Source organism: Camelus bactrianus, chromosome 4 (assembly GCF_048773025.1).
Source record: "Camelus bactrianus isolate YW-2024 breed Bactrian camel chromosome 4, ASM4877302v1, whole genome shotgun sequence".
Classification (NCBI taxonomy): domain Eukaryota; kingdom Metazoa; phylum Chordata; class Mammalia; order Artiodactyla; family Camelidae; genus Camelus; species Camelus bactrianus.
This window is the reverse complement of record NC_133542.1, coordinates 25,450,442-25,594,620: the sequence shown is the minus strand read 5'-3', so window position 1 is coordinate 25,594,620 and position 144,179 is coordinate 25,450,442.

Below are 144,179 nucleotides of genomic sequence, written 5' to 3'. Positions count from 1 at the left end.
CTCACGACAGAGTTTTATGTTTTCCAGAATGTCATATACTTGGAATCATATAATATATATTGTTTTCAGATTGCCTTCTTTAGTAATATGCATATACGCTTCCTCCATGTTTTTCATGGCTTAATTCCTCCTTTCTTTTTAGTGTTGGATAATATTCCATTTTTTGAATGCACCACAGTTCATTTCTTTGTATAATTTTTAAAGCAAACAATATACCAAAGCATCTTATTATTCTGAAAAAAATAAACATACTTCTGTCTTCACTGTGATTTAAAAAAAAAAAAGTCACATATTCTACTCTGTATTCTTTCCTCAACTATAGTTCCATAAAAATCTGGTTCAAAATATGTCCCCAGTGAATGAAGAATTCTTATACCTAGAAATGATTTTTTAAACAGTTGTTTAGTTAAATAATTTTGCACACATACCTTGTGGAAAACATGATAGAAGAAGGAATTTAAGCCCTTGCAGTTAATGGATTACACTTGAAATTATAGTTCAGCTGGTTTAATGACTGCAGGGAACTCAATTTACCCCACATCACCAGTGAATGTCATTGTTATACACAGTGAATTCTCCACTTAAAATGCATGTTCAAGAAATAAACTCACTCAAAGAACAATTTTATTTCGTATCATGTGGCTGTGTTTCCAGCAATTTTCTTATGATTCCACTATCAAGCAGCAAAGACAATGGCTTCTCTAGGTTCGATGAAGAGCAATGATAGAAGGATTAATTACAGTTTCAAATGGATGTATAATTGCCTATCTGGAATCATGCCAATTTCACAAGAGAAGGCAGGAGTAGTAATTTAAGAAACAACTAACAAATTAAAACTACTATGGTTTCTATTTTAAGTATTTGCAGAAATATTTAAAATATAAAATTCTCTACATCGAAAAAACACATTACATTTTCAGAGATATTGTATAAATTATTTTGGCACCCTAGCTAGTTTTTTCTTTTCCCCTGAGAAGGGAGGAGGGTTGATTAGAACACGTTGATTATTAATTTCTGTCTGGAATGGTAAGGCAGTACAGCATCTATTTGCCTTTATCCATCTAATTTTATTCAGTTTGTTACCAGTTTGATCACTTGACATTCCTGTTTGCTCCCATGGTAATTGTACAAAGATCTGCAATACTCTCCTGAGGAATTGAAATGTTCTCAAAGGCCTTGCTTAAGAGACAAGCACTTAATGTGAAAAGAGTTTTGCTCCGTGCCACTTGAACCTTGCCCTTTCCACTGGAGCATTTGACAAGAGTGCTAAATCTGTAGTAGCCTCTGGTTTATCCTATTATGGGTATTTGTGTCCCTTAAGCATCGAAATGAAAGCGCCGATTTATTTCTAAGAGACCTTGGACATTGACCAGATGGTAGTTCTTTTAGTTAAAATAAAACTGAGCTTAAACTTGTACTTAAATGTGAACTATTCGACAGCATATTTCTTTATGACATAGGGTTCTCCTTTACTAATTTCCTTAATACTATGCCCAAAGAAAGCCTATGGCTATGAAAGTTCTAATTTAGGAATAATACTATTATTGATGACAGGCTGTCTCTGATAAACCTTCTTCAGAAGTCACTTTGACATTCTCATTTATTTACTGAAATTCAGTCATATTTTGTGTAATATGTACCAGGCACTTTGCATTTATCATCTCATTTAATACTCAGAGTAACCTGCTGAATTATTACCGCCATTTTGCAGATGCAAAAACTAAAGATCAAAGAGGCAGATTAATTTTTTTGAGGACTCACAGCTGGTATGAAATCAACCACTGATTTGTATGAAGACCTGGATATTAAGCCCATGTTCATTCCATTAAACTTCAATAACTTTACACTTTGCCACCAAAGTACCTTTGCACTTTGTCAGTTCAGTTCCAGTAGTTCCCCGCAATTTTAGTATCTTATCAAAATCTCACATTTCACCATGGAAATGATTTACATGTTGTAATATACTATATGATACATCAGCAATTGTTTTAAAAGACATTCAAAGTTATTTACATGTTAAATTACTTATTACTCTTCAAATTTAGAGATAAATTGATGCTCCCAGATGTTGGACTATGTTTATTGCTATCTTATCCAATAATCACACAGAGCTTTGTACTTCCAAAATTACAGGAACATGCACACCAGTTTGAAAAACACAAAATAAGAAGTAAATGGTAAGAACAAGGCAATGGAAGTAAAAGTGGGCTTGGCAAGGTAAAAAAGATTTCAGTATAAATGAGAAATATGGTACACATGGACATGTGCCAACTTCACTGGGATAGCACCATAGAAAGCATGAGTTACTGTAATTCTTTTAAATTGATTCCTGCTACTCTATTTGGAAGAGAAAAGAAAACAATCTATAAAATAATTCAATGCAATCCACCACACCTTTTATAAATTGGTTGATAAAATGACAAGCATCATGCTAGGTACTGGAATAGTACAAACATTTGAAAAACATAGTTCCTGCCCTCAAGATACTAACAACCTAGGAGAGGAGGCAGTCACATAAAACTATAATTACATAGACTGTGATAATTATCATAAAAGAAGTATGCAGAGGACACACAAGAACCACAGAATAAAGTGTTGTATCTGGGGTGCTGTCTTCCCTGGGTTTTTAAGGATCTGGTACAACAGAAAGGTGTAGAGTAACGCACAGTTACTAAAGAGTGTGATGTGGTACAGTGAAGTAGTTCAGCAAACCTGACTGCAAAGGAATACCCATGCTAGGGAAAAGGACAGTGAGAAGAATGGCATGTAAAATGGAATAAAAATAACAAGACCCTCTTTAAATGTTCACATGGCTTACTGCGCTTTCCTTTTATAAAACTCAGTGTTCTTGTAATTATTTGTTCAGTGGCCGTCTTCTCTACTAGACTGTAAAATCAGAAATTGCAGGGGCTGTGTGTTGTCCTCTTCTGCTTAGCACAGTTCCCGACACACAGCATGCATAAAGCTTTGGGAAATCACCAAAGAAAGGGAAATACGTACTTGATTTGGCACACCAGACAGAAACTGATTAAAAAGTCATAGCAAGGGAGGTAACGTGGAAAACAGTGTCTTTAGAAGACCTGACTGGGAGTAATATAAGGGATGGTTTAGGCAGAGGGTAGGTGAGGTATTAATTCACACTCAGAACTCACTCTCAGGATGTTGGAAAGCCTCGAAACAGTAGTGGCAAATTGTGTAGGGAAGAAAAGGATGTAAGAGAGGCATATGTTCAAGATAAAATTGCTCAGAATTTTGAAAGGTGAAATAAAAAGGCTGAAGGGAAAAAAAAAAGCCACTAAGATAGAAGAAATTAATAATTTCCAAGTTGAAGGACAGCAGGAAAAAGGGTGACTTTAAAGAAAAAGGAGTCAGTCTAGGGGTGGAAATTAACAAGACTAGATAAATGTAATTTTAAACTAAGCTTTGTTATTGAAGTAATTTATCTGCCTAACAACTTCTGTCAATTAATATTATTGTTGGTGTGTTAAAATCTCCTAGTTAAAGATAACATCATAATTGTTTAAGCTGCTTTACTGATTTATAAAACTGTTTATTCTTTAAGTCACATTTTGAGTAGTCCATTTACAAACGTGACCACTTTTTTAAAAATGTGTAGTTTTGCTTAGAAAAATGAATTCATAGATTCAGGCCTCCATTATTCACACTGACTTGATAAGCAGAGAGTCACATCCTTTGGAAATGGCTTATGTCTTAATTACAGTATTATGTGGGATGTCCTTGAAAATCTCTCCTCTTTCTAAACTTATCAATGAAAAGGAACTACTGACTCCTCAATAACAATGCCTACTTTTTTCTTCTTTCTTTGAAAGAACACATCAAACACTTTTCTTCAGGTTTTTTTTTTTCCTTTGTTTTTAAGGAAAAATCTGTCTGGTACACTATATTTGATGAAACTCTTTTCAGATAATGGGGTCATGGAGACTACAGGTCTGAACCAATAGCACAAGCACATCAAGTTTTCTTAAGTCCTGACTGAAATGCAGAGGGAAACTAATTCAACGATTCAATCTTTCTTCAAATGTTTTGCTTCCCAATGACCAAAGAATTACGATACTGTCTGCTTTACTATCTCCTATGATCAGAATTTCTTAGATTGATTTTTAGAGTGTAGTGGACCAGGTTTCATCTTCACTTACAAACTTAAACCTTAGCAAGAAAAGAAGATGGTTTAAAGGTGCCATAAGAATCGTTAAGTAAAGTCAGGTAAAATAAGAAAAACTACTATAAACTTTTGGCAATAAGGTAAATGTAACAGGTAAACCTAGAAGATACATTTTAAAAACATCCTTTAAGAAAGAAGGCAAATTATTAAGAGTGAATGAGTAATGTATGAAACCGTGATGGAACTGTGATAGGAAAAAAAAAAAGCAATCATAAAGATATTTGATTCTAAAAGCTCAGGTAGGACACTATGCCTGAAATGAATTTAGAAAATGGAATAGAGACCCAGTAAAGCGGCACCAGGGAAACACTGACAGTTTCTTCTTATTGCATATACATATTAAAAAGTGACTACTGGGATGATGAAGGAGACACAACTGATTACTCTGAAATCACAATTATCTGGACTAAAATTTATGATGTGTGACACAAGTCCCGGTATTATGAATTTTAAGAAATCTAAATTCTAGCATGTTAAAGCTAATATTTACAGTACAGGTTAAAAATGTTTAGCTCTGATTTATAATACAGAATGAATTATTGTTTCCAATTCTAGATTTAGATTGATAAACTGTCCCACCCAGTTCTTTCATACTCAAAAAGTACGTCAATATGTATTTTATAATCATCTGTAAACATAATAAGATTTTTCAAATTGTACTTTAGTACAATAACAAACAATGCTGGGTAATGCTTCTAAGACTTTATACACATGTTTTACTCAAACTCTTTTCTGTCCTAACTTAAATTAATTCAGCCAAGATGAACTGAATATATTACAAACAAGATGCTGTGTAGTATTCAGACATGATGAAAAAGGAAGTATGATACAGCCCTTACCTTCAATGCACTTAGAATCAAAGCAAATGTTCCAGAACCACAAATGTGGTTCTGAAGCCAGAAAATTTGAGTTTAAGATCCAATAATGACATCTAGAGTTTAAAACTGTGAAAGGAGTTTATTATTTGTGCCTGAGGACTTTTTTCATTTTTAACATGAGAGCATTAACTATCTATTATGAGAAGATTAAAAAGACAAAAAAAAAAAAAAAAAAAAAGAAAGTAAAATAGACCACAATGATATCTTTATACATAATAGCAGGTATCTTTGTCCCTGTACTGATCATATAGCCTCTCTAAAAGGTAGAAAAACAATAATGATAAAAAAGTTCCTTTTTATTTTATCCCTGCACACCTTGTCTTCCCCCTAAAATGACAATGGAAGTCGTTTCTCTTACTTTTCAATAATTACAGTAATCTGCTATTTTATTTCTTTGTATTAATTTCTGGACATCTGCTTTGAATCCCAGCCTGGTAATCACAGCCCTGCTAGGATATAACCTGGCCTCCTATTACTGCTTGCCCATCTAAGGCCACCCTGCAGTGTCAGTTAAACCTGTTTAATCTCCTCTTGTCAAAGGGCCTCAATCATATTTTTAGTTCATGGAATTAGAGAGGAGTATAATTTTTTATTTGTTAATTTCTTATTTGAGACGTATAGTATTTTTAAGTTGTATTCTTGAATTAAAAAGCGATAAAATGATAAACCAGAAAAAAGGAGAAAAAGGGAGTGTGGATCAGAAATGGTGGTGGTCTATTGGACCTCCAAAGGCGAAGGAATCATTTAACATACCTAGCTTTTAAAATACATGCTCCACTTTAAGAGGTAGAACAGAACAGACTCTACTCTAAACCAATGCATGATCATGGTGGAATCTTGGTTTATGCATGCTTCTCATAACGCCTAGGTGTGCTCCACTACTTCCTTGACATGCTGTATATGCAGTGGTTTCTCTCCTGGTTCATAGCCCTCTTAGGTACAGAACGCTATAATCACAGGAGGAATATGGAAGCTCTTCTATAGATTAGTTAAAACACTTACTCTAGTCACTGGATAGGAAGCATCTACACAGACTGGCCACAACAAAAAAATTATGAAATAGGGAATTGCACATGGAAAAGGGCAGGCCTGGAGTTATGGGAAGTGATGACATAGGGTGAATCTCTAGGAAGAACAAAAATAGCAATCAAGTTGACTACACCATTACTCTGAAAGAGCCCAGGTCCTAATTCTTTAATTTTACTGTGTTGGGAAAGATATCTTGGAACTTGAGTAAAATTCCATTTCCTACTTGAATTTATCTTCCTGTGGTTCTTTCCACTGGCTGTTATTTTTCTTACACTGCTGATTTATATACAAAACAGTATCCTGGGTGTTCTCTTAGGATGAGAGATAACTGTAACCTCGGATTACTGGCTGGCTGCCAGAATATTGGTGGGATCAAGAAGAATATGAAACTTTGGTTTGTAAGCCATAGATGCCCTGAAAAGGAGAGATGTTTTCCACATGGAAAAAGGATAGAGAATTATTAAAAAGGATTTCTCATAGAAGGTTTTATGGAAAATATATTTCCTTACTACAAAGCTGATACATTTTTAGGTATTCAGGTGGTAGAAAGTAAATGAGGACTTCAAGGTCTATTACATACTAATTGAGGATGTGGTCAGAGAGTGAAAAATCTGTTTAACATACCACAGACCTAGAGCTTGCATTAGTTGGAAGTTAATTTTATGAAAGAAAAGTGCCATTTTCATAAGTGGATCCTCCAACATTACGATCAGCTATTGGCTCTGGAGAATTTATTGGTCATTGTGACGATGTTTAAGAGATATTCTAGGAGTGAAGTTAAGTGGATAAAGGTCTGTCCAAATTTTCAAACCTATACTTAGTGTTAGCAGGTGTTCAACTATCAGAAAATGTATGTGTATGAAGAAGGATCACCACTTGCCCTTCTGGACTACAGTTACAAATGTGGACAGACTCCAATGGCTGCCATGTAGAGTAATGGCCCTGTTACAGCACTTGGGGCCAGTGTTCTGAGAAGAATACAAAGCTTATAGTCTTGTATAAAAAATTATAATCTTAATATTCTAAGACAACCTCCATATCAATTTATATGTCAATGTGGATTTTTTTAATGCACTGGTTTGTGTGTTTTTCCTTTCATATCAACCTATTCCTTGTCTGGAGAATTAGACATGTAGCTATGACGAACTTCCTGAAGGGAAATAATCTTTCTCCTTATGAAAATAGGTACAATGTCATGCACATTCAAAGGGGGATGTTAAAGATGACATATATGAATTAATTAGCAATGAATACTCTGTGAGAAGCTAAATGGGGACAGGAAATCAAAGGCAGGACAAAACTGGGAAAACAGTTGGTGTGAAATCAGTCACTGAAAGTAGCTTCTGTAGTGAGATGTCCTGGGTCTGAAGCTGGATTAACCACTCAGTAGTAGTTAAACTGGATTAATCACTCAGCAGTAGTTAAACTGGATTAACCACTCAGCAGTAGTTAAGCTGGATTAACCACTCCTAGGGCACATTTTTCAACTTCTTTGTACCTCCTGAAAATTAGGCAACAGCCCAAAATAGAGTAGCTTGTGCCTAGCCCCACATCACTACACCGAGACTTCACTTTTAATTGTTTCAGCCCTTCTAAAAATAGAATCTTAAACCAGTCAGGAATTGATGAATCAGCTTGACAGTTTGCCTGATAGACCTCTGTCATCCCCCAAAGGAAAGTGACCTTGTAATAACCAAGTGGTATTATTGTCTAATATCACTTATTTGTCCCTGTTCCCTTCTGCCTATAAAAGACTTTCATTTTGTATAGATTGTCGGAGTTCCTTTCTATATGCTAGACTGGAATCTGCCTGTGATTCATTAATTGGATATAGCCAATAATATCTTTAAAATTGACCTACCTGAATGTTGCTTTTAAACAAGTCTTAGTTTCCTCAACTGTAAAATGGGAATAAGAGTGTGTATTTCCTAGGATTTCTATAAGGATTAAATATGTGTTAATATTTATAGAGTACGTAGAAAAGTTGCTTGCATATCATATGAATACTATACGTATTTATAATGAAAAAATATTTACAGAAGTTGAACAAGAGATGCTCTGGATAAACTATGAAGATGGGGAAAGTTATCTTTGCCCAGCTGTTAAAACTTCTTTAAAATGCTTTATATGTATACTAGGATATGTGTGGTCACAAGGTACGATGTTACATAGGTATACATCATTTCAGTTTGGCCACTCTCTTGGGAGTCCTTCAGCTTTCATACCTTGTTAGTTACACTGCCCCCACTGGAGGGGTCAGTGTAGGATAAGTTACCACAAGTGTGACTGCCACTGACTACACATGACATGGATGCAATATTAGTACACTGTATTCACCTGGAAATCATAGCCCCCAGGACAAACCTCAGTTGTGTTTATTCAACTCCTGGATGAAGTCCAGTCTATGCAGGCATGAGGTTTATCACAAGTGGCCTTTCTAAAGTTCTAGGGGAAAATCAACAGCAACGCATTGTGGCAATATTGTATATGCTAATATTCACACTCCAGAGCATTATTCTGATTTTATGAATGCTGGCTTATAGAGTATTTATATCTGCTGTAGTCAAAAGAACAAAGTAGACCTCTGCAGACAGGGGCAATAGATTGCCCTTCACACCCAAGAATCTGTCTCAAAAGAACTTTATCCTGGTTGAAAACACTCAGTCATCTATCAGTTGCTGACAGCCTCTCAACAGTTAAAAATGAGATCTTCTCAAGCATATGAAAGAGCCAATATAATAAACATAACCAGCATAATATGAACTTGAATGATAGTTCCAAGTTATTATTATGCAGTCAGATCAGCAAGGGATGTAGCTTACTCTTCTTTCTATCCAAAATATACAGGTAAAATACTCTGGTAAAACTTGCAATTTAACTTCAATTCAATTTACTTTTTTGGGAGGCAGAGTATCTGGACACTTTCCTAGCATGGACATACCATCTGGGAGAAATAGCTAAAAGTATTCTCTTGAATTGGAATGCTCTTTGGAAAAAAAGAGTGATGATATACTTCCCAGTGTTATTATTATGTATTCATGTGTCTTCCTCCATTCACCACAATTCCCCCTTTGCTCCATGTATTACTTGTCTTAATTCAGATTTTGCCTCCATGGGTAGGAGTCTCTGGTTGAACCACACTGTCCACACACAGAGCTGGTAAAGAATGGATGTGTTAGAGTTTCCCTTATTTGCACTCTCAGGAAGAAAGACTAGGGCTTCAAAATTAAAGGAAAATGGAGAAATTAACTACGAGGCAGACAGCAATACTTATCCTCAGTTTACCCACAAGACAGTATGTTACTTTCCACTTCAACGTTCCTCTAAGAATATGTCCAATCAAACTGGAGTAATTGAAATAATGTATTGAGTAGGACTAATGTCATTCTCAATGAACACACAAGTATTAGACACAGGTAAAAAATTCACAAAAGAAAAAAACATAAATTTATGTTCCTTAGTAAAATAGAAGTAAGTTCAAGAGTCATTTCTTTTTTAGCCTACCAAACTGAGAACTATTTCAATAGTAACACTGTATAATTAGTCAACCACATACTACTAGTAAGAAATATAAACATTATAATTTCTGACAAAATATCTTAATGTATGGAATATTTTTATTTTGTTATGATATTTTCACTTCTACTAAACTCTCTTAAGGAAGTAATCGCAGATTTTGTAATTTCTTTTTGCATTGATAAAATCATTTTGCCTTATCTATGCTGTGAAAATAAATGTTATTAAATAAATAGCTGACTCTTGCTATTTCTGTCTTTGTGATAGTAACATAATTAATCTTTCTGGTAGAAGAAATGATTCTTTTGATAAAACAAAATAAAAACAATATTTTAATGGATTTTTATGGGCCTTTTGGTTAAAAATGTAAGGACTTTTGCCCATAAACGGCATGTGGGTATTGCTTAGTTGTCCTGTGTAATAAAATGTGAGGTCCAAAGTGGCAGGCATACTCAGACAGAAATAACATAGCTAGTGACACAGAAAGTGGAAGAGAAGGTGGAGAAGTAAGGGGCTGGAAAGAGGCGGTGGGAAGGGGAGAATAATCATTCCCATGGTGGGATGTTATGAAGCCTGGGAGAAACTGCTGACAAATGGGGAAGACCTGTTGTGGGAGTTCCTGATAACTTTTATTGTGGCAGTATAACATGTGCAATTTTAAATAATTTGCTCTGTCTTTAGGTAATCCTCCCCATTCCCCTTCTCCCTTAACAAAATCTCCAGAACAGAATAATCTGGTGCGAGTGATACTCTGAAGGATAGGACTACTTTCTCCAGAAAGAGATACCTGTGGAGGGAACACTATCAGTCACTAAAGGCAGTAACACTGAGAGACTAGAGGGGAAGAGAGGAGAAAATGACTTACACCTCAAGAATAAACAAAAATCTTGAGAAGGATATTGTAATTTTCACAGTACTTGAGACAGACACTTAGGATATCTTTTCTGGTTTGTTCATCTGTTTCTAATACTAATGTGAATTGTGGAGTCATCTATAATTCCCATATGCTAATAATTTGAAAAACTAATAAATATTAAAATATATGAAAATTGTAAAATGATTTCAAGTCTTTCATATGTTGTGGTACTAGGCATTTATGCATTTGTATCAGCTAACAACATAAGAAAAGCTCAAATCAAAACAGCATGGTATTGGTACAGAAACAGACATATGGATCAATGGAACAGAATAGAGAGCCCAGAAATGAACCCACAAACTTTTGGTCAATTAACTTTTGACAAAGGAGGCAAGAACATACAATGGAGTAAAGACAGTCTCTTCAGCAATTGGTGTTACGATAACTAGACAGCTGCATATAAACCAATGAAGTGAGAATACTCCCACACAATATACACAAAAATAAACTCAAAATGGCTTAAAGACTAAATATAAGACAAGACACTATAAACCTATTAGAAGAAAACATCGACAAAACATTATCTGACATAAATCTCAGCAATGTTCTCCCAGGACAGTCTACCCAGGCAACAGAAATTAAAGCAAAAATACACCAACAGGACCTAATTAAACTTATAAGCTTTTGCATAGCAAAGGAAACCATAAGCAAAACAAAAAAACAACCTATGGGGTGGGAGAAAATACTTGCAAAAAATGAGACTGGCAAGGGCTTAATTTCCAGAATATATAAACAGCTCATACAACTGAATAACAAAAATAACAAACAACCCAATTTAAAAATGGGCAGAAGACCTAAACAAGCAATTCTTCAACGAAGACAGGCAAATGGCCAATAGGCACAGAAAAAATGCTCAATATTGCTAATTATCAGAGAAATGCAAATCAAAACTACAGTGAGGTTTTACTTCACCCCAGTCAGAATGGCCATCACTAAAAAGTCCAAAAACGATGAGTGCTGGAGAGTGTGTGGAGAAAAGGGAACCCTCCTACACTGTTGGTGGGAATGTAGTTTGGTGCAGTAGTTACGGAAAACGGTATGGAGATTCCTCAAAAGACTAAAAATAGACTTACCATATGATCCAGCAATCCCACTCCTGGGCATATATCCAGAGGGAACCTTAATTCAAAAAGACAAATGCACACCAAAGTTCACAGGAGCAGTATTCACAACAGCCAAGACATGGAAACAACCTAAATGTCCATCAACAGATGACTGGATAAAGAAGCTGTGGCATATTTATACAATGGAATGCTATTCAGCCATAAAAAATAGTAAAATAACACTATTTGCAGCAACATGGATGGAACTGGAGATTGTCATTCTAAGTAACCCAGAAAGAGAAAGAAAAATACTGTGTGATATCACTTACATGTGGAACCTACAACAACAACAAAAAAAAGACAAACTTATTTACAAAACAGAAACAGACTCACAGATATAGATAACAAACTTATGGTTACCAAGGGTGGAAGGGGGAGGGAAGGGATAAATTGGGAGTTCAAGATTTGCAGATACTAACTACTATATATAAAATAAATACACAATAATTTCATACTGTATAGGGAACTATATTCAGTATCTTGTGGTAACTCAAGGTGAAAAAGAATGTGAAAACAAGTATATGTATGCTCATGTATGACTGAAGCATTATGCTGTACACCAGAAATTGACACAACATTGTAAACTGACTACACTTCTATAAAATATAGATATATATATAGATAGATAGATAGATAGATAGATAGATATGAATCACCAGTGGGAAAAATTGCACATAGAATCTTACCCAACAAGTTTTGCAAATAGCACCTTATATTTTTCTGAAAGACTATTTAAAAATGTATAAAACGTTAATAAAAGACAGTATTAGATGAATGTTTAATGCCTTCCTGAATATTCTTATATTTTTTCTACAGAACAAATATACCCCTGCTATAATCAGAAAATGTTATTAAAAATTTTGGGTTTGTCAATATATTCTCATCCCATGCTAAAGAACAAAAATTTTTCGTAATATTTGCTATATATATATATATTTTTTTTTTTTTTTTAATTTCAGGGTTACTAAAGCTGCATAAGACCTTTAAAAAAAATAGGCTAAGAGTTGATTTCAGGAGGGCATAAAAGGTCTTTGTTCTAAAGCCAGAGTGGGTCCTGGGAACTGTCAACAGCAGAGAATGAGATACTAAAATGTTGCAAAGTGATGGAAATTTTGCAAAATCACTGAAAGTATTATAGCATCCAAGTTTTGCAAAATCACTACTAGGATTACAGCATCCAACAATCTAAAAAAGCTGATTCATTTTCAAATGTTTCTAATTTGCTCTATTGGGCATTTTTTAAAATAGGAAATGAACATGCATTTAAAATTGAAATCAATGAAAAACTAGATTCATTTCATACAATATCATTCTAAAAACAATTTTTCTTAATCACACTGACTCCATAAATGTGTATTTTGAATATTCTATTCTTAATGCTACAGAACTCATAATAAAGCTATACAGGCTCAAATTTGCAAAACTGTTTCTATTATTTACCCAAAAGCCTAATGAGAAATAACATCATTTTGTATTTATTTTACACTAAAAGTGGAAAACAAGTCATCTATCCAATTTTCAAGTTTCCTTGCTGTAGGGATAATGCTTTTGTTTTCCAATCACTGCTTCTCCAACTGGTGGGTAGTAGAAACAGAAAATATGTAAACTCAGAATTGATATGCTTTGCAGAATCTGAGATGGAACGTTTCTCTGCCTATCAGTTCAGGCAGAACATATAATTATTTTCACATCTCAGAGGAGTAGTCCTTTCAGTGTTAGATTTTCTTAATGCTCTGAGCCGGCAATGACAAGGAGAAAAAGAAGAAGAAAAAAACACATTTGGGGACTGTCATTTGCAGTCAGTTCTTTGAAACTAATTTTAGAATGACTTTTAAATTCTGCAAAACATTTATCAGGCAATTCTCTTGATGGAGAAAACAGTTATTTCTCAGTTAAATTTGCCATGAAGTTTTCCCAACTCTTTGTCTTATTTTTGACAAGCTATTTTCAGGAATGTCATCACCATAACAAAGGTAAAATGTGGCTCCTATCCTAGGAAGACTTTTATTAATGCATTATCCTTCTCCAGCTCTCCAACAGCATTCTGGATTTAGATACTGACTACGGCACAGGTACTTATATGGGTAAAAATCACAAGGACATCTTCTTTAGGACTCAGTTTGCAAACTGGAAAATAACTGAAATTTAAATCCCATGAAAACTCTCTTCATCAGCAACACAGTTCATGGTAGTTTATATAAAATGTCTCGTTAAGAGGAGTTACAAAAGTTAATACCATGGTACTGAAACTATGCTAAAGTGTTACAAAGTGTAATGAAACAGAGGTAAATTAAAAGAGGCTCTAGTAAAACTACAGCCTGATCACACATCAACCCCTAATCCATTCAACTAACACTTGCTGCAAATTAAAAACTGACAAAAAATTGTGTGGTAGGTCACAGAGCAGGGAAATAGCAAAGTTACCTCTTTTGTGTCCTAAAAAGATACACATACTGAATAAGAACTCTGAATGTAGAAGAGAATTCTACTGAAAATGACATAAGTTCTAAATATTCTATATCCTTAAGACTTTCCATAGATTTATGTAGATGTTAAAGACTAAAGATGACTGATACAACTCATAACATAACTCTCTGAAGATGCACTCTGAAGGCATATTCTGAAATAAATTGTCAGTTGTGAGAACTGCAGAATAGTCATCTAAGTAGAAATCACTCTCAGAACATTGCCAGGGATTAAATTAGAAGCAATCACAGAGGGTCTCAAATTTATCATTCGAAAAAAATCTTTCTACGTTGTTTTCACTGAAATTAGAAAGAACAAGCTTAACAATTATTGGGTTATTAACACTATGGCTAGAATCAAGTCCTAAAACTTTAGCACTAGATAAAAGAGTCCTTCACAATCTGCAGCGAGTCTACTATTTGGGTTGATTTCTCACCACCTTTTTTCTCTTCTAGCGTGGCCTTTCACTATGTCACAGATTCAGAATCAACCAACACTTCATGCACTTCCATAATTACATGCATTTGTGTATGCATATGTTGTTTCTACACGCAATTCTTTCCAAGCTTAAAAATGGTGAACTGTTATCTATACTTTCAAACCCAGTTCTGAGAAATCTTTCCTGACAGCACAAGATAGCCATCCTTTCCTTGTTTGCACTATAGCAATTTGCAGTATTCTATTAGAATGGAAGCCATTCGAAATGCCTTGTATGTGAGAACTGACATTTTCCTATCAGAGATACATCTAAGATGATAAATCCTTTCTATTAAGGTAGTCATCCACTTCACCTGCATTTTTAAGTCACTGACATGTCTCTGTCCCATTAACCCCTGATGACACGACAAAGGAAAAGAGGAGTTAAGATAAATTATATTACATATTTTCTGCCAAGTTTTCATACAGACTCTTCCCACAACCTTGCTACTGCCCCCACTATTCTCAACCACCAGTAAGGAGGTCACAGGCAAGAGAGATCATCTGCTACCTAAATATTGGGAATGAGGCACCAAATTATGCAGCTTTGTTTCAGATGCAAGACTTCTGGCAAGAAAATGAAATACAACAGGATCATCTTTAAGAAGTCATGCACAAAGTTAAAATCCAGACTAGAAAATGACATGACCTTAACTACCATAGCTACCCAGAATTCAGGGATAGGAGTGAACACCAAACAGCAGGCCACAGAAAATAGCTATAATTCAGTGGTAGCATTTCTGAAAGTAACCCTGAGACTGTAGACTTCTCACAAATTAGGTTGTCGTATATTGTGTTACAGTGTAATTATTTTTCAATTAACTCTCCATAAACAATTCTGAATTTGTGATATTATAAATATAATCTAATTATTTAAATTTTGAATCAACAACACATGAAACAGTAACTGATAAAAAAGATTTTAATGAAAACTTGTAATTAAAACAGGAACACACCAAGTTTTTAAAAATAAATATTCAGCAATTATTTAAGGAGGAATTCATTATGGGCCAGACTGCTCACTCCATAAGGTGAAGAGGAAATTCAAATAAAAATGAAGTTCCTAACCCCAATTTTAGGTCAGTTATTGTGGAATGTTGAAAGAGAAAATGTTAAAACATAACTTTTTCAGTAGCAGAGATTGTGAAATTAATACAGAAACCCAACCAAAAGTCCATCATGCAGGCATTAATTTGTTTAACAAATATTTCTGAGAATCTACATTTTATTTAGAAAGAGTGGGCATTTATAAAATAAAGTGTCCATTATGCTGTGAATGTTATTTCTATACTTTTTATAGAAAATAATGAAATACTGTTAAAGTAAAAACTTCAAAGATAAGTTACATTTTATAGTCCTACTCTATATGTTTACAAATACATATAATTTTTAAATATGCTTATGAAGTATATACCACTTAATATATAATTTTATTTTACAAATATATATGCTGAGTATATGTCTCTTCAGTATAAACTGACACTTCCTACCTTCCGTCTTAGCCATTTTCCCATTTTCTAATCACCTCTATTTTCATCACCTCAAAGGAGTGATATGACAGTGTGTAAAGAAACAAAGTAATTTTCCTAATTTCAGACTCCAAAGTAAAATGTCATAGGGCTCTTTTTAGTCAAAAGATTTGGGGTTTTAAGAGGTGAAGAGTTCATTTTTCTTGCCACCTCTCAAAGCTAATGAAGCTTTTCTCAGGTTTAGAGACTAGAGAACTAGCAGAGAACTGCTCAGAATATAGTATGTCAGTGAAACAGCCCAGAGTTCCTGTGCTTTGCATTCTTTCCCAGCAATATGGAGGAAGTGTCTAGGCACAGAGATTTTAATTACTCAGAGCAGTAAACAAAGAAGATTAATTCTTTCGTTTCCCTCCAACATCACACAGAAATGTCAGTGAAGATGCCAGACCCAAAGTGGCTTTGGTTGATCAACGCTTAAGACTAGGACAGATAAAGGAATGTTTAACACAAGCAGACATAGATATGAAACAATCAGAAACTTGTGCAACCCACACACACACGTCGGTGCTATGCAAGCTTTCCCACATTTAGATTTGACTCCAAGGTAAAGGGGGTTGGGTTAAATTAAGTCTCAGCTACGCGAGCAGAAAGAGTTTTAAATTTATAGCAAGCCCTCTTCTACCCTCCCCAGCAAGGTACTAAGACTGCGTAATTAAAATTGTCGTTTCTCTGACTTCTCTTGCTCATAGTGTGTGAGCAATCACTTTCCTTCCACTCTTTTCTTCAATGGCTTTAGTAGTTGAAAAAAGGTAAGTTACTTTCAGTGGATCAATGAATAACTGTGAAATTGGTCCTGCCTACAGATTCTACATGGGACTGATGTCTGCTCTTCAAGATTGCTCAATCTCGTCTGAGTGTATAAAGTGATGCTGTTTAGGTTCATTAATTTTGTTGTCATATTTTCTCCAACCTTTCAGAGGATATTCAAAAAACCTAATTCTCTTTTATTTTCTTCTTTGATCCACTACTGTTTTTACTAAGAATAGAACGTGAATGTTCTCACCAAGAAAAAAATGTTAAAAAGATAAACATGTGGAGTGCTGGATTCGTTAGCCAGTAACAACAGAAACTGGTTAATGAGGTTCTCCAATTTTTAACATTCTTAAGTCTCTCCTAAGCTACTTAAGAGTCAATCATAGCCAATAGTTTGGTTTCATTAGAGAAAAATAAGAGACCCACTGACTACTCCTCTAAGAAGACTGTATCACTTTCCTTGTTTGAAATTACTTTTGTATGCTGCTCTTGTGGTTCTACTTTAATCCAAGGGCTTTGAAAATTTTGCCTATGACTTCCACAGTGTATTCAGGAGATACCGAAAGAAATTAATGAAGCAGTGTCCTTACTAGGAGATACCCTTTAATAATGTTTATTCTATTCAATTTCATTTTTCTATCACATTTAAAAATAAGTCATTAGAGTAACCATAAATATTGGTTTTCCTAGGAAAATTCTGATTTACATCTGTTGACAAACTATTATTAGTAGCAGTATCTCACTTTTCTCTCAAAATTGTCTCTTATTGTATAATGAATTATTTGCATATCCTAGTTAAGATCCACTAAATTGGTTTCTCATCCCACTAACAGTTGTAACCCAAATATGTGTCTTTCTCCTGGATCTGAGCTCTGCTTCTCAGAAAAGTAACTCCAACTTCTCACAATTTATCATCCTCCTTTATGCTGAACAGTGTGTCACTATTTTCTGAAAATTTTAACTCATTTATTGGCGACATGCAAAGGATTGGGCTATAAGCAGGTTCCTAATACCATGTGATTCTTACAAACTCAGATACCAGTGTCATTAAATGATCAGGATGCACATAAATTTTGCTTCTTAATTTTTAAAGAAATTCAGTACTAAAGTGATAATATATTAAAAATCACTTTATATATCCTATAATTCATCTGCATTATCTTTGAAATTGCTTTGAAATTAATCTCTTGAGTGAAATTATAAAATTTGCAATTTCACTCCTGAGGCAAACGCTCCACACTTGCTAAACAAATTTCTATTCACAATACTCACAGCCTCTTCTCTTCACTTTTCTTCATTACTGGGTCAACCATGGGCCATAGTTCTCAAACGGTCTATGAAATATAACCTGAAGTCCTTACCAAAAAACAAAAAATGTATTTTTTTTTTACCATTCACTCTTTAAGAATTCACCCTCTGCATTTTACTCAGTGTTCTTCTCTCAGAAATAAGACAAAAGTGGTGAAGGCCTAGCTTCTACTATGTGATCATAACATGGCAAACATCAAGAGGAAGATCTACATATCAGGAATGAGTGACCAGAAGAAGAATATTTGTTCCCTCGTAATACTAGACTGCTTAACCCACAATAACTTACTGTGTGAAACAAAGAGACTTCTATCTCTTTAAGGTACTATAGTAGGATTTTTTTGTTATCTGCAAAACAGAAAATGCTGATAGATATTTTTATAAACCAGAAGTAGATGTTGCAAGTGACAGAACCTAAAATGTGAATTATCTGGCAGAGGAGGTAAGGAACTGGACAGAGTGCACCCCATAATCCCAGCTTGAGAAATAAGTAAACCTTATTTAGCAGTGACAAATACTTAAAACGTTTGCTGGCTGTACCCTGTGAAACAAAACATTCATCTTTCGTAATGTTAGGGGAATTCGTACTGAGTTATTATTCCCAGAAAATCCTTACAGAGAACAATGTATTCAAACTAGACCTAGCCATATACTTTATACACACGTATCTTCCCTCATTAAAATAAAAGGGTTTGTAAATATCTTCAGATAAGAATAATTACACTCCACTGATATTCTTCAAATCAACAGACTCAGATATCAGAATCAATTGACACCAATTACTGAGGCATAAGGATATACAATGCAAATGATGAAAATCCTGAAGGCTCACCCAAACATGACTGCCATGTGTACACGTCTCTTCACTTGTATTCTCTATATTTGTGTTTGAGATTTTACTCTAGCAATCACAGAACAAAAGGGAGCAGGGAGGAAATGCTGTTTCAGTAAATATTCCCTAGAGACACTCCTAACAGAGTTTTGGTGAAGTATTCAACTTTAGGAAATACCACCTATTTTCCCCGACTCTATAAAGAAAATTAACAGGAGAAAACCCAGTTTCTAAAAAAGGGAAAGAAGTCTAACTGACTTCAAGAGGATCACTAAGATTCATACTCTGGCCTTAGGAGGTGGATTTGCCAGTTAACTCTGACACTGAGCACTGTTCTGGAGGAAGCGTCCACAGTTTCTAATACTGGATCATGCAATGTCTACCCCAGAGGTAAAGTGGTGTGTGTGTGTGTGTGTGTGTGTGTGTGTTCTGGTTGTTTGTTCATTTAAGCAGTACGGTACTTTGGAAATGAGAAGGACTTGAGAAAGGATAGGCCCTGGTCAATAGACAGAGATTCCTTTAACAATGCAGACTCTTCCAACCACCTGTAGCAAAAACCCAGAAAAACAGGGAGAAAGAAGCAGAAACAGGAGAGGCAGAATACATAGGAAATTAAGGAGATGACAAAAGCAGTAAAGTAATGCTTGTTTTCACTTCTGGCCTTCTAAAAAGAAGCAATGCATGCCATAGCTTGTGCCCTGCATCCCAAAGTAAAACATCAGAGGAGTTTAAATTGAAGGGCAGCTCTTTCCTGGAGTAGGGAACCAGCATCACGGGGAAAGGCATTCCCCCATGCGTGCAGAGGGCATGATCTAGTTTTCTATTCAACAAATTAACTGAAAAACTGATTATGAGGAAATGTATTAAATCAGAAATAAACTCTACTGACAAATAAATGCATTTGTGTGTGTGTGTGTATACCCCATCCTCAGAGGAAGTCTCATATGTAAAAACTGGGGAGATACTTATAATTTAATTGAATTATTAGAATTAGATAAACAGGACAGTCCTTAAATACACTGGAATGATAACAAGGGAAAGGCTGTACAGTTTTGATAATCTGGCTGAAAAAGAATGAAGGAAACAGAGATGGCATATAAGAGATGCTTGCGCAGAGCACAATGAAAAAGCATTTGGTTTGATAATAAAATGAAATTCACTGTGTACAAAATTTACATACAGAGGAAGTAAACCTCCCACTCAATAAATGGCATATTTCTGGCAACACCATACGAAGCAAACTTTGGAATTAAAGGTGTCATTCTACTGAATTCTTCTAATTGACTTGGGTTACTAATGATTTTTGAAGCAACTAATTTCTAAGTTCTTTGGCACCACTGAACTGCTTAGTTTAGGACTGAAAGGTAACAGTCAATCCTGCTACTGGGCAGGAGATATGTTCAATTTGTGTAACAAAGCGAAAAAAGTTTTAGGAAGGAAAAACAAACAAATTCACTCTTGAATGATTCCAACATATTAGAGATGCCAAAGGTCAAATGGCTAGAAAAGGTAATTAGGTCCCTAAATAATATTAATGCAAGGGAAAAGAGAGCTTAATTACTGAACAACATATATATTACTAAATGTGGAAGACAGCTGATTCTGGCTTGGTCTATCCCATGTAGGTCTCAAAATTTATAGGTACCTAGACACTCTGGCACAATAAACTGCTTTGAGGAACAATGATGAATCTCAGCGGGTACAAATGATATATTCTTAGAACCTAAGTATGAGTTTCCTTTGAGCTTCTACAAAGATGTGAGCATGACATGATTCAGAGTGAAGAACTACCCATTGACTGCCTAAGGCTAAGCTCCATATGGCTTCAAGAAACAACAGGACAAATTAAACATAGTCCAGTTTACTCAATTACTATTTTCAAAAGTGAATTGAATTGCCAATCCTTCGGTTTGAGGGAGCTAAGATTTCTTCACCATTTTGTGGAGAGTTCACAGTCTTAAGTAAGTGCCATCAGACTCCATGCTTATAAGATAAATAGGAGATACAATACATCACCAAACTTTTAATCCTATTTTGTGGAACAATGCATACTAGTTTCCTGGAAAAAACATCAAAAGCTGGGACTTGGGAATTTAGGGCAAGCATCTAGACAGAAAAATAGAAGGTCAAAAAGGAAAGGTATGGGCCAAGAATATACTAGAGGCTGAAACCTGTATAGAAGAAGTGCCCAATTTTAATTCTATAGGAATGAATGATTAGGAAAGTATTTATAAAAGCATGCCTAATTTTCAGATTTGTTTTATGTAGCCATATCATATTCTTCTAATTTTGAAATCTCAGCAATATTCTCCTAGGGCAGTCTACCCAAGCAATAGAAATAAAAGCAAAAATAAACAAATGGGACCTAATTAAACTTACAAGCTTTTGCACAGCAAAGGAAACCATAAGCAAAACAAAAAGACAACCTATGGGGTGGGAGAAAACACTTGCAGAAGATGAGACTGACAAGGGCTTAATTTCCAGAATATATAAACAGCTCATATCACTTAAGAAAAACAAACAAACCAATCCAAAATTGGGCAGAAGACCTACAAGCAATTCTCCAATGAAGACATACAAATGGCCAATAGGCACATGAAAAAATGCTCAATATTGCTAATTTTGAAATCTTTAAAGCTAGCTTTAACTTAAGTCATATTCTGAGAAGAGAAGTGATCAGAGTGCTGCCCATTAGGCTGTCACAATGCAGGAAAGAGACAGACTATATCTGAGATAAAAAGGAAAACTGACATTTAGAATCTTATCATGGACTTTCAAACAAAAATTCTTAAGATAAACACTTTTGCATCCATTGCCCTGGGTCCCTTAGAGATACTGAAAGGACTGCTATGTTTTCCACCTTATGAGAAAAGAGACCAAAATTACCGGATGGCCTTTAGCAGCTGGAGAGTTTGGGGTTATTAGGGAGAAAGACCTGTAAGTTACATTTGTATTACCCATTTTAGAAGTATTTTTCTTTTAAGAATTTTTGAGATAGAGGAAAATTTTATTTCATAAGTTGAGTAGGTGAAAATTATAGAAAATACGTTTATTTACTACTCTATAAGACTCTAAGTAGATGGCCTCTAAAGGGCATACAGAGATGAAGTGTAAATGTAAGTAATTTCAGATCAGATTAAACATTCACATTAAAGAGAATTTAAATAATTCATTTATTTTCCATTCTTTTAAATAGACACTGCTAATCTATACTTTCCATATATACTGGATATAAATATGAATATGGAAAGGTTCCTATTCTTCAGCAATTCATTGTTCAAAAGTAGATACATAAGCATATGAACACAATAAAAAGTTCTAATTGCTTCAATAATGATTATATGTAGGATTTGTAAGTACCTAGGAAAGAGTAACTAATGTTTAATTGAGATGTCAATAAACTATGCATATTAGAGCAGAGTCTTGAAGGAGAAGTGGGAATTTCCTAAGAAAGTAAAGAAGGAATTCAGAGGGAACAATATGTACCAAGAGCAAAGAAACTTGTAGGACTATGATACTTACAGGGAGTCAGAAATAACTTAGAATCAGGAGGGAACAGCTATGTTGGAAATAATGGTTGAAACCAGTTTATTTGGGTGTTTGAGGCTCGAGCTAGAAAATTTGGGCTTTATTCTTGGACTACAGAAGTTTTAACTGGTGACATGGGAGTGATGCATTGCAGAAGCATGTTCCAGCCAAAAGTATGCTTGAACATTGTATGATCAGGTAAGACAAAGGAATAAATAGCCCTAAAAAAGTCAGTGGAATAAAGCCCCACAATTTTATTTGCTGCTCACATAGCATGCCCTGGTGGAAGTTTAGGTCAGCAGGGTAGCTCTCCTCCAAACTCTCATGCAGAGGCTTAGGTTCCTTCTACCTTGGGGTCTGCCATCTTCTGAGGCTCTGTTCTCCTCTGTATCCAGTTGGTATAAGCAAAAAACAGAATATGAAGGAGACACAATTACTCTCCTAAAATGTCCAACCAGGAATTGGCAGAGATCACTTCTACTGACTGAATATAGTCATGACATCACACCATTACAAAGTAGACTAGAGAATGTATTCTTTATGCATACCCAGAGTAAAAAGTTGTAAGATACAGCTCAACTCCAAATGTCTTACAAACACTTAAAACAGATTTATAGCTTCCTACTAAAGATATTGCCTGATTAATGTGCTAACTATCAAGAACACTACAACATAGAGTACTGAAGAACATACGTGAATTTGGTAGCAATAAACGGAAAAGGCTTGACATCTCTAACCTTGCTGTACTTGGATAAAGGGGGCATTTTCAGTTAAGCATTTGCTTAAAATGCAGTATATAGCTCCTTTAAAACATTCCTCCAAAGGGCCCTTTCATCTGGTGACCTCTGAAGAGGCTCTTGGGGCCCAGCACTAACTTAAAACAAGCAGCACACACTTACAGAATGGGAAATACTCAAGACAGACATAGATAGGACAGCATATGATTACACAAGCAGGGAACAAAACAGATATATCTTGTCGTGAAAATCAGTGTTGTATAGTTGAACTTGAACATTTTGGCTGAAAAAGGAACCATCTGATATTCTAGAGAGAGTATGTGAAATGGTGAGAAGAGTTTAAAAAGGTTAAGAAAGAGTACTTTTTTGAAAGAATTTCAAAGTAATATATATAGCAGAGGATACAAAATTCCCCTGACCTGAATAGACAAAGGGAAGAAAGGAGTTTTCCTATGGACTCTTCAAGCCATATTTATGAAATGAATTTCAAAAAATATTTATGAAACAACTTAGATACACTGGTTATGGGGGACAGATTTGACATTAGTGATCTAAAGAAAACCAAATTCCTTCCCCTTCTCAACTTTATTTACCACAGTCATGCTGCCACCAGCTATCTGTGGTTAGTATCTGTTCACATTAGCAGTTTTTTGTAAATATGCACAGATTCCAACTATATGCTATTTAATATTAAAATACAGAATTTTTAAAACACAACTCTACTGAAATATTTCCTCAAATAAGCCAGATTATTTTCTACTTCCATATGATGCATTCCTTTGAACGCTCTACCTAATTTTTCTCTACATTAATACTTACTTCTATATTTATTTCAAATACTCCATTTCCAGGAAACTTCCACTGTTCTTCATGGTCTGAGTGAGCTGCCCATTCTTGATACTCCCAGGCATATCTGTTTCATTGATCACTTTAGATGCTATTATTATAAGCACTTGTTTACCTATCAATCTCCCACATTAACTTTTAAGACTTTTGGAAGTGGCACTTTCATCTGCTTTCTTCCTCTTTTTCTGTAACCCCTGTGTCTGGTACAGTAAATGATACCGAGTACAAACGTGATATGTGTTTGTCGAACGATTTATGTTTTGTGTGGTGGACAAAGAGATCTGCCTTCATGATAGTAACTACTGCTCCTCTGTAAACAAAAAGCCTCTAGCTAAACCTCTGTCAGAGTTTGCCTTCACCACAGTGAGCTTCCGCACCCAAGGGAACACTTTTCTGAGCATGGCCTTTATCCAATGACTCATGAAACTTGGTATTAAGGCTGAACCAGTTGGCTTAATGTGGGATACCTGATGGACAATGTATGTTTTTTCACGATGATAGCTTGTTGGGCCTACAGTGCTTAAAGCTTTTCAATCTACTCAATAATTCAGACCCCTCCTTAACACAGATGTTGATCCCTAATTAATAGCCTGTATACTAAATTCAAATGTATCCTTTCCTTCTGGATAACAAAACTGCAACAGTTATTACCAGGAGTGGTCTGAGAAAGCAGATTATTAAGATGGGATTTGGAGGTGAATCATCTGTTGTCTGACTGGAAAGGAGGACCCCATCACTAGCAACAGGTGAACTTTAGAAAGCCCCTGCCTAAGTTCCAATTCTTAAAATCCTCACTAGCGCTAGCAAATAGACAGGAGGGTCTGTACTAGCAGGTGCTATTTATCAGGTGTTTGAGAAGTACAGGGAAATAATAGCTATAGGGACAATGGAACTGGTTTGCTAAATACTCTAGGAAATTATACTGACACTGATACTCTAGAAAAATTAACAGAAAGCTGCTAGCCATTAATAGGCCATCAAAAGTCAATTCTGAAACCCAAAAGATCTCCCTGGCAGACTACAAAGCGACTTTTATCTTCTTTAGATGAAAGGCAGAGAAAGCTAAGGACTAGGAAAAGGACTTAATAATTAGACTGAGTCAACTCCCAAGAATGGTAGACACATAACCAAGGCATTGTCTATTACGGCAATGTTAGAGCCCCAGTTAGGACAAATAGGAACCCTGGCATTTATTAAGAAGGTATATGGGAGGATTCTTCACAACATTTTCAAACACCTGACTTCACTTTGAGCCTGCCTATTAAGAGCTAGCACTTCAACATGACTGAACACGATAACTTTCCCCTCTAGGACACGTGTCCCCTTAGGATCTTCCATCACCTCTGCTTCTGGCTACTGGACCTATAACTAAGTTTGAGTTGTATCATACCCCAGTTTTGGACATGCTGGGCCTGATAAGAAAGGAAAAGGCTATACTCTAATGGAGCTGCAAGTCTGAAATAGCATGTATCAGCAGGAAGTGAAGAGCAGGAGCATGTACAGGATGGATTCTGAGAATGCTTGATTAAGAGAGCTGGCACATAAAATTAGGAAAAGAGAAAAATTATTGATTTCGGAGCACCATTCCAAATGATAGGATTTAACAGTCTGGCAAGGACACCAAGAAAGTCCTCACAGCATGAACAAAGAGCTGGCATATTCCATGTGGAGTTAAAATGTCAGAATTTCCATGGCTGATGGTTTCGGAAAGGATTAAAAGGCTCAACAGAAGACACACCATAGAATTATGCCTATGAGATGACCTATGATGCATCATTTACTGAGACCTTAAGGAATGTGCTGGTGAGAGGTCCACTGACATAACTTAAGAGTCATTACAGAATTTGACTAGCTGATAAAAATGGGCTCAACAGGATCCCAAAACAATACAGGCAAGCTACAATGCTTAACTGCCAGAAGTGAAATAGATTAAAATTTCATTACGAGTAACAAGTTTAAATTGAACACAAGAGGAATGACCTAGAGAAAATCATGGAAGTGGTTAATAGAACTTAGTGTCCCTAGGGAAAATATAAATGCGCAGCCAATAAGGACATTATTCAGCTTGTACCATAAGGAAAAAAAAACAATGTTGGATGACCAAGTAGCTCAGGGAAGTTACTGCTTAAACTCTTGCCAGTTTTCAGACACAGAACCCACTGCCTGAAGATTCATAGTACTGAGGAATGTTACACAAAAGGATGACATCCAAACCTATTAATCTGATTCATCATTATGTCCCCTCTCTTTTCTCCTCCCTGCCCTGCTATGAGAGTGGGGGCACATGATGGGCAGATAAAAAATGGGGTTCCGGTTAAGATCCAGATTATTTTGGGTCCAGTGACTCCACAGACCCATCTAATTTAAATTTTCCTGTTTCCCAACTGGATAATTTGGATTGGCATACATAATAGTTTGTGCAAGCCACACACTGGGCCTAGACCTGCAGGTTAACAGCTATTATGTAGAAGGCCAGATGGCAACCATTAAAACTACTCCCTATCCTAGCCAAGATAATAATTCAAAAACAATGTCACATCCCAGGGGAATGGAAAAAATCAACTCCATTCTTAAGCATCTAAAATATACAGGATTAGTGGTTTCCATGTAGTTCAACAGCCAAATTGGGCCATATGAGCAAAAAGTGGCTAGTTCACTGGAAGACTGAGTTAAGACATGCCCTTCGATAGATGAGGATAGATGCTACAAATATTCAGGGATTCCACATTTCAGTAAAATTTTTAGGAAACAAGCGATCACTGGCATGCCAAAACATATGTTACAAAGTCAAAGAGAAATAATTGCAGCTGTACCTCCAAACATGATGAAAGAAATATATCATCTGGTAGGCTTCTTTAGTTTCTAGAGCAGTACACTCCATATCTAGAACACTGTCCAGGCCCATAGACTGTGTGACACAATGCTACCAGCTCTGAGTGTGGCCCCAAATAGGAAATGGCTCTATAGTAGACCCAGGCTACAGTGTAAGTAGCTGTCATACATTCTTCTGGTATTAGAGGTGATAATGTTGGCAGAATAAAATGTCTCATAGAACTTACAGGAAGCACTAGTGGGAGAATCATAATAAAGGCCTCTGTGGGTATGAAGCAAGGCCATTCTATCTGTAACATAAATGATAGGCCTTTTAAGAAAAAATTCCTGGCATGCTTCTCGTGGAGGAGTGCCTGATGATGGGACAGCAAGGCACCCTGAGATTGACCTATGCCCATGAGCTAGGTCTTGTCAGATGGGCCATTTCTTAAGATTTACAGGCCCGTGAACCAGCATTCCATCATCATATGTGATTAGAACTAGAGGTCATAAACCTGCATGAGCAAATAACTCAGATCTGCATATCATTCACCAGTTACACCAGTGCTACTCTCTCAGGCCACATCTCTGGTATATAAGGCATCCTGTTTAAAGAGCAATGAAGTAAACTTGAAGCTTTCTTACAGATGTGCCAAATATAAGCAACATCTTCAATGAAGCCTTCTTCAGGCGTGGACTTGAAAATTAATGATGAAGGAAAATTTTCCCAATGGACAGCTTCATGCTGTCCATCTGACCATCCATTTTGTTGTTAAAAAAAAAAGAAAGAAAGGAAAGCGGTCTGAGATTAGAATATATATTGGTCTCACAGGCAGTGGCAAAAGACTTGGCTGGTCAGGACCCTGGGAAAGGAAAATTTGGAGTGAGTCCATGGTATGAACCTATGGCAGACATAATAGAGTAGGCACAGAGTGTGATGACCTTCGTATGGATGCACATCATAAGGCAGGTACCATGGAAGAGACACTCATTAACAAGTAGACACAAACACTCAGTTGATGTCAGGTATCCTAAGTCGTCAGCCACACTAGTACTGGCACGTTAGATATATAAACAGAGAAGTCACATTGGGAGAGATCAACTCACCAGATCAACAATATGAGCTCCTACTCACTGAGGATTATTTACATACTTATGATACTAAATGGACAATCTGCCAGCAATAGAGACTAACACTAAGTCCCCAATATGACACCATTCCTCAAGGAGGCCACTTGGTGGAAAAGTATATGTTAAAGTTCTTTTAACTTGGAAAGGCTAAATATTTGTTCTAACAGAAAGAGATAAATACTGAGAGTGTGAATTTTCCTAATTGCTAGGTTGACTCAGTCACCACCACGATCTAGGGACTTATAGTTTGGTTAATTCACTGGCATGAGAAGCCATGCAATATTGTATTAGACGAGGGGAATCAATTTAAAGCAAAGGAGGTAGAGAAATGGTATCGCCTTCTGAATATGCAGTTAAAGTATCAGCTTGAAGATATTATTATACAAAGAATAGGCATTATCCTTAGGATGTAGTATATACATTGAATCAAAATCTTTATATGCTGCTGTGCTCCCAATAGGAAGAATACTTGGATCCCTACAGTTCTGCCTGTGCAGTGCTAGAGGCCCAAGTCTTCCCATGTGGCATACTTTTATCAGAGAACTCAGCAACAGTCACACTGGGCACTTTGAGGAGAAATTATATTCCAAAGCTACTTGTAGGGTTTTCCTGCAACATAACTGAAAGCTAGAGCTGCTGATCTGCTGATTGCTAATAAATACCTTTCATGTCATACTCCATCTCGATCTCTTCTGCTGAAAAACTCAATTGGCAACAAGCAATGTTAAAATGTAACTGCTATACCACACGCGAAAATTGTATCAAAGCTTTCTTCAGAGATGTATGTTGTGGACATATCACAGTTGGTATGGTCCTTTAACGTTTATAATAACTCCCTGTTTGGAGCTTTCCTTGCCTGATAAGAAGCAGGGCAAGTGGCAGTTTGGTACATTTAAAAAGAACTGTGACACAAATATGTCACATCTCTACAGAGGATACATAATTAGCTTCTACTCAGTTGTCATCTGACAAGCCTGGAAAAGTTGGAATCTCATTTATGCTATTCATATATTATTTACTATTTAATACATTAACAGCATATGAGGAGGACTGAAAATGATGGAATAAAATTTCATCAAAATTGCTCTATGAAGGAGAGGAAGAAGAGGAGGAAACCTAGTACGGAAATACAAATATATTTGGATGAAAAATCAAACATCTATAATCAACCTGTGTCATCTATTATTGATGTTTATTACCCTGTGCTCTTCTGTGAATGAAGCCTCGGGCAGAATCTTGAAGTTGTTGCAGAAAATTAACATTTCTTACATTCCAAATTTAACCTAACATGAATCAATCACTAACCTTAGCATTTGTCATTTCCTATTTAGCAAAAATCCAAACAATGCAAGTCTAGTATCTATTTTAACAATATCATGTTCGTTCTTTAAAACTAGTATCACTGAAACAACAAAATCTGTAATACAGATCTAGAGTTTATAAGCTGAGGGTCATAAGCACCAGACATGGATTAAAAAGTGTTAGATTTTCATCAGGTGTCTTTCTGCAAAGACACAGACTCGTCTGTAAAACGTGCACTAAACAGTAAAATATCAAGGTGGCAGCAGTTTCTTTAACCCCAGTTGTTGCCTTGGAGGCATTATCTTAAGAGCAAGAATTTAACAACACAGCAACTGTTTACAATTACCATTTGAAATGTGGTCCAGTCTGTTGCTTAAATATAGTTTATTCTCAGTTAATTATTTATAATTATGTTCTTGGGGGGAAAGAGTATAGCTCAAGTGGTAGAGCACAGGCTTATTAGCATGCACAAGGTCCTGGGTTCAACTCCCAGTACCTCTTCTAAAAATAAACCGAATTACCAATTACCTCTCCCCCACCCCCGCCAAAATAAAACGAATAATATGATAATATATAATTATGTTCTTAAAAGGTGGAGAAATGAGACGCCGGGAATGTAAGAAACTTACCCAAGTTCACAAAGCTGGACAGAAGAGCTGCAATTCTTATGCCTGTGGCTCCACTTCACCAGGTTAATATATAATTCGCCCGGCCGGAGGGAATTCTCCAGAAGCTGTGGAGAGCTGAGGGGAAGACGAAACCCAGCGACCCAACAAGCAACGAGTCCGAATGCCCGCGTCTACCTCACGTCACGTCACGCTACGTCCCAGCACGTCACGCTACGTCACTGCACGTCGGACTCTGGCAGGGCTCGTAGCGCTCCGTCACGTCTACCTCAGCTGTTCCTCACGTTAGGTCCCGGTCGACGTCGCCTACGTCGTCTACGTCACGTCTAGCGCCACCTCTGCCTTTATAGCTCCACCTTCCTAGCTATACAGGTGTAGAAGTCGTCTTACTCTTAAGGGGACGTTTTATTTGAGGCAATTTGTAGAAAGCGTTTTCGGAGAAAAAACGTTCAGAAAAGTAGTGCCTTGTAACTATATAGCATATACTTGGATTTTCTAGTGTTAAGTAGAAAGAGAGGAGCTAGGAAAAAATGATACGAAGTTTGAAATTCGCGACGCTGGAGGAGACTGGAGTGGGGTCGACTGGCAAGTTTGCGGGCCTTTGTCGGTAAGTGTAACGACCATAATGTCTAATGCACTGTGGGAGATAAAAACACACACTGCGCTGCAGAGAGCAAACAGATCGATTAAATAGAGGGTGAAATCTAGGTGCAGTCTGGAAAATCCTCTGGCAGTTACCCCAACGCACTCATGTAGGTAGACAGCTTGTAAACACCAGGGCCACACAGAGAAGTCTGGAAACTTTATTAGTTTGGGGGGCGGGGTGGGGTTTTACCCCAGTAAACTGAGAGCCGAAAGCCGATTTCCCTTCCCTTTTACCTTTAAAATCCTTGCGTTTACTTATGAAATTTTCAATTACAAGAATCTGTGTTAAGAAGAAACTGAAAAACCTAGACAAAAAATTTACAGTAGTTTCCTCCTTAGGAATTACATTGAACATCCAAGTAAACATAAACAAATCTTCCAACAAAAGTGTCTAAATATGCCTTTGTTGTTGCAGTGATTGGTTTGAAAGTGACTAAGATTATGATGATAGTGATAACAATAGATAACATTTTAGTAGTTACAGAATATCTTTTTATTTATTTTTAAGATCTTAAAGTAATTTTAGGAAGTTATATGGTATTAATTTATGTTTTAAGATGAGGAAACTGATTCAGAAAGGTTAAGTAATTTTTTTTTCAGAAAACACACATAACTAATGGCAGGCCCTTTGGCTCCAGTTCTCATGCAGTCTATTACAGCATACTGTCTCTCTTTGAAGACAACATAATTAGCAGAAAATATACTCTTTTCATCATGGCACAATAATCCGGAAAGAACAAATGCTTATCATAGTAGAAGACTCATTTTTAAGTGAAGGGGAGCTATTTTAAATAACAAACAAACAAAAAGAACCCTTCAGTTCATAGTAGTAGAACTGCTTTGGAGACAGCTGGTGTAAGTGAAGAGCCGCATGGTAAATGTATTCAGTCCTGAAATAGCCTCTGTTACTGCTCAGCTAACTTAGAATGTGTCTTGCCGCTCTGGCTGCTCTTTGCAAACCATTGAGGGTGCAGTCCTGCTAACCTTGCATTTCTTTTATGCTCACAGAGCTCCCATTAACATTGCTCAAAGTTCAGGGTACCAGGAACTAAGGGCAATTTTTCTCTGCTTCCTCAATTCACAATAGCTTTGCACTCAGACATTTAGCAGCCCTTTCCCAGTAAGAAGGGGCTATTTTGCACAGAAATAAGAAACCTGCAGGGAAGCCCTGCTTACTGCAGGATATCTCTGTGTTTTGAGCCACGTGACACATCGCTCTGGTAGGGCACCAGCTGCTTGGAACCACCTCAGGGCTGTAGGCTGTGAGAAGAGAACTCCCATTGGCTGTGTGTACACCTGATTGGCTGTATGACAGCAGTGCCTTCCAGCCCAGCAGTTCCTGTTCCAGTATTCACCAGATGCAATTAGCAGAGTCAGAAGGAAGCAACTTAAAATCTGCCAAAATAGGCCCGTAACCTCATTGTTTGCCCATTAGTAATCACAGGATATATGTTTAGAGCAACAGAAGTCCTATGAAAATTATTCAAAAGCATCCTTTCATTCCTAAGTTTTGCCACAGTTCCTCACTTTGTAAACATTGTATATGAAATAGGTCTCATAAACAAGAGAAGAGATTTCCAATTGAGATCTGTTTCTACATACATCTTGTGAAAGTCGTAAGTTCCCTTTGTAAACTAATAATTGGAGAAATCTGGGATATTGATAATAACAAACTACAGCTTGTAGGTTAAGATATGCACATGCCTTTCCTATTTCCTCGATTTGCACTTTACCCTAATATTTTTCCTATAAATAATGATCCATAGATAAATTTTCTTAGATAAATTAAATCATCTGTAAAATATACTCAGTAGTGTTTTTTAAAAAGATGCAAACAAAACATCACCCCTTAAAGAATGTAAACAAAACTTCACCCCAAAGCAAAATGTTGCCATTTAATTTATTTTTCCAATGAATGTCTTTGAGATTTGAATTGATATCTGAATTCAACATAGTTGTATGTTCCTGAATTTTTGGCAAGCAAATTTTTAAAAATCTTACTAGCTAAAAATGTAAGTTTGTTTCAAAGCAGAAGCAGTTGAAGATCTTTTCATGCCTTCTTGATATACAAATTAAGAGATAAGAAGGGGGCTACAGTAAAAGAGACAAATGGAGAGAGTACAGGTGTGCTTTTCATCACATCTCCAGAAAAATTGCAGTTTTTCTTCACTGATTCTTCCTTTGTTTTATTTTTTTTTTGAAGCAGTGCAACATATGTTATGGTTAATCATATATAAGCCATTGGGAGAACAAATGCTGTCACAATAATTAATGGTTTAACTCACTCTGAGTATTTTCAGTATCAATAACCAAAGCGGAACTTTTCTGTTAGTGTAAACAGAAACATATGTTGCTTATTGCATTTTGTCTCTAAGAAATGAAGATGCTGAGCATGCTGATTCTTCCTACGTTTTGGTCAGTGATTTAGGATTAGGAGCAGGCCAGAGGAATATAGTCAACACCCTGTGCTCCAATATGAATTGTTACAATGTGAAGCCATCCCATTAACCTTCAAACCTTCCCTTTTTTGCCTGTGTTCTCAAGATGGTTCAGGATAGTATAAGGGATTTCAGATACAATGAGTAGTGCTCTTGATCAAACAAGCAATCAAGCAAACAAACAAAACCTGAATAACCTTCAAAACAACCTTTGCCTATGTTTCTAGGTTTATATTAAAAACCCCCTTCCAAAGGATTCAACATCAAACTGTAGAGTTCTTTCCTGGTAGTAAAGGGATTTCTTATTATTTAAATCTGCTTTCTGTTCATTGGTCTTACAGAATGATTATCTAACAATATAAAAAGTGTTTCTACTCCCCACATAAATATAAACTATTGTTTACCTCTTACAGTCTTTTTTTTTGTTCATGTTGATTATTTGTTTAGTTTTATTTTGTTGTTGTTCTGTATTAAAATAGGGCCCTCATTTTAGAGTAGCCTCATAGATACATGAGATTTTCATTGAAAGAAAACAACAGAGAAAAGAGTGTTTGGCTACCACTCATCATTCAACCAACAAGATAAAATGATCCCTACCTAAAAAGAAAAAAATTGTTTCTAAAAATGCCTCCCATATGGAAGAAAACGCCCAGAATAAAGCAGTGTGCAATACATTTTAGCTAATTTTATTGTTATTTAAATTAAGAAGGAATTATCAAAAGAAAAATGATGGAAGCAGCAAAAATATTAAAAAGCAACAAAATAACCAGTATTCCAGGAAGGAAATATCAGTAAATAGAAGAAAGTGATTGAACTATCACTGCAATTATTATAACAATCTTGAAGCGATGAAGTGATTTATTTAGAATAATCTCATGTGAACTAAGACCTGTGTCCTAGCTGCTGTTACACAGGGAGTGGCCTGAATTTAGTTGAGTACCAGGAAAATAGAATTAAAACAAAAAATATCTATTTTATAGCAATTTATGGAACATGGATGGATAGATTAGTGTAAAAATACAATTATGCTCATGTTAAATGTTGCATGCAAAATATTTGCGTTCTCCTTAGTGAATCTGGTTATTTCAAATCAATACTTTATTATCTTTGTAGGTCTGATTTAAAAATCCCCATTTAATCACTGTTGCCAAGTAAGTTGCTAAAGCTATCACAAGTACTTCAAGAGAGACAGTATTACTTAGTCAGTCATTTAAGAATCTCTTGCAAAATTGTACCCAACATTGAACTATCCCTTACTTACTTAAATAGAACTTTAAACTCTTTTATATTTGTATTTTAGGAAAAAAATGTTTCTATGTTGTTAATCTCTGCATATTTTTTATACTTAGGAAGATACAGTTTTCACTTGAATGTTTGAAATACTACGTGGCCCCAAAGTTGTATAAAAGCATAATGAACTCAGTTCTTATTTGAAAAATTGAGTCCAGAGGTCTTGTTTAAGTGTATTATTCTCTGTGTATGATTTCACTTTTGCTTAAAGGTACCCACATATTTGGAAATATATCTCAATTTTATATATATTTTCTAGAATCTCAGAGAAGGCCTCAGTTCACAAAACTAGTAACTGATACATTCAGCCACAGCAACAGAACACTTGATAATCAGTGCCCTAAACCACAGGTAAGATGACCCATTACTTTATGAGAAACCAGAGGTAGGAGATTGTCTATCTTTCTGCTCAGTCATTATTTTGTGCATTGGCTTTGTTTCATTGTGCTTATTGCCTGTGGATACAATATGACTTCAGCAGCTCTAAACATCATATCACCATTCAGTGAAGAAAGAATAGGAGAAAGAACTGTCAATGAGATAAACCATTATGTGTTTTAAAATAAAAAATAAGTTTCACATATGTTCCCTAGCAAATTTCCTGATTTTTCCTTACACCTCATTGTTGAAAGCTGAGTCACATGGCCATCTCACTCTCAAGGGAGGTTGAGAAATTAGTTGTTTCTTCCCACTTCTGAAGTGTAGGTAGGCAAGGGAGAAAGGAGGTAGAATATACTTTCAGTAACTAATTTTGTAAGACCAAATTTGACTCTAAGGTTATATATGAAATTCACAATATATGAAGTTTTCTAACATATGAGTTAGAATATTTCCTAATTACAGTTTGAGAATCACATGGTAATTGCTTCATTTTATTATTCTAATAATTCACTGAGAGTTTCAAAGGTGTGTTTTTTCTTTCTACCCACCCCCCCCCAATAAAAAACGGTGTGGGGGAAACTCACTTTAGACTTAGTCATATATGACACATTTACATCAAGATTTATTGATGTAATTTGTCACAGTTTAGCACAGATACTTTTAACTTAAAAATAGACTAGTAGATGGAATCCTGTGCTTAAAACCTTTTTGGGGAGAGGGAGGATTGTAAGTTAGTGGGGCTAAAACTAGTCAATAGACTTGAAGACCTAATACTGTAACTACCAATGAGAGATTAAAGTTACTGTTGCTTTTCTCATATCTATTGTCCTCACAGTTACCTTTCTCACACACAGAACTTGTGACTCATAAAAATATGGGCAGCTAACATTATTTTCAACAACTATGCTGCTGTTTCTTAAACAATGAACTGCAGAATCTAGCTACATACCCATTTCTCTCCGTGTCACAAAGAGGAGCTATAGAATGCCCTTTGCTTCAATATCTCAAGCCTGTGTATCTCATTGTTGAATCAGTATGCTGACTGCAAAGGAGTCTGGGAATTATTTTTTCCTTACTATTGAGATATTGAAAGGCACATAGAGGTGGTTAGGCTGAGGGCCATAGTCCAGAACAAGTAAAGTCAGTTCCAGGATCAAGGAAAAAACCATCAATTGAGGAAAAAAAAAATGAAAAAAATTAAATTGGCTGTCTATCAATCACTTGATTGGTAGACAGACAGACAGACAGATCTATCTATCTGTGAAGAAATCTTACAATATATAATATAAGACCTGGCCAAATCAATTGATAATAAAGATTATTTCCTGTTTTTCCCTGGTTTCATTGTAAAGATATTGATTAGTGGATCAATGTGCATTTTGACCATAAAATAAAAAATTTAACAATTGTGAGTGGTATTTTTTTTTCTGTGAGAGTTTAAAGTATTATAAAGTTTTATTAAAGTAACCAGAGTCATTTATCAAACTGATACATTACATGTAACAAAAAGGATTTCCATTTTTAGAAAATAAATTTCATATATTTTCAACTCAATCATTGCATTGCACCTCTAGTGGTTCCTATGAATGATGTTGCAGGATACTTCTGTTCATCTTTATATAGTTAGATGACGAATGTTTGTTCTCCTGCCTTGATGTTTCAGCATTACTTTTGCATTGTTAGAGAGAGATTCAAAGCTCCCTAGACAACTAATGCAAAGCACCTCTTTAAAATCAGACAGCCATATAAAATTCTAAATATTCCCCAAGCTTTTATAAAATTTGATTAAAGGATTAGGTCTGTCAGTGTGCATTGTTTTACATTTTTCTTTTGAAGAAGTGAAAGAGCAGAGATACACAAAAGAAAACATGATTAAAAGTGGAAGACAGAAATGCGATAATCGGAATGACTGATATCATTCCCTCTGAACTTAATGTGATATATAGTTTTGAAGAATCCCTTTTTGTTAGTTATGAGTCTTTTTTCCCATTTTTAAGGATTTATATTTCCTTTGAAATTAAGAAAATTTCTGTGCTTAGGAGAAATAAACATTTGCCTATAGCCTTTTAAAACTTTCTGTAAAATCATCTGAAATTAAGTTACATTAGTGCCTTATTAGATAATATTTTAAGCATATCACACTAAGGGTAGTGTGTCATTAATGGAGAATTATTAAATGCCCTTCCCAAAATAAAATATATAGAATCAAAATTTAAGACTTGTTGTAACTTTCTGTTATGTTCTAAAGTTACAGAAGTCCAGAATACATAGTAACCTCTACTACATACAAGTCTTGGTAATTCTAATATTTTCTTAACATACATTTGAGAACTTTCACTCAAACGTATACGAACAGGTTAATTGAATTTTATGAATATCATTGAAAATTATATTTTTGATGTACTTTTAAGAAATTAACATTTTCCCTAAAAAATCATTATATATCAAGAAGAAATACATGCACAATTTCATAGGACAATATTTTCCTCCTAATATGAATATATCACCAATTTATTAATACTTCGTATATATGTATTTAAACGTATATGCAGGGATGAAAATTCTACTTTTTCTTTAGTAACTGCAGGAAAATTTGGACAGCTCTGAGACACAATGATTATGAAACTTGTGATAACTTTAGTGTTATTACATTCACATTTTTAAAATGTGTTAAGTGCTCTAGTTAGTTAAAATATCTATTTTACATTTGAATAGAAAAATGAAAGTGTGAGTAAGGGAAGTGTCTTGAGTTTTCATTCTACTTCTGCTGCTATGAAAAGCTAGAGAGGTCATTAAAAATTTTTTAGCACTAACATTCTAACCTTTAAAATGAACTAACCATGTGGCTAATTTGTAATAGCTCACCCCCTACCCTCAGATATAGGGGGGGGAAAGATTTTGATTTGGAAATTCCTAAGGCAAAAATTACCCTAATTATGCTATTTCTATGCATCGTATCTGAAATATCTTTGTGTATAGTTAAGAAATTATTTAAAATCTGCAGCAATAGTGTAGGTGGTTCTTCAAAATCAAAGTTACATTTAGAATTTATACTCTGATAATATAGAAAATGCACATAATACAACAAAACTTGATGTTACTTCTCTTATTAGTAAATGTAATATTGTGATTTTAAAAGTCATCTAATTATTTCTGTTTTCTGTATTAACTTCTCACTGAGCATAGGGGTTATTAATCATCATTCCTTGGAGATAATTTAGAACACTTTTAAGTGAATAAATTTTTGATTTTAAGACTATACATCAGGTATCTATTCATGTCACAGAGAATGTCTAAGGACATTTTAATAGTGAATCATCCTTTAATAACTTACGAATCTTTTAGGCATTACATGCAACTTCATGAAGTTTATCTGTATTGTGTCTATAATCCAATGTAGACAATTGTGTTTTTAGAATAAAAGAGACAAACAGGTTTGTATTGTATCTCATATTTCATTGTCCCACAAAATGAAATATTTTTTTATTTTAGGTGTTATACAAAGGATGTGCTTCTTTTTTCTTGTTGGTTGGTGTTCCTTCAGCAATTTATAAAAGTGTACTTTTATTTAGCTTTTCTTAGTTCAGAGAGTTAGAGATTATTTTAAATCTGTTTTTTAACTTGATTTTTAATGTTAGAATATAATTTCTGCAAAACAGAGGAAATTATTTTCCTCCTTTTTTCAAGAGTGTTATTTTGTATGTATAATATTTATTTGAAGAATTTATCCTTAGATAATTCTGATTATTATATGATAAAGCATTAATGATTAAACTTAGCCCCTTGATGCCAAGTACCATATTAATTACTTAATTTTTAGACTAAGTCATTTGCACAAAGAGTTCCCTGTCTCTTTATATCCACTTTTGCTTTTTTTTTTTTTATGACATAGCAAATTGTTCAAAAGTTAACCTTTAACAACTTTGCAGTACACAATTACAATTATTTTGGCTTCTCCTCTCATGAATCTCAAAACAAAATAAATCACGTAGTATATGATTATAAACCAATGTATAAAATGACTGTGAGTTCGTAGTGATATGAATAAATGATTGAATTAATTAAAAATGGAGGAGAATAAACAAATCTCTCATGGAGAATATTAAATAATTCATGCAGATGCTCTGTCCTCAAGGAAAGGAATCATAACTCGCACTTCTTAAGCATAGGCTGAGCATAGTGGAAGAGGAGGGAGAGGAGGTGGGGATGGAGGAGAGAGGAAAGGAAGAAGAAAAGGAGAAGAAAGCTGCAGCAGCAGTTGCTGCTGCTCTTCACTCATATCATGACTTACACAGAAATCATTTTGAGGTGGACCATTAGGCCTAAACTGAAAATCAAAATCAGGAAGGTAGTAGAAGAAAACAGGAGTGTATCTTCACAATTTTGAGTTTGGCTAGATTTCTTAGAGAGGATACAATGTTTGAACTAGAAGATAAAACACTGATAAATTGGAATTTATAAAAGCCAAACATCTATGCTTATCAAAAAGCAAATAATAAGGTATCTGGTGGCAGGGCGGGGGAAGTTATAGGTCAAGTGATAGAACACATACTTAGCATACACAAGGTCCTGGATTCAATCCCTAGTACCTCCTCTAAAAATAAATAAGTAAATCCAACTACCTCCTCCTAAAAAAGTAAATAAATAAATAAAAATGCAATATATTAAAAAGAAATGATGTCTATTAGAAAATACTTGTAACATGTATATGACTGAGAAGGAAGTATATCCATAATGTATTTTTAAAAATAAAAATCTGGAGCTTAGTAATAAAAGGGGGATAAACCGATAAAATTGGCAAAGTACTTAATCAGACATTTCTTAAAAGAAGATACAGGAAAATCCAATAAACATATTAAAAATTCTCAACTTCAGTAATCAAGTAAATAAAAATAAATACAAAAATGATACTGTATATCCACTAAAATAGCTAAAATGAAAACATCAAATATTCGGCAGCATGTGGAGGAAATGGAACTATAAAACTTTGTTTTAGTGCAGAATTGTATAGTCCTTTTTGAAATTTTTTGTTCTCCCTCTCAGTTTTCCATTTGGGATCACTTTTCCTCTGACTGAAAAATACCCTATTCTATCCTATAGGACTTCTAGTAGATGTGAAACATTTAAAAATTTTCTAGGAATGTTAGCATTTCATGATTATTCTTTAAGAATATTTTTATCTTAAATTAGGATAAATTATCCTTTCAAATTCTGTTTGGAAGTCATTTTTTATCAATATTTTGAAGATATAATTACCTTCCATTACTATCATTTACAAGTTAGCTATCAGTTCTATTTTGGATCCTTTGAAGGTAATCTGCCTTATTTTTCTAGCTCCCTTTAAGAATCTTCTATTTAAACTTGCTTTTTTGTAAAAATAGTTATGTGTGTTTAATTGAGGGGTTTTTGTTTGCTTGTTTATACTGCTTGTGTTTTCTAGGGTATATTTAATCTCTCCCTTGATATCTTATCAGTTTAGAAAGTTCTCGGTTCATTTCCAAATATGACTTCTCTCTCTTTTTTCTTTTGGGATTACATTTAAAATATGTTAAATATGCTCATTATTTGTTGTAGGCATCTTCCCTCCTTTTAATTTTTTTTTAATATCCTGTTCCTCTATGCTTCATGCTAGATGTTTTTTAAAAATCTATCTTCAAGGCAGTAAATTCTCCCTTCAACTCTTTCTAATCTGCTAAACTGCAATGATTTTTTAAATGTCTACATTGTGTTATTGGGTTACATAGTTTCCAATGTCTTTTGAAATTTTCAGTTTTGTTGTTTATATCATTCAGCATATATATTTAAAGGCTGTGTCTGTTAGCAAGAATAATTTTAACTTTTGGTTGTGTTTTTACTGCATGTTGCCTATTTTGATTTTCTTTTATGTTGTCTGTTCACATTCATTGTTATTTTAATTTGTCTCAGACAGTGTGTTTATGGTATTAATTATGGCAGTATTTTGAGACTTCACATAATGTTATTTTCTTCCAAAGAGGATATACATAATTTTCTGCTAGGTGTTTGGTACTACTAGTAATTTGGGACCACTTTGTTCAAATTTCAGCAAATTAGATGATTTGCAGCTGAGCAGCAGTTCTTTAAAGGTGCTTTCCTCCATGGTACCTCTGTCATATTTCACTCTTGCAAAAATAATCATATGATAATAATAATAAAAGGCTTTTGTGTAGTTCTTATATCCTAGGCATTTTTCTCAGTGCTTTAGGATTATTAACTTGCTTAACTCTAACAACAATTTTATGAGGTAGGTAAAATTTTTATTAATATTTTACAAAGAAGTAACTGAGACAAAGGAAAATCAAATAATTTACTCAGGATTAGTAGTAATTATCCAAACCACTCTTCAACTTCAGGTCTTATGTTCCTAAAACTATTATGCAAATTATGCCTTCCCAAAAAACTTAGTTGCCCTCTTCAGAAGCTAATCACTTTGTGAGAATCAATTCAAGAAATTACTTCTCCCCAGAGCATTTACATTGTAAGATAAGATCACCAAGGAAGGAGCACGAAAACATTTATCTCTAACCACAAACTATCTTATGAAAGCTTTGCGACATTCTAAGTTGTGCCAATCTGACCTCTGATGTCCCTTCCAAATCATAAACTTCTCTTACTATAATTGTGAAATTTAAGACACTGGGAGGAAGGTAATTATCTGACGAAGATTTTCCAGGCACATAGCAATCATACTTTATATATAACTAATACTTACTATGAAATTTGCTACGTGGCAGCAAATCTGATGAGTCATATACATAGACTCTTGCATTTATTCATTAAAGTAAGTCTATAGTAAATATTCACATTTAGGCAGATGAGAAACCTCAGGATTAAACATTATGTGATTTATTCAAGTCCCATAGTAAAGATATGTAGCATTAAAATTCAGTCTTCACCATTTTGACTCTAGAAACTACATTTTAACCATAAAACTGTACTACCTACATGATATAAATATGGAAGTCCCTACATATTCTAATTATGTGACAGTTACTGGTAACAGCATTTTGCTGAGTAATTGGTTTTACAAATACAATCTTTTTATTTTAACATATTTGTTTTCCTTTTAGTACTGCTGACATAGAACAGAATACAATAAAGACTGTAGGCAAGTAGGCTTTAAAACTAGAATATAGGTTATAATTGAGATGTCTCTCTCTAGCCTGGGAAACAAGCAGATCAGCATTAAAATACAATAAACGCTAGTATTTCTTTAAAATAAAGAAGCAATGAAATTTCTTTTTACAATCCAATGCCATCTTGATTCCTATTGATATCAGAAATTAAAAAAAAGTCAAGCTATTTCCAACAAAGTCATAAATAACTACGTGCATAAACCTAATATTTCAATTTCATCATGTAGTAATTGAGGAGGAATCCCTATTTAGCACATATACTCTTTTATTTTTCATGTTTTGGTTAATATAAAATTCTGATGAACTTAAATATTCATAGACAAAATTAATGACCAAAAATTAGAATTTTGTATTATAACTATTTTTATGGCTATACAGAATAATTACTTTCTATTGAGTAGGTCCCAAAAACCATATTTTTAAATATTGCTGTTCATGGTCTAATAGGGGTAGATTTATTTGTGTCTTTTCACTAAATATTTTCCACTGAACTTTAATTATAATGCATTATATCTATTCAATAATTGTTACCTATTTTCTTGAATAGGTAATGCATATTTTATAAAATGATACTTAGAACAAAGAGAAATAACTGAGAAGTAATATTTTGTCTGTAGATGTGAAAGAGAGAGAGAAAGTAAAAGATGAAAGACTCTCAAGATATTATGATTAAGTCCCCCAAATTAGATTCTATTAAAGATAGAATCCTACTGACTACAGTGTATTCAATCCAGTGGAAATCGTAGGCATTTAACTTCTTAAAATCAGTGTTTAGGGTATAGAACAATAAATTAAGGATTAGTAATTTCTAGAAAACAAATTGAAACCAAATCATTGACTTACTCGTAAGAGTAAACTTTTGACAGTCTCTTAGAAAACTTAGAATAAAGCCATCTAAAAGAAGGACCTCAGTGAAATATCAATAAACTTTCTAAACTTAATAACAACAAACATATATTTACCAAAAAATTACTGTGTCTGATGGAAAGATTTTTGCATTAGAAAAAATTTTATGAAAAAAATAAAAGAGATGACTTAAATTTGATAAGAATTTGTTTTCTAAGGCATTATCCTATACTGCCAGTATAAGATTGTTTTTAACTATTTCTCATCACTAACTTTAGTAATTTGATATTCTTTATGAATGTTTCAAACACAGTTACATTAAGAACCACCTTGAAACAATTGAAATAACTACTTTTGTTTTAGTTATATCAATATTAGACTACTAATGCATGTTCTCTTTAATAATGAAAGAAAAATGAATTGCCTAAATTAGACCACAAATTTTTTAAGATGAATCTGAATTACAGTACTCCTATTCTTTAAAGTATGTTCATATTAAGTATTTTTTCATTAATTCAGAATGCCTCACAGCTATAGCTACTTCTCTGTAATAAAAAACGTTCAAAACCCAGATAAAAGCCATGGGCAGTTTACCCTGTTCTTTAATAAGTCTAAATTGGAAAATTTTCAAATCAAATAACAATTACTACATACTAAACACATGGAAAGAAATGCAATAGATTTCTATACATTAATCTTGAAACCTACTGCCTTGCTAAATTTGTTTATCAGCTCTAATAGTTTTTGTGTCATCAAGGATAGTCTTAATGTCCTTTATTTTTCATCTTACTGCAAACACATGGAGGTGAAAATACAGTAACTTCAAATACAGTTTGATGCCAGTGCCTTAATTGTGATAAAATGCCAACAGTTTATACTCTACTGCCTTTACACCCTCAGTGTAAGTGTCAACAGACTCAAAAAGAGTCTTCATGTGGTAGGAAGAATAATGTCACCCAAAGATAGCTATGTCCTAATCCTCAGAACCTGTGAATATGTGACCTTACATAACAGGGACTTTGCAAATGTGGTGATTAAATTTGTGGACCTTGAGCTGGGAAGATTATCCTAGGTTATTGAGTTAGCCCAATATAATCACCTGAACCTTTAAAAGCAGAGAACCTAGCTGCAATGAGAGAGAGAGAGAGAAAGAGGGAGACAGAGACAGAGAGAGACACAGAGAAAGGAGAAGGGGGAGGGGAGGTAGAGGAGAGATTTGCATTGTGTGAAAGACACTCGACCCACTGTTACTGACTTTGAAGATTGAGTGGGAGGGCCATGAGACAAGGAATGTGCATAGATTCTATAAGTTGAAAATGGCCCTTAGCTGACAGCCCCCAAGAAAATGGAATCATTCCTACAACTGCCAGAAATTAAATTCCACCAACAACCTGAGTTAATAAGGAAATAGATTTTCCCATAGACACTCCAGAAAGAATCACAGCCATGCTGATCCTTTTGACTTTAGTCTGGTAAGAGCTGTGTTAGACTTCATGATCTACAGAACTGTTAATTTGTGTTGTTTTAAGCTGCAGAGTTTACAGTAGTTTGTCATGGCAGGAATTAAAAAAGGATGTGATTATTATTAAAAATTATTTCAATCTCACAGTCCCCTGGAAAGTGTCTCAGGAATCTCCAGAGATCCACTAATTTATGCATTGAGAATTGCTGTTCTAGACTTACAAATATCACCTCATAGTAGAGTTAGATATATCTGCATTGTTTCTTATGCCCTTGGTCAGTTTCTAATTTTTGTCTTTTTGACAGTAACATCTTTCTATGCAACAGCAGAACTTTATGAAAAAAATTATAGTTTGTCTACGTTTGTCACTTAAGATGAAAATAAATCAAAATGAAAAACAATAACAAAAGTGGTTTAAACTGCAAAATTGTCTCCGTGCTAGACTCTGTACAAATCTAAGGAAAGTTAAATCCACCTGCATTGTATTCCTTTACATGCTACTCAGTTAGTAAACAGGCCAGCATTAATTAATGAAGGGAAAACATAGAGACAGGAACATACTTTCCAGTTATAGGAAAGTGTACTTGATTTTAGATGCCAAAGCCTTCAAAGAAAAATCAATTATACCAACAAATTATAAACCGCTGGACTTTGATTATCTTAATTTTTCCAGTAACATATTGATGAATATACTCTTGTTGAAATGTTGAAACAATAATTTTGAGAGGATATTCAATATATAACAATACAAAGTAAATGAATGAGGGATGTATTTTGGGGGAAAATAATTTATTCTGACTGACATAAATTTTATATTTGAATATATGGGGATATTGGAAAAGTACAAGACAACAGAACCAGAACAAATAAGTTATGATTTTACTAATGATTTTCTTATAAGTTACATTATTGAACATATAAATATAAATGTAAAAGTAGGTAAAATATTTAACTTTCAATCACAAAATATCTTCCTCAAAATTAAAGCGAATACCTTTGATTTTACATGTACATACATTCTCTTTAAGGAAAACATAAATATAATAGAAAAATAAAATAGCAATGAACATTTTTATGTACAAATCCCTAAAGTTTTGAAGGGTAGTAGGTCTACTTGTCAAGCTAATTACATAGCTACAAACTGCTTTAGAATTCCCTACTGGTTCTATACGACAGCCTTTCAGGTCTTTGCAGAGTCAGCTCTTTTCCATCATTTAGGTTTCAGTTTAAGTATGATGTCCTCAAGAAGTCCTTTGCTAGTCACCCTGGACCCCTAAGGAATGTTCCTTCTGTCTAAAGCCCTGATTTACATTATTTAACTGTTTATTCTCAGTACCCCAGCTTTGATAAGAGCAACCTTGCCTGCCTTTTTCAGCATTGTATCCCAAGTGCACAGAACAATCTTTGGCACATAGGAAATGCTCCACAAATGTTTATTAGAATAAATAACTAGACAGTGCTCAGCTCATTTAGAAAACCCTGGGCCAACTTTTATGTATACCTGGTCTAGTGGGGAGGTTTATAGTAGTGTTAGGGAAGCTTGGAATAGCAGTCTAAGAAGTCTGCTACAGACAATTGGTTACACTATTTCAGTAGAAGCAAGATGACATTAGAAACGCCAAGACATTCTCTAGAACTAAAATGAAATCTGTAGATAAAAATGTCATGTATTTACTTGAGAGATATTACAAGTCAGACCCTAACACATGAAGAAAAGCATACAGGATGCCACAAAGGGCTTTTTCTATGCCTACCACAGTGATGTGCATAAGTTCCCCTTGGGCCTGTGAGATTACATAATGACCAAATTCTCCTTGGCCAGACATATTGGAGGAAATTGGAGACACACATGGGGCCTCTTAAATTCAAAAGTAATGTGCTGGCAGGAGAAGAAATGGGAATTCAACTTGTTAATTCCTACCATGTTCCCAGCATCTCACTAGGGAATCAGTTCTCACCTCATCTTGTGAAACAAAATTAAACCACTATTTTACAGATGAAGACACTGTAACTCATTCAGTAATTTCCCAAGTGTAGACTTAGAAAATTAAAAATTAGAGTACGAATCTAGGACATTTTTAGCTACATATAGATATGTAGCTATAGTGTATTAATGAGAAATTTTCATGAAATTTGAGAAAATTAAAGTTACAGTTATTGACTTAGTATTGAAGAAAGGAATTTCACATGTTAGGTCCATATATGGATATTTGTATTATCACTTAACTAGCATCAAAGACTCCTGTAACAAATATAAAAAAGAGAAGAATAAAATTGAAATTTTAACACAGTGCAAGTCTACGTTAATTCATAGCTTTAAAGGTGTTTAACCTGGTGAGAAAAATCTTCTTGAGCATTAGGAGAATCAGTGGCCAAATTGTCAATGACCACTGGTAACAGTGGTGTAAAGGGGGTCATTAGGCATGAGAATCACATCCCAGAGTTTGCTTTAGAAGTCATAGTATCAGAGAAAGATGCAAAGACCATTCTACCACGTTGCCAGTGGTAGAGGCTTAAAACTAGGAGATGAAAGTGAGGGGAAAAGGGCAAGAGAGAGATAGAAGTGCTTTTGTTCCTTTCAAAGGTTTCAGCAAAATTGATGTACCTTTCTCTGGTACAGCACCCTTATGGCCATGGATGATGTTTGCTGATACAGGTGAGAGTATGACTTGGGCTTTATTAATGATAGTGCAATCTGTTAATGTGGATCTACAGTTAATTTTCTCTAGAATTTTTTTTAACATTTTTTGTTGATTTATAATCATTTTACAATGTTGTGTCAAATTCCTGTGTTCAGCACAATTTTTCAGTCATTCATGGACATATACACACTCATTGTCACATTTTTTTCTCTGTGAGTTATCATAACATTTTGTGTATATTTCCCTGTGCTATACAGTGTAATCTTGTTTATCTATTCTATAATTTTGAAATCCCAGTCTATCCCTTCCCACCCTCCACCCCCCTGGCAAGCACAAGTCTGTATTCTCTGTCTGAGTCTATTTCTGTCCTGTATTTACACTTTGTTTTTGTTTGTTTGTTTGTTTTTGTTTTTGTTTTTTAGATTCCACATATGAGCGATCTCATATGGTATTTTTCTTTCTCTTTCTGGCTTACTTCACTTAGAATGACATTCTCCAGGAGCATCCATGTTGCTGCAAATGGCATCATGTTGTCGGTTTTTATGGCTGAGTAGTATTCCATTGTATAAATATACCACTTCTTCTTTATCCAGTCACCTGTTGATGGACATTTAGGCTGTTTCCATGTTTTGGCTATTGTAAATGGTGCTGCTTTGAATATTGGGGTGCAGGTGTCATCCTGAAGTAGGATTACTTCTGGATACAAGCCCAGGAGTGGGATTCCCGGGTCATATGGTAAGTCTATTCCTAGTCTTTTGAGGAATCGCCACACTGTTTTCCACAGTGGCTGCACCAAACTGCATTCCCACCAGCAGTGTAGGAGGGTTCCCCTTTCTCCACAGCCTCTCCAGCATTTGTCATTTGTGGAGTTTTGAATGACGGCCATTCTGACTGGTGTGAGGTGATACCTCATTGTAGTTTTGATTTGCATTTCTCTGATAATTAGTGATATGGAGCATTTTTTCATGTGCCTTTTGATCATTTGTATGTCTTCCTTGGAGAATGGCTTGTTTAGGTCTTCTGCCCATTTTTGGATTGGGTTGTTTATTTTTTTTCTTATTGAGTCGTATGAGCTGCTTATATATTCTGGAGATCAAGCCTTTGTCGGTTTCACTTGTAAAAATTTTCTCCCATTCCGTAGGTTTTCTTCTTATTTTACTTCTGGTTTCCTTTGCTGTGCAGAAGCTTGTAAGTTTCATTAGGTCCCATTTGTTTATTCTTGCTTTTATTTCTTCTAGGAGAAAATTTTTGAAATGTATGTCTCTAGAATTTTTTAGCGGTGTGAAGAACCCACTCTTGCCATGATCAGTGAGTTTTTTCAATGACATATTAAAACATCATAACTAGAAGGGATAAACTAAGCCAGTGATTCTCAAAACTTTTTTTAATATAATATTTTTCTAACATAATTATATTTGGATCCCCAAACAGATGTAGCATATATATTTTGACACAAATGATGGGTGGCAAGAGATCTTCTTTACTGGTGTTAGCAGTGTTGTGGGAGTTGAGGCCTGTACTGTGTCCTCCGCCTGACACTCTCTTTTGGTAAAGAGACCTAAAGAGATGAAATTCATGTCCTGGGTCACATAGGTGGTTAGGATAGAGTTGGAGTCCTGGTCTCGTGCTTTTACTTGCCATAGGCTACCTGTGTTCACCTCTAGATTTCCTTTTCATACTTTCATTCTGTAGATCTGGTTTCCATTCCCATTCCCACCAATTACAACATTACTGTAAAGGCCTGAGTGACCTCTGGACTTTGAGGAAATGCAGAGATCTTTATGTCAGTTCTAGCATCTGTAAATTTGCCATTCTTATCACCAACATACTGAATTCAGTAGTGATTTTGTCCAAATCCTTCACACAGGATCATATCTGTAAAGTAAGTGCTTTCTGTTGTTGCTTAAATTTTCGTGTGTGTGTGAATGTTGTTTCTACAACAGTGAGAATGTTTCTTAAGGGCAAGGCCACATATTCAAATCATATGAAAATAAACAAGGGAAACATTATGTATGAGTCACTTACCTAATGACTTTTGACAGCAAGAGAAATTATACAGTGAAGGGCTTTTAGTAGCTATCAGCTAATCTGCAGTTCTAAGCCATAGAAAAGATACTTCTTTCTTTGTTGTTTGTTGCTTTGTTTTTATTTCAAAGTACAGGTGCTTTTCTTTTCTTTTCTTTTCTTTTCTTTTCTTTTCTTTTCTTTTCTTTTGTATGTTATTGCCTTATCTGTGATCTTTACCACTCCTCTTCATTTGGTTGTGAATGCTAGAGTTTTAGGTAATTGTAATCTCTCAAATAAATATTAAAATATATATTCTAATGTTTATCCAACCTCTTTTAAATATATCTTGCTGACTTCCATATGAATAGAGTAATATGTATCTGACTGATCTAGAAGATCACTTCAAATCCAAATCAAAAAAGTTAAACTTTTTTGAGGGGGTAGAACATAAGACTTTTGATATTCACATTTAAAGCAAACGGTTTTGACAATGTGTCATGTTTTGATTCCTTTACATATGGTTTCAAAATTATGAATAGTATTTAGAAATACTTGCAGTCAGTTCTTTGTGAACGCATGCAAATATCAGCTATTACCAGTCAATATAAATAGTTTCTACTTTGCTTACTTGTGTGCATGATCTTGAACTAATACTGCGAAAGAGACATAAAATGATTACCTGCTGGAAAAAGGTGCAAGTATGTGAATTCTTTGACTTCAGCGGTTGATGGAACAGAGGCAAAGTTAGTTGTGCAGTGGATAGAAAGATATTCTCTATTTTTACTTTCAGTGAAATGGAAAGGCTCTCCTGGCTGGATATAATTTGATCCATTATTTTTCACTACAGTTTCCCTTCCTCTCCCCAACCTTCTTATTAAGAGTGGTGCTATAGTGCTACGAGTGGCAGAGAAATAGTTTCTTAAAATTGGAGAGATTTCCTGAAACTTCTATATTGGGTGTAAATTAAGGAGATGTCATTGGCTAAGCCTTGAAAAAATATTGACAAATCTATGAGGGAGAAAGCATATAAGAAAGGTGTAAATTTAGAGTATAGTATTTGTATCTTCATGCTTATTATGATCATGAAGAAGCTCCAAACTATGGTGAATTTCATTATGGCATTAGGACTGGAATAGTATATGGGGCTGTCTTCCTTTATGCCCCTGATCATACGGGGAAAAAATTCAGAGAATACATTTATGCACCACAGATTGAAAGAGCTAAGGGAGAATGTTACCTTATATATGTGTGTACACACATATAATATATAAACTAACAACTCACACAAGTGAAAGCCAAATAAGAAAAGCAATAGAATAATTTGAAGTATAATAACTAGAATAACAGTGTGCTACAAAGAAACAAACATCTTAAGCTACTTTGCAGGGAACAGCTTTGTTGCATTCTAAATTGAACCAAATGTCATTGACAGTAATATAACAAAGACACTATCACTTGCAGATCTAAATTACCTCTGAGGCCTTGGGTTTTTAAAGTTTTAATTTATATGATTCTGCTGATCTACAGAAATTCTTTTTGTAACATATACATTCTGCATAGTTACAAATGCTGAATGGGTAAATTTTATCATATTTAAAATTATTAAAATACATTCTAATCTAAAGGGATATCATCTTCCAATATAATGGTGACAGCTGAAATTACCGACTTGAAAGACTGTTTAGTTTATCTCAGAACTGACTGTATATACATGCTGAAATAGTAGCTGAGTGTGTGATATACTCAAAAGACTACCTAGTATTTATTTCACAATTATAATTTATTTCCTTGGTATTCTAGGTTTGTACTTGTATATGAGAATTGACACTAAAACGTCTAAAAGTAGCCTCTTTCTTTAAAATTCAATCATTTTATCAAGTGCTTTAAAAATTACATAAATGTCCTTGAAATTTATATGTTGAAGTGTTAACCTCCAGCACCTCAAAATGTGACTATATTTGAAGATAAGGACTTTAAAAAGGAATTAAGATAAAATTAAGTCATATTGGCAGAGTGGTTATTAACCCAGTATGACTGGTGACTTTATAAGCAGAGAAGATAAGGACAGAAGACAAACGGCAGGAGGGCCATATGAGAACACAGTGAGAAGATGGCCATCTACAAGCAAAGAGAAGGCCCCCAGGATAAACCAAACCTACTGACAACTTGATTTTGGACTCCTAGCCTCCATGATTGTGACAAAATAAATTGCTGTTATTTAAGCCACCAAGTCTGCAATATTTTGTTTTGGCACCTTAGCAAACTAATTCAGATGCTGAAGACAAATGTAACCTTCTTCAGCACTTTTATAACTCATCTTGCTTGTTTCTTACCAACATTCATAAACCCCATCCCTACAAGAGAAATGTAAAAAAAGTGTAAGTGTTCATGTAAAAGGGAGAAAACTAGAAGGTGCCCCCCACCCCGATTTACTACAGAAAAGCAAAATCACAATTTTTCTTGAGCTTTTTAGAGCTGAAGATGCACAGCAGTCAACTAAGATTAAGGGAAATCAGGCAACTGTTGAAAGAAGTGTGATGCAAGAATTGTTTATCTGAAAGAAGCCAGTCCTAATCCAAGCCAGGAAAGAGAATTTGGTTACAAATTTTAACCAACTGCTGAAAGCCAAGTATGTGGTAGCAGGCAATTATAGAATCCTTTTAGCCACAGAGTTCATACCCACTTGGAGTCTGTTTTCCTCTTTACCTCATTGAGCATATGCAGGCAGGATTGGGAACAAAGTGGCAGGGAGCCTGGAGAAACCCTCTCTTGGGGGGAGGGTTTCTCTCTCCTGTAGAGAAAGGAGCACTGAGAGGGAGAAACAACTGCACAGGAGGACAATAATCCCTACAAGGTGGGAGACAAAAAGTATGAGCTCTACAGTTCTGAGAAAGCTCCCATCCTATAGCACAGGGAGAGGGCCCAAGTGGAGCCCAGCCTACTACTGATTTGAGAACAGGGAGCTAAGAATCTAGGAAAATAAAGGTGGCTATAATTTATAGAACTGAGTAACACAGAGCTGCATAAAGAAAGGATCACCGAGATCTGCAGAGACTTGCAGTAGAGTGTTCAGCAGAATCATGCATGGGTGCAGTTATGAAAGGAAATTACTTGAGAATGAGGAAGAACTACCTGAAGTGTTAAAAGAGAAGACTGTGTGGCACTTGCTTAGAGCTAGGGATTGTGTCTCTTCCTGCCAAATAGATTGGAATACTCATGATTCATGAAGCATTGGATAGAGTATCCAGAAGGATTTTGCCTCAGAAATGGGGAATACTTAGCTGTAGGTTAAACACTGCTCTGTCTGGTACAGCCTAAAACATCTCAGAACAAGTCTGAAAACAAGTTACAAGAATACATAAATACCCATCATTCACCAAGATAAAATTCACAATATGCATATCCAGTGAAAAATTATCAGGTATCCAGAGAAGCAGGGAAATATTACCCTTAATAAAATGAAAAATTAGTCCATCGATATCAACTCAGACTGAAGCAGATGTTTGAATTATCACACAAAGACATTAAAAGTTATTATATCACTGTTTTCAATATGTTAGAATTCTAAGGAGATGATATTACCAAAAAAAAAAAATTACCAATTTCAAAAATATTCAGCCATTATTTCTTCAAAGATTTTTTTTTTCTCTAATCCTATCTCTCACCTCTTTTCTCAGGACACCAATTACGCTTACATTAGGGCACCTGATGTTGTCATACAACTCACTAATGCTCTGTTAATTGTCTTTGACATTTTTTTCTTTAGTGTTTCATTTTGGATGCTTTTTATTGCTATCTTGTCAAGTTTACTAACCTTTTTGTTTGCAATGTCAATGTGTTGTTAATCTCATCCAGTGTACATTTTTTTAGTTTTATCTTTAGATATTGGATTTTGTTGTTTTTATACGGTTTTATTAATCTGCTTACATTTTTGAACATACTGAATATAGTTATTATGATCTTTAATGTCTTTGGTAATTATAATGCAGAATATTCCCACATATTTGTAAGTTAAACAACATCCTTCTAAGTAACCCATATGGTCAAAGAAGAAGTGACAAAGCAAACTGGAAAATAAGAAATTGAATGAAGATGAATACGCATACCAACATTTGAGAAAAACTGCTAAAGCAGTGTTTTATGGAAATTAAAGGCATCAGTGATCTAAACGTTCATACAAGAAACTAGAAATAAAAGCACTAATTACCCTCCAAAAAAGAAGAAAGAAAATAATAACAAACATAAGAACAAAGTCAGTGAAATGGAGAGGAAGAAAGCAATAGAGAAAATAGTGAAAATGAATAAATAGCTACAAATATCAATACATTGGAAATCCTCTAGTTAGACCGACCAGGGAGGGAAAAAGAGAGTGGTAACAAACACATAAATCACAAATACCAGAAATGAAAGAGGAAACTTTGCTACAGGAAATAAAGACATTTTAAACATAATGAGAGAATACTACAAAGAATTCAAAAAGCAACCTATGTGTACTCAAGTGTATGTTCAAGAGGCTGTAGATAACATGAGTAATCCTGTGTGGATTAAAGAAATTGAATTTGTAATAAAAATATTTCAGAGAAAAATATTACTGGCCTAGAAAATTTGCCTAGCAAATTCCACCAAACCTTTAGGAAATAATATTGAGGAAGATTTTTGCAGTGATGGAATAAAAACCTCCCTAAGCCTGCTACTTCATAAAAGTACAAGAACATTGGCAAAAATTGTCAAAATCAATCTTTAAGAATTCAGGACATTCAATCAATGCAACAATCTGAGATACATTTATCTAAGAAAAATGGCTGGATCCTGTTAAAGATGGTGAGACTAGTAGCATTAGTTTTCCCTATGGTATCCCCATAACCCCTACTCCTCAGTGACCTTGAAAACCAACAGCCTCACAATCATGGTAGTCATGACACCTGGGTGACCAGCAGTCACTAAAGGAGAAGAATATGTTTCAAGCTTCTCCAGAAGTTCAAACACCAGATAATGTACATTATTTGACTTGTTTGGCAGTTCTGTGGAAACAGCCACTGGCTGTTTTTATTTGACCTGACTCAGAATTCACTCAGTGTGAACAGCCTTTTCCTTGGAACTTTTATTAAAAACAATTAGTGGCAATTATTTATCATTGCAGCTGTTTGAGACAGTGGTACCAATTTGTGTAAACTAGAAGCTGACCAATTTTTTTTTAAACGAAAACCTGGGAATGAGATGTCAATAGAGGGCTTTGAAAAGCTCCAGCCTATTCCTGGGAGTCTTAAAAAGTCAGATGCACATGGAGATCTATACCCAACCCCACCCGGTATATAAACTTAGACTGAGTTTTTGGATAAGTGCAAGCAGCAGAAAGTAAAGTGAAGGCAGAATTTTAAATTGCCGGACTGTTTAAGGTGTCCCCAAATTTACATACAAAACCTGTTGACAAAGGCTCAGAGACTTACTGGTTTAAGGCATTTAAGAAAAATTTGTGTCCCATCAGCTTATTACTAATGTAATCACGTGGATGCCACAATGTTCATAAATTGAGGAAAATCACAAGTGAAGCCGTAGTCACTGAAACAACAATCATAGTGGTCCCTAAAGAGTGAAAGAGATCTGATTTCCAGAATTGCTGCATTATATTATTTTAAAAATGTCCAGTTTTCAACAAAAAATTACAAGACTTGTAAGGAAATTGGAAAGGAGAATAAAAGTCAATACAAACTCTTTCTGAAAATGTGCAAACATTGACTTATTAGACAGCGATTCTAAATCAGCTATCAAAAATATATTTAAAGAACTAATGGAAACCATGTTTTAAAGAATTCAAGTATGTGAACAGTTTCTTGACAAGTAGAAAATATCAGTAAAGAGAGAAAGGGACAGAGGCAGTATTTGAAGAAATGATGACCAAAAAGTTTTCAATTTTGATGAAACACTCATCTGTATATACAATAAATATAGCAGACTTCGGAAAGCCTAAATCTGAAGATATTCACACCTAGTTACATCATAGTTGAACTGCCAAAAGCCAAAGAAAATAAAGAATCCTGAAAGGATGACATTCAAAGTGCTGAAAAGAGAAGAAAGAATGTTAACTAAGAATTCTATGTTCAGGAAAGCTATCCTTCAACATCTGGGAAGATGGACATAAGTACTTTTTCCTCTCCTCCAACTAAGTATACACTAAACCAAGAACATTGTATGTCATACACACACACACATACACACACACACCATATGACAGAGGTAGAAAGAATAAGGTAAATGAGCTGGAAACCTAGGAGAAAGGGGTAAAGTATGCTGAGTCCCTGGGTTTTCTTTTTGTCTTATGTATGTCACAATTGGACCTGAAGAAGTTTTCAAAATGGAAATGCATATGGCTGCAGACAAAGTTAAATCTCGAATCAAAGCCTTCTCTCTCTAGCCAAATGAGCAGGAAAACAGGGAATCTAGCAAGACAAAAAACTTTTAGATAAATTTCACTCTACTCTAACTAAACACCACAGAAAATATTGTGGTTATACACTCATCTAAAGCCTTAATGAGGAGCCCAAATGTCTACACTCATGAGGCTATGAGGCTCTCCATAACTCTCCCCAGGTTGCTGTCAAAGAACACCAAGTAGAGAGTCCATTCAACTCTGCCAGTGGTAACAAAGTCTCCAACCATCATGATTTCAATGGAGATTGCAAGGAAAGCCTGATGTTGCGTTGCCACCAAGCAGTAAGGAGGTATTCCTACCCCTCCCTACTTTGGTGCTGTCAGAGGAGACCTTATGGAGAGTCAATGCCTTCACCATTGCCCAGGAATTACCACCTCACCACTGTGTCAGTGGATCTGGAACTACTACCTCTACCCAGATGCCCAACTCACTCATCTGGCACTAGATGCTGAATTAGGAACCTGTGTTTCTACCTGTAATTGAAAGTTAAAAGACAGTGCTCCTTTCCTCTTCTATTGTTGGAGTAATGTAAGAGGAAGCAAGCTTAAATGTTAAAAAAAAAGTTTAAACAGTTTCAGCAGTATCACAGCGTAATATGAAAATGTCCTGGTTTTAGTTGAAAATCAGTTATTATAATAAGATCCCAGAAAATATCAAACTGATTAAAAAAAAATCACTAGGTGCCAACATAGACATAAGAGATTAGAATTACTTGACAAAAGATTTTAAAGCAGCCATGATAAAAATTATTCACTGGGAAAATATGAAAACATTTAAAACAAATGAAAAATGGTAAGTCTGAGAAAACAAATAGCAATTCTAAGCAAGGAAATATAAGGATAAGGGAGAATCAAGTGTGTATTTTATATCTGAAAAATCCAATAATCAAAATTTTAAAACAGATCAGTCATTGGGTCCAATACCTTGGAGAGAATGGAGGAAAGAATTAGTGAACCTGAAAGATGAAACAATAGAAATGATCCCCAAAGTAATAAAATATCTGGGAATAAATCTAACCAAGGAGGTTAAAGAATTATACACAGAAAACTATAAACCATTGATGAAGGAAATTAAAGAAGACTTTAAAAAATGGAAAGATATTCCATGCTCTTGGATTGGAAGAATCAATATTGTTAAAATGGTCACACTGCCCAAGGCAATCTACAGATTTAATGCAATCCCTATCCAATTACCCAGGACATATTTCACAGAACTAGAACAAATCATAATAAAATTCATATGGAACCATCAAAGACCTAGAATTGCCAAAGCATTACTGAAGAGAAAGAAAGAGGCTGGAGGAATAACTCTCCCAGACTTCAGACAATACTATAGAGCTACAGTCATCAAGACAGCATGGTATTGGTACCAAAACAGACATATAGACCAATGGAACAGAATAGAGAGCCCAGAAATGAACCCACAAACTTTTGGTCAACTCATCTTTGACAAAGGAGGCAAGAATATACATTGGAATAAAGACAGTCTCTTCAGCAAATGGTGTTGGGAAAACTGGACAGCAGCATGTAAAACAATGAAGCTAGAACACTCCCTTACACCATATACAAAAATCAACTCAAAATGGATTAAAGACTTAAACATAAGACAAGATACAATAAACCTGCTAGAGGAAAACATAGGCAAAACATTATCTGACATACATTTAAAAAATTTTCTCCTAGAAGAAATAAAAGCAAGAATAAACAAATGGGACCTAATGAAACTTACAAGCTTCTGCACAGCAAAGGAAACCAGAAGTAAAACAAGAAGAAAACCTACGGAATGGGAGAAAATGTTTGCAAGTGAAACCAACAAAGGCTTGATCTCCAGAATATGTAAGCAGCTCATACGACTCAATAAGAAAAAAATAAACAACCCATTCCAAAAATGGGCAGAAGACCTAAACAAGCCATTCTCCAAGGAAGACATACAAATGATCAAAAGGCACATGAAAAAATGCTCCATATCACTAATTATCAGAGAAATGCAAATCAAAACTACAATGAGGTATCACCTCACACCAGTCAGAATGGCCGTCATTCAAAACTCCACAAATGACAAATGCTGGAGAGGCTGTGGAGAAAGGGGAACCCTCCTACACTGCTGGTGGGAATGCAGTTTGGTGCAGCCACTATGGAAAACAGTGTGGAGATTCCTCAAAAGACTAGGAATAGACTTACCATATGACCCGGGAATCCCACTCCTGGGCTTGTATCCAGAAGGAAATCTACTTCAGGATGACACCTGCACCCCAATGTTCATAGCAGCACTATTTACAATAGCCAAAACATGGAAACAGCCTAAATGTCCATCAACAGGTGACTGGATAAAGAAGAAGTGGTATATTTATACAATGGAATACTACTCAGCCATAAAAACCGACAACATGATGCCATTTGCAGCAACATGGATGCTCCTGGAGAATGTCATTCTAAGTGAAGTAAGCCAGAAAGAGAAAGAAAAATACCATATGAGATCGCTCATATGTGGAATCTAAAAAACAAAAACAAACAAACAAACAAAAACAAAGCATAAATAAAGGACAGAAATAGACTCACAGACAGAGAATACAGACTTGTGGTTACCAGGTGGGTAGAGGGTGGGAAGGGATAGACTGGGATTTCAAAATTGTAGAATAGACTACACTGTATAGCACAGGGAAATATACACAAAATGTTATGATAACTCACAGAGAAAAAAATGTGACAATGAGTGTGTATATGTCCATGAATAACTGAAAAATTGTGCTGAACACTGGAATTTGACACAACATTGTAAAAAATCAATAAAAAATGTTAAAAAAAAAAAAGAAATGGAAACATAAAAAAATAAATAAATAAATAAATGGCCAAAAAAGAAAAAAATAGAAATGATCAACTATAAGCAATACCAAAAAAAAAAAAAAAAAGAATTCCTGGCTTTGATAAACAGAATCCACACACACACACAAAACAAAACAAAACAAAACAAAACAAAAATCTACAGCTCACATTAAGCCATATAGTGAAAACACCATTCTTGAGACAAGCAGACAAAGGGTCTCACCATGTTTATTCAACATTGCGCTGGAAGTTCAACCCATTACAATATGGCAAGAAAAAGAAGTCATACAGATTTGAAAGGAATGAGTAAGCCTATCCCTTTTTGAAGATAACATATTTTTTATATAGAAATCTCAAGGAATCCACCAAAACAATTCTAGAACTATTAAGTGTGACAAGCACATATGCAATGATTATAAAAGTGTGTTGATAGGTTCATAATATATAAAGATATAATTTGTGTGACAATCATGACATCATAAAGGAAGAGGAAATAGAGCTATTTTAGAGCAAAATTGTTGTGTACTATTGAAATTAAGTTGGGTTGGTAATAATCTGAATTGGATTGTTGATTATTGTAACCCCTTGGGAAAACAGTAGAAACATAAGTGAAAAATATATTGTAAAAGAAACAAAGGAAATAAAATGCTAGAAATAAAATACTAGAAAATACCTTTTTTAATATAAAATAAGAAAATAACAGAGATGGTACAAAAAATAAAAATGCAGACATAAATTCTACCTTCTAGCAATCATTTAAAATGTTAATGGATTAATACTTCAGTAAAATAGCAGATAGTGGCAGAGAGGTAAAACCAAAACCAAAACATGATTGAACTCTGTGCTGTCTTTAAGAATCATAACTTAGATTTAAAGGTACAAGTAGTTGAAAGTCAAAGAGTAAAAAATGATACACTATCAGACAGTAACCATAAGAGAGTAGCAGTGACTATATTAGTATCAGAAAAAAAAGATTCTTAAGAGAACAATTGTTACTAGAGACACAGAAGGATATTTTAATTGATAAAAAGATTGATTCATCAAGACTAAACAGTTGTAAATACATACGTGCGCCTAATAGCAGAGCCACAAGATGCCTGAAACAAAAAATGGAAAGAATTGAAGGGAGAAACAGAAAATTTTGTAATAGTTGGAGGCTTCATTATCCCACTTACAATAATGAAAATAACAACTAGGCACAATATCAATAAGGAAATAGAAGGCTTAAACAACACTGTAAACCAACTAGACTTAATAGACAGCTATACATCATTCCATACAACAACCAAAGAAGATACATTCATTCAGGTGAACACTGAAAATTCTCTATGATAGATTGCATGTTAGGTCATAAAACAAGTCTCAATAAATGTTAAAATAATTGAAATAAAGTATATTCATTAAGTTAAATGAGAAAACAATAATAATGCATTTTGAGAAATTTTTTAAATTGTCAAAATCAAATCTCATTTTCCTAAATATACAGTAGGCCATCAAAGAAATTAAAAGGGGAATTAGAAAATACTTTCTGTTGATTAAAACAAATATAGACCATGCCAAGAATTATAGCTTGAAATTAAAGCAGTATACAGAGGGAAACTTAGAGCTATAAAAGTCAGTATTAAAAAAGAAGGATATCAAATCAGCCTAAACTTCACCCTTAAGAAAGTGGAAAAAGAGGAGCAAACTGAACTCTAAACAAGTAGAAGGAGGGAAATAGTAAACACTAGAGCAGAAATAAATAGAATAGGAAATAAATCAAAAATTGGTTGTATGAAAAGATAAACAATTAGTTACACTGACCTCAAAAAAACCCAATCAAATTCATAATATCAAGGATAGAGGAAACATTACTATTGACTAAAAGCTAGTAAAGGATAAAAAGAACTATAAAGAAATACTATGAACAGTTGTATGCCAGCAAGTTATAATAAAAGACAGATTGCTATAGATCTATATTGAGTAAAGTGATTGAATTAGTAATCAAGAGACTGCTCACAGCACAAGCTGTTGAATTCTACCAAATACTTAAAGGAAATATTAACACCTTTTTTTTTTACAAACTAGTCCAAAAAGTAAAAGTGGGGAGGAGAGACATTTACCAACTCATTCTAAGAGGCCAGCTACCTTGATATCAAAACCCCAGAAGTCTCAAGAAAAGTAAACCATGGACATTTATCTCTTATAAGCTTAAATGCAATAGTCCTTAAAAAAAAAGCTAGCAGATAGAAACCAAAATATATTAAAATTCTTATACACCATGAACAAGTCAGATTTATCCTATTTTCATAGAGATGGTATAGGTTTGCTTTCAGTGGTAATGAAAATGTTCTGTAATTAGATAAAGGAGATGATTGCACACCTCTGTAAATATACTGAAAAGCCACCAATCTGTAGATTTTATAAGAATGAGTTTTATGGTATGTGAATTATATCTCACAAAACTGTTTTAAAAACTAATACAAATCCTACACGATTTAGTTCAAAAAACTGAAGAGGCAGTAGCATGTTTATATATATAGTATTTAACATGTTTTTAACATGTTATAAAGCATGAATTACCTAGATACCATATCAGAAAAGTCCACTGAAGAAAAACAAATTTGCAACACAGTATTCTTCTTGAATATAACTGTAGAAATACTTGAATAACAATCATTTGAATTATGCAGTACGTATAAAAGATAATACATAGTGACAAAGTGGGATTTACCCAAAGAAAGCAAGCCTGGATTATCACCTGAAAAGTGATCTATTTAATTCACCAATAAATCTTTCTGAAAAACTAGCAATTGCTGATGAGAATGCTGAGCAACGGGAAATTATATTTTCTAGAGGGAATGTAATTAGTACAGTCAAAAACAGTTTGCCAGTTTCATATACAGCTAAGCATTTACCAGATGACTTTGCAGTCTCGCACCTAGGTATTTGCCAATTGAAAAAAAAAATGTTTGTACAAATTCTTGTATGCAAATGGTTTTTTGCTTTACTTGCAAAAACAAGAAGCAACTCAAGGGCTTTCAAATGGAGAAAGGAAAAACAAACTTTTGCATATAAATAAGGAAATACTACTTAAAAACATAAAAGAAAAAACTAATGATACACATAATGTCAGTGGATCACAAATACATTATTCTAATGAAAGAAACTAAACTCAAAATGATTTAAATTGTGTGATCCACTTATGTGACATTCTGGAAAGGGTATAATTAGAGGGATAAAACTGAGACAGGGACCAAGGTGGAAAATGAGCTTGTCTACAAAGGGGAAAGCTGCTTTTAATATTGTTATGATACTATTAAATTAAACTTTACATGTTAGAATGTGACATTTATGATTTTAAGTATATTACATGTGAATCAGATTACTGTTTATAAAATGGCTAAATTAAATTATATGTAATAAATATGTAATTTAAATAAAGTGCACACATGCATATATGTATCTCAAATTTGTAAATATCAGAGAACCACCTAAAATCAGAACCCCTAGAGTTATCTTACTTTTGATGAATTTTCTTCCATTTTACGTCTGCATACATATGTGTGTATATGTAATTACATATATATGATTTTGATAGTCTTATATAATTTATTTTTAGTTAAAATATAATTAGTTCAAATGCTTCAGTCTATTGTTTGCATATTGTTTCATCAAATGTTAATGCTACTAATTAGTAACACTAGCATCAATAATAAACAATAACTAAATTTAGTTTTCCCTGTAACTCCAGAAACATAATATTATTTTAAGTTTTATTAACTTAAAGGCTTAGAGAGGTTCTTAGAAATTAGGGAGGGGAACAAATTGGAGGTTTCATAAAAGCTAAGTTTTTTGGGGAAAAATACATTATATTGGACCACTATGTATTTTGCTGTCCCTAAAAATGTAATATATAATTATGCTTTTAATTTTCTTAGATCCTAACATATGACTTTTATTTTTAAGTAGCAGAATTTCATGTCATATTTTACATTTTATTTAAGCATTGATAAGCATCTCTTTATAGTAAATTTCATATATTTAACCTAAAAACAAATGTAGCATTTTACATAAAATCAGGCTTTTGCTCTTAATATTTCTCAAATATTCAGTTATCCAATATTAAGTACTAAGAATAAATTTTCCTGTTATTTTTGAAGATTTATTATTATATTTGGAGTTATTTTATATATACTTATGAACACTAAGTATTTCTATGTTTTTAGTTATTTTGTGTTGCATGTGTGTTTCAATTATTACAACCTAAAAACTTACAATTTTTGCCCTCTTAAAAATGTATTCAGGTATTCAAATCTCATGTTGTGGTCTTAATACAGTATGATAAAACAAAACAGAACAAAAAACATAAATTCTTATATCCGTAGCATTAGTCTCCATTTATTCTTCTCTGCTCCCTCTTTTTAAAGGCTATCATTTTTAGCAGTCTTTCACCTAAACTTTATAATTGTTTTCTAAAATTATTTGAAAAAGGGAAAATATATTTAAAATCAGACTTTTCAACAAATTCACTTTAGGTCAGTAGAGAATAATTAACATATATGGTACTCAAGGAATAATGTTAGTCTAGAATTTCATATAAAGCCAAACTGACATTCAAACAAAAAGTGTAAACTATAGTGAACCATAAAATAACTCAAGTAATATTTTTCTATGAAAATTTTCTGACTAAACTATTAAACTATTCTCCTATGATGACTGCAAAGATGTTTAATTTTGTACAGGTTGTCAACATACAGATACATACCTACAGCCACACAGAGAATAAGCATAGAAGCAGATCCGTCCCCAGTTGAACCTTGAGAAAACTACAGTTCGAGCTGATGCATTGATTGCAGCATGTGAGAAACCCCAAACTGAAAGACCTAGCTAAATCCTACCTGGATTCCTCGCCCAAATAAACTGTGAGTTAATAATTATTATTGCCATAAGCCACTAAGTTTTGAGTAACATTTTGTTTATACAACGATAGATTACCAATTGCAGGAAGTATCATTTTATAATAATCTAGTCTAACTTCATTAAGATATACTTGGCAAATAAAATTGTAAGATAATTGAAGTATACACCATGGTGATTCGATATCCATACATTGTGAAAGGATTCTCCCACATGGAGTTACCTCATACAGTCACCTTTGATTTTTTGGTGTTTTTGTTTGTTTTCTTATTTGGGGGAACTCGTGTGTGTGTGTGTGTGTGTGTGTGTGTGTGTGTGTGTGTGTGTGTGAACATTTATATTCTATCCTCCTAGCAAACTTTACAGTATACAGTAGTTATACATTAGATCCTCAGACCTTATTCATCTTATAGCTGAAAGGCTTATACCCTTTTACCAACCTTTCCCTATTTCCCCACATCCCCAGACCGTGGGAACCACTTTTCTACTCAATTTGTAAGAGTTCCACTTTTTTTTTTCCCGGGATTCCACGTATAAGTGATATGTTGCAGTATTTTGTGGTGTTTGTCTTTCTGTGGCTCATTTTACTTAGCATAGCTTCATTTTTGATAAACAGACTTTTGCCACCAGGTCCAAAGTCTTGGTTTATTACATAACTTAGTATGTTCTCTCTAGGATAAAATTATAATTTTCAGCAGTCTTTTCTGGAACTAAAATGCTTTTGGATGGTACTATGCTACTTGCTGAAAGACTTCCTCTATACTAATAGTTTGGATATTCCCTGAATTCCTTATTTTCTTCCTACTGATATAAATTCCCCACCATTCCCCACCTCTTGGAATGCATACATTTAATGCCAGTTTTTGCATAATTGCCATTCTGGTTCTAGTTTAGACTAGAGATCTTAGCATTCTTTTTTTTTTTTGTATATATATATTTTTAATTGAAGTATAGTCAGTTTACAGTGTTATGTCAATTTCTGGTATACAGCATAATACTTCAGTCATACATGAACTTGTGTATATTCATTTTCATATTCTTTTTCACTGTAAGTTACCACAAGATATTGAATATAGTTCCCCATGCTACACAGTATGAGCTTGTTGTTTATTTTATATGTATTAGTATCTACAAATTTCCAGCTCCCAATTTATCCCTTCCCATACCCTTCCCCCCACTTCAGTAACCATAAGTTTGTTTTCTATGTCTGAGTCTGTTTCTGTTTTGTAAATAAGTTTGTCTTTTTTTTAGATTCCACATATAAGTGATATCATATGGTATTTTTTCTCTTTCTGGCTTACTTCACTTAGAATGATGATCTCCAGTCCCATCTGTGTTGCTGCAAATGGCATGATTTTATTATTTTTTATGGCTGAGTAGCATTCCATTGTATAAATATACCGCAGCTTCTTTATCCAGTCATCTGTTGATGGACATTTAGGTTGCTTCCATGTCTTGGGTATTGCAAATAGTGCTGCTATGAACATTGGGGTGCATGTATCTTTTTGAATTAAGGTTCCCTCTGGATATATGCCCAAGAGTGGGATTGATGGATCATATGGTGTCTATTTTTAGTCTTTTGAGGAATCTCTATACTATTTTCCATAACTACTGCACCAAACTACATTCCCACCAATAGTGTTGGAGGGTTCCCTTTCTCCACACCCTCTCCAGCATTTATTGTTTGTGGAGTTCTGAATGATGATCATTCTGACTGGCGTGAGGTGATATCTCATTGTAGTTTGGATTTGCATTTACAGATTTAATAGGATCCCTATCAAATTACTCAGGACATTTTTTCACAGAGCTAGAATAAATAATCCTAAAGTTTATATGCAATTACAGAAGACTCAGAATTGCCAAAGCAATACTGAAGAAAAAGAATGAAGCTGGAGGAGTAACCCTCCCAGGCTTCAGACAATGTTAATAGAGCTATATTAATCAAAACAGCATGATACTGGTACAAAAACAGACATATGGATCAATGGAACAGAATAGAGGGCTCAGAAATAAACTCACAAACTTTTGGTCAATTAATATTTGACAAAGGAGGCAAGAACATACAATGGAGTAAAGACAGTCTCTTCAGCAAATCGTGTTAGGATAACTAGACAGCTGCATATAAATCAGTGAAGTGAGAATACTCCCACACACTATACACAAAAATAAACTCAAAATGGCTTAAAGACTTAAATATAAGACAAGACACCATAAACCTCTTAGAAGAAATCATAAGCAAAACATTCTCTGACATAAATCTCAGCAATGTTCTCCTAGGGCAGTCTACCCAGGCAATATAAATAAAAGCAAAAATAAACAAATGGGACCTAGTTAAACTTACAAGCTTTTGCACAGCAAAGGGCACATAAGCAAAACAAAAAGGAACATAAACAAACCTTCGGAATGAAAGAAGATATTTGCAAATGATGCAGCTAACAAAGGCTTAATTTCCAGAATATATAAACAGCTCATACAACTTAATAACAGCAACAACGAAAATAACTCAATCCAAAAATAGGCAGAAGACCTAAACAAGCAATTCTCCAGTGAAGACATACGGATGATGGTCAGTAGGTACAAGAACAAATGCTCAATATCACGATCAGAGAAATGCAAATCAAAACTACAGTGAGGTATTGCCTCATGTCAGTCAGAACGACCATCATTCAAAAGTCCACAACTTATCATATTTTCTTTTCCTCTTACTTTTCTAGGGTGATACACCCAAGGCTTCACCTATACTCTCTAGTACTACCGGTATTATCTGTTATATATTATGAAAATCGAGGCACTTTATTATGGGGCGCCATTGAGAAGCACTATCAAACTTATATATATGTGTATATATGTATATGCAGTACACAGTTATACTTTGAACTACTAGGCAATCTAGAGTTTTGACTGTATGTACTCAGGAATATCTTGAACCACCTTTCATCCCCTAAGAGCAGGGCTTTTCCCTGCTACCTGGCAAGCCTTGTTATGGATCCCCGACTCCCAATACTGAGATTTCCAAGGATATTAATGACAGGGAAAAGCCTTAGTTTTGTTGTTAAAGTTACCAACCATACCAGAAATTCCTATCTCATTTATTTTAAAAATGTGAACTTAAAACTTTTAGACTTCTTTTTAGAATTAAGTGTAGTAATATATGGAAAGAATTTAGTACAGTTTTCGGTCCAGTTTAAATGGTGACTATTCTTATTATCACTACTTTTCATATACTACATCTACCAAGACAAAAACCTCCTTATATAAAAAGTTCTCCAAAAGAAGGCATAAGTAAGAATTTTATATTAATTTAATATCAGTGCTATCAATGAAATCCTATAATTTCTGTATGTATGTATTTGTGTATATAAATGTATGTGTTAATAATACCATCCAGTATGTTATAAATCACACTGTGTATGTGCATTGCACATGAAGTTTGAACTGCAGCTTCTCAAATGGGCTCCATTATAAAGTGCCTCAGTTTTTGTGATACATAACAGATAACAGGTAGTATATAGAGATTATAATTGAAGCCTTTGGTGTCTCACCCTAGTGAAAACTAGCTCCTATCTTTCCTTTTGTCAGGCTTTCCCTTACTTACTTAGACAGAAATAAAAGCTATTTTTCTCTAAATCCAAAGCATATTGTTAGAATCTCTATTATGGCACTCATCCTTTTGGATTATATTGCCAGTATTCATTTATTCCACTGTGTTCTCCATTAGATTTTGAGTTTCTTGAAGATTAGGAAAAAATCTTTTTGTCATGATTTGTTTCCAGATCTAGGACAATTCTTTGAACATACTAGGTGTTTAATCATAATCTCTTAAATGTTTAAATTTTGTTAATAGTTTAGGAATTTAATTCTATAGAAATATTTATTTTTATTAGTAACTTTTTAAATATGATAGTTAAGATTGTCAAAATCTGAATGAAAACAGGATGTGCTATATTTTATCTCAGAATTTCACCCTTTAAGTATTTTTCTAATAATATAATGTTTCACAAACAAGTCAGTGTTTACCATGGGTTTAATCCAGTGTTGTTTTATATATTTTTATTAAAAATTTTAGGTATTTGCTTTTGATATAAAGAGCTATGGTTTTAGTTTGTGATAATGAGCGTTACTTCCTAAAAAGGGGGAAAAAACTCTGATATTATTATAGCTTCCATACATAATTTAGAAAATACTAATATATTACTTTAGGTAGAATAAATATATGTACCTTTCAGTCCAGTTAATAATCACTTTTCAAAATTCACCTACATCCACACACGAGTTGTTACTAAAAAGAAGGTAGATTAACTTCTTGCAGTAAATTGACTTTGAATAATTTGAAATTAAATTTGAACTGAATTTGGGAATGTGCCAGATGAAATGGGATGGCCATCTGCACCATATGGTCTTGGAAAGGTTGCTAATGCCCAAATACTAAGGAAGAAGTTTAGAAAGTTTTGTCTCTTACTAGAAGAATTACATCAGCTACTAGGGCAAAACAATCAATTGTGAAGAGTGTATGATAAGTAATAGACCAAAACCAGACCCTAAACCTGTTGGAAAACTTAATACTAAGAGTAAAGGAATGATTGTTTATGGCAAATAACAAAAAAGTCTAAATTGCCATAATAGCGAGGAACTGCCAAGCTAAGAAAAGTAAAATAAACCTCATGTATTATATTGTAGACAGAGGCCGTAGAAATGAATTAATATCAAAATTGCTGTGATAGTATTTTCCCAAAAATAAGGGAAAAAAAGTAAAAACATTTGATTCAGAGCCTGTTTCAACTGTAATTTTGTGTAGGATAGCAATCTATTTTATTCCAGTAAATAGCAAAATTTCACATTCTGCTGAAAACAAAGGTTATTGTTGCTTGTGCCCAAGAGAATGTTTCTTGATCTGACATTACTGTGTTGTCAATTAGAGTGTAAACATTCTAATGGTTTAATTTTTTTTGCCTTTGGTGATTTTAGGTTTGTTCCTTTGTTCCTTTTATGCAGTTTGGATCACTATGTAAAGAGATATAATACTTAAAGATTCTTAATTTTTTTTTGGCAGGGATTTATTTACAGAATATATGCTATTGGTGTTAACTTCCTTTCATCTGTAGAGCAAAATATACAAATGGCTTGGATATCATACAGATAAAAGAAAATATAAATTGGTTGATGGTAGCCCAATAATTTTAGAGGTACTGTGTCAGAAAGTACTCTAGCAAAAGCAAATTCCACCAGTATATGGCTAAAAATCAAATATCATTTTGTATTGATCAATGTAAACTTACCCACATAGGTTTCTCTTACTCATATCCCACCACCCCTCCAACACACATACCTAAGTATCTGTGGATTTTTCATTAATGAGGGGCCTTTTTCATCATTAGAATTAAGTCAGATCAAGTCTAAAAACAAAATAAATAATCTAAATTCAATGTAATTGATATTTCGACCTTAAGACCATTCTTCAAAATTTGACTGTATATATGAGGAAATACGATGTAGCTAGGTGTTCTGATGAGGGGAAAATTAAAGTTTTAAATTTCATTTATTCATTGAAAAATGCTCCTCTTTTGGATTGCTAACAACTTTTAAATACATTTTACATGTAGAAATGTAGACATTGAGCAGCTTCTTTGAAGGAGAACCAACTGCAGGCTCATGTAAATCATATAAATGTGAAACAAGTAATATACATTTCTTTATAAGAGTGGAAGGGTGGCACAGATTGTTGTATACACCCTTTCAGAGACAGTGTCTCCCAAAACTCTTTTCCATTACTTGTGCAGTTACTTGTGGGTAAATTAGTGGAAGAGTAAGGAACTTTCTGGGAGAAAAGATATTGACCAGTTCCCTTTCGGGATTCAAGATTGTTAGAATATTTCAAATGAATGGAAATGATACCTGCTGAGAAATTTGGGCAGTAGGAAGGTACAAAACTGACAGAATGGTTACCTAGGCATTCAAACATATTTGAACCTTATAAAAGTGGATTTGTTTAAAATGAAGAAACAAGTTTAAATCTATTACTGAAGCTGTGTTCTTTTATTATTATTATTGTTTTTAATGTTAGGAGTCAAACTTATGGGAACTGACTCTAACTTCATTATACGTTAAAAGCATATGTCATGCAAGCTAGGTTTAAGTTTTTCAGGAAATTTGCTGACATGCTCAGTATGCATAAAAAATGATATTAAACACACTCTCACAAAGCAATAGAGTCCCCATTTCATGAATCCTGGCATAATTCTGTATAATCTACATTAATATATAAGCCTATATAAAAGTTAGAAATAAAACACCCTATGTAAACAGTGAACCCAAGGAGTTGTATGTATAATTCAAATTATGTATCTGTTGATACCATTTTCATCATATTTGTATTTTTCATCATATTTATATATTCTCAAATAAATAGATTAACAAATACTACTTACAAGACTTAAAATATCTATTTCATCTAGGAAAGAAATTATCCAATAATAAATTCCTTTCCCAAAATACCTGGAATTGCAACAACATATTTCTGTTTATCTTAATCAAGTCCACTAATTTTTCATTATTTATAAAAGGGTGTAGAAATAAATACTGCAATTGATTCTGACTTCAGATATCCGCCTGAAGAATTTTACTTAGGTGATCCTTAGCTTATAAACTTCAGAGATTCTCAAGTAAATAGATTAGCAAATACTACTTACGAGACTAATCATCTCATATCCTCCTACTGTATTGAAACAGTTGCATTAATTTGGATTTGAGATATTTATTTGTCATGCATTTAATCATCTTTTGAATTTATTGGTGCTAAACTTGTACTAATAGATTGTGGGAAAGACAATCACTGTTGGCAAATTCTTTGGTTGCATTTATTTTTAAAGTCATCTTGGTTATATATATAAAAATATGTTCCTAAAATATTTCATACTTTTGTAATTAGTGGTAGCTTGTTATCAGTAGAAGAAAATCAAGACTGAAATTAACATTTCTGTACAATCACCGTGCTATCAATTTTTCCCTCAGACATAAATATTTTTTCTTCAGTTACTGTTCTTTCTCTAAATTATGTGAGGTGAAATGTCTTATCAAATATGTATTCAAATTTTTTTTCCTGAGAAAACTTTATAAGAGCAAATTTATACCTTTTAAGAATCCTACAGTATTATACAGTTTAGATTGTGGATCTTTAGACATAATGTACCTGTAGAATTTTATTCATTTATTTTATTGAAGGCTTATGACTCCAGAACAGCTGCAAAGTTTATTATATTCTATAGGAAAATCCTTTGTATTATTTGGTTTCTTTAACAGTATAATAATACCCCTTGAGAAAATGAGTCCAGGCCTACTGTTATTTTTTATTAAGATCTCTCAAGTATTGTTTCCACTTTCTGTTCCACTATCATCTTGAGCCAGGTTCTCATCTCCCACCTCATACACTAGGTTTTACGGTTTGTTTCCTTGTCTTCAGGTATCCTTCACTTTAACATTGCATTGATCCTCTTAAATTCTGCTGTCTAAATCCTTTTCTTGACTGAAGTTCTTTAGCTGTTCTCCAACAGTTTCATTCATGCTTCTATCAATATACTTACAGCCATATCCTAAGGCAGTGTTAAAGGTATTTTTATCTTTGGTTAAAGACAATGATATATATATATACATATATACACACATATATATATGTGTGTATATATATATATATATATATATATATATATGTGTTCAATCTATTGCAGACAAATAATTCCATAGAATGTAATTAAAAAAAGGATTACTAATAAACAGATTAGAGAAAAACACAAAAAATACAAGGTCATTTTTAATTATTTTTACATTCCACAGAAAAGAAATGCTTTAACAGATTTCTACAGAAGTGGATTAAAAAATACTCTTGATGTTTGCACTTATCTTGTCATAGACCAGCTGATAGTTCTCAGACTGGCTCTGATCATTGGACCACATTTTGAGTAGTAAAACATTGGAAGCCATGCAAAGCTATAAGCACATTCCTTGGGTAATGAATATCAATGAAGAAAAAGTTTGGAAAACTGTTACAATTTGTATACTTAAAAAGTGTTGCTACATACGCATCTAAGCTATATTATAAAATCTTTATAGTTTTTCTTTGTGTATAATAAACCAGAAAGGTAGATCCTTTTATATTTTGAGTAAACAGAAATGTTTTACCTGTATTTATCAGGGAACCTAATAACAGATACGTCGAGTAAGTTGTGTGTTGGGACCAAAGCCAGGGTACAGTCTGGTTTATGTAAGCAAAAACTGGTCAACTGAAGAAGGAAGATATTTAGCCAAGGTATGCCAGAAAAATAAAAAAATTAGAATCATAGAACCATGGAAACCCACTGAACAATGTATGTAGACGTTTCAGTCTCAGTGTATAGGCAAAGTCTTAGGGTTCTAAGTTTAAAATCATGCTGATCTGAATATGAGTCAATGTTAACCATGCCCAGCTTCAAGTTACTTGCATCTTCAAAGCCAAAATTTTTCTTGGATCTACCCAACAGCATTGTGCAGTAAACTGGGGTACAATTATAATTCTGGCAGACAAAACTGGCGGGCAAGACAGTGCTTTCTCCCTCATTACCTGTTAAAATATCAGGAGAAGTACATTTTTAGAGTGTAAGTTTGAAGAAAGTGGCAGAATTGGGCTTTCAAAGATCTACAATTACTGATACTACTGTGGGAATTAGCCTCTTTTTATTCATTCATAGTGAATTGAGGTACACTCTGATTTCCAAAAGCAAAAGAAGCTTATATGTAGGCAGAGTTTCACCTTCCTTTGAAAGTATAGGGAGCCTGGAGAGCAAGGAGCTTTTCTTTATCTGTGCTAACATGAAACCATAAACAGAGGTTCCACAGGAAGCATGCCTTTTCCACATGCCCAGTCCAGAGACAGAAACTTCCTAGAATCTTCCCACCTATGGATCCCTAGCTTTTAAAAATAGTTCCAACAACTAGATCTAAATCTGTTAGTTAACTTCAGTTTGAATGCAACAGAATTGTTTATTATAACAACAGTAATAGTATCAATAACCCCACACTCTTCAGAAGCATATAACAGTCTCTACAATATACTATCTGCAACGTCCAAGATACAGTTCAGAATAAGTCTACTTATGGAAAAATAAGAAAAATGGGGTTAATTCTCAGAAACAAAAACCAGTTGAGATGACACCGATGTTGACGTTATCAGATAATAATTTCAAACCTACAATTCTAAACGTGCAAAAAGATGTATAATAAAACATGCTCAGTGAGAAAAAAGAAAATCTTTGCAGGATATATAAAATATGAACAAAAAACTAACTGGAAACCTTTAAATTGAATACTACAGTATTGAAATTTTAAAAATGCATTTTGAGTAGAATGGAGAAGAGAAAGGAAAGTAACAGTTAACCTGGAGATAGGTCAATTGAACTGAATAGAGAAAAAATGATGAAAATAAATGAACAGTCTCAGGGGACTGTGGAAGAATATATTTTTAAAAATCTAGCATGCATGTAGTAGGAGTCATAGGTGAGGAGTAAGAGAGTGACTCAGAAGAGGCATTTTAAGAAATAGTGACAGAATTGTCTTGAATCTGTTGACAGGAATAAACTTAGAATTTCAATAAACTCAGTGAAGTCAAAACAAGATACACATTTAATCACACATAGGCACTTCATAGTTCAATTGATAAAATCCAAAGATAAAAAATTCTTCAAAGCAGTTAGAGAATAAAGATATATTACATGGAGGGGAACAGCAACTTGGTTGAACATTGGGTCTTCATTAGAGACTATGGAGGCTATAAAATTGTGAAACAGTTTTAGAGTGCTGAAAGCACAGAAAAACAAATACTAAAACAAAAACTGTCCACCAAGGATTCTATATCCAACAGAAATAGACTTCAAGAATAAAAGAGAAATAAACACATTTCTGGTGGAAGGAATCTCTACCAGCAGAACTATAAGAAATATTTAAGGATGTTCTTGAGGCTATGCAGAAATCATAACACATATGAAAATTGATTCTTCAGCAAAAGGTGAGAAACAAAGGGAATGGTACTGGTGTTTTTTAATAGAAATAATATCTGTAGTGGATATGGTGATGTGCCATCCTGGTCTTCCATCAAGGCAGAAGTGCTGGGGCACCTCAGGAATATCTTCTTTACATGCAGTGATCACTCAGGGTGAAGGTATAAACAGCCATTTCTCAATACAAAATAACTCTGATAGATCATTTCAGAAGCTTCAGAGCTCCTGATAGCTGGTGACATTGGGTCTGTACTGAAGGTAGATGTCTCTACACAACAGTGTCTTCTTGACGTCTCATCTTCTTTCTACAGGTGTTATTCTAAGGATTAGTACCTAACAATGTTGTGCACACTAAAATGATGATAAAAATAAAATGAAATATGGATTTTAAAATACAAATCACTAAGGAGGATGAAAGGACATTGGGTCATAATAAAGTTCATAATTTATAAAGTAAACACAATAGTTATAAAATTGTATGCACCAAATAACAAAGCAGTTAAATACTTTTTTTTTAAAGTTTAGAACTACAAGGAAACCTTGATAAAAATTTTCAATTTTGATAATAAACTTCTATAAGCCTCATTCAAAATTAGATAGATATATTAGAAAATAATATGTCTAGAGAAATTAAAAACATATATATGAGAATTATGCAGGCACATAGAAATATATGCACACTGTTTATTACATATGCCAGTGTATATTCAACTGAGAACGTGGATTAGTGATTAAATAGAAAGTTTAATATTTCAGCTGACAATCCAGGAAGATTCAGAATACAGTAATGGTGAGATGTGACTGAATAACATTTCCCCTGTAGCTTTCCATGTTGAATTTAACTTTCAGAAAATGCTAAAAACCAAAATTAAGAACAATCAATTCAACACAAATGTAGCTTGTATTTAGATATTTATTTTAAAATAGATTTATTATCTATTGAATGCAAATGAACCTAAATTGACAGATTGCTAGATAGGTCCTTCTGTCTTCAGCATCATCCAGTCTCAGTATCACATTTCCTTTAGTAATAAATTAAATGTGCTGCTTCCTCCCTCACTGCAAGAAATCTCTTGCCTGGTGTGAGCATCATTTGGCATTAATTAAGCCTACCTACCTCACCAGAGATCTAGCAGCTCTGAAAAACCTTAGTTCACAGCTGTCGTGTGGAATAAGCCTCAAGTCAAAACTGCTGCTTGAATTAAAAAATATCACTAACTTTAAACTTGCTTAGTTATAATCAGCAAGTAAATAAGTCTGATTTTTATATAATGAAGGTAAACAGGTATGTCGTGAAAAACTAAAAATAGCTAACAGTTTCAAATAGTGGATAAAATAGGGAGATGGAAGGTTATGATGATGGACATAATTCTGTTCTCAAAAAGTAAATGAAATTATTGAAATAACCCCAAAATAAAATCACTTCAAGAGAAAAGTGAATGGATATTGTTTTGTTTACTTTTATTTTTAATTTTTAACTTAAGCTGAAGAACTATGTTAACATTCTGGAATATATGGTATTATTATATGAGCTCTGAATGTCATTATGATACATGGCCATTCACTTGTTTGTCTAACATGTAATATATCTGATTTATTGTATAAAGTACTAGGAATAGAAAAAGTAGCAAGATATTTTTCTGATTTCAAAGAGCCCTCAATTCAGCTTAACCAGTTATTTTAAACCTGGTTGCTATTGTAATCACCTGGCCGTGGAGGAGGGGTTGTCTATAAAAGTACATATGCTAAGGTTTCAACCTACACTAATTAAATAACATGATCTGAAGATAGGGGCTGAGATGCTATGATCTAAAATTCTCCAAGGTGATAATAAGGAGAAATAAGATTTTGAGAAATAGATGCATGCATAAAAAGTACATAATTCAGAAGAAAATTATCTTTCAAATATAAAGTAAATTTTAAGATATTTTAAAATCAAACTTTAGGCTAAATATTCAGAAATTTCTAAAAATATCTAAATTTCCTTTGATGTTAATGCAATAAATATGCAATAAACTCTAGGGCTGCTGAATGCATCACTTATGTGTTTGACAGTAAAAAGACAAAACAGAACTAAACTCCTATAATTTTGGATGGGGAGATGTGTTAAAATGTTTTAAAATCTGGTATTTCTTGCGAATAAAATTAAAATACCAACTTATTCTAGAAATAAAAATAAATATGCAAAGTAAAGATATAAGAGGTTTTTTTAATGTATATACATCCAAATTGATAGCAAGACGTAAAATGGCATAGGAAAGAGTAACTGTAATCAGTTCATAATATAGTCATAAGAACAAAAGAAAGATTAAAAAAGGTGATTTGGAAGTACACTATATATATGTGTAAGTACAAAATATCAATAGCAATACAATATGCAAACAAATTAAATGTGCTAGATTAAAAACAAAAACAATAATGATCAATCTGGATGAAAATGCAAAATCAAACTATAGGCTTTTTATGAAATATGCACCAGAAAGTTCAAACATTGAATGATTGAAAGACAGTTAATGGGGGGGAACACCCCCTAAAATGTTAATCAAACTAAAGCTATGTTAATTTGATACAAAATAGATTTTATTGCAAAATCATCATGTAGAAATCACCATGTAATGATGAGGAGTTCGCTTATTCAGAAAGTGCTAACCACCTTATACTTGTCTGCATGTAATAAGAGAGCCTTGATAAATATATAAAGCAAAAATTGACAGAAGTTAAAAGAGAAACTAACAAATCTTTATCTTGTGAATGCTTCAAAATAAATATCCCAATTATAGGTAAGTAAGCAATAATATATTTTAAATGTACAATTAACAAGCACAAATACATGATCCTGCACCAGTTACAAAATACACATTCTTTTCAAGAACATTTGAACATTTGCAAAAAATAACAATATATTAGGCCCTGAAACAAATATCAAGTTTCAAATAACTGTGACATATAGGCAGCCTTCTCTATGTACAATGTAATTATGGTAAAAAGTAAGCAAAAGCTAGCTGAAAACCCCATACATTTAGAAATATAAAATCCCCCAAATGAAAATTTAAAACCCATTGAGAATGCAATGAAACTAAAATGTTACATATAGAAAAAATGAGACATACTCCTTATGTAGTATTTTTAAAGAGCAGCATGTATTTAGATGAGAAAGTGAGGCTGATAATCAATGCTTTAAGCACAGGGGTAAGAAGTTAGAAGAGGTATAACAGAATGAAGGCAGAGAATGGAAAAATTAAATTGCAAGATATAAAGAGTTAGCAAAGGCAAAGTTTAGTTTTAAAATAATAATAATAAAAATAACATTGGTACTGATAATGCACAAATAAACAATATAATGTAAAATGAGATTAAATATTAAGAAACTAAAATACAATACTTTATATAAATCAAGTAAATGAACAAATAAATGAATAAATCAAAATAAATGAATTTAAAATTTCAGTAAATTACTGACTGAATTATGAAAAAGTGGTGTCTGAGAAAGTCTATTTGCATTCAAATAATATTTTGTATTTATAATCTTCCTTCATTTTAAATTTCAGAAGCCAATGGACAAATTGATTTCAATTCAAGAAGGAAAGATTTATTTAACATTACAATTCTGTAAATGTAATTCACTGCAATAAATTAAAAGACAAAAACATATTTATACCTCAATAGCAGTAGAAGAAGATTAGAAAAATTTGAAACACATGTATGAAAATACTGTGTACAAATTTGGGATGAAGAGAGAACTTTGTTAACTCAAGAATTCAGTAGGTTTCCCAGATTTGCTTTTAACAACTTGTAGCTCTGTTAATCTCTGTTATTTATTGATATTGTTCACATATTGCCAAAATAATTCTACAATTCACATTAAATTTTTCAATAATTTTTATCACAAAATATATACAGCAAAGTATATAAAACAAATATACAGCATGGTGAATAATTATACAACAAATTATCATGAAACAATCATGTATATCAATAAAGTTGCAGTCCCAACAGAAGCCCCCTAAATTCTTCTTCTAGCTCTTCCTGACCTTTTTGGGGTAAACACTGTTCTGACATTTATGACAGCCACTCATTTGCTTTTCTTTTCAGTTTTAGTTCTCACATATGTGTTCCATGAGCTCTATAAGGGAACTACAGACAAAATAGAAGCAACCCAGGAGCTCAAAGCAGGGTATTCATGGGTCTGAGACTCAGATCACTAAGGTGTTGATGCTGATGCTCTGAGAAGGCAGAAGGAGGCTGCTTAATGGAGCTTTGAAGAAACTACAAACTAGAATCAATTGTTGCTTTTGGAACTGTTAGTTAACTGATGGTTCTAGCTGAAGGGGTAAGAAGTAAAAGGGAAGGGCAGTGTCATTCTTCTCAGCTTCCAGGCAGCTAGTAGGACCCCTGCTGGCACAACTAATTGGAAGCTCACTAGTGTAGAGAGTACTACCCCAGATCACAAGATATAACACAGAAGAATAGGTGTAAGCCTTGAGGGAATATCCTAATAACCACCATTCATTCCTCCTGTATAGACCCTCTGCTTCCACTCTCATGCTCCTTCAAACTGTACTGAACACAGCTGCCAAAAACAGATGATCAAAATGGAAGTCAGGTTGTAACACTGTTCTCCAATGTCTCTCAAGTTCTCTCAGAAAAAAAGACTGTTTAAAATGAAAATAAAAATACTTCTAAGACTGATCAAGATGGCAGAATAGGAGAACTTGGAACTCATTTCCCTCCCAAAGACATCAAAAATACATCTATATGTGGAAAATTCTCACTGAAAACTAATTGGAAACTGGCAGAAAGACTCTCGTACAACCAAGGCTACCAGAAAGATCCATATGGAATGAAGTAGCAAGTGAAGAGAAGCAATCACACTGGGACCTGTGCCCCTAGGAGGGGACTCAGAGGAAAAGGGAGACTGCACAGGTGGAGGTCTTCCCTGGAGAGTGAGTAATTTGAGCCACATATTGGTTGTTCCAGTCCTGGGGTCTGATCCAGGGAAGATGAACTCCTTTGGCTGGTTTGAGGGCCAGTGGGACTAACTGGAGGGCTGTGGGAAGCCTAAACTCTGCTTATGAAGAGCACACAGATGCTTGCTTATTCCCATGGCAGGGAGGAGAGGGTGAATTGAATACTGCTGGAAAGGCTGCCCAGTTCCCCACAACCGCTCTGGTATGTGCCCCAGCCCAAGCCAAGGGAATGCTCCAGCCCTGCCTGCTTCACTTCGCTGCTCTAAACTGGAGTAAGGGTGCCACAACTGTGGAAAGAGATTAGCCATGAGATACAGAGGTGACTCAAAGCCAAAGCAGCATCTGGGTGATATGCATGCAGCCACTGCTAGTACTTACACAGACAGTGCATCAGAAGAAGTTCCAATCTCTATGAAAGCGAGAATGCCACAGCCCATGTGCCAACACATGCTGAGAGCCCACACAGTCTCTGCCTACCCTGTGGCAAGACTGTACATCAGGGCACAGGTCAGACCTGACCCTCAGGACTTCTGCTTCAGCAACTTGGGTTCTGATCCCAACCTGATAGGGCAGTGACAGTCAGTAGAAGGGAAGCCCCACCTCATACTCGTCTCTAGCTTAAGCCCATCCATCTCTAGCACCGTCTCCAATTAAGGTGATAGCTGCCAACACACCCATGACTAGTGCTCACATCAAATCCGGCCCTCCCACCAAAGACACTGGGGACACACAGACTATATAAGTAAGCTCCCACATGAGAACATCTCTTAAAGACGACAATTGGTAACTGTTTCACCTAAACTCATAGAGACAGAGAAAGTTAAGCAAAATGAGAACACAAAAAAAAAAACCAACAAAAAACAAAACAAAAAACTGGTCTCAATTAAAAGAAAGAAAAAAAACCCACAAAAATAATGAACCAGAAAAAAATTTAACTAGATGAAGAATTCAAAGCATTATTAATAAGAATGATGACTGAATTAGGAAAAAGAATAGATGAATACAGTGAGACTATTAACTGACATTAAAGGAACTAGAAAATGTAAAAAGAATGAATCAGATCTGAAGGATACAATAACTGAAATGAGAAACATAATAGAATGAATTAATAGCAGACTGGGTGATACAGAAGAATGTGTAAGTGATCTACAAGATAGGATAGTGGAAATCACCCAATCAGAATAGCAAAATGAAAAACAACTTTTAAAAAATAAGAACATTTCACAAGATCTCTGGGGGAAAATAATCAAGCATTCACAATATAAGAGTTCCTGATGGAGAAGAGAGAGAGAAAGAAGGAGATCAAAATTGTGTATGATATAATTATGGCTGAAAACTTCTCAAAGCTTAAGACAGAAACAGATATCTAGGAACAGGAAGTACAGAGGGTCCCAAGCGAGATGACCACACCAAAGCTTATAATTAAGATGGCAAAATTTAAAGACAAAGAGAGAATTTTAAAGGCAATGAGAGAAAAACAGTCATATACAAAAGAACATCCATAAGGCTATCAACTGCAGAAACTTTGCAAGCCAGAGGAATTGGCATGATGTATTCAAAGTCCTGAAATGGAAAAATCTGAAACCTAGGATATTCTTTCCAGCAAGAGTAACATTTAGAATTGAAGGAGAGATAAAGAACTTCTCAGACAAGCAAAAACTAAAACAGTTCATCAAATCTAAAACTACCCTAAAAGAAATGTTAAAGGGTCTCCTCTAAGTTGGGAATAAAGGGTATAACAAGAAGAATATATAGGAAATAAAAAAATCCCTAGAAAAGGCAAATATATTATAAGGGCTGAATATCAACTACTTAAATAAGCTAATATGAATATTAAAAGACAAAAATGCAGAAGCAACTATAACAACAATAAATAGTAAAATATAAACATGAAGATGTAAAATGTAACATCAAAAACAAAATATGGGGGAGGAGAGTAACAAATGTAGATCTTTAGAATGTGTTTTAACGTAAATGACTACCAGTTTAAAACAAGTAGACAGAGTTATGGGTCAATATATATGAACCCCATAGTAATGCACAAATCAAAAGCAAAAAGTAGATACACAAAAACTAGAAAAAAAGAGACATAGATATACCATTAAAGAAAATCAATAAACCACAAGAGAAGAAACAAACAGAAAATGAACAGAAAACAACTCCACAAACAGGAAGCAACAGGAAAATAGGTAATTAAATAGCAATAAGTACATATCTATTAATAATTAACTTTAAATGTCAATGAACTAACTGTTCCAATCAAAAGATAGAAGGTGGCTGATTTGATTGGATCAGAAAAAAAACCAGATCTATATGCTCTTTGCTAGAGGCTCACTTCAGAACTAAAGATACACACAGACTGAAAGTGAGGGAAGGGAAAGGCTATTTCATGCAAATGGAAAGAACAAAACAGTAGGGGTAGCAACACATCAAACAAAAAGTACTTTGAAACATAGTCTAAGGAGGACAGTATAGCTCAGTGATAGAGTGCATACTTAGGATGCCTGAGGTCCTGGGTTTAATCCTCATTACCTCTGTTTAAAAAATAAATAAATAAACCTGAATTACCCCCAAAATCTAAATAAATAAATAAATAAATAAAATACCTAAATTACCCCAATCTAAAAATAAAGAAAGTAGTTTAAAAAAATCATAGTCTATAACAATATACAAAGAAAGACATTATATAATGATAAAGGAATGAATACAAGAAGAGGATTGTTAACTTGTTAACATATATGTACCCACTACAGGAGCACCTAAATATATAAGGTAAATATTACCAGACATTAAGGGAGAATCTGACAATAATACCTTAATAGTAGGTAGCTTTAACACCCTACTTACATCAGCATATCCAAACAGAAAATCAGTAAGGCAATAGTAGTCTTAAATGACACAATAGACCACTTGAACTTAAAAAGTATCTACAGGACATTCCATGCCAGAACAGAATACACATGGAGTGTTTTCCAGGATAGACCACACCCCACATCACAAATCCAGCGTCACCAAATTTAATAGGATAGAAATTATATCAAGCATTTTTTTCTAACCACAACAGCGTGAAACTAGAAATCAACTACAGAAAGAAAAAGGAGAAAATCAAAAACATATAGAGACTAATGCTATTGAAATCTAATGGATCAAAGAAGACATCAAGGAGGAAATCAGAAAATACCTTGAGATAAGTGAAAATAGAAAAACAACTTTCCAAAACCCAGGGGATGCAGTAAAAGCAATTTTAAGAAGGAAGTTTACAGCTATATATGCCTACCTTATGAAACCAGAAAAATTTCAGATAAACAACCTAATGTACCATTGAAAGGAATTAGAAAAAGAAAAACAAGCCAACCCAATGTTAGCAAAAGGGAGGAATTAATAAAAAGATCAGATAGGATCTAAATAAATAAATAAATAAAATGAATACTGAAAACCCAATAGAAAAGATCAAAACCAAGACCATAATAATGGCACAAAAACAGACACATCAATCAATAGAACAGAATAGAGAGCCCAGAAATAATCCTATGCACCTACTGTCCACTAACCTATGACAAAGGAGGCAAGAAAGTACAAGGGAGAAAAGAATCTTTAATCAATGGAGCTGGGAAAATTGAAAACTTACATGTAAAACAATTAAATTGTAACATTCTCTTACACCATATACAAAAATAAACTCAACATGGATTAAAGACCTAAATGTAAGACCTGAAACCATAAAATTCTTAGTAGAGAACATTGGAAAACACTTTTTGGCAGGAATCATAGCAATGGTTTTTTGAATCCATCTCCTAAGGTGAAAGGAATAAAAACACAAATAAACAAATGGGACCTAATTAAACTTAAAAGTTTTTTTTTGCACAGCAAATATAACCATTGACAAAACAAAAAGACAACCTACTTAATGGGAGAAAATATTTGCAAATGGTATGACGGACAAGGGGTTAACATTCGATATGTACAAACAGTTCATACAACTCTATAGCAAAAAATATTAATAAACAACCAATCAAAACATGGGAAGATGACCTGGATAGACACTGTTTCCAAAGAAGTCATACAGGGCTAACAGTCACATGAAAAGATGCTCAGTATTGCTAATTATTAGAGAAATGCAAATTGAAACCACAATGTGATATCACCTCTCACCTGTCAGAATGGCTGTCATCAAAATGTCTTTAAATAAAAAATGTTAGAGAGGATGTGGAGAAAAGAAGATGGAACACTGTACACTGTTGATGGGAATGTAAATTGGTGAAGCCACCATAGAAAACAGTATGAAGGATACTCAAAACACTAAAACCAGAGTTACCATGTGATCAAGCAGTTCCACTCCTGGGTATATATATGTTAAAAATGTAAACACTAATTCAAAAATATACATACAACCCAATGTTCTTAGCAGCACTAATTACCATAACCAATATATAGAAGCAACTCTAGTGTCCATCAAGAGAGCAATGAATAGAGAAGAAGTAATATATATATGGTGTATATACATACATGTATATATACATGCACAATGGAATATTAGTCATAAAAAAGAAATTCTGCCATTTGTAACAATGTGGGTGGACCTAGAGGGTATTATGTTTAATAAAATAATTTAGAGAAAGAAACACAAATACCGTTAAGTTACCACTTATATGTGGAATCTGGAAAAAAAATAAAACAAATGAATGTATATAACAAAACAGAAATAGACTCACAGATACAGAAAACAAACTAGTGGTTACCAGTGGGTTGAATGAAGAGGGGAGGGGCAAGATAGGGGTATGGGATTAAGAGATACGAACTACTGTGTATAAGTAGATAAGCATCGAGGATATATTATATAGCACAGAGAATTATAGCCATTACTTTATAATAACTTTTAATGAAGTATAATATGTAAAAATATTGAATCACTATGCTATGCACCTGAAACTAATATAATATTGTAAATCAACTATACTTCAATTAAAAATACAAATAAATAAAGTAAAATGACTTCCATAGACCTTGTGATCTGCCCTCACATTAACCCTTCCTTGTCCTCTCTCTCCTAAATCTGTTTTAGTGTCAGTGCTTTTTCTGGAATGAGTCAGGAATGCTCTCTTGGAACATTTCTATTTGCTGCTCAAGTTTCATAGATGTAAGTCCCTTGACTCAAATATCCCCATGGCCTACTCTTTCATCTCATCCTTATCTTTGCTCAAATGTCTCCTCTCAGTAGGCCTTCTCTAACCTTCTCTCATATTTATCTTGCTGCCTCTCCTCTCCCCACTTTATCTTCTTTGCTGCTATTCTTTTCACCATTGCAACTATCACCTTCCCACTCTTTCCTTTGCTTATTTTTTTACATTGTTTTCCTCTACTTAGTAGAATATAAACTCCACCAAGTGTAGATTTTTTTATCTTTTTCAATCCTTGGTGCATTGAACAGTGCCTGGTATATAATAGGAATTTGATTTGATTCCAACTTTAGTTGTAACATTTATAGCAATTTAATTGTCTTTATCTCAGTTTTTTTCTATCTGTACTATTTCTTATACCGAGAGGTTTTATGAGAAATGTAAGAAAAATCCATGCACAGTAAAACATTTTTCATATTGCCCAACACATATTAGGTACTCAGTCAGTTTCAGCTATAATGATATCAGTATCTATAATAACATTGTTTTTATTTATTATCATGTTAACAATAATTAATACTAGTAAAATTTGTGAAGGGACAGTGAAAACCAGATTTTTAAGAGAATATAAATTTTCATATATTTTACAAAATAATTTTGAGACACTACAGGACTCTTTAATGATGGTATTTTCACTTGTTGCAGTAAAAGTGGTAGCTTTATTTTTGCTAAAACAGCCATGTTTCTGTAGTGTTTGTGGAAGCTTTGGCATGTCTGGTGTCTCATGAAGCCAAGGCTATCTCATTTCCATATATCTAGACCCTTGATTCAGAAAGGCCATACCTCCTTGAGGTCCCAGGAGCTCTGTTCATGACAATGAAGCAGGCCCCAGGTTATATCAAATCTGTGTTTTATTTTCATTGACTTCCCATATTCTAAGTTTGTTCAGCCTCCTATGAACAAAGACCATTCTATTAGGGATGCTTTCAGTGACTGCTCATATATAAAAGTCTCATTTTCATGGTAAAATTCTCTTTTGTTTTTAGCGATTTGCCTCTCTGTCTGTCCTTGTCCCAAGATGATGAATCTCTCATTTCTGGAAGACTGTAACCCATTCAGATATTTTCCAGGCAGATTTCTAAGCAACAAGTAAGGAGATTCCTGTGAATCTCCTAGTAATGCAAACACTGAATTTTGAAATTTCCATGCCGTATGATGTGACCAGGTCCTCAGTATCCAGAACTCTCCCTTTGCATCCTAAGGATGGCTAGGCAGGTTTTAAAAATGAACTCGTTGATGGCTTCCCATACTTGGCCTTCTTAACCATAAAAAAACCTTTCTTCCTATTTTATGTGAATGATGTGGACAGTCATTGATGTTCTGGTTCAACTTCATGGAAATGATTAGAAATAGGTAGATTGTCATTACATTTGTCTTAATCAGAGTAAGAGCTTATACATCTTGTCTCAGGGCAATAGAGGTTGTAGTTAAATGAATAAATGTCTCTACTGACATGATTTAAGAGTTTCCCTCAAATTCGATGCTCATTTGGTTTGTATACTCATTTTTGCTCAACAAAAATATAGTTTCTCTGCAATTAGAGTGATCATTTATGAAGTTATATTGCTTTATTTTTTACACATTTCCATCCATCTCTGCAAATACCTAAACCATGCTCCATTTCTTCCATTACTGGAAAAAGAACCACCTTACAGTTGACTAGATTTGTCTAGGAATTATCCAAATTCCAAAAAGAATATTATACAGTCCCTAAATAATCCAAATATATTCTTATTTTTTTATAATTGAAAGACTAAACCTTCCGACTAGATCCCATTATAAAAAGCCTCAACTCACCTATCAGAAATAAACCTTTCTAAGTGAGAGAGAGAATTTATTGCACTCACTAGAGATTGCTAGTTAATATAAGTGAGCAAGTAGACATTTAAGGTAATGCATAATTTTGAAATGCTTTGAAAACATTGGGTATTCTTGACTTCAGCAGAAACCTCAATTCAGAAAGATCATCAGGTAAAAAAATGTTTAAGTTCTCTACTGCTCTGTAAGAAAGTGGCCATTATATCAGAGTAACATGGAGACTAAAGCACACATCCTAGTTTATCGGCTAGGTTTATAACTAAGACCAAGCCCTATCCCTGTTACCCCAAGAGCTTTATGTGTGAAGGAGTTCCCAGAGGCCATGATGGAATGTCAATAACTGATTCCATAATAAGAAACTAATATTGTTGAGTGATGATCATCTCTGATGCTTTCAGGATGGCACTCTGTGTAGTGCCAGTGGTCTTACATGGAACTCTGCAAAAATTTTACATAAAATCAATCACCACACAGAAGACAAATAACCAATACTCTCCATCAACATTGTTGGCTTAACTTTACTAAAAGGGCTGAGACTCTCATCTGTTCATGTCCTGTCTGTCACCTACATAATCGTTATAAAACTATAAAGGCTGGACAAAGAAAATTGATCACAGCTTGAGGTTGCTTTGAATATTTCCAAGTGGATTTTATAGAACTATACCCATGTACTGGATTTATAATATATTCTGTTTATTATTTTCCTGTTCCCAAAAATGGATTGAAGCGTTTCATGCTGGAAACCCCTGGCTCTGATAGTAACAACAAAAGCAAAAGTGCTTGATTTTGTGTTCTTGTCCTAAAGAATTCCAACCTGTTTTTCCAGGCACTGTGTGTCCATTTTACTGGGAGTTTCATTTAAAATCTTTGAAAAGCCTCCACATTTACTGAGAAACTTCACTATTGATATTTCAGCAGTCTTCTGAAAAATAGAAGAAAGAAATGGAGTTCTAAGTTAAAAATAGAAAACATTCAGAAAGTATAAAACTTGCATGTCCAGAAAGTAGTGTCAATGGCTTTATGAACAGTGAGATCAACTACTTCTGTTTAATTTTTTCCTCCTTTATGAATTATTAACAGACCACCTGTGCATCTAGAAACACCACCTTTGACAACTAGAACTGCTCTGTTGCAAGCAGACATGGCAAAATACTGCAGGTGATTTATGAAATTCACACTCTGTTATTACAAACTGATTCAGGTAGATTTTCCTCAACATCCTAAAGAACCTCTATGTAACCTAAAATCTAGAGACTCTGTCTTCTGGAAGAGACTTCAGAGGAAGTTAGGCCATGAACCTCAATATAGAATATTGAGTTGGGTATTACCAAGATCAAGTCCAGCAATACAATTCTAGGACAATGATTCCCACATACATATTTTTCAAGAATTCATGGAATACTAGAAAACTGTTCTACTCAGAGACTGCAAACGAAGCATCAGATGATTTTCAGGAAGATATATATTTTAACCAAAGACCTTTTAGATCTGGTTATTCTAGGTCCCCTAGATCCCAGTGTGTGTGTAGTTCGTTTCTTCCTAAATCCAGTGGAACAAAGTCCAGAACTAAATATTATCAGGTTTAATCTCTATGCTCTTATTCTTTATTTTCATAGCTGTCTAATAGTTCTGACGGTTTTAATTTGGAAACAAGACCTAGAATCTAGCTTTTATTTGATTCTGGCTTAAAAGTGAACTACTAGCTATGATCATAAGCTTTCTCTAATATTTATTTGTGTTACAGTGCTCGTATATGTAATTAGAGTCTCAAATATTGTTGTACATCTGCAGTCACATCACTTTATTTGATAAACGACTATTAAAGTTCGAGAAAATTAACACTTGCAGAAGTTAAACTTCATCACTGTCCTAGCACAACATGTGAAATAGAGGTGCGTATCTGGATTGAGCCTGCTCCTAAGATTATGTCCTTCATTTAGGCTGAAAAATGACTTAAAGAGAAGACTGAGAACAGAAATAAGGATTTTATGCATTACTAATGGATGTGTAAATTGTTATACACACTTAGTTAAACAATTGGCATCATTTTTAAAGGCAATGCTTCCCTCTACCCTATCACTCAACAATTCTACTTGTAGAATCAGAAAAATTTACTCTCACCCATTGGGACCAAAAGATATAAAATGAAAGATGTTTAAATAGCATCTCTCTTCATAATAGCACAAACATGGAAACAGGAAAGCCCATTGAAAGGAAAATGGAAAAATAAATTGTGGTATATTTGAAGTCATATTTAGTACTGAGAATGAGTGAACAATAGCTTCATGTAACAGACTGTCTGAAAATTAGTGACGAAGTGTCAAATGAATAAAAGCAAGTCATAGATATATAGCTTCTTCATAAAATTCATAAATCAGAATTTTTTAAAAATATGTTAATAACAGAGCAGGTGGGCAAGGAGTATTAAGAGATCTGCAAAACTGCAATTTTAAATAGCTTGGCCAAAGACTTATCAAGGTAAAATGTGCATAATAACTTGAAGAATGTTAAGAAGTCAACCCTTTGTTCATCTAAGAGAATAGTGCTTCAGGTAGAGAAAATAACTGAGGTAAAAGTTCCAAGGGCATGCCCAAATACTGCCCAATTCAAATACTCTCTATGCAATATTTTATTCATCCCATCACTTTCTCTATGCTGTGCAGTCTTTTTCAAACTAGATAATGTCTCCTTAAAATTTTATATGTCATCTCCTGTGGAAAGCCTAATTTGAATTATTTTATCTGATATTCTCCCCCTTTTTGTTTTCCTCTAACATAACAATTAGTGTACTACTTTTTTTCTTGCTATTTTTTTAATTTTTTAAAACATTTTTATTGAAGTATAGTCAGTCTACAATGTTGTGTCAATTTCTGATGTACAGCACAAAGCTTCAGTCATATAGGAACATACATATATTCTTTTTCACCATAAGTTTCCACAAGATATTGAATATAGTTCCCTATGCTATAGACTTTTTTTTAAAATATTTTTAAGGAAAGTATTTCGGTTTATTTACTTACTTACTTGATGGAGATACTGGAGATTGAACCCAAGACCTCATGCATGATAAACATGCACTCTACCAGTTGACCCTCCCCCAGTGTACTATTGATAATTCTGTTTTGTTGTTTACACTGTTTCTTCATACCTGAATCTAGTACATTTCAACTGTTGAGCTAATCTAAAAAAGTAAGTTTCTATTACCCAGCATCATAACTAGCACATAGTAGGCACTCACTAGGTTACCAAGAAAATGAATGAAAGATTAAATAAATGATGACAGATAAATTAAACATACCCAGGAGATAAATATTTGATTAGGCTAGGATAGATTAAAATTTCAAAGTATTTGAATTTAATATTGGAAGCAACATAATACAAAGACAACACACACAAACTCATAGAGATCACTACATATATCTCTGCCATTATGCAGTCTTCATAAGAGTAATAGAGGCAAATATTAAGAAGTAATCATGCTAGTAGAGTAAATATGTGAGCTGTGAGGGAAAATTAGGGGATCTGATGTAGATTAGGTTCAAGGAGAGGGCTTAGGTGAATAGGAGAAAATGTATTCCAAGGCATGGAAATAACTTGTACAAAAGCCTTAAAGACCAACTTTTACAGAATGTAATAGACAGGAAAACTAAAAGAAAAAAAGTTCAAACCTGCAAAATAATTTATTTGAGGCAAATATTTGTTTTATATAAAAATGTAAAGTTTTAAGATTTCACTTTGATTCTTCATCTATTTTTTTTTTATTCTTTTTTGTATTTTATGGTTAAATAAATGATGTTTCTAGGGTTAACCAGAGCAAATTAAACTTCCCAGCTCTGGCTCTATATTTTTAATTTTTTCTTTAAACAAAACATTACAATTGTAACTGGAACGAATAAATAGTATTTCAACAAGAATGAGTCCTAGAATGAAAAATAATCTCAGAATAAAAACCCTTTGAGAATGACAACTGCTATTAAGAACTGATTAGTAAAACAAGAAGAAATAGCTTTACAATTAGTGTTTTTTTCAGAAATGTGCAGTTTGTTCCAGATAAAAGTGATCTCAAGACATTGACAAAAATGAAAAGATGAAACATGAGCTCCACAGCATTAACACTTCTCAGCTAAGAAGCATAAATAGCTCATATTCAACATTACAAATGGAAATTGTCTGTGATGGCCATTACCTTTGTGGAAATGGAATGAAAGAAAAAAGCTGACAGCTAAGTTGATGGAAGAGAAGGCACTGTATCTTCAAATAATAACTGGCATAATAGAAATTCACAATAATACCTTTGGAAAAGTATTCTCTCAATTGATGTAATGTCTGTCAGATATGTCATTCATGTGAAATGTTTAATTTGCCTGGGCAGGTAAAGATACCAAAAAAGAAAACAGTCTACCTTGAATCCCCTCAAAGAGAGAATTAAAGATTACCTAGAAAAGCTATAAAGGTTTTCTCCTCTTGTGATCTGGTAAAATGAAAAGAAGGTGGCAAATCATTACACACTCTCAGCCATGTTTTCTTTTCTGAGTCTATGCGAAATTAAATGATGCTAACTAAGAAGATTCGTGTGTTCTGATATGTAGCGGGATGTTATTAGGACATTTCTCAGGACACACTTGGCTTTCTGCTCCTGAAATTTATGTAGTTTTCGATAACAAGTTTGTTATCACTGGTTGTGCCTCTGCACGAGGAAGTTACAAAGACCCTCTACTAAGAAGCTGGTTCAGCTTCAAGGTGATTGTTGCCACCAGTCCTATTTGTACTTATTACTTTTCTTCCTGATGGTGGGTTTTGATGTTTACTGTATCAATTTGGCTAAATTCTTTCTTTTGCTTGATTCCCTGGATACTTTTGCTGCCTGCCAGACCTAGCATTCTCATGATGCTTTATTTTATTCCTTGCTCCATTCTCCTAATTATAACTTTTTCTTCTATTTAACACAAACTTCTGGATTTACATGTCAACAACATATACAATGATATATACTGTATATTACCATACATTTTATATAATAGGTACTTAGTGAACAATATGGACTTCAAACCAAGCCTGCTGCATTCCAAATTCTGTTGATTTCTAGCTATCTGTCTCCTAGTGTTAGTCGGAAAATTGCAGACAGTGGTTTCTGGCATATATATAAGGATACAGTGCTTTCTGGCATTACATTATCAGCTGTCAGCCTCCACCAAAGACCATTAAGAAAAGTGATGCTCAAGGAAAGCTAGGTTCATTAAAACAGCTGAAGTAAAGAACACAGTCTTGAAAAGAAACTGGTAGTGTCTATGAAGGGAAGGTCAGAGAAGGGTATGTATAGGCACTGGGATCTGTACTCAGGCAGCTTAAGGTACATCGTTTATGAAGGGGAATGATTTAATTGGACAAATTTAATAACATAGTAGTTTAGAATTCATGGACACAGTGAGGAGAGATTCTTGAAGTCAGCCTTGAAAAGTAAAATGTTTGATAAAACAAGTTGTTTGCTTATGTGAGCAAACTTTTGTCTGGGTGAATTGATTTGCAAGATATTTCAAAACCAAATAGTAAAGTTATTTGTTGGTTTATAGCCTTATCTGCCTGAGACATAATTTTCAAATAAATATTCAACTGGTGTTGAAAGAGGTAGTTTCTCTTGTTAGTCACAATAATCAAGTTATGTAGATTTAAAAGGTCTAAATCTTCAACATACATCAAGACAAATGCCCTATGCTTGCTGAACCTAAGATTAAATTATGCACTTTGAATATGTGTTTGAATACATGAAGTGTGCATTAGGTTGCCTTGCCTGTGAAAGTTCAGTGATTAGACATAAAGTAAAATCCACTTAAATTCTAGAATAATCTTCTTAAGAAGTTGTAGGTAAATTTTGAGGTCATAACCTTAGGACTATACCTAAAGGAGATACACAAAGAATTGTTATCAGTTTCAGGTTTAAGTGAAGGATCAGGCACCTGAATGTTAGGTTCAGGAAAGCAGGGGGCAGTAACATAACACATCCTTGTAAAACCACCTAGGACAAGACAGCTCAACTTATGTCAGACTTTTTTTACCTCTTGCCTACTCTGAGTTCCATTAAACAATCCCCTCAGTACTGTGTGCCCCATTCAAATGTCTCAAACTTTCCCTCACATTAGATAGCACTTATTTAAATAGCTCTGTTCCATTTTCCTGATAAATAGAACTTTGTCTAATTCCTAAGTAGTCTCTATGTCATAAACCTCATTTCCAGACAGTGAATCTGTCTTTTTATTAGTGGCTGGTCTGTTTTGATAATCTGCCTGTTATCTCTGATGCCATATAAAGTTTTCTTTGAAACCTGTAATCAGTATGCCAGACATATTTTTTCTTGTTGTTTTTAAATTGATTAAATGACTAATATTCTGCCTAGCTTAAGGAAGATATAAGTCAAGTTTAGAGAAAAAAGTCATACTACTATACAATAAAGCAAACAAATAGATTAATGGACTGGAGCTTGAGAAAAACAACACTATAAAATTAGAAGAAATTGGAACAAAGACTTCATGTAATAAACTATAGTTGACAGAGGTAGATTCCAAATCGGCTTTGGACTTGTTAACAAAATAAGGAGATAATCATAAACATTTATAAGAGTTATTCTGCTCCAAGCAAACCAGTTGTTTGAGAAAGCATGGCCTTAAAGGTCTATATGATATAGTATATATTCTACAGTACCTTAGTATTAATGAGATATTTAGTGACCTATTACTTTTACTAACAATGCCTTTAAATGCTAGCTGATAACATAGATCTATGGGAAATGATTTTTTAAAAAATCAGAAGACATGATGTCTAGTCCAAATCTACAACTTTTATATAGTCATTTTATCAGAACATGTATTTTGAATCTACTAAGCATTAATGCAAAGAATTTTAGAAAGACTTACAGTGATCCGGAAGCTACATTATCCAATAAATAATGGTGAGATACCTGAGGAGAGAGAAAGAATTATCTGTTTAGAGACCACAGTGAGGATAATGATACCTATTTTATTTAAGGTATAAGGTATATAAGGTATAAGGAGAGAAAAATCATCACCAAGGAGGTATGCAGAGGAAGCTGTTTCCTTGAGCAGACCTAGACTGATATTTAAATTAAGACATCTAAAGAATATAGAACAAGGGGTATAATGGGTTTATGAGTCAATATGACTGGGCTAAAGGATGCCCAGAAACCTGGTAAAACATTATTTCTGGATGTTCCTGTGGGGTTGTCTCTGGAAGAGATTAGCATTGTGTTAGTAGACTGAGTAAAGATCACTTTCACCAATGTGGTGGGCATCATCCAATCCACTGAAGGCCTGGATAGAACAAAAGGCCACGAAAGAGTGAATTGACTTTGTGCTTAAGCAGAGACATCCATCTTTTCTTGCCCTTGGATATCAGTGCTCCTAGTTCTCAAGGTTTCCAGGGTGGACTAGGACTTGTACTATCCCACTGCCCACTCCTTCCTTCTCTGAATTTTCAAGTCTTGACTTGGACTGTATTACACCACCAGCTTCCCTGGTTCTTCAGATCAAGAAACTTTTCAACTTCTATAATCATAGTCAATTCCTATAATAAATTTCCTTTTCCATCTATCTATATATCCTGTTGATTCTGTTTCACTGGAGAACCCTGACTAATGCAAAAAGTTAAAGATATAAAAGAGTTTGTTGATGGTTGACCGTGATTTCTAAAGTGATTAGTTGAAGAGTTTCAGGACTTGGGGGGAGAGAGTGATATTGAAATAAAGTAAGAATATATGGAAATTTTAATGTAGAAGATGAGAGGGGACCTGGGAATCTCGGGTTTATTTTGGTGACTGACATAAAGATATTGGTGATTTCAAGATAATAATAGTGAGGCTCTGAGTTTAGAAAACTAAAATGAGTATCAAACCCACTGATGGCAGTGAGGAAGCCTAAGGAAGAGAGATCTTAAGAATCATGAATAGCAGTTTTCTAAAAATTTATAGCATATTATCCTGATTTCTGGGTAAATGCTAAATAGTATGTATATACTGTGAGTAATTATACTTTTAATCTATTGCTAAATTTAAATTGATCTGAAAGAGACTGAAATTCTTTAAATTTTTCTAATTTATTTTACATTTAAGAATTATAGAACCTTGGAATCAAATTTGGTAAGCACCCTTTATTTTATGAAGAAAGAGACAGAGTAAAATAATTTGTTTAATTTATCTACATTTATGGAATAGTAGACTCAGGATTAAAGCAAAGATACGTTGAATCCTACCTGAGTTTCTCTTCTGATTTCCAACATTTTCGTATAGTGAAGGCAGGAATATATCTAGCTTTTTAAAACCACATTATACATCCATCAGTTAGAAATAACTTGAAGTGATATAAAGGAAATAGACCTTTTTTTTTAAACATTCAAACTCTTAGTTACAACAGGTTAGTGCATATTGTGGTAATAAACAACCTCAGGTTCACCTATTGATTGTGTGACATGTGGATATTATAATTTAGTTACAACTCTGCTCCAAATTTTCTGTTTTCAGAAACACAGTCTAACATTATCTCTACCATCTGGACGTCACTGGTTGCTGAATAAGAGAAAAAAGAGCATCATAAATTATACACCTGCTCTTAAAATCATCAATCTGAAAGTGACACATATAGTTTCTATTCATTTTTTCAAGGCAGGTGTCATCCCTTCTCCTAATTATGTATGTGCAAAACAGCTCTATTCCCAGAGGAGAACTGGAATAATGTTAACTATACAAGTGACTACCATAAATTGCCTTCTAGTCACCCAGTATTCAGCTTCTTTCTCCCAGACCCAAACATACCTCCTTTTCAAGGGGAGAATACTGAAGTCCTAGGGAAGTCCCTTTTTCATATCCAAGAACAGAATCTCTGAGAGCTCATGGTAATCTCTGAATTGGGGTGCTGTGAAGTGGTCTTAAACTAGTTCTAGAGATCTTGATGTGGTTTCACTTGGTCTGGAGACTTCTGAATTAAGGGGGGGAAAAAGGGGATATGGTCCCATCTTTCAACAATCCATGGCAAAGGAGAAGGAATAATTTAAATTATCTCCTCTTGGAAAGAAAAAAAAAAAAAAGGAAGACAAGTATTGCTTCTTGATTCCTTCTCTATAGGAATTTTGACATCTCTGTGAGCAGATACTTTGAGAAATCCCTCTCTCTCCCAGAAGAGATGTTTCATTAGGCTGCTTCACTAATACATAGCATCTTTGTCCACTACTTCTCATAACTGGCACTGACACCTAGGAAACTTTTTCTTTTATATTATCCTCAGGTAGTTAGTGATGAATTTCCGTTTATTAAAAACTCAGCTGATTTCTCAGCTCATCTACAGTGCTAATAGTTTGGGGCCCAGTGAGCCTTAAAATAATTTTAGGCCAAATTGATACCCCCTTTTTTTTTTGGCCTTGTATCTCTTTTAAAATTTGAGTGAACTTCCTTATCTGATACCAGGCAGCTTCATGTGCCAGTATCCACAAAGTGTTATCTGAGTTACAATATAGTTATAGTTATAATTCTCATATTTATAATTTTTCTTTCTTTCTTATTCCTTTATTTTTTTTCTCTCTGAACTTAACTCTTAAGGTAACTACGAGCACCTTGATAGTGAAAAACAGCTCCTTAGATTTTTATGAGCCATATTTATCATTTGCAATGATTGTGTTTCACCTGCAATACCCTCTTGGTTGGGTATTTACTCTTACATGCTTTAGTTTATTCACAGATTCTCATAATGGAGCCATAGTCTTTGCTGTTAGCCTTAATAAGTCTTTGTTAATAAGTCTTTAAACCATTTGTATTATGCCAAATTGAGAATCACTTGTCTCTTCTAAATCTAAAACTTTCCAGTATTAGATTCTCTCTTATCCCTTTTATTCCTGCTTGCAAATTGTCCATTTACTTTCTGAGGTCATCCCTTTCCTATGGTACTCTGCCAGTGAGAGCCTCCAACAAACAAATACACAACTGATATTCTGTTGTCTGGCTTCTTCTCCCAGAGCACCTGTTTAATATACAAAGGCAAGAGTGTTACCCAAAATTTTGCTACTGCCTAACACAGATGTCCATGTTTCAAACCCTGGATTATATAGTTCCCTTGCTGTCATCCACCTAACTAGTAAGACCATGCAACATATTTTATGATTCAGTTATGAAGACGCTTAACTTCTGGTTTCAGTTTCTTGATCACTGAGGAGAGTCTAATGCTGCAGTTAAAAATAGCCTTACTGTAGGAGATCTTTACAAGCTTTATTTTTCACTCATGCAACAAGTCCATCATGTATAAACTGGAGACTGTGTTTGCATGTGCTCCTCACTCACACATGCAGACTGCTTGTAGTAGCAGGGAGAAGGAACCTCAGAAGTTATCTAATTTGAAAAACTTCTGCGTAGAAGAAATATATGTCATTTCCCCTCACTTTTTATTAGCCAAATAAGTCACTTGATTGCACTTACGTTCAAGGTTCCAGGAGGTACAGTCCTTTCATGCATCAAGATACAGGAAAACTGTAACTGTTGGTAGGAGGCACTTATGACTGCCACATAGGTCCAAGAAAGCTGTTATTAGAATCCTATATATTTAGATTAAATGAGAATGATACCATGTTTTGTTAATCCATCAAAATTAAATATGAAGATTGTTTGATGAAATTTGATTCACCTCAAAGAAAATAGTCTAATGAGTGTTTCAAATAATCATGTAAAATTAATCATTGTTAAAATCAATGAGGACATAAGTGGCAAATTGCAATGTTACTTCCTTTTTATAGTACATCTGCTTCTGAGCTCTAAACTAGTCCATGCTGAAGTATAATTATGTGAAATATCCTTAGAGATATACCTGCCTTAAAAGTAACTGTCCTTTAAGTAATAAAACTTGAAGACATTAAGAAAGATCATCACTAAATCTGTTTCTGCAATCCCATAGCTGATTCCATAAGTTGCCTCAATAGTCTTTCTCATGGACACTGGTATAATCCTAAGAGATGGTGTGGTCATAAAGAATTATAGACTTTGTTAAGGGATTATGGAACATATCATGTTATTCCTCACTTAAAGGTTAAAAAAAAAAAAAAAAAAAGAACTGAGGTTTAGGTGGTGGCACACCAATTCTTTGCCCCAAGTTGAATGCATAACATAGGCCTTGCATATAAAATAATTTTAAAAGATCAATGGACTATACTCTAGTCATATTTTCTTTTACCTGTTGCAATAGTAGAAGAAAAAAAAATTGGAAAAGTAAGGAATATCTTTCTTCTCAGAGGTATGCTATCTCTACAGCTTTGTTTCAAAGGTTAGTCAAACTTGATATCTATTTTCAAAGTCCAGAATTCATCTCTTTTACTCTATTTGAAGTATTATTTTACTCTAGAAAATAAAAGGAATTAACACTAGTCAATAATATAGTGTTATACTGTGTTAAAAACCCCTTTATCTACTACATTTCATCTCACCTGTTAATATTATAAACACAAATAATATAAATTTTTCTAAAGTGTCAGAGTTTGTATATGGTGAAGGGAAAATTAAATATCAGATTTGTGTCTCCAAGTCCACAACCCAAGGATTTTTTTGGCCATGTTTTACATAATGTCAAAGTTCATACTCAATATATATTAATTCAAAATACTGTGCTAGACCCAATGTAGGGGGGGGGAATATCCCAGTCTTTTCCCCCAAGTGATTTTTGATCTTGTAAGGACTAGAAAATAGAGGGGTAATATTGGCTTTGGAGAGTAAAGTCTTCATATCCTGAGCATTGGAACCTTGCCTTCCATGCTGAGAACAAGAGAAAAGTTGCAAAGGGGAATATATACTATCTCTATATCATTGGTACCTTTAGTGAGAAGTAAGTCTAGTGAGGAAGCAGGCAGTGGGCCATAGAATGCCTTGAAAACCATGCTAGAGAATGTGAACTTTTACCTAGAACCTTTGAATGAATTATTCTTGCCTCCTTATAAATTCCAGAGTATATTTCTAAAGACACTAACTCTTCACACATCCTTGCTTGAATATTTGCTACCAACCAATGAAGTCATCCTATGTTTTTCTACCATTTTTTAAAGATGGCCTCTTAACTCTAAACCAACTAAAAATATGATTCTCAGAAGCCATATGAAATTGCAGACCTGTTCCTGGGTATACAACATAACTTTCAGTTTGAATGTTTCCTTTGGATACTGATATTTTTGTGAGTTCTACTCCTACACATTAGCTCAATGTCCTCTCTAATGCCCTTGTTTACTCCAAACCCAATATTCTGAAAAGAGAAGTGGGATGATGTATTTGGTTTTAGGTGGACACTGACTGAGTGATGACATTTAAGCACATTGTGAGTTAGAGCTAGTGCAGTATAAACAGCAATTTTGGCTGAGGAGTAAGGAGGATGGGCAATTATGCTTCTAGTGGGCTATTTTTCATGTCCATAACTGGACATAAATACAGGCAATTCAGAGCGGGAAGAAATATGACTAGAACTCAGCTTGGCTGTCTGAGTTGCAAACAAAAAAAGATCCTGAAAAGGGCTGGGAGTTGGTCCATTTTAGCCTCATTTGTTTTCAAGAGGAGTCCATTTCTGTCTCATTGATTTCTACTCCTCATTGAGTCATGCTCCCATGCTTGTTAAACATCACTTCATTGCTTCCAGCTTCATCCTTCTTAGTCAGCATTTCTCAAGTTTCAGCCCCTAATCAAGTGAATCTTGGCCCTATTTTTCCAACTGTGTTTATTTATGCACTGATCTGAGCCAGTAAGACTTTGCTCTTCTCTCCTTGTCCATCATTCTGTTACATCACATCAAGGGCCTTGATACCACGAGAAGCAGCAACATGTATGAAACAATGGGAAGAGTTGTTACCTGCGGTATTTCACTAGCACAGATGGTGAGATGCAGAATACAGAAAAGAAAAATGTTTTTCTCCAGCCCTCAGTAGATTTCTTTCATTCTTTTGCCCTCACAGATACATCTTCAGTAGCTTCAAAAGGGAGGAATTACAATGAGCTTCTCATGCTAAAACTTAAAGACCACAGTTTGAATTGACTGCTGTTTACTTTAAAGCAAGAAATTGATCAGGAATTATGTCATCTTCCCTTTTATCCCTGTTCATCTCAGGCATCAGTTATCCAGAGAGCACTCATCACTAGACTGTTCCATTCACCTCATAGACCTAATGCCATAGACCTGTCTCCTCCCCAAGTCTTTAGACTTGTGACTTTAAAAAGTCCTCTCTAACCACAAGACATTCTCTTGATGTCTCTTTTATCTTCTCATTCAGTGAAAACTGGAGTTCTTTTACTTCTTGATGAATCAGTTTCCCTTGTAGCCTTCTATAGTGGGCAATGTTTTATCACTTTTATTTCTCATAACTAGGCACAAAGAGTAGTATAGGTGTTTTCCTGTATTCCACCCTGAAATGCAAACTATTTATCTTAGCTACACATTCAAAATGCCAGCTTCTTTGAAACTCATGCCATCCACTATTAAAACAAAAATATTAGCTCTCCTAATTTGTCATTTACCAGCCTCATAGACAGCTGCATCACTCTTATCAGTCACTGAAGAGTATTTTGTATCCTGCCTCACTTTTTTCTTCTCCATCTGTATTGTCACCACCTCAGTGACTTCATCATCCATATGGGGAGCCAAACACTTTGGCTCCTCAATCTCTTCAACTACCCACTTTCAATTATGTTTTTCTCCATTTTATCTCTTTCCCTCATGGTCACATCTTAGAATTGATCATATCTATTATTTTTATCACTTCCAAGTTATATATATTTTCCTCTTCAGTACATAGAATAATAAAGATAGAGCTTAAATAAAAATAAATTTTACTGTTTCATAAGGGTAATCTTAAGTTAAACAGCTTGTCTTTTTCTTTAAAGAGCATGGTGGTGAAAACACAGTGATTACCACTACCATGACTCATAGAATGGATTCAGCATATTTATCTACCATTGTTTTTGTACAAGAAGTGCAAATATCAGTGTAGTGAAAGAAAAATGACATCTTTGTATTATTTTTAAAGTAGTTTTGACTTTGCAAATCCCCTAAAAGTGTCTTAGGGATGCTCATGGGTCTATGAACTAAACTGAGAACAACTGTTGCAGAATATTTGTTTGAAAGCAAAGAAAACCTCACATGAAACATGGATTTTAAATTAGACACAGAGTTCTTGATGTTCTGAAATTTTTAGGATGCTAGAGTGGATAAAAAGTGGTAATTTAAAATGGTTATCAGAGCAAGAAGTAGCATATGTTATTTCTTGATAGTTAAGAATGGCCTGGAGTTTGAAAAACAGAAGGAAAGGAAGTCTAAAAGAAAGTTCTACACTTAAGCATTGTTTGGATATTATGTTCAAGGGAGTGTGATTAAAGGTACAGATGACTATTAATTTGTAGTAGAGAAATGGAGTTAGGGTAGAAATATCCATCTATTTAAAGAGTTGCATTATGAAATTGGGAGAATTGGTTGTATGTTCTTTAGAGAACAAACCAAAAACTATTGGATAGAGAGACACAACGAGACAAAATTTAGCTTAAAAAAGGTGTTTCTAATCATTATGCCAATCTTGTAAATGGTAAAGTTATTACTGAAAATATTCATGTTCAAAATAAATTCTCATTTTTTCCAGCATGCTCTAGGGATAAGTGATACTTAGAAGGAAAGTTGGACTAGCACTTTATGACATCTAAAGTCTATTTTCAAACTAAGAGCTTACAATTTTACGATTCACCGTGGTGCCCAAATGCACCACCTAAGGCCAAAAATACACTAAAGCTTAGATATTCAACCAAATTATTATTTTTCTCTAATATTACCCATAGATGCAAATTTGCTTTTATTTAGGTTTGGGCTATTCTTATGTCACACAAAAGATATTTCCCGAAGGGCTCATCTCATAGTGTGAACTTCATAATACATTTCTTGTTTCACCCACCTTGGACTGAAAATATAAAAGTTATCTAAAAGTGATTCTAACTGTGTGTGTCCAATAACTAGACACTGAAGATCATTTAAGATACCAGCTTTCTTTTTCAGGTTAAAAAAGGAAAACTATTTGGTTAGAGAGTTCTGCACTGGGAGAAAAGGAGAGAGCAAGAAATTGCCATTTTTTAAAAGCCTGGGAGTCAAAGTAGCTAATGAAAGTCTACTGCCAAAGTACATTTTTCTATTAACTTCATTTCACTTCTGGGATCTCTGATGCAGTTATTTTGGGATTTAGCAGTTTCTAGATGCATGTATGCTGCCTCTGAATTTGAGGTTGGCTTCTCATAGCCTAATTTGGCTCTTTGGTAAGCAGTCATTCTGAGATGTGCTGGAAAAGTCTAGATATTCATATACAGAATCTAATATTTTTTGGCCATTGGAGTTACAATGACACATCCGATTACTGTGCACCTATAATGTATAGCAAAAACGTACCTAGAGCTCCTTAGTTCCTCTGTTTAGCTTCCTAGAACAATAAATTTCATACAGAAACAAGAGTGATGGAAAGACAAAACAGGTTTACTTCTGCATAGTGCATTCCCAAACTACCCAATATATTTAACTTTGAGTTCTTTAATTCTGAGGAATAACAACCAAAAGAGAAAAAATAAAATAAAATGGCTATTTGATGCCAAAAATGTATAAAGCTTACATGATTAGGAAAATTTTGCTTGAATCTAATTTTAGGACATTATTGGAATTATTAGACAATGCAATTAGACAAGAAAGAAAAAACTGAAGGAATACAAATTGGGAAAAAAAGTAATAAACCTTTTTCTCTTGGTGAATTATATGATTGAATAACTGGAAAATGAAAAAATGATAAAATTAATCAAAATTAATTTTAAAAGATAGAAATTAAATTTGATATGCAATAAATAGTTCATATTCTCAATAAATAACCACTTAGAAAATATAATGAAACAAATTATATTTATAATAGCACAAATATGTAAAATAGTAATAAATTTTAAAAATTATACAAATAAATGTGAGAAAAGTTTAAAACACACATGAAAGACACAAAAGTAGGGTTGAACAAAGGGGAAGCTCTTGCTTGGTTTTAGATAAGAGAACTAAACATTTTAATGATAACAGATCTACTTAAATTAGTTTATATATTTAATGAAATCCTAGTAAAAATATTAAGTCATGTTTCTCACTGAGCTAAAATTATCTATTATGCATATGAAAATGAATATAAAGGATTTCCATTATTCTGAAAAAGCATCACATATTAGACTCACATTCCAAAATAAACCATCAAGAAAGTGAACAAAAGATACAAATAACAGTTAATAGCTACTGGGCAAACAACTTTTTTTCTTCCTTTTAAAGAAAAGAAACAAATGAGACAATTCTGTGACTGGCCTGACTTTGTGGCCACATGCCCTGTCTGGACCATGGCTAGAGAAGGGAGTCCAGGAAACGCAAGCTGGTCTTTCATCTCTCTGAGTTGATGAGAGATTAAAATCTGGGAGGACCAAGATAGTGTATATGTATGAATCTGAGTAACAGAGAGAAGGAAACTACAGAGAAGGGGCTTGAGAAATATGCATAGGGCTCTTTATGATTTTCAGGCTAAATGTTAGGCTGTGTATGTGAGGTTTTATGAAGCCAGGCATAAATAAAACTTTAACTCACACAATTTCAAGAGCATTCATACACACACACATACACTCATGCACAACCACAGCAAGAAAAGAAAAGCCAAAAAACAAAAACCAAGATGCAAGCTAAACAATTACAAGAACTCCAGCCATGCTGGGTAACAATTGAGTTTTAATCTCAGAAGGTCATACTTTCGTAGAGGTCACTTTAGACTCATTCTTACAAAACTTTCAAACAAGGCTTAAAAGGACTAAAATGATATGCAAGCATTTTAATCATTTGCAAAAACAAGTGCAAACACTTGCAAGGGAAGACAGTAAAATCCTGACACCCTATATATGGTTTCTTAATATAGTATTCTGTAAATCATTACTAGGATATAACATAAGGGGAAACAAAGAACCACAAATAAATCATAAAGTTCCCTCACAAGTATAGACAAATAATACTACAGTAATATATTATAGTAATGTTAGTAATTAGTAATGTTGAAAATAATGTTTATTATAGGATAATCAAATACATAAAATATGTTGAGGTTTTTAATAAATACAAACATTTCTAAAAATTAAGAAATTATCTAATGTTAAGTTTAAATTGGGTATGTCTATATAAACTAAATTTAAAATATAATTTCTGAGCTCTGTATACTAAAACACCATTAGCAATGTGCACCCATAAACAGCAAATCTGGAAAGTGAGCATCATTTCTCACTAATAGGGTAGGGTCTCTTAGAGAAGTGGGTATTTTTGTATACAAGGCAGGGGATTTACAGGAAAAATATGATGTATTTTGTTTTATCAAGAGGCAAGGAAACTTCAAAGACTAACTTGGAGGCATGTCAAAAGACACAAATACCAAACTGAAGGAGCTCCCTGGCCAAATTTGGAACAATTTAAGCATAAAATGAACATTACTATGATTGATTGTAATACACTAAATATATAAATATATGTAAGTAAATATAGATGCCTATAAAAAATAAATGACTCATGCAAATCCTTATCAAAGAAAAGGTAAAGCAAAAGAATCAAGCGTATATCTGACTTTCAAAGAAGCATTATAGTTTATCACAATTGATGAGATTAGTTCCATGAGATTATCTCTAATCCTTTGTGAGGAACACCTGTCAACAAATAGGGGGAAAAACAAGATAAATCAAGAAAATTTGTATGACTTAACCTTTCTCAAAGCAATAGTTACTCAGGTACATGTTATTAATGGGTTAGGCATCATCCTATGTCTTACTAATACCAGAGAGGAAAATGTACCTCTACAATAAGATCTTACTGTCTCCACAGAAATCAAGTGATCTAACTTAGCAGGATTAGTAGTAAGACAGCTCTACAGTAAGTGGCTCTTCATGAAGTTCAGTGAACTAGTCAATCAATTATGATGCATTTTTGCCAACAAAACATGTAACCTGAATCTCATCTGTCACTAGACCTATGTTCCATTTCATAAAGAATACAGTGTATGAAGGAACAAATTGAACAACACAGCAAAGGTAAGAGCAGATAAATCCAGACTCCAGTATAGTCCATAAAACAACTGCCATGATCTTATAAAGAAAATCAATATTGTAAAATTGTTTATGTTACATTTAAGGAATCTAAAGGATTTAAAAGACAAATGTCATGTGTAATTTTTGAGTGAATAATGATTTAACAGATTTAAATATGGACTACTTACTTGCAAAGATTTAATAAAACTAAGCTAGAAGGATAGATATAGATAGGTAGATTAGATAAATGGTAGATAGAGATACATAGAGATAGATGTTAAAAAGAAAATATGAAAAATATTGACTGATTAATCTCATGATTATTTACTATTTTAACCTGTTCTGTATATTTGGAAATTTTCATAGTAAAACTTTGCGAATATAAATTTCAAAAGACAGTTAATTACTCAGTATTAATCTGGATAAAGAAGAAAAGTGAAAAGTATGTAAACTTTGCTTCCATTTACCAAAACCTGTTTCCATAATCAAAAAAAAAAAAGCTGATTGGAATGAAAGTTTAATTAGATACAGTAAGTATGGTCTTATTTGTCATCACAATCCTGTTTGTTCCTGATGCATAGAAGGTCCTCAATAAATGACTAAATTGAATGGAAACAATATAGACACTTTCATAAGTGGCCTTTGGCTTCAATTTGGTCATATTTAATATGTTTGTGGGTTTTTAGCATGTTGTATTATTCAAAGCTATTAATTTTGTATTTTAGATCAAACTTTAATATTTAAGAAAATATTACTTTCCAGTATACTGACATGAAAATATATTTGAACAAGAGTTAATACATGGGTATTTGTAGAATAAGAGGGCAGGAAATAACCCTATGTAACTCCTATAACTCAACATCCTGAACATTAAAAGCCCTCAAAATGCATGTTTAGTAGTTGTTAATCAGATTTCAAGAAAAATTTCTTAACTAGCTTGATAAAATAAATGCTTCATATTTTTGTTTTACTAAAACTTTAATGTATATTGAAAAAAATATTAAGTCCAGTTGGCTGGCATTCTAGCAGAGTAGATGTGGTTTATAAATTGATCTGCTTTGTCATGCCAAGTTTTCTTGGGGAAGATCCAGCTTTTGTGCTGATCTTTGTGGTTTTTAGTAATTTTATTTTATTATGCTAAGAGTCCTTGACCTCTTTTAAAGCACATTTTAATATTGCCTTAATTGAAACTCTGACTCAAAATTCAAAAAGGGATTTTATGATTTTTTTTATTAAACACATTTATGTTTTCTAAGTCCTTTTGTCTACATTCAGAATTTCTTTTATTCTTAAATGATTTTTTTATTTCAGTTTCTAATTACATATAACAATTAAAGAGCTTCCTTTTTCCTCAATTCTTAGTAATTTTTAAATTTTTGATTTTAGAATCTGTTGGTTATCTTGTTCCTGTTGTTTTCCTTGCAGAATGGTTTTTATTATACTGTGACTGCGCAATAAAAATATCTCCTCTGTGTTCAGTAGTTACACTAAATATGTATCCTAATGATGTTTGTTGCTTGCCCTCTTTGCTGCTTCAAAGCAACCTAATTCCCTCTCCATCTCACTCTTCTGCAGAAATAAACAAATATATGAAAATATGTAACTTAGCTTAAGTTACTGTACTTGTATTGCTTAGTAAGACATTTCCATCGGGTTTCCATTTCCCAGTGTCAGGCTAGTGAATTACATGGGAAGAACATTTCTCCACACCCTAATGCACATCTAGATTTCCAAAGCCCGGAAGAGAGGGAATGGAGTAGGAGTCAGAATGCTTTCACTACAGCATAGATCGAAGCAATTGTGTCTTCTAAATTCTGCAGAAAAGTAAACCAGTTATCAACGTCAAGCTTCAATCTTTTCATATCGTTCCTGTCATCACCAGCACACTATGAAATAATAATACTGTGTTAAAAAGCTGGTAGCTAAAAGGTAAAAAAAAAAAAAAAATCCTTTCTTGTTTTAAAGATATCTTTCTAAAGGCATAAGCAAATTGATCTCCTCTGCTATAGCAATCTCCAGTATAACTTAAGTAAGAAGTTACGTAACAAGCCTTGAATCTTGTCAAAAAGGGGTTTTATTCCTGGGCTTGGAGACAGACTTTACATCTGTCTGCAGCTGTTTAGTGACCTGGTATTCAATAATTACCTGGTAGGAAATTTCCATCAAAATCTACCTATACAAATAAGCCATCACCGGTAGCTAAATTAAACCTCCGTATATCAACTTTTAATTCACTCTCTCCAAAATATAAATCAGATTTTCATTCATTTTGAACGTATATATGTTTTCACTTCTGAATGCTTGGTTAGATGTATGCTGATGACCTTCCAGTCTCCCTGGAATCATATTATTTATACGATCTGGATATTTTTATCTAGTCTTTAGTGATTCATTAAATTATCACTTCTTTCCTCTTTTAATTCATTTGAGTAATATTTATTGAATCTTTTCAAAAACAATATTTTGTCCTGGTTGTTTCCCTTCATTTTAAACTAATTTTTCCTAGTGTAATGATGAATTACAAACAACAGATGCCTTGGAGTCTTAGAAGTTGATTTTCTCCTACTAGCTTCTTGAACTTGAGATATTGAGTTCACTGCCTTAGCTTTCTATAAAATAAGGAGGGGGGTTGCTCCTACTTCATGATATGAATTTGGAAAAAATTATGAGAAAAGGCAATAACTAAAATTTCATCTTTCTGAAACTTTTTGTTCAATTCTTTCCACATTAACTCTGACCTCTCTTAAATATGTATATCTGATCCTGATGCCAAGCCGATGCTTTGCATATAAATTTTCATTTCCTTGTATTAATCATACTCATGTTCTGTCAGGGAAAACTGCTTCTATCCACTTTTACCTCTCAGCTAATGTTCCCACAATCCTTCTAATTATCTTGAAGAGAAACTTGTGAGTCAGGTTTTATTCTTCCATTTTTCTTTCCAATACTCAATTTGACACAATATAAATTTGCTTTTTGTATCCTAAAATGCTTTTTCTCTCTTATTATTATGTGTTCACTTACCTTATTTGCAAAGGCATGTTATGATTTTTTAAAGAAAAATTTAGAAAGGATTCTAAAGTTCATGTTTATTTATATTTAGGAAAGGTGAAGACTACTTACTTCAAATTAGTTTAGAATGGACAGCATCACTTTATTGTTCTTCTTAAGTTGGTTATTCTTAAGAAAGACATTGATTTTGAAATGGCCTAAAGTTTTATTTTGAGCTATTAGTTTCTTTTTCTTATTAATCTAAAAATTCACCATTGAACAAATCCATTACACCTTATTATTTTAATCAGTACCTATAACCTGTGTTGAAATTACCATAGAGATGTGCTAATTTTCTCTTACTGTTTATTAGGTCTTGTGAATCCAAAATATCATTTTGACCTCTTTAGAAAACAATGCTTCATTATATACAGCTTATTATTATTAAGTTATGATATTGACCACTTCACCTCCTCTATCAAAATGTTCTTTTGGGACAGTGTGACCACTAATTTTGAGACTATTAAATCTACAATATTTTTGAAATGTTCCTTTCCTCAGGTTAGGAAAGTTTTCAACCATAATTTCATCAAATACATTTTTTGCCCCTTTCTCTCTCTCTGTCTCCTCCTTCTAAGATCGCTACAATGCAGATGTTAGTGTGCTTGATGTTGTCATAGAAGTCCCCCTTTTGGGAATCAATTGTGCCATTTAAGACAACTGTTGTCATTGATTTCTGTCTGGATGGTCTTTATACTGATACAAGTTGGGTGTTAAATTCCCTTACTGTTATTGTATTATTGTCACTTTCTCCCCTTATGTCTGTTAATATCTGCTTTTTATATTCAGGTGTCCCTGTATTGGATGCATATGTGTTAATGAGTGCAATATCCTGTTTTTGTATTGATCCATGTATCATTGTATAATGTCCATTTTTGTTTTTTGTTATAGCCTTTGTTTTAAAGTCTGTTTTGTCTGATAAGAGTATTGCTATCCCCACTTTCTTGTCATTTCCACTTGAATAAAGTATCTTTCTCCATCCCTCATTTTCAGGCTGCGTGTGACTCTGTGAAGTGAGTCTCTTGTAGGCAACATACTGAAGGGACTTTTTTTTTCTTAATCCAATCAGCCACCCTATGTCTTTTGCTTAGAACATTTAGTTCATTGACATTTAAAGTAATTGCTGATAGGTATGTACTTACTGTCATTCTGTTACTTGTTTTCCTGTTGTTTTTGTGATTCTTCTCATTTCATTTCTTCTTTGTTTCTTCCCTTGTGATTTGATGATTTTCTTTAGTAGTATGCTTGTGCTACTTTCTTTTTAGTTTTTGTGTATCTATCGAATGGTTTTGATTTCTGATTACCATGGGGTTCATATATGTTGACTGATAATTTTATCTACTTGTTTTAAGCTGATAGTCTTTTAGTTCAAACACATTTTTAAAAGATCTATATTTTTTACCCTCCTCCCCCCATTTTTTGCTTTTGATGTCTATTTTACATCTTCATGCTTATGCCTGATGTGTTTATTGTAGGTATAGTTGTTTTTACTTTTTTTTTTTTTTGTCTTTTAATTATTGTACTGGCTTATTTAAGTGGTTGATCCTCAGTTCTTACTATATATTTGCCTTTCCTAGTGGGATTTTCCCTTTTCTATAGATTCTTACTTCTTTTCCACTTAGAGAAAACCCTTTAACATGTCTTTAAGGGTAGGTTAAGTATTGATCAACTCTTTTAGTTTTTGCTTATCTGAGAAGGTTTTTTTTCCTCTTATTCTATCATTCTATTCTAAATAATAACTTTGCTGAGTAGAGTATCCTAGTTTACAGTTTTTTCCCTTTCATCACTTTGCTTATATCATGCTACTGCCTTTTGGCCTTTAACATTTCTGCAGAAAAATCGGCTAAAATTCTTACGGGGATTCCCTTTTATATGACTCTTTGTTTTCTCTTGCTGCATTTAGAATTCGCTTTTCATCTTTAACTATTACCATTTTAATTATGTTATGCTTTGTTGTTGGTATGTTTGTGATAAACTTTTTTGGAACCTTCTGTGCTTCCTATATCTGGAAATCTGTTTCCTTCTTCAGATTTGAGAATTTTTAGCCATAATTTTCTCAATAAACATTTTTTTATCCCTTCCAACCTCTTTCCTCCCTGGTAACCATAAGTTTGTTTTCTATGTCTATGAGTGTTTTTATTTTGTAAATAAGTTCGTCTTTTTTATTTTTTAAGATTCCACATATAAGTGATATCACATGATATTTTTCTTTCTCTTTCTGGCTTACTTCACTTAGAATGACATTCTTCGGGTCCATCCGTGTTTTGATCTCTTTCTTTCTCCTTCTTCTGGGACTCATATAGTGTGAAAGTTGGCACACTTAATATTATGCCAGAGATCTCTTAAGCTGTTCTCATTTTTTAAATTTGTTTTCCTTTCTGCTGTTATGATTGGGTTACTTTCATTATTCTATCTTCCAGTTCACTTATGCATTCTTTTGTATCACAATCTGTTATTCATTTCTTCTAGTCTGTTTTTAAATTTTCAGTTATTAAACTAGTCATTTGTGATTTTTAAAAATATTTTCTAGTTCCTTGTTAAAATAGCCACTGTTTATATCAATTCCTTTCCCTAGTTCAGTTAACATTTTTTATTACTAATTACCAGTGTTTTGAATTATTTTATCTGGTTAATTATTTGTTTCTATTTTACTATTTATTTTTTCAGAGGTATTCTATTGCTATTTCATTTGAGAGTAGTTCCTCTTCCTTAGAAATTTTACTTAAATTTCTCCTCCTCTATGAATTTGGGTGAAACAGTTTCCTGTTGTGTTTTTGAAAAGGTGTTCTTATGTGGGAGCATCCCTATATCAATTGCATGTGCCTAATGCCTTTGGTGGGAGAGCTGGATTTGATGTGGATGTAAGTCGCATCTTTCCTCAGGGTGTTCTGGCAACTAACACCTTGGTAGGTGGTGGGATTGTAGATGGAGAGGAGAGAACTGGTTCCAAATGTGAGGCAGGACTTCCTCTTTGTTCAGTAGCCACCACTGCCCTACCAGAGGCAGGATCTGATGCCATGTTGAGCAAAAGCTCTAAGCGTCTGGCTTAAGCTAGCTCTCCTTTCTTTAGGTGTGTGTGTTTTCTCTTTTACCTCATTAGGACCTTTGCCCCAGAGGAGGGGTAGTCCTGAGACAAGTGGGACCCCTGCATAGACGGAGGTCCAGTGGGCTGCTTCTGTAGGCACCCATGTCTCCACTTAGACCCAGCCTTGAGTGCAAGTCCCCTTTGCCCCTCACAGCTGATCACTACCCCAGCCTCTGCCTCTTCTGCCCTGTTGTGGAATCACTCAGCAGGGCTGGGGCTGCATGGACTCTTAAGAGTGTATCAGGAAGTGAGAAGTGATGGAGAAACTGGGGTCAGAGGTCTGGGCATCTCTTGAGGCACTGCTTGAATAAACACCAACAGTTGCCTCCACACTGCCCCATCCAGGCTCTGCCCCATAACCTGGTCGCCTCTGTGTCCCATGGTTCAATCTCTTCCTTGGTCAAGGGTGCTCCAGATCACAGTGGTGCTATGATGTGGAGTGAGCTAGGCTGGAGTGTTTTCTCAGCTCAGGCCAGGGCATGCAGCATGATGGTCATGGGAAATCTGGCTGCCTTTAGAACAAACTTTGCACTGCCATGCCTTAGGGGCCAGCCAGCATGCCCACTCCTTTTGAGTGGAGTCCAGGCTTCTGATAGCAATTCTGTCTCTCCCAGTGGTCCCCCAACCAGCTAGAGGGACTTATCTCCCCTGTGCAGGACCTGAGGACATGAGCAATTAGTCTATGGATAGCACTGCTTACTCCCCAGGATGGGTTTCCACCCATACAATCTCTGTTTTTCTCTTAATCCTTTTCCAGGGGCACAGGTTCTGACCCAATCACTCTTCTTCCCTTCCTACCCTATTATGCATGTATATGTCTTACAGCCTTGGCTTTTCAGTTCTCCTGCCAATTTCTAGTTCCACTGTAGATGTATTTTCAGTGTGTTGTGGGGGAGGTGAGTTCCATGTCCTCTCATTCCCCCATCTTGATCTCGCCACACACCTTGGTTTAGATGATTAATTCTTACTGATGAAGTATCACTGTCATTCATTTAGATCTTGCTTTACTGCCTGAAGGACATGATGTCTACTGACTGACTGTGTTATGGAAATCGATTTGGGTCATTCATTCTGTACTTGAGTTGTTACCTAAAAATACGCATTATTCTCTACCTTCATTATCATTCTCCTTAACAGGGTTAAAGTAAGCTAGGAAAACTGTGCATTTAAATAAAAATAATATGTGAAATATTTGCTCTTTTAAAAAATTATATTACAGCTTAACATTCTATCCTGAAGAAATTGCATAAACTCAGTAAAATTTCCCAATTTTAACATTATTTATAGTAAGTTCTCAAGGATTTTTAAGTCATTCTGAATTTTGTGAAGTTACACTTAACTTTCTCTAAGAAAATACACATGCTTCTTTTTCTGGAATTTAAAAACAATTTTAAAGACTCAATCTCTTGGCTTATTCAAATTTTATTTAACACAATCTCCCTCCTTCCTAAAATACTTTGAAACTTGATAGTATTATCTGAACTTTTGACAATCGTGACAGAATGCCTGAACATCCCAATAGAAACTAAGTGATTACTAGCTTGACTTGTAGAAAACAAAACTAAACATTTAATCCTAAAAGAATACTGTTGTTTTAGCTCTAAGTATTGAAAACTTGGCAAGTCTTCAAATAATTCTAAAAATATGCTTGACCAATTTTATTTGATATTTTGGCAGTAGGCCATTGTTTTTATCTTTGGTTTTTTCCTTTGGGCAATGTACTGAATGCTATCTCTTTGCAGAATATGTTACTACACATTTTCTTAAAGAAAAAAAAAAAACGTATGGACTCAGCCTTTTGTCACATGTGGTATCAGGGGTTGTGGTCTCAGTTTGATAATGTGAGACAGTTGTTGAAGCCATCATTAAGACCTCTGTATATAGTTTAACAGGCACTTTTGACAGTGAGTGAACTTGAAATGACTTTGGTGTCAATAAATATTTCCTTACTATGTCCTGTAAGACGCTGAAATGTTTTATATAGTTTTTAATGAATATTTTGAGTGTATAACCTTGATGGTTTGAGAGGATTGGTTGAGATAAAGAATCAATACATTCAGCACAGTACTGAGCATAGAGAAGATGCATGGCAAATATTAGGTAACATCAGTCTCATTAGTCATATTAGAATATGTTGATCTTTCACTAAAGAAATTTATTAATAGGTTAATTGTGATTTCACATATGTAGCTTTGCTAAGTATTTGGGAGAATTGTGTCTGCATGCTTTTTTAATCCTGTTATTTCTTAATTATCCATTGGACTTTCTCTTTTCTTTTATTCACTCTAAAATTTCCAGAGTCAAATTTTAGTGTTTTCCATTCTTGGCTGTTGGTCTCAGAGAAATTTTATATCTAATTTAGTCAGAAACATCTAAAAATATAATGTAATTTGACTTTTATATCCTAGGACTTCTTTTTAATTTTGCAATAACACAGCCTTGTTCACTGTTAAAAATCAGTATCTCAAAGGCAGGACAGTAACCTTCGTAATTTGAGCCCTTGTTCCATGTGGCAATTTAGAGTGTTAGACTTCTTAAAGTGAGAAGTTACATACTGGTTGATTTGTGTTACTTGAAGCTGTTGTCAGGTACAAGACAGTAAATTGTTAGGCTACCAAAGTAATTAGCCACTGTATTAGGCTTTACTAGGCTATGGTGCATAGAAGATTAAAAAGCATTTGTGAATAGAATTGAGTCTGCAGCTGCTCTGTAGCATCCCATACAAAATTCACTGTCTTGAAAGATAAGGATGAGTACATTTCTCTGGGGTGAATGCTTTTGAAAAATAACTCACATTCACAGTCCTCCCCCAATCCAGGGAGCATGAATTTTCACAACGATCTTTTGAGTGGCAGTACTTGAACTTCCCGTTCCAATACTAATGATTAATGTATAAGAGTTGTGCAGTGTAATATCATTTTTTTTTCTCCCTAAAGCTTCTTGGATTCTGATTTCAGTAACTGGTTTAACATATAAATTGGCCCAAACTTGGCAAAAATAAAGAATATTTAACAGGGCACAGATGGTACAGCAGAAAGCAATATCTAGAGATTTGGTGACTTGAGTGCTCTCTAACCCTCCACCAGCTGCTTTAGCTCAAGTGTGAATAAAGACCTTTTAAGAATCAATGAAATTGTCTTATGTTGTGCCTAAGTATTGCCCACCCAACCAAATTGACACCAAAAACAGAAACAACCATATGGTTTTAAGTGTGTTAGCGAAAGTAGGCTGCAGCTTGATACTTAAGATTAATATGTTAAAGTATTACTGCTGATTGCTTGCACGCATACTTCTAAGAAGCACCTTATATGAAAAAATATACTCAGCTGTACCACACTTGGCTGTCTGTTAGTTTTCGGCTTTAAATATACAAGAAAGTAAAATATACAGCCATTGCCGCACACCAGAAGACATCCCACAGATTCCTTTAGGAATTGAAACAAAATCACAATCTATATATTTTTAATATCTTTGAGCCCTGATACAACATGAATTGAAGTGAACAATTAATTTTTTTCAATGGCTAGAAGTGTACTGTACGGATTCTTCAGCTTGTAGACTGTACAAACTGATTACCCTTAACATGTGAACTTTGGTCCATTTCATGTAGCTGAAGACCTCCAGCAACAGCTTTCATTTTCAGTAGGTGATATAAAATAACTGGATCATATTTCTATATGGATACATTAAACTCAAGTGGTCATACTTAATATAGAATGCATTTCTAAACTGGAATATAAACAAATACTCAATTTAAACAGGATTTTATATTTTTCTGTGATGTTTTATTAATCACAGGGAGTGAACATATGAAAAGAACTTGCTAAAGAAGTAGAAAATTTTTAAAAAGCATTATTAAAATAGACAAAAAAAAAAAAAGACTGGATGTGAACCTAATATGTAGAGAGAATTATTTAAGTATCAGCACCACACATTAATATATTCCACTAAATTTACCTTAAAACAAAGTGTTTTAACTTACTTACTTGCCATCATAATTGTAAAAATGTGGTGATTTATAATTATGTATTTTAAATTATTTATCATTTGGATATATTTAAGAAAAATAATTTTATCTAAATTATCCCAGTTTTGAATTAGATTATTTTTCATGTCTACAAGAGTAAAATATGAACATACTTAAATGACTGATTTTCCAAATGGAATTTTATATTTTTTAGTTGAATGCTCTATTTGAATATCAGTCTGAAGCAGTAGTGTGAGCCTTATTATCTTCAAGCAGAATAGTGTAAGATTTAGCTTAAAACTGCAGACAACTGGATGCACATAAGTCTCCAATGACAAATTGTTTTGTTTTTTATTTGGAGCCTTTAACTGAATTCTTTTATAAGTACCTAAAAAGCTTATGTAATGAAATATTTTGGGCTAGAATAGGTGAGAAAATAGAAGAGACAAAATAGGAGAGTTCAAATAAGTAAATCTAATTACTTCTCCTCACCAAAAAAAAAAAAAAAAAAAAGAGGAAAATTGAATCTTAAAGTTTTATTGGAAATTAGCCAAGTAAATCAAGGGTTATTTAGGAGGACAAAGAGTAAGATAATAGCCTGAAGAGCTAAAGGCAAAGAAGGTTGTCATCAAGGATGTTGATTCATTTGTGTGATAAATAGATAGATAGATAGACAGATAGGGGTGGTGAAAAGAAAGTTGAGTCAGCTGCTACAAGGAAATCATTGCGATTTTCATTCACTTTTTAGATCCAATCCTTCCTGAAAGTAAACCATCAGGGAAAGAGGTAGACCAGATATTGTAACTTATATATAACTCTGCATATAAGTCTGTTACATGCAGAGTTTCACTAGCACAGATCCTGAATTGCTATCATGGCCTACTTGTTAGAGGGAACCTTTTGGGATGAGATAATAAGTGGAGTTCTGGCAGAAATCTCTCACATTGGATACAATAGGTACACACACCCCATTTGTGTTTATTGGTACTTTATTGCATAACTAGAATGGACATGCACTTGGTAGAAGAGTCCTCACAGTGGTTTCCTGACCTGATATGTAGAAAGATATTAGAAAAGAACAACTTGAAGCCCCCCAAATTGCTACCCGTGTCTTCTTTCTTAATAAATCATAAGTAATATTTCATCTTGGGAGAAACTGTTGAAATTTTGAGTGTAACCCATGACTTTAAAGGATGCAGAGGTGTACAGTCCCTGTTGTATTCTTTTCATTTCACCTATTTGTCATCCTTCCCTTAAAAAAAAAAAATGACTCAAAGTAAAACTCAGGAAACAGATTCAAGTGGTATTTTCAGCAGCTTTGTCACAATAGGTATCTTTACTGGAAGAGATTTGCACAACTTTTCCATTTGTACCATTTTTCCAGGTGATCAGAGTTAACTTGGTTTCACTTTAATTCAGTTATATACCTTCCACCTTGGCAAAGTTAGTAATTTGTTCTCACAAGAATTGACAGCTAATTGTAATATGGTGTTGCCTTTGCTGCCTGCAGTGTCTTTGCCAACAGCAGTAGCAAGGCTTATAGAAAAGTACATATACTGACACAGATGGTCACATTGTCTCAGATGAAGGTCCTGATTTAATGGCAAAGGGAATGCCATAATCAGCATCCTGTTCCTACCATGAGACACATCAGTAGAAGCAACTAGACTAACAGGATGGCCTATTGAAGGCTTAGCTAAGCTGCCGCCTCAAGGAAAACACCTTGAGAGAAAATCTCTGTCTCAGAATTGTAGTCCATGCACTTGGTCAAATGTAGATATATAATGTTTTAACTTGAGTGGGGATGTTTGTGGGAGGGAATGGAAGTAGGATTGACCTCCCTCTCACTCACACTGACTTGGTACTCTAAATTCTGATGGATTAGATGTCCTCCTATCTAGGCAGCCCCCTTCCTCCAGAGAATACAGTAAAGATTACACTAAGCCTGAAATAATGACTTGTTTTCTGGTCACTTTGAGTAATGTAAGCAAGTACATTAAAAAGAAGGGAAATGAGTTATAGTACTGGCATAGGTAATAAATGTATAGTAGTATGAGCCAGCTATGGCATTACCCAAAATGACCTATAAGCATGCCTAGAGCTCAGGTTTCACTGGGAAATCACTTGGTGTTTTCATTCTCCATTTTTCTCCTGAGTGTGTAATTGATGGAACCATTACCTTACAAAGATCAAGAAAAGCAAAATCTCAGACCTTCTGGGATTGAAGTCTGGACCACTCTCAGGCAAGCACACAGAACTAGATAAAGAATTGACCAAAAATGAGGGGAACCTAGAAGGGTTGTGAAGTGAGGAGAAAACAAAAATAAATCAATCACTGAAATCAGTCATGGACTCAGGACCAGTTGTAGTAGCATGTTGAAAACTAAATCACAGAGTAGACTTATAATGGGGCAGAAATTGTCTCAACAGTAAGGGATTCTTGTTTCAGATGCTTGTCGTGTTCTTATTCACATCATCTTGGCTTTAACCCTCGTTTTTGCTGCATCTGGTATGGAGCACACGTAGCACAGCACAAAAATAAAAATAAAAATAAATAAGTAAAATAAAGGCCAAATTTACTGAGTAGTGATGCAGGTATCATAAGGAAATTAATTTAAAACTATTATAAAAATAATTCTATGTCATCCTTTGGAATGAATTCAAGAAATGTAAGATTAAATCAATAAAAGATAATACTGAGTAAAGATATGGAGTTGTAAATTTTGTAGATAACAAACAGATACATTCCTTAATATCTCAAAAGTAATTAAGTGAAATGACAAACAACTTAAGATGAAAAAGAGGGGAAAAGGAAATGAACTGACAATTCACAGAAAAATAAATAAAAACAGAAGGTGTACATATGAAGATATTTTGGGCTTCACACATATTTAAGGTACTGATAATAACTAGATTATTTGTATTACCAATTAAACTGCCAAACTTAAAAATGATTAGCAAAAAGTTTGTCAAGATTATGGGAAAATAGTCCTTAGTGCTATTGGAATTTTTGTAAAGTGTTAATTTTTGAAGTCTATTTGCCAATATACTGTATAATAAATTCAGGTTATTTTTGATTAAGCATTTCCATGTATAGAAATTTATCTTGTATAATCACAAATTGTAGGAAACAATCAGAAGTATAAAGGAATGCTATGCAGAACTGCTTACCATTTGTACCAATCAGAAGATAAATGTCCACCAGTAGAATATTGCTTCAGTATGAAATGTCACATCTGTATGGTAAGATTATTTATATCTTTTAAAATATGAGATCAAGTAATATGTCCTAACAGAAGAAAAACTTTCCCATATATACTGTTAAATGATAAAGGGTATGCCATGATAGTATTACCACACTTACAGCTATATGTAGAACATTTTTAGTAAAACATATTAGATGCAGTTAATGGAGATTATTTCTGGGGACTGTGGAAGAAGTTTGGATGGTAGGAGGAGTCTATATTTATTCTCTTTATAACCTTGTGATCCATTTGAATTTCATATTTTAACTCATATTAGTTTTATTATAATATTAGCTTTAATGTGTATATATCCAAAAAAAAATCATACAAAATTTATTGGAAAGGATCTCAATTAATAATCAGACCCTGTTGTTCCCAGAGTCACATAAGACTGGAAACAAACACCTGGCATTTACAGAGTACAGTACTGATAGATGCGGAAAATCTGATCTGAGATACAGGACAAAGAGGATAAGCACTACAGGTAATAAGGAAACGCTGACCTTGAGCAAGTCAAAAAGCAAAACCACGTGCAAGGGAGGGAGATTTTTCTGTTATCTTAGAAGTTGAATCAGTTAAGAGGAGATGGAAAGAGTTGTGAGAATGATTTAACTACTACTACTGAGCAGCAGCTTTTTCATTTGGGAAGATACTCGGCTATGATTAGCTATTTAAACCTTAGTTGCTAACACTGTCAGATCCATTAAGCTTAATATTAGCCTTGTAAACTTATACATCTCTTTATGGACACTTAGGTTGCTTCTCCTTCTGGCAATTGTAAATAGTGCTGCTATGAACACTGGGGGAGTCCATATCTTTTCAAATTAGTGTTTTCATTTTCTTCAGGTACATACCCCAAGAATGAAATTGCTGTGGTACTTCTATATTTTGTTTTTGAGGAGCTTCCGTGGGGCCTAGGGGATCCTGGGGCTGGTTCCTGCCTACTGGTGGGCAGAGATGCTTCCCAGCATGTCTGGCTGCAAGGCCCTTGGGGAACCAGGGCTACTGTCTGTGCACTGGTGCATAGGGTCAGGTCCTGAGGTGGGCCCACTGGTACGCAAGGCTGTGTCCTAGGGCATCTGTGGGCTCAGTGGGTCTTAAAGAAGCTGGCCTGCTGATGGGTTGGTTTGTGTCCCTGCCTGGCTACTTGCTTGGTTTGACCTGTGAGGCATCCCAGTACTACTGATGCAGACAAACTGGTGGGTAAATCCAGTCCTGGTGCTTAAAAGGTAGAGGGAGGAACTTAGGCTCTTTATGTTTACAGGCTAAAGGCATAAATGACCAATAAAGTTAAGAAATGTATTTAAAGGTAATTAAACAATTAGGTGTGAAGAGAATGCATTTAAGATAAATGGTCCCACGTTTGTCTTTGACATTTGTGCATCCATGTGAGCAGTAACAGTTTTGTAAGGTGACAGGTTTTTGCACTCAAGGAATACTTCCTCACTGCTTGACATAAAACTAGGCTTCTAGGTAGATGAGATAGAACAGATAACCTCCAGATTTCCTTTCTGCCCTCCATTTCTAAAATTGTCTGGTTTTCAAGAAACTTAAGTTTCATTGATCAGTAATTCACATATGAAATTGCCTCAGGAACAGTTAAATATATTTCCCTTAAGAGAGGCTAATTTTGTTAACTACATTTCCCAATTAAATTTCCTTTTAAACATTCAGTGAGAAAATCAAACCACAGGTGGGAGTAAAGGGGGTGCTTTCAAAATCAATAATAATATGTTTTGTATATGTTGTATTCTCTTATTAGGGTTTTCCTACAATAAAGCTGAGGCATCTGTAACTACATTTTTTTTCTTTCCCATTTGAACATCTGAAGAATCATTTCTGTTCACACCTTGAAAATCAGTAGCACCAGTTTATTCACCCTGACTGTAGAAATGCTAATGTAATGATTATTAACTTCCAATTGAAAATCTATAATCAGGTACTCAAATCTATATTATTAGATAGAACTTTTCCCCCAAATGGAAACTTCAATGTTACATTCTATTTAGATTAGTGGACAGCAGCTCACCTATTATTTAACTGAAGAGTAATCTGAAATGATAACTGTACTATTTGGCATTAAAAGCAAATTCAGCACAGGTCTGAATAAAACCTGAAAAATACCTTTGTATGCATTTTTAGGAACAAATGAAACAAATTCAATAAATTCTAATTAAAATTGTATTAATCAAATATTAAATAAATTATTATTTACTCAGAAATTTGATTTAGCTGGTTCTCATTCTTCTTTGGTTTTCTGAATATTGGGCCAACATAAATTTTGGGTCAGTTTGTAGAGTTCTATAGTGGCTGTATTATATATTAAACATTAAGTATGAAAAGAACTGTGTTTAATAAACAAGTAACTATTTTATAATCCATATAGACAGATAATTCCCCTGTGCTTTCTTGAATGACATTGTGTACCAGGAGAGCACCATAAACTGTAAAGCTGGTAAGTCCTAAAGCATTCATTTGAATTATGATATCTTGTCCATTTGGACTCACACAAGTAGTTACCATGAATTTCTCCTTTTTAAAACCAAAACTGAGTATTTCAAAATAATCATCCCACCACACTTAGAAATGTGTGTTTGATGTAGGAAAGTACATTGATCAAATTTTATATATATTGTGGTAAGTTACTCAATATGAAATCAACCCTTGTAACAAATTTGTAGGTGTGTAATTGAGTACTGTTAATTACAGACAACATGCTGTACAGATCTCTAGAACTTAATCTTACATTTCTGAAACCTTCGACGTGTTGAATAGCAACTCCCCATCCCTCTCCCAGCCCCCGAAACCCATAGCAATCCATGCCAATCTCTGCTTCTATGTGTTTGAATATTTTACAAATCTCATATAAAATATATCATGCGGTATTTTTCCTTCGGTGACTTCTTTTTCCACTTAACATAGTGTTCCAAGGTTCATCCGTGTTGTCACATATGGAGGATTTCCTTCTTTTTTTATAAGGTGAATAGTCAATTGTACATATATACCATATTTTCTTTATCAATACACCCATCTGTGGACATCAAATCCTGGCTGTTGTGAATAATGCTGCAATGAACATGGGTATACAAATATCTCTTCAAGATGTTCTGATTTCAGTTCTTTTGGATAAAAACACAGAAGTGAGATTGCTGTGTTAGTTCATTTTTTTTTAATTTGAGAAATGCTCATACTGTTTTTCGTAGATGCTATACAGTTTTGCATTCCCATAAACAGTGTACAAGGGTTCTAATTTTTTCACATCCTCACCAACACTTGTCATTTTTTAAAATAATAATCATCCTAACAAATGTGAAGTATTATCCCCTTATGGTTTTAATTTTTATTTCCATGATGATTTGTGATACGGAGTCTCTTTTCATATGTTGGTTGGCCATTTGTGTGTCTCCTTTGAAGAAATTCTATTCAAGACCTTTGCCTATTTTATATTGGGATGTTTTTACTGTTATTATTACTATCCAGTTAAATGAGTTCCCTATATATGTTGGATATTAACCCCTTATCAGATACATGGTTTATAAATATTTTCTCCCACTACATAGGTTGCCTTTTTACTCTGTTGTTTCCTTTGTTGTGTAAAAGCTTGTTAGCTTGATGTAATGCCACTTGTTTATTTTTGCTTCTGTTGCATGTGCTTTTGGTGTGATATCCATGAAATCATTGCCAAGACAAATGCCATAAAGCTTTTCTCCCGTGTTTTGTTGCAGGAATTTTACAATTTCAGGTATTATGCTCAACTTTGTAATTAATTTTGATCTGATTTGTGGGTTATGTAAGATAAGGGCCCAATTTCATCCTATTGAATGTAGATATCCAGTTTTCCCTGAACCATGTGTTGAAGGGACTGTTTTTTCCACATTATGTATTCTAGGCATCCTTGACAAAGATCAGTTGACCCTGTATGTCTGAGATATGGGGACCCTCTCTTCTGGTCAATTGATCTAAATGTCTGTCTTTAGTCTAGTACATACTGTTTTATAATGTGGCATAGTAATATATCCTGAAATTGGGAAGTATGATGCCTGTAGCTTTATTCTTCTTCCTATAGATTAGTTTGACTCTTTAGGGTGTTTTTGGTTCCATGTGAGTTTTAGGAGGTCTTTTTTTTTTCTATTATTTTTTTTTAAATCACTGGGATTTTGATAAAGATTTCATTGAATCCAAGATTGATTTGGGGAGCATGGACATTTTAACAACAGTAAGTCTTCTAATTCATGAGCACAGACTTTTTCCATTTATTTGATTTTAATTTCTTTAATCTTATTCATCAATGTTTTGTAGTGTTCAGTGCACAAATATTTCACTTCCTTAATTAAGTTTATTCCTTTGTATATTATTATTTTCGATGTTATTATAAATTACATAGTTTCCTTAATTTCCTTTTCAGAAAGCTTATTGTTAATTTATAGAAATGAAACTGATTTTCATATTTTTCTGTTGTACAACTCTAATGAACTCCTTTATTAGTTCTGAGAATTTTTTCTAGTGTCTTTAGGGTTTTCTACATCATGCCATTAGCAAACAGACAACTTTACTTTTTCCTTTTCAACTGGAAAGACTTTTGTTACTTTTTCTTGCATAATTTGATTAGGAATTCTAGTTGAATAAAAGTGCTGAGAGTGTACATCCTTGCCTTGTTCATGAGCTCTTCCTGAAAAACTTTCAGTTTTTCACCATTGAGTATGTTGTTAGCTGTGGGCTTTTAATATACATGTCCTTTACTATATTGGGGTAAAATTCTTCCATAACAATTTTATTTAGAGTATTTATCATGAAAAGATGTAAAATGCTCTTCTCCATCCACTGAGATACTCATAAAATATTTATCCTTCTTTCTGTTAATGTGTTATGTCACTTTAATTGATTTCTGTATATTAGCAGACCCTTACCTCCCAGGGATAAATCCCACTAGGTCATGGCATGTGATCTTTTTAATTTGCTGCTGAATTGAGCTTGCTTGTATTTATGCCTATATATCTATCAGGGATATTGGCTTCTAGTACTCCTTCCAGCAGTCTCTTTGTCTGACTTTGGTGTCTAGGTAACACTGGCCTCATAGAATAAGTTTGAAAGTGTTCCCTTTTGTTCAATTTTTTGCAAGAGTTTAATAAGGGCTAGTGTTGATTCTTTAAATGTTTACTAGCATTAATCAATGAAGGCCTCCAGCCCTGAACTTTTCGTTGTTTGGAGGTTTATGATTACTGATCCAATCTCCTCCTGGTCTGTTAAAAATTTTTATCTCTTCTTGTTTCAGTCTTGGTTACCTTGTATGTTTCCATCTGTTTCTTCCAAGTTATATATATTTTAAAAAAGTCTTTCAGATGCTCTATTTTTGGATTGGGGAATTAATTCATTTACATTTAAAGTAATAATTAAAGGGAACACCTTGCTATTGCCATTTTATTAGTTTTCTGTCTGCCTTACAATATTTTGCCCCTTTTATTTTCTCTTGCTGTTTGTCTTTGTATTTATTGATTTTTTTTGTATTGATATGCTTTGCTTCCTTTGTTTTTTGTTTTTCTTTTTTGTGCCTCCCATAGGTATTTTCTTTGTAGTTATAATGGGGCTTACATAAAACAGTCAATGGTTGTAACTGTTTTAAGCTGACAACAACCCTATATGTTTCCTTTTCCTCCCCAAATTTATGTTGATGATAACACAATTTACATTGATTTATATTATGTATCCATTAAATGTTTCCAGTAGTAATTATTTTTAATACTTTCATATTTTCAATTTTATACTAAAATTAAATGTGATTTATCTACCACTCAGTTTCTGTATTTCTCACAAGGGGAACTGTCCTGTGCATTGTCACTGAACTGGTGTGTCCAGTTTCAGGACTTCCTTTTGGCATCTTGCTGATGTCCCAAATTATTTTTTACATCTTAAATATTTTAAAGATCCAAGCAGGATATAGATGATGCACACAAATAAAGATTAATTCTAGAAGAGTTTAATAAATTGTTTTATTTTCAATAGGTGAATGAAGGTGCGAGGAATAGTGCTGAACCACATGGTTAGTAAGACGGAGCTGTAGCTCCCAGTAGGGCAGAAGGAATGAAAGATAGGCATGGCTATCAAAACCTGGGAAAAGAGCAGAGTGATGAAGGATAGAAAGTATGGTAGGCTAACTAATGCCCTCTCCCTCAAAGGTATCCACATCCTAAATACTGGAACCTGTGGGTGTTACCCTATATGACAGAAGGGCTTTGCTTATGTGATTAAATTCAATGTCTTAAAATAGGGTGAATATCCTGGATGATAAGGTGGGACCTAAATGTTATTACATGTATTATTATAAGAGGATGGCAAAGAGAGATTTGACACAGACAGAAGTGGATAACATGATGGTATTACAAAAGCAGAGATGACAAGCCAAAGAATGCTTGCAGCCACCAACATCTGGAAAAAGTTAAAAATGTACTCTCCCATCACGCTTCTGGAGGGAGTGTGGCTCTGTCAACTCTTTGATTTTGGCCCAGCGAAACTGATTTCAGACTTCTGACTTCTAAATGTGTGAAGGAATAAATTCCTGTAATTTTAAGCTCCCAAAGTTATGGTAATTTGTGTCAGCTGCAGGAAACTAATAGAGTAAAGGGAAATGAATATAGAGGATTAAAAAAAAAATTGGAAATAGAGCAGAAACATAATTGACTTTGGAGCCAGAAAGATTTGATTTGGATTTCAGATTCCAAACATATTATTTCTGTAACATAGTTGTTAGCAAAATAGTGATGATTTTTAATTAAGTATTATTTCTTACAGTCTGCAATGTGCCATGTATCTTGTTTCAAGGTATTTCTGGCACTTTGGTAATTGCTAAATAGTAGCTTCTATCATGCAGGGTAATTAATAGAAGATGGTAAAGAAGAGGATGGCATAACAGTTATGGAAAGGAGAATTGAAACTATGTCATGTGAAGAAGAACCTAAAGATCTGGGACCATATGTTACTAGGAGCAGTGAGTAGAAGCAATAAAACCATAGTAGACACAAGGTATCCAATGCGTCTTATGACAAATAAGAGGGGATATTCTAGAAAAGCACGCATAGCATTCAGGAAAATGTGTCCAGAACGTCAAAACTAACAGAAACAGAAATAAATCCACCTGAATGTTGAAATATAAGGGTTTAAAAAGATTTTAAAATCCCTTAATGTAAGCATCCCTTAACAGAATGTAAGAATCCCTTAATAGAATCCTGAATCTATTGTAAGACTGTGGTTTAAAAGTGTATGAATGCGCAGGGCCAGAAACTGGAGGTGAACGGCTGTGTGGCTTCAGGGGCTTTACTGGTCTGGAGAGTAAGTGTAAAGAGGCTGCATTGCTACATATGCATACCTGTCTCAATATTCTTCTTGACACCATTGGATGTTCTTTATTTAGTGTGAAGACCTAACGCCTACCAGGCTTCCGTGCTTTTATGTATTTAGTCCATTTTCACTGTCTTTTCTGTTGCTGTTTTTTTTTTTTTTTTTCCTTTTCAGAAAACCATAGGCAAAATCACAAAAACCTTACAGTTAAGTAATGGATATATATTTTACTTTAAACTAAAATAGTGAAATTATGTGTCAGATGAAGAGAAGATCTTAGCCTTGGTCTCAGTGGGTTCCCTGCTCTTTTACCACTACTCATTTTGGAGCAATGATGAGAAAGGGAGAATGTGCCAATAAAAGGAAAGAGCCAGACTGATTTCCAGCTGACGGGACTCACTGCTTTGTTAAATTTTATAGCCTTTATAGAAACAGAAGGTTCCAAGAAAAATAACCCAGGCCATTGACTAACTTACCATGTTACAACTGACCTGTAGAATTTTATAACTGAGAAAAGGTGACACGCCACTGATTGAACTTCAGGGAGCAAGATATGTCTAGGTCGACATGCTCTAACCTCAGCATTGGCTGAAATCATCAGCAGCATAGAAAGTTGAGATTAAAATTATTTAAGAGCAGCACATTTGAGAAACCAATTACCTCATTCTTGCAGAAGTATCTTCTTAAATTCCTTGGTTGAAAAGTTAGGATTATTCTCATGGTCAGAAAAACAAACTCCCAAGACAGTAAAGAGAGAGGATGGAGAAAAAAGAGTGAGTAGATGATAATATGAATTTAAAATTACATTTCCAATTTTTAATAGAATATGTGTATGACTTTATTGAGTGTTTAAAACCCACTCTGTAAACTACTTGGTCTTCCTAGTTTTCTCCTTTTACTCCCAGAATCTAAAAGAGTGCTACTAAACTGTATCATTAATTATATTTAATAAATTTTATAAATGTATTTAATATTCATGTTTATATGTGTACTTTTATAATTTATTATATTAATGTTTTAATTGTATTTTAGATTTAATTTATAGCATACAAGGAGAATAAGTTACAAATGAAAGAATCTAAAATAAATACTGAAAATAATCTAAATACAATATATTTCACTGATGATAAAATATTTTGATGTATGTCTCTTCTCATAAAGAATAGTAGTCATTATTCATTCAAAAATTAATACCTCTCTATGGAATTCAATTGAAGCTCTTTATATGGTTCCTTTAATATGTCCTCCAAATTGCTCCCTTCGATTATCTCCCCCTAGATAGTGACATAATTCTATTCTCTTACCACCTTCAGATTTCTCAAATATCATATTTTCTATGAGGCATTTTCTTTACTGCCTTTAAAAGTTTAGTTCATCCATTTTGACAATGCCAATTTCATGTTCCTGGTTTCTTTTTGTTCCTTGGTACACGTCACTTTGTAATATTTTATTTTATTTCTTTTAGTTTATCATGTATTAGCTATTTCCCATACTAAAATGTAACTTCATGAGATCATGAATTTTCATAGGCTTTGTTCAGTCTCTACCTCTCTACCTCCTACTCTTTCAAGAGTCATTGGCACAGAATAAGTAGTTAAGTAAATGTTTTTGAAATAGATAAGTGAAAGTATAAGGGAAAATAATATAGCTGAAAACATAATAAAGTGTTACTTTGAAGGAAAACAAAACATAAGGATTGTATAAAAGAGAAACAGCTTCCAAAAAAGAGAACAGAAGCTACAGATGTGAGTTGAAAACTCAGAGAATTCTTTTTTAAGAAAGCCAAGGGAAGACATTATTTTAAGAAGATGGTGATCAATAGTGTCAAGAGGTAAAAGTGGTCAAGAAAGAGAATTAATTAAATGTTATGTATAACTTTGTGCCACATGGATATCCTTGATAAATTCAGTGAGAGCTAATGCATTAGAGTGGGTGTAAAACCTAATTGAATTAGGCTTGTGAGTAAATGAGAGCCTAAGGAATAGATACTCCAATTCAGCAGCCCTTTAAGGAATGTTTGAATGAAAATGAAGGCAAGAAATGTAGCTTCAGAAGAAAGGTAGCTTGAGTCTGGGTTTTATATATACAAACGGGACAGATGTGAAAATGCTTAGGAGATAATCACATAGCTGAGGTATATCTAAGAGAGAAAGAATATCAGTAGTGTAAACTCTGAGACGTGAGAGTCGATGGTGTCACAGATTCTGCTGGTTGTTAGTCACATATCCACTCTCTTCTTTTACACAAGATTCTCAATTTTTTCAGCATGATAATGTTCCCAGTTAAAAATCCTCATCTTCTGTGACTTCATTGCTATTAGGTATGATCTTGTGATCCATTTAACTGAAGACATGTAAAGGGACGTCATTACTTAGGATTATAGAAATGTTTACTAAAAGACTGAGGGATGTGTTCTCCTTGGAAAAGATCCTTTGGAATAGGAAGTAAATAATCCAGCAAACAGAGTATTTGATAATCATCCATGTGGACACTGAATGCATTCAGGAAAAAAAAAATGTAGCTTGAATTGAGAAGTGAGAAGTTGGGTTGAAAGTAAAAGTCAAGTGTGAAGGTTTTGATGAATGAGGGTGATCAAGACATTGACAAATAATTGCTAAGGGAAAGAATTTCGGTGTAGTTAAATGGGCATCAATGGAATGGGCAGGGGCATCAAAGGAACAGAAATTATTTTCAACAAAAGGATAGAAAACAATAAATTATAAAAGCAATGGGGATCAAGTGCGACTCTGTTAACTCTGGAGTTTATGAAATATTAGATAATAAATGCTGCTATTTAAGAGGAAACCAATGGAAATGGCAGATTCAGAGAACTAGTTTCCACTTACGGTGTGAAAGTGGTCATAATGTTTCCAAAAGAAGTTTAGTATGAAATGGAGTTTGCTGCTTCTGGGGTAGAGCACTTCCAAGATGTACAGTAGAAGAGTATTTTGGGTGGACTGAGTTAGGAAATCAGTGAAAGGCAAGGAAATACAAAGCAGTAAGTGAACGATGACATGTCAACTGATAATAGGGGCTGATAGTCTTCCCACACCATTTCTAATGTTTCAACCAAGATTAAAATGTATAAATATGGTACAGTTATGAATGATATTTCTTCCCATTTATGCTCTTTTCTTTCTCTTATATCCGGCAGTCTTTACAATAGAATAAAAGAATAAAATCAAAGTATTGGATCGTTGTAATTTTGTCTTACTTTGGTTTCTATTAATTTAAATTACTCTAAAACAAGGTAACATTCATTTTGTGCTTTTTAATTTACATTCTCTCTGTTGCTTGTTGTATCATTTCACCTCTCCTTTTTACCTATAGCCTTTATGGTTTCCTTTATCAACATAATTATTCTGGCTCTCACTTGTAATCTCCCTCTATGACCTTCCCTCCACTTTTTTTTCCCCTTCCCATCTCTACCAGTAATTTCACTGTTTCTTTCTGATCCAAATGGAAACATTATTTTTTTCTTTCTTGGGGCTCTTATAAACTCACTTTGTCAGAAAAGAAAAAGATTCATCTCCATACCCCAAGCTGTTAATGTCAACTAGAATCCACCATGAAAACACAATTTTAGCTAGCACTCCCATTTTCCTATTTAGTTTCTTTTCTTTGTAAATGGAAAGATTCAATTTTATTTATTTTATTTTAAAAGCACTAATCTTTAATTTAGTAGGTCTCCCTTGCCAAGAACCACCATGTATATTCTACATACGTATTCCAGCAAGTATTTATTAAAGACTAAGCATATGAAAGTTTCAGGACTAAGTACTGAAGAAAAGAAACGTGAATGAAACAGAGTCAGTCTCTTTCAAATCTACGTTCTCTTGGATAAGAGTAATATGTCTGTGTAAGAAAACATAGCCCAAGAGAGGTAGTGATTGATGGCATAAGAAAAATAACAACATAGCCTCAGTTTGCACAGAGAGGTGTAGAATTATTTATGATGAGGTAGTCTGTTAGGAAATGAATTGGATATGCAAAAAAGATAGTAACTCTGGTAGATAAAGAAGGAGAATAGGGATGAAGAAGAAAAGGAGAAAAAGAAGGAAGAAGAGTGGTAGAAAGATGGCATGGGAAAGGAAGAAGGGGTAAGAACTCAAAACAGAGAAAGGAGAGATACGGCAATACTCGAAGGAGTGAAGAAAATCAGCAAATTTATAGTAATGAGAGAACATGGCACTTTCAAGCAGTAGGAGGTAGCTGTGGCTGGACTACAGCACATATATAACAAAAACAGTTTTGGAGACCAGTTGGGAAATATCTTGAATGTCCTCTTATGGCATTCTTGATAGATTTCAATATGGTTGTATTAGGTTTGCCAAAAATCTAGGAAGCCATTGTTAAGAACACAATAGATAAAGAAAAATTTAAATATAGCTTGCCATTCTTTGTGCTTATTTTCTGCATCTCTATTAAATCATTGTATAGTGATTTAATTTTTGAAATATATTCAACTATTGTGATCTGTGAGAACGTGATTATAGCATGCAAAATTAGAAATAAGCAAATAGTATGATACATAAATTTCTCTCATTCTCAAAAAAACAAATACTTATAAAAACGGTTATTCCATTTAATGTTTAAAGAGTTATTGCTATTAATAGTAAATGAACAGAGACAAATTTAATGCATTCAGTTAGAAAACACTCATTATTCAACCACTTAGCGCTGTTTCTATCATATTAGGTATGCTAATTTATACAATTAACCTTATATAATTGGTTTAAAGACCTTGTCTAACAGGGCAGTATATTAGTTCATTGATGGAATAAATGAAGAAGTCTTAAATTGAAGTAATTTCATGGAAAGCTCATTATTATTTTAATATACACTTTCCTTTTGGTTTTCTTTTTTATCTTTACCAGCATTTAAAGTTATTACTTAAAGGAAATAAATCCTAAAAATATTGTTCTGAATCTTACAATGAAATTTAATTTCTGTCCAGTTAGGAATATAGTTCATTTTATTCAAGAAGAGCAAGTAATGGAAAATCATTATTCAAGGGAAAAACTGGTTTATTTCAGTCTTCTCAATTAGAGCCAAAAATGCAATCAAATAAGCTTTCAGGAAAAGGAAGACTGTAAATACAACAGTAAAGCAGTATATATTTGCGTATTAAAATTAAGGCACCATATGCAATTTTTGTGCTTCATTGCCCAACACATGGTGATGGAGAGAAAAAGAGCTAGTGAAATGCATTAACTGGGTAATAGGTTCTAGAAATACTGGCCTGGTGACAGACTACTAGATCAATCAACTTAGCACAATAAAAGCATTGTGTTCTAAAATAAAGCCAAGGCAATAAAAATGGGCAAATCAAAACATAATTTATAATTTAGCCACAGATTTCTATCAGATCATCCCATAAGCACAAGACTCTACATATGCAGAACAGAACACATTATCTCTTTTTCAAAAAAAAAACCCCTCAATTATTTTTATTGTATTGCTTCCTTTTATAAGAGCTTCTGTTAAGAGAGAATTTTAGCTTGGAAACTTGAGTCAGAGTCAAATTTTCACTCAGGCTCATTCCTTATATTCAAATTGTTATAAATTTGTATGTTATGTTATGATGTTTGTTCTGTTCTCTTCTCTTCTATTCTATTCTATCCTGTCCTATCCTGTCTAATCTTATTTTAGTCTATTCTATTTCAAGTGCATGCTTTAAACTGTCATCTCTTCTTTCTCACTTCCATGGCTCTATTTTCAATGTACCTTAAAATTAAACTGCAAATCATAATGTGGCTTAAAACTATCATTGTTCCAGCCCACCCTAATATCTGCTTCCTGAAATATCTCTTAACACAAGCTTAATTACTTTTCTCTTTTGCTCAAAATGGGTAAATGTTTCTATTTATCTTGGGAAAAAAATAACTATCTGAAGGGCTTTCAAACATTCTGCCAAAACCTCAGGCTACCTTCCTGGATTCGCCTTCTCAATAAGCTTATTCAGAACCCTCCAGTTATAATGTATCATTGAGGTCATAATTTTCTACCTCTTGAAAAATGCCAGCTTCTATCATACTTCATTTTTTGCTTTTGTGTTTTTTCTATCTAATTTGCTATGTTGTTCTTTCTTTATGAACACCCACTGTATTTGATGAAAAAATTATTTCCATAGCATATATTTCTTATGACTCCCCAAATCCATGCTTGATTTCAGAGCTTTATTGGCCATATGGCTTACCTGCTAGAAACTATTATTCCCAGCTTCCTTGTGTGCCATGTAACTATGTTGTGGCTAAGAGGATGTGAACAGAAAAAATTTACACAATTTCAGTGTCATGTCTTTAAAAGAAAACTTGCTCTCTATATCCTCTTCCCACTTCCAACAGTGAAAAACATAGATGTTATGGTATAAGCCAGTTTTAATCATGTCAATTACATCAGCGTTCTTGGTGATGATAGAAAAACAAGGTAGATGGTATCTGGGTCCTGTTGTCACTGCTTATACTAACCTGAGTTTCATCTGTGGACAATTAGGTTTTCTTTACAAAGTTATGTCAAAGGAAAATATATATATCTTATTTAAACACTGTATTTTGAGATCTCTTTGTTATATCAGATGAGTAATTCCCAGAGTATTTTTTCCTGCCCCCTCCTTGTTTGGTGTGTGTATATGTTAGAACATTCAAAATGCAGTAGTAAATTTTAAGTGCATGAAGCAGAAAACCTATGCCTTCATCATTGATTTTGCCACATTTTTATTTTTTTCCAATGGTGGTTCTAGGTCTTAGTGTTCAATATTATTCTAGCAGTTATTTATTATTTTATAATATCTATAGGGTAGGAATCTGCACGTGGCTTGCCGAGTTCTCAGTCTCAGGGACTTTCACGAGCTGGCAATCAAAGTGTCATCCAGAATGCAATCATATCAATATTCGACATTGATAGGATCCAAGATACACTCACACTCACTTGGCAGCTGTTGGCAGCGTTCAATTCCTTGAAGGCTGTTGGACCGCAGGCTTCAGTTCCTAGATGGCTGTTTGCCAGAAGCTGACTTCAGTTCCTTATAGTATGGGCCTCTTCGTAAGGTACCTTACAACATGGATGTTGACTTCATCAATTGGAGCAAGTGGGAGAGAACAACAGAGAGAAAATGAGTGTGAGCAAGTATGAAGTCACAGTGATTTACAACATAACTTTGGAAACTGAGATTCCATTGCATTGGAGTATTGTTTGTTAAAAGCAAATCATTAGGTCCAGCCCATACTTGAAGGGAAGTGATTATACAGAGGTTGAACTACAAGGAGGTAGACTCATTGAGGGGCATTTTGGAAGCTGCCTAACACACTGATTTTCTGAAGTGCTTCTTAAATCTGAATAGTCCTTTGTCTCATTCCGATAAATTTTGTTTTCTTGTATCTTAGAGACTTGGTAATGGCCACTCCCAGTAATTATGTAAAAAAAAGACTATGCAGTGCTCAAATTTCAAAATATTCAAACTTAATTAAATTTGTTAGTAAAAAATACAACTAACAGACATAAATTTCCTTTGATTTCCGTAATGTATCACAATTAAGCAGCAATAATATACCTATCAAAAATCAGGAGTTTTATTTTTCCAGCCTGCTCTGGGAGAGTAAATGCCTCAATATCATATTATTATTGGCCATATTTAGTTTTCTGCTCCCCATAGAAATTGAAGTTACAATTTTCAAACAGTATTCTGCTTATCAATCTTAAGTTGATCTGCTTATTAACTATATACATTTTGGATACTGAAAATTTATTTTTAAGAAATAACAAATTTAAAAAATAGTGCACAACAAAAAAATGCTTCCAAAATTTTATAAATGTATTTAAGGTCTTGTTTATCAAAAAGTAGATATGTAAAGACAAAGAAGCTTTCCTGTTTTCCTATATTTATAAGTTCCAGAATAAAGATATTTAGACAGATAAATAAAATACATATATTGATATAGACATAGATATGCCTATTTACAATATAGATAATGACAAATGAAAAGTTACATGAGTATGTCTATTCATAAACAAAGGCATTTTGTTACTTAACCAACCCTATAGTATTTCTGGAGACCCCCTGATTTCTCTCCTTCCCTTTCTTTCTCTTCCTTTTTTTCCTTTCTCTTGTTGCTCTGCGCAATATTTGACAATATTACCCACTCCCATTATTGCTACTACCATCTCTATATTCATGACTTAAAGCTTTATATCTTCAACTCAAAATGTACTCATACAACAAAATCATTTATTCAGCTCCTTGGATCTCTGTCTGGGTTTGATTGAAGATTCTGCTTCAACTTTTTCTGCCTATTGCTTGCATGAATTTTATATATGATTTCCTGAATAAAATTTGCACCTACATGTTGTTGTCTCATCAACATTTAAATGTACAGAAATCACTTTGTCTTGAATACAAACAAAATTTAAAAAAACCCCAAACCTAAGCTCTCTGTTGATCTTACTATTCCTTGCAATTATCACTTTATTTCTTCCATTTTCTTTATAAACAGACTTCTGGAGCAAAGAGTCCAAATACTTTATGTCCATGTTCCCAACTTTGACTCACTCCTTAACCTCTCTAACCTATTTCTCATTCACATAACACCACTGAAAATTCTCTTCCACAGATTATCAACACTCTCAATTTCATTAATTTCTCAAGAGTATAAGTATTATTTCTGATCTTTGCTCTTTAATTAGGATGTAATACTGTTAACCATTGCTTTCTTTTGAATTATTCTTCCCTGCAGTCTCTTATTTGTCCTCCTAATTTCTCTTCATGTGCCAGGCACATGCTCATCCTTCTTTGTTCTGACCTGAGTTATCAAACTATCACTTCTGATCGTATTTCATGGGTGAAAGCAAGGTGGTTAGCCATATAATTTCTAAGGAAGTGAAGAAGAACAAACAAACAAACAAATAAGGCACTCAGAAGATGGAGTCCCTGCAACACTGTGGTTAATAATGTACCCTCTCTCAGTGGACTATTGAGTCTAAGTCTTAATTGTAATCTTAAAGTATTTTTAAGAATCTTCAACTTTCTCTCTACTTCTCAACCTTATATCATGTGGAGGCTCAGTGTCAAAAAGAACTTACTAGTAATAACTTACTAGACTACTGAATGGCAGCATGACTGGTCCCCTTCCTTTTCCACTTACCAAATACCTGAAAAACCCAATACCAACAAATAAACTGTCCATGACGGTTTCTTAGTCCTCTGTTTCTTAGTACCAGTTATGATGCAAAATCTTTTGGCTATGTAATAAAAGACAGCCATGATTTCCCCTGTCTTGGATAAGCCTAGAGGTAAACTGTGAGTATAGAGATTCTGTCTGAGTTTACTGTAGGCACATGATTTCATTCTCTTGACTCAATATTTTTAAATCTAGCTATTTTCACTAAGGAAATATTCCAATGGGAAAAATAGATATAAACAGATATGCAAACATATTCACTGTGGTATGGTGTAGAATATACAATCTGAAACCTAACTGTCCAGAAGCTGGAGTTTGGCTACATAAACATTAAAATACCAGGTTAATAAAATATTTCTAGCTATACAAATGGTCATTGTGAAGACTTATATGAACATAGATACTTATTAATGAAGTAAAAGAGCTGAAATAGTACACTGCACCAATTAAAATGGGAAGCTGTCTAGATATTAACTATAAATGCAGTTAATATCTTACAGTTCCGTGTATTGTTTATGTTAAATCACCATTATAATAGCTATATTGTGCATGATGAGTAAAAATATAAAGGAAATACGTATTAGATATTAACAAGTTGGATACTGGAGATGAAGCCAAACTTTTGCCATTAGGAACTCCTTTCTTGAGATTATGTATTAGTTTATATTAAGAACTCCAAAAAGACATAAATGATCAGGGAATGATTTATAAAAGACCTACCAAAACAATAAAGGTAAAAGGATGATTTTGCAGTCAGGAAAAATTAGAGGTAATGATATTAATATTCCCTATTGGAGTCTTCAGATATGGAGCTACAAAAGGCAAAATGGGGTCATAAGCCATACTGTTGTATTTCCTGCTTGGGCCTGACTATTGATTTTATGCTTTTGGTTGCTGATGGCTAATTAACAATGAACAGCATAAGAACATGAGCCCACTAAGAGAAAAACCCATTTTCCGTGGAATATGTAGCAATATTTCTCTGTAGAAGGTGCCAGAAAAATTATTTAAGAAAATAACTTAATGTAAATAATTCTTAATTAGGTTTGACAGTATCAAATTGGTAATTTGAAAGGCACAGAGAAAACACTAAGGTGTTATGGAGGTAACCTTTGCATGAAACACCTGCCACTCTTGGGCGCATAGGACAAAGGAAGTGATTTGTATCATACAATTTAAAAGCTTGGAGAAAAGGACCTGCACAACTGAAACTCTTCCCCCTGAGGCATGGGTCCTGGCCAGCTGCAGTCTCTGAGGTGGAAGGAAACCAGACCTCTGAAGAGGGGCTGGTGCTTCTGAGGAGGAACAAAGATGCTGTGCTTGTGACTTTTGCAAAAAGCTGCAAACTAGATTCAGCTGCTGCCTTTGCAAGTCACTGTTGCTTCTGTGGTGAAGAAGCAAGGTTGCTTGGAGGCAAACAGAAAACAAGGACTTCCTGCCTCCTCCAGCTTCTCAGTCTCTCTGTCCATTATTGGCAGAGCCTGAAAGGGAACAAGGCAGCAGAACAGAAATGTGCTGTGTAAATTTCTATCCGCAGCATTGTAAGACAAATCACTGAGAGACAGAAGCTTATTAACTGATTCCGAGGAGTCACCAGAAATCACTGGCCACAGTATGTATACAGTGAGTCATTTATGGATTCATTTGTGTATTCAGGTGCTATGAACGTTAATACACGTTGATTACATGAAAAGCAAATTGCTTGCGTCCTCATATATAAGTAGTATAATATATGGTACCCAGACTCCATTATTATAATCATTTAAAGAGTTGGGTGTTAGAAGATTAGTGGAAGTTTACTATTGTCTTGAGACAAATAAGGACACTTCATATAGCAGAGACAATATGGGAAACGCATGAAGTTCTAACCAAAACGTGGAATGAATTTGCAAGTCCATTTGTAGACATAAGCTACCAATCAAAATATCTATTGCTGACTCTGAATTTACAAAAATGCTTCAATTAGTATGACGCTAATTATGTAGGGGCATTGCAGACATTATCTCATTTAAACTTTAGAAAAATAAAATCAGGGATGTTTCCATTTTTCTACTGTTACAAATATAGCTTCTGTAAACATTTGTGTACGGGTTTTTCCTTGAACATAGATCTTCATTTCTCTGGGAAACATGCCCAGCAGTGTAATTGCTGGGTTGAAGATACATCATTGTCAGTGGAGTATTTTAGCCGCTCTGCTTATATATCTTTATCTTCTCTTTTCAACACTTGAATAACTGCCATAATCTTGTATTTGCACTTGACAGGGTATATATACAATTGACCAACGTGCTTGTATGCATGCATCAGTGTGTGTGTCTCTGTGTGTGTATCTTTGTCTGTGTAGAGTGTCACTCAGAAGAAGTGCTTGGCCAAAGAGATTGCAGTTATAAAAAGAAAGAAAGAGATAAACTTTCCAAAACATGCTTTGGGAATCTCTCCAGGTCTAAACATTTGGTGAATAGATGTTAATAGGAAGCTTACTATTGAATAAAACATGAGCAAGGAAAGCACCAGACTGTTCTTCCACAGATTTGAGATACTGTCTGTCTTCCCTTGTTTAGGGATATATTTACTTCTTTTACACCAGTAAAAATAAGTACAATGATTTTTAGACATATTGGAGATACCCATCTGGGTATGTTTTCAGGGAGATAACACACCTGGGAACTGAACAATGCTGCACATCACTGAGCTGTAACATCTAATTATTACTGGTGGGGAAAGCCATACTGAATGGGTCAGCTTTTAGATAATCCTGCTTTATGTGTGTCTCCTGTCAAGCTATCTACTTGTCATTTACGTAGCTGCCGATGAACGCCTCCATTTATCAGGTGGTTTCTGAAAGCAGTCTTCCTTTGGAGAACTGGGATTAGAATAGGAGTTTGAAAATAGAGTATCTGAAAAAATGAACCAGAGGAGAGCTCTAATTCATGACTCTCTTGTAGGAAGCAAAAAGTGGTAAACTGAGTCCAGTGTGACAATCTCATGGAGACGAATAAAAGAAGACATACATAATTACTGAAACTAGCTTCAACCTCCTCAACACTTAAAACAAAGAAAACCATTAAAAGCTCTCAGCTGATGTCTGAGCATTTCTCCAGTTCCTCTGACATTTTATTCCAGTCTTACTCTTTTTAAGGTCTTCTTTCATAAATCTTTCAGATGAAGGTTGTATTTTAAGCTTCCTAGATAAAAGGCATGAATGATATTAAATAAATACCTGTCAGTCACCCAGGACATTAAAAAACGACCATTTTTCAGAAAGACAAAACAGTCATTTTCTTAAATTTCTACTAAAGTTTAATATAAACATATGCAATACAATCCTTTAGTTAATAAATTAAACAAATACAATGACGAAACATTATTGTGGGGGAATTTATCACATTGCTTGCTTTGCTTTACCCTAAAAACTCTTTGGTTAAATAAAACTCATACACTCTTTGGTCTAAGAATATTATTTACTTGAGAAGTATACCTTTGGACACAGTGTCATTGGCATATTTCGATATCTTTAAAACTGTTTTACATAAGCAATTGCCACTTCAACATAAAATTTTTCTAAAAATTGGGTATTTTAAAAATCTACTACCTTTTCAAAAAATGATCATCAGTATGTGGTCAGGCTATAATATGCATTGTATTAGGAGACATATGTAACTGGCTCCTTTAAAGAATTGTCAGTAAAGGGAGAGTTGAATAAAAACTCTTAAGACTAAACTTAACAGGAAAGTAAAAATAAATGTAGAATTTCAGTATGTTCCTTCTAAAACAGTATTTTTAAAAAGGTATTGACACATGCACATATCAGTAATTATGACTAAAAAAGTGTTGCTTTAGACATAAACATGCATTGGGCAAAGTTTGTTATAAGCTCCTTGCCAAATGTTAAACTGATATATCCTTGTTGTTTTTAAATTATAATTTAATAGGGAATGCACAGAAAATAGATATGTATTTTCAATGTAAACGTGATTAATTAGAGGATACTGGGGAAAAGAGTCATTGCATTGAGAAGTTTACTTTATAAAGTAAAATATATACTTCCTTTATCATACACAGAAATGCAAAAAATTAAAAGAAGATGGATTTACAGACAGAAATATTCAAAATTGGATACAAGGCCTGGGACTCTACTTGGCACTAGATGTCCTGATACTCAGCCGTGCACACATTGCCCTCCTCTGTGAAGCTTTTCTCTTCGCATCTTCAATGATCATTTCCTCCCTTGAGCTCCTACAAATCCTAATGTCTGTGCCACCCATTAGGTAATTAATCTTGTACTGCTTTATAATAGTTCCTATTATTATCATCAACTGTTATATATTCTATTTTTGTTTGTTTGTTTACCAAAGCTCATTTCCCTTAGGTAGCCCATAAACTCCTTGAAACCAGGGCCCATCTTTTACATTTCTTTGCCTATGATATAAACAATTGTGGGTTTTAATGGGGTTAAATTAGAGATAGGTGTGGCCTCATAGCAAATGCCAGTACTTTCTTTCTTTCTTTCTTTCTTTTTCTAAAAAAACTATTTCAATCTTTTGATAGCTGGGCCTGATGTACCCGTAAAAGGAGTTGCTGTTAATGGGTCTTTAGTAATGTGGTGGTGAGGTGTTGAGGGAGGGGAAATGTTTTATAGGTCTATGATTAGGTCTCAGTCCTTTGGTGAGGTTCTATCTCTGGATTTTGAATTTCATAAGAATTTCTCATTTTTTCCCCCTATTATGTGGGGCAATGGGTAGGATGGGTTGGAGTTCAGAATTTCCCTTCCTCCACATGGAAGGCTAGAGCCAGCTTTAGTTCATTATTTCCCTTCCCCAGTTCAGTTAGGCTCTGATAATATCCAGCTGATTAAGCTTCAGTTATCTAGTTTCTTCTGTAGGCAGGCTTTGTTAAGTAGATCACCCTGGAGTATTTCAAGATGGTTCCTCTTCACCTCCTGCCAGAAGCAGGACAGGATTTTTCTCAGATATCAACCATGAGAAATTAGTTTAGCTCCAGAGGGCTCACAATGTTGTAGGGTCCTCCTATGTTAGAATCCCCCTGGAGTTTTTAACTTTCAAAATTGTCGACACTGAACCTCCAGCAATTCATCAAATACAGTTCAGGATCCTTCCCCAGCACTAGCTTCAAAGGTAGTTTCAACTTGAGAATCTGTGCTCAGGGAAGCTGAGATTCCATTGGCTCATGTCTCTAAACTTGGAAGCAGTAGTTTGCCCTGTGTCTCCCTCTTTCTCCTAGATATAAGAAGAGTTGTTGATTTTTCAGTCTGTTAATCTTTTTACTTGTTGTTAGAATGGGGTGGCAACTTTTAAACTCCTTACATGCAGAAATGGAAAGGAAGCCTAGGATTTCTTTTTGAGGGAATGAAAATGGTCTAAAATTGATTATAATGATGGTGTACATATCATGTGAATATAGTAGAAACTATTGAATTAATCATACCACAATGGTGAATTTCATAGTATGTTAACTATATCTCAGTAATGCTACTTTAAAATGGACACTATAAATGTATTTTTGTTTGAAACTCCTTTTTTACTCTATGAGAAGTAAAGGGCAACTGTACAAATCAGTAAGTAATATTTTTAATGGAAACACAATGTAAAAAGATAAATTTGTGATGGAACAGAGTATAGGAAGATGGAACAGAGTATATAGAATGAAAGTTTTTATATACTGTTGAAAGTAAGTTGTTATTAACATAAACAGGAATCTTGTACATTAAGATATCAATGTTAATCCTCAGTGCAGCCACTTAAAAGGAACTAAAAATATATTAAAACAACCAACAAGACACTAAAAATGGTCCATTATATCTATTTAAGACAAAAGAAGGCAGTAATGGAGGAACTGTGGAAAAAAAAAAAAGAAACTATATGGAAAAAACAAATTATGTAAAGTAATAAAACAATTCATTTTTGCATTTGTTACATATATACATTATGTATAATAATAAAAGCACAGAAAAGGAAGGCAAGAGGGAAGACAGCTATAAAGGAGTAACAGTTTTACATTTCACTGTAATTCAATTAGCATTAATCAGAAGCAGATTTTGGCAAAATAGGTTGTGTATTGTAAGCCCTGGAGCAAACATTAATTAATTAAAATATATAGTGAAAAAAATCCTTAAAGGTATGGCATTGTTGCCCTAGATATATTCACTTAAGGGAAAGTTATGTATTAAAGGAGGAAAAGAAGAAAAACAGGAGACATTAATAGAACAAAATGTAACATGGCAGATGTGTATAGCTATATCGTAATTGTTACCCCAGCTGGAAAGCAACTTTACCAACTAATGCACAGTGTTGATGTACAGTTTTTTGGGGTTTTTTTTGCCTTTATCTTACACACGTCATACATTTCCACAATTACTTTTGTCTGCATTTTCCCCCTGTCCCTTAGAGAGACTGAGTCATACATTTCTAAAGCAGATACCTTTTTTCTGCATTCCATCCTATATTCATTATAAAAATTCCCTCTTTGTATTTTCAAGTTCCATGAATTTTTAAAAATTCAAAATATTATGTGTCCACCATTATGGTATTATGCAAAATAATTTCATTGCCCTTAAAAATCCCTATTGCTTCATCTATTGAATCTTTGCTTTCTCTCTTTCTGGTACCTCTGAGCAACCACTTACCCTTTCACTGTCTCTATGGTTTTACCTTTTCTAGAGTGTCATAAAATTGGAGTATTTTCTGATAGTCTTATTTCAATTGGAAATATGAATTTAACCTTCCTCTATATAATTTTTGTACATTTATAGCTCATATATGTTGTTTATCATGGAATAATATTCAGTTGTATGGATTAATACAGCTTGTTTATTCATTCACCTACTGAAGAGCATTTTAGTTTTTTCCAGGTCTTGGTGATTATGAAAAAAAGTTGCTATAAGCATTTGCATGCTGGTCTTTCTTTGGACATAGATTTCAAATCAGTTGGATAAGTACCTACAAGCTTTAGTAGATTTTGCAGTAAGAATCAGCTTCATTTTGTAAGAAACTGCCAGACATTCTTCCAAAAAGGCTGTGCCATTTTACATTCCCACCAGCAAATGAATGAGAATTCTTTTTGCTTTGCATCCTTGCCAGCAGTTGGTATTCTCAATATTTGGAATTTAGCCATTCTAATAAATTGTACTGATTTTTTTTTATTGAAGTATAGTTGATTTGCAATGTTTTGATAGTTTCTGGTGTATAGTATAGTAATTCAGTTACACATACATATTCTTTTTCACGTTCTTTGTCATATAAGTTATTACAAGCTATTGAATAGAGTTCTTTGTACTATACAGTAGGACCTTGTTGCTTGTATATTTTGTATATAGTAGTTTATATCTGCTAATCCCAAACTCCTTATTTATCCCTCCCTGCCCCTTTCCCTTTTGGTAACCATAAGTTTGGTAGTGAGTCTGTTTCTGTTTTGTAAATAAGTTCATTTATATCATATTTTCGATTCCACATATAAGTGATACCATATGATATTTGTCTGTGTCTGTCTGGCTTAATTCACTTAATATGAATATCTAGGTCCATCCATGATACTGCAAATGGCATTATTCATTCAATTTATGGCTGAGTAGTATTTCCATTGTGTATATGTGTGTGTGTGTGTATATATATATATATATATATACACATCATCTTTATCTGATCATCTGTAGATGGATTTTTAGGTTGCTCCCAAGTCTTGGCTATTGTAAATAGTGCTGCTGTGAACACTGGGGTGAATGTCTCTTTTCAAATTAGTTTTCTCTGGATTTATGCCCAAAAGTGGAATTGCTGGATCATATCATAACTCTATTTTTAGGTTTTTAAGGAACCTCCATACTGTTTTCCATAGTGGCTGCACCAAATTACATTCCAATCAACAGTGTAGGAAGGTCCCCTTTTATCCACACCCTCTCCAGCATTTATTGTTTGTAGATTTTTTAATGATGGCCATGCCAACAGGTGTGAGGTGATACCTCATTGTAGCTTTGATTTACATTTCTCTGCTAATTAGTGATATTGAGCATCTTTTTTTTTTAACATTTTTTATTGATTTATAATCATTTTACAATGTTGTGTCAAATTCCAGTGTTCAGCACAATTTTTCAGTTATTCATGGACACATACACACTCATTGTCACATTTTTTTCTCTGTGAGTTATCATAACATTTTGTGTATATTTCCCTGTGTTATACAGTGTAGTCTATTCTACAATTTTGAAATGCCAGTCTATCCCTTCCCACCCTCCACCACCCTGGTAACCACAAGTCTGTATTCTCTGTCTGTGAGTCTATTTCTGTCCTTTATTTATGCTTTGTTTTTGTTTGTTTGTTTGTTTTTGGTTTTGTTTTTTAGAATCCACATATGAGTGATCTCATATGGTATTTTTCTTTCTCTTTCTGGCTTACTTCACTTAGAATGACATTCTCCAGGAGCATCCATGTTGCTGCAAATGGCATCATGTTGTCGGTTTTTATGGCTGAGTAGTATTCCATTGTATAAATATACCACTTCTTCTTTATCCAGTCACCTGTTGATGGACATTTAGGCTGTTTCCATGTTTTGGCTATTGTAAATAGTGCTGCTATGAACATTGGGGTGCAGGTGTCATCCTGAAGTAGATTTCCTTCTGGATACAAGCCCAGGAGTGGGATTCCTGGGTCATATGGTAAGTCTATTCCTAGTCTTTTGAGGAATCTCCACACTGTTTTCCATAGTGGCTGCACCAAACTGCATTCCCACCAGCAGTGTAGGAGGGTTCCCCTTTCTCCACAGCCTCTCCAGCATTTGTTATTTGTGGATTTTTGAATGACGGCCATTCTGACTGGTGTGAGGTGATACCTCATTGTAGTTTTGATTTGCATTTCTCTGATAATTAGTGATATGGAGCATTTTTTCATGTGCCTATTGATCATTTGTATGTCTTCCTTGGAGAATGGCTTGTTTAGGTCTTCTGCCCATTTTTGGATTGGGTTGTTTATTTTTTTCTTATTGAGTCGTATGAGCTGCTTATATATTCTGGAGATCAAGCCTTTGTCGGTTTCACTTGCAAAAATTTTCTCCCATTCCGTAGGTTTTCTTCTTGTTTTACTTCTGGTTTCCTTTGCTGTGCAGAAGCTTGTAAGTTTCATTAGGTCCCATTTGTTTATTCTTGCTTTTATTTCTTCTAGGAGAAAATTTTTTAAATGTATGTCAGACAATGTTTTGCCTATGTTTTCCTCTAGCAGGTTTATTGTATCTTGTCTTATGTTTAAGTCTTTAATCCATTTTGAGTTGATTTTTGTATATGGTGTAAGGGAGTGTTCTAGCTTCATTGTTTTACATGCTGCTGTCCAGTTTTCCCAACACCATTTGCTGAAGAGACTGTCTTTATTCCAATGTATATTCTTGCCTCCTTTGTCAAAGATGAGTTGACCAAAAGTTTGTGGGTTCATTTCTGGGCTCTCTATATGTCTATATGTCTGTTTTGGTACCAATACCATGCTGTCTTGATGACTGTAGCTCTATAGTATTGTCTGAAGTCTGGGAGAGTTATTCCTCCAGCCTCTTTCTTTCTCTTCAGTAATGCTTTGGCAATTCTAGGTCTTTGATGGTTCCATATGAATTTTATTATGATTTGTTCTAGTTCTGTGAAATATGTCCTGGGTAATTGGATAGGGATTGCATTAAATCTGTAGATTGCCTTGGGCAGTGTGACCATTTTAACAATATTGATTCTTCCAATCCAAGAGCATGGAATATCTTTCCATTTTTCAAAGTCTTCTTTAATTTCCTTCATCAATGGTTTATAGTTTTCTGTGTATAATTCTTTCACCTCCTTGGTTAGATTTATTCCCAGATATTTTATTACTTTGGGTGCTATTTTAAAGGGGATTGTTTCTTTACTTTCTTCTTCTGTTGATTTATCGTTAGTGTAAAGAAATGCAACTGATTTTTTAACGTTAATTTTGTAACCTGCTACCTTGCTGAATTCTTCAATCAGCTCTAGTAGCTTTTGTGTGGACCTTTTAGGGTTTTCTATATATAGTAACATGTCATCAGCATATAATGACACTTTTACCTCTTCTTTTCCAATTTGGATCCCTTTTATTTCTTTCTCTTGCCTGACTGCTGTGGCTAGGACTTCCAGGACTATGTTGAATAGGAGTGGTGATATTGGGCATCCTTGTCTTGTCCCAGATTTTAGTGGGAAGCTTTTGAGTTTTTCACCGTTGAGTACTATGCTGGCTGTAGGTTTGTCATATATAGCTTTTATTATGTTGAGATATGTTCCCTCTATACCCACTTTGGCGAGAGTTTTTATCATAAATGGGTGTTGATTTTATCAAATGCTTTTTCTGCATCAATGGAGATGATCATGTGGTTTTTGTCCTTTGTCTTGTTGATGTGATGTATTACATTGATTGATTTGCGTATGTTGAACCAGCCTTGTGTCCCCGGGATGAACCCCACTTGGTCATGATGTATAATCTTTTTTATGTGTTGTTGGATTCTATTTGCTAAAATTTTGGTGAGGATTTTGGCGTCTATGTTCATCAGTGATATTGGCCTATAATTCTCTTTTTTTGTAGTGTCTTTGCCTGGTTTTGGTATCAGGGTAATGGTGGCTTCATAGAATGAGTTTGGGAGTATTCCCTCCTTTTCAATCGTCTGCAAGAGTTTGAGAAGGACTGGTATGAGTTCTTCTTTGTATGTTTGGTAGAATTCCCCGGTGAAGCCGTCCGGTCCTGGACTTTTATTTGTAGGGAGGTTTTTAATTGCTATTTCTATTTCCTTTCTAGTGATCAGTTTGTTCAAGTGGTCAGATTCTTCTTGATTCAGTTTTGGTGGACAGTATGTTTCCAGAAACTTGTCCATCTCCTCTAGGTTATCCAGTTTGGTTCCATATAGTTTTTCATAATATCCTCGTATGATATTCTGTATTTCTATTTTGTTTGTTGTAATTTCTCCATTTTCCTTTCTTATTTTGCTAATTTGTGCTCTCTCTTTTTTCTTCTTTGTGAGTTTGGCCAGAGGTTTGTCGATTTTATTTACTTTTTCAAAAAACCAGCTTTTGGTTTGGTTGATTTTTTCTATGGTCTTGTTAATCTCTATTGTATTTAATTCCTCTCTGATCTTTATTATATCCTTCCTTCTGCTGCTTTTTGGGGCTTTTTGTTCTTCTTTTTCTAATTCATTCAGGTGGTGGGTTAAATTGTTTATTTGAGATTGTTCTTCTTTTTTGAGGAAGGCCTGTA